The sequence below is a fragment of the Nomascus leucogenys genome, chromosome 9 (genome assembly GCF_006542625.1).
Source record: "Nomascus leucogenys isolate Asia chromosome 9, Asia_NLE_v1, whole genome shotgun sequence".
In the NCBI taxonomy this organism is placed as follows: domain Eukaryota; kingdom Metazoa; phylum Chordata; class Mammalia; order Primates; family Hylobatidae; genus Nomascus; species Nomascus leucogenys.
Window position 1 is genome coordinate 99,361,830 of NC_044389.1, and position 144,179 is coordinate 99,506,008.

A 144,179-nucleotide genomic window follows, 5' to 3' on the forward strand; every position below is an offset into this window, starting at 1 on the left:
TTTACACATACATCTGCATACTTATTTGATAATTTCCTTAGGATAAATTTATAGTAGCATACGTGCTGGATCAAAGAGTGAATATTTCTTTTAAGACTTTTGAGACATGTTGACAAATTATTTTTAAAATATGTAACAATTCATCAAAATAGCTATAAGTATTTACTAGTTCAATAGGAGGTGAGACATACATCCTGTTTTAAGGTGCATCCCTTTGATCACTAGAGCAGTACAATATTTATTCACATGTAGGTCATTTTCTTTCTTTGTTAATTATACTTTCACATTCTATTCTTAATTCTTTTTTTTTTTAGATGGAGTCTCACCCTGTCACCCAGGCTGGAGTGCAGTGGTACAATCTTGGGTCACTGCAACCTCCACCTCCCGGGTTTAAGTGATTGTCCTGCCTCAGCCTCCCAAGTAGCTGGAATTACAGGTGCATGCCACCACACCCAGCTAATTTTTTGTATCTTTAGTACAGACGGGGTTTCACCATGTTGGCCAGGCTGGTCTCAAACTCCTGACCTCATAATCTGTCCGCCTTGGCCTCCCAATCTTAACTCATTTTTATAAAGGTATGTGGTTTTGCGTCCTTGATTTGTAAGAGATCTTTTAAATATATTAAAAGTAAGGAGTTCAGAGATAGACCGGGATCATGGAATTAAAGAGGAGATGAAAGATGAAGAATACTGACAACTTTTTCATATTTTAAATATATTAAAAGATATTTTAAATATAAATCTTAGTCCTTTTTAGCATATGTGCTACACATATATTTCCCTAGTTTGTTATTTAACATTCATTTATCTGTCTGGTGGATTTACGACCATTTTGTTTTAAATTTTTCTTAATTTATCATATGGCAATCTTAACCTTCTACATTTCTGCCTCTGAGAATATGCTTAGAAACTCCTCTTGCATTCCAAGATTATATAACCAGTCAATTGGTTCTCTTAGTTTTTCCAGGAAGGGAATCATATGATCATCTCCATTCTATTATTTAAAACTGTTTTTCCTTTCTTCTTCCTTCCTCCTTTTTCTGTGTCTCATTACATTGACTAGAATTTCCAAAACAATAGTAAAAAAGAAAAAAGCAACATAGATAGTAGGCATCCTATGTCTTGTTCCAAACTTCAGTGGAAAAAACAGATAGTGTTTTTCTGTTAAGTCAGTGTTTGGCAATTGGATTCTGAAGCACACTGTTTATACTACCAAAGTAACTTGCTGTTCACAGCTTCCTGGGAGGTTCTGTGCAGATTGGAAGTTGACTTTGCTCAAATGCCTCTTCAGCATCTCTAGAGCTAATTTTTTCTCCTTTGACCTATTGATGAGATAAATTATATTAATAGATTTTCTGATATTGCACCATCCTTAGAATCCTAGAAAAAATTTAATTTTGTTATGATGGCATTATATGTTTTAATTCCTCTTTGAAAACCTTAAGATCTATATTCATAAGTATTATTTGTTTATAATTTTTATTTTTCTACATCTTTTTCAAGTACTTATAGTATGAATACACTAGCTATAGAAAAATAATTCAATAAGTAATTTCCTATTACTGTCTAATAACAGTTGGCTGTGCAGAGGAGGTCTGTTCTATTATTCACCTTTTCTCTGGTGATAATAACTACCCATCTCTCTATTCTTAACCACGTGGTTTTGTGGGGGGTTTTTTAACTGTTTTTATTATGGAAATTTTCAAACATATGGAAAAGTAGGGGAATTGTAAACTGAAATACAGTGAATCCATCATTTGGTCCCAGCTTCAAAAACGACCATATTCTTCACAATTTGTGTGTGTGTCTGCGTGTGTGTGTGTGTGTGTGGTTTTAATGAGCAGAGAGTTTAATAGGCAAGAAAGACAAGAGAAGGCAGAAGGAAGAAGTTCCCCTGTACAGAGATAGGGTGGCGGCGGGGGAGGAGGTCCCTCCCCAATTTTTTCATCTATTCCCCCTCATGTTTTAAAAATTTAATGCTTGGCCTCATGTGATTTCACAGTAAATTCTTCATGATATATCTTTAAAGGATGCAGTGAAATGAACCAATAAAGTGCCCTAGTTCTTTAAGCTTAGAAGTTTTTTGTTTTTTACTTCAAGCAAAACATCTTAACTAAGGTAGATAGCACAATTTGTGTGTCTAGAACATTTCACAGGCCTTGCTTATACATTCCTGAGTCTAATATGTTTGAGGGACCACTCCTCTAATGCAGTCTCTGCATCTCTTCTATGATTATTAATCAGAGTTCCTGTCATATGCTTTATGTGTTGTTTCAGAAATAAACTTTTCTCTTCACTGCTTTTGGTTTATTATTTTCTCCTTTTTTCTCTATTTCTCCTATACCTTTCTCCTATAGCTCTTTGGTATATTTTAATGTTCCTTTATTAGGTTTTATGGAATGGTACTTTAGTTAACTTATACCTATGACTTGTTGCCTAATAATAAACAATGAGGCCATGAATTTCTCATATTTTATGAAGTTAATAGTTTTACTTTGGCCCAGAAGTTATACAGGAAAATATTTTACATGTTTCTAAGTAGTTAATTTTTATTATTTATCTTTTGTTATTAATTTCAATGTGATGGCTTTGTGATTAAAGAATGTGTTCTGCACACTTTACACATTTACTGAGAAATATATTTGTGTCTGAATACACCATTGATTATGAGAAATGTTCTAAGGCACTGCTTAAGAGAATGTACATCCTCAATATAAAATGCAAAGTTTATAATATTTATACATGTGTCCTAATCTGCTTTGTGTTGCTATAACGGAATATTTAAGACCGGGTAATTTAAAAAGAAAAAAAGGTTTATTTGGCTCATGGTTCTAATGGTTGGAAAGTCCAGGATTGGACTTCTGCATCTGATGAGGGCCTCAGGCTGACTCCACTCATGGCAGAAGGTGCTGGGAGCTGGTATGTGCAGAGATCACACCGCAACAGAAGAAGCAAAAGGGAAAGTGGGGAAGTGCCAGGAGCTTTTTAACAACCAGCTCTCTCGGGAACTAATAAAGTGAGCACTCACTAACAGCAAAGGAAGGGCATTAATCTATTCATGAGGGATCCTCCCTCATGACCCAAACTCCTCTCATCAGGCCCCACCTCCAACATTCGGGGTAAATTGCAACATGAGGTTTAGAAGGATGAAACATCCAAACCATAGCAACACGTATGTATGTAACTGTAAAATCAACATTTTTTGTTGTTATATTAGTCACACTGTATTTCCAGAAACACAGAGGACCATATATCCTGAAAAATTCTCCCAAACTACCCAGGAATGAAATATACCTGTAATCCCAGCACTTTGGGAAGCCGAGGTGGGCGGATCACCTGAGGTCGGGAGTTTCAGACCAGCCTGACCAACGTGCAGAAACCCCATCTCTACTAAAAATATAAAAAAAAATAATAATTGGCCGGGTGTGGTGGCATATGCCTGTAATCCCAGCTGCTCAGGAGGCTGAGGCAGGAGAATCCCTTGAACCCGGGAGGCAGAGATTGCTGTAAACTGAGATTGCGCCATTGCAATCCAGCCTGGGCAACAAGAGCGAAACTCCATCAAAAAAAAAAAAAAGAGAGAGAGAGAGAGAGACAGAGAGAGAAAGAAAGAAAGAAAGGTAGATAGATAGATAAAACAAGCCTCTTTAAATGAAGAGCCAAGCATCCAAGAGTAAGAAAAAATCTTAGGAAAAAAAATAAGGTGTTTAGAAAGCTGAAACCTGAATGGTAGCTGAAGCTGAAATTTATGGATTATGTGTTTTGCGAAACTTCTAGCGAGCAGGAAACAAGGCCTTGTACCTACTTAAGGGAGCTGGGACTGAGGCGCCCACCAGCCATACTTATTAAAGGTTGCAGGGTCTATCACATACGTAGAAGTAAAAGGACTGGCAATAATAGCCCAAAGAACAGCAAAGATGAAATATAAGTACAACATTGTGAGATTCGTATACTCTGTATGAAGTGGTGAAGGTAGATTGTAATTTATTAAAGATATATAGGAAACCGACCAGGCATAGTGGCTCATGCCTGTAATCCCAGCACTTTGGGAGGCTGAGGTGGGTGGATCACCTGAGGTCAGGAGTTCGAAACCAGCCTGGCCAACATGGTGAAACCCCATCTCTACTAAAAATATAAAATTTAGCTGGGCGCGGTGGCGGGTGCCTGTAATCCCAGTTACTTGGGAGCCTGAGGCAGGACAATCTCTTGAACCTGGGAGGCAGAGGTTGCAGTGAGCCAAGATTGGGCCACTAACTCCAGCCTGGGCGATAGAGTGAGACTCCATCAAAATAAATAAAATAAAATAAAATAAAATAAACCTAGAACAGCCACTAAAAAATAAAGCCAACAAAGGAGATAAAATGGAATTCTGAAAAATATTCATTTGTTCCAAAAGAAGGCAGGAAAAAGAGAGGGGAAAAAAACAAATATAGGACTAACAGGAAACAAATAGCAAGAGTTAAAGATTTAAAGCACAGCGACTTGATAAATACATTGACTGTAATTTAAGTGAGCCCAGTGGACTCAGAGTGAAACAGACCTGGGCCAGGACTTCATCGATTTCCTTTCCCCCATATACACGTGTCTGGGGCATGGGATGGGGGCTCTGTGGGGAATGATACCACTTAGGGTCCTTGGATATCAGTTCCACCTTGGATCTGTATCCAACAGCTTGCAAGTCTTGTCCTTTCTCCAGTGTACATTTATCCAAATAAATGGCTCTAGGCATCTTTGTTGAAGGATGAAGGCAATCACTATTTCATACACTTGCTGTGGAGTTGCGGAGTTCTTTTCTATGAAGACTCTAGCTAATCTTCAGTTGATGAGTTCAGAGTGAGAAAGCTCAAGCCTGGATACTGGACAAGGGCTAATTTTTTTTTTTTTTTTTGATACAGGATCTTTCTCTGTCACCCAGGCTGGAGTGCAGTGGTGCCATCATAGCTCACTGCAGCCTTGAACTCCTGGACTCAAGCAATCCTCCTGCCTCAGCCACCCGAGTAGCTGGGGCTGCAGACATGTACCACCATGCCTGGCTATTGTTTTGTTTTGTTTTGTTTTTAGTAGAGACAGGGTATCACTGTGTTTCCTAGGGTGGGCTCGAACTCCTGGCCTCAAGCAGTCCTCGTGCCTTGGTTTCCCAAAGTGCTGAGTTTACACACATGAGCCACTGTACCTGACCTATTTGCTTTTTCCATGTCAGATGGGTAATGTGCCCATGTTGCAATAAGGTTTGGGAGTGACACATCTCACACATGCATGTGAATACTCAATCATCACACTTACAAACTACCAGAGGATCTCATCATTTTCTGTCGGAGCACCCACCTCAGCCTCTGCTCATCCATGCTTTTTTTTTTTTTTTTTTGAGATGGAGTCTCACTCTGTCGCCCCTGCTGGAGTGCAGTGGCATGATCTTGGCTCACTGCAACCTCTGCTTTCTGGGTTCCAGTGATTCTCCTGCCTCAGCCTCCCAAGTAGCTGGGATTCCAGGTGCGTGCCACCATGCCCAGCTAATTTTTGTATTTTTAGTAGAGATGGGGTTTCACCATGTTGGCCAGGATGGTCTTGATCTCTTGACCTAATGATCCACCCACCTCAGCTTCTCAAAGTGCTGGGATTACAGGCATGAGCCACTGCACCCAGCCTGCTCATCCACTCTTTATGTCTTTTGACTGCATACAGCAGACAAGGCCTTTATTGACAACTTCTTTGGACACTGTGATGCACCGCTCAGATGCCCCTTCTATGAAAGGCTTGAGGTCCCAGATGCTGGGATGCTCTCTGAAGACACCTTTGAACTGCCAGCATCCTTAGGTATCACCCAGCTGTAGAGACACTGTCAGCTTAAGGTCATGCTCCTTCCCAGAATGGGCTACATCCAGTGACTGCTTGGTGCAGGAATATAAAGGGCTAGCATCCCCACTCAACTCCAGACAATACTAAAGGGCCATTTCGGCTCCAGCACTCCCCTGTAGTCGGCCAAGACTGGTGTTGGGTCTGCCACAGAGCTGGATTTCCATCTGCCCAATCCTGCTTCCATAGCCTGCCTTCCACAGGTATTGACTCCAAGTGCACTCTAAATTCTGCCCTAGAGCCTGTGACAGTTGATCCCAGGAGTATTCTGTGAAAGCGGGAGATAAGATGGGGTTTTGAAGATAGCACCTGCCACTGGCTGCAGTAAGGACCACATCCGTAGGGGTAGGCAGAACACAGGTGCTGCCAGAAACTTTTGCTGGTGGTGAAACGGGATGGCAGATCAGTAGTACAGGGATGCACTAGCTGGTATATCAGAGATTTGAGAAAGATAGAGGGAATCACAGCTACAAGGTCAAGAAAATTGGATGAGTAGGGTTCAACTGTGTTAAACTCTGGAAATAAATAACAAAAATCTGAGACTTACTAATGGAAAACTATGTCTGAAAGCTAGATGGTGTTCTTTGTCATATACCTCTCATTGGGAGGGCAGTGAGAACTGAGGGCCATGTCCAGGTATGAATTGTGGAGGTGACTGAGCTCCAGGGAGAGTTAAACTAAAATCAAAGACAGATCCACTATTCTGAAGTCAGGGTTTGGTTTAGAAAGAATAGATCCTGGCCAGGCACAGTGGCTCACGCCTGTAATCCCAGCACTTTGGGAGGCTGAGGCAGGCAGATCACTTGAGCCCAGGAGTTTGAGACCAGCCAGGCCAATATGGGGAAACCGTTTTTCTACCAAAAATACAAAAATCAGCCGGATATGATGGCCCATGCCTGTAATCCCAGCTACTCAGGTGGCTGAAGCAGGAGAATCACTTGAACCCGGGAAGCGGAGGTTGCAGTGAGGCAGGATAGTGCCACTGCACTACAGCCTCAGTGACAAGAGCAAGACTCTGTCTCAAAAAAAAAAAAAAAAAAGGAAGGGAGGAAGAGAGGAAGGGAGGAAGGAGGGAGGAATGGAGGAAGGGAGGAATGGAGGAAGGGACAAAGGGAGGGAGGGAGGACAACAAGAAGGAGGGAGGGATGGGAGGGGAGGAAAGGAAGAAAGGGAGAAAGGGAGAGAGAGAGGGAAAGAAAGAAAAAGAAAAGAAGAAAAGGGAAGGGAAAGAAAAAAGGAGAGAGAGAGAGGGAGAGCGAGAGAGAGAGGAAGAGTCCTGACACACAGGAAGGGGGTATCTGGTTTGATGCTCTCTCCAAATCTTGAATTCCTAGATGTCTTTGACTCCTTCGAGACTGCACAAATGTCCATTCTTTCTATTAAAAGCTAGCATGCTCCACCTTGCCTGAAGACAATGCTAGAAATCTTTCCCTTGCAAGTCGAAATGTGCCCCAACTGAGATCTGCCTTTAAGTCCTTTCCTGGCCTCTCTAGGCCTATAAGCCAGGTGAAGTCCTAACTTAAGCCAGTCAAGAATGTGCTGGGCCTGATAAGGAAAGAAAGCAAACTATACTTCAAAAGGAGCTGCAAGACTTAGCCTGTGCACACTAGAAATATATATACAACAGTGAGCTCTGTAGTTGGTCCCACTAACCTTCCTCTTCCTGGTATCCCACAGACACACCAGCTGGAAGAGCAGTTCCTAGAAAGCCTGTGACAAACTAGACACAAGAGGTAGACTGTACTGAACACTCTAATACATCACCCAGGTCCCCAGTCAATAAAGGGCTCATGGCTCCAGTTTTTAGGGATGTTATTGTCAGATATGCTTCAGTTGACAAACCTTTTGGGATGTCAGTGGCAGAGAGCTGCCTTACCCAACATTATACCCCATGATGGTTCATTTTATGGCTCAACCTGCCTGGGCCAGGAGATGCCCAGATATCTGGTGACACATCCTTTCTAGGTATGTCTAGGAGGATGTTTCTAAAAGAGATTAGCATTTGACAAAGTAGACTGAGAAAAAAGATGCCCTCCCCATTGTGGATGGGTATCATCCAATACATTGAGGACCTGAATAAAACAAAAAAAGTGAAGAACGTTTGAATTCCCTCCTTATCTGATTGCTGGAGCCTGGACATTGATCTTCCCCTGCACTCAGCACTCCTGCTTCTCAGGCCTTCAGTCTTGGAGTGGAACCTACAGAACCAGCTTTCCTGGATCTCCAGCTTGCAGGTGGTAGAATCACATCTGCCTCCAGAATCAGCCTCCATAAGCCTCTATAGTCATATGAGCCTATACCTTAGAATAAATCTCTCTCAAGAGAAAGAGAGATAGAGATTTAGATATCTGTCCCATTGGTTCTGTTCCTCTGCAGAATCCTGACTAATACCTGCCCCTTCCCAAGGTGGCCAACATCCATTCATTGATCAATGTGGGACAATAAGGCCTGGCCATCTCAACCCAACTTGTAACACTGCTAAAAAACCATGTGAGTTTCACAGCTCACCCTGCGGGTCAGCCAGGCTTGTACGAAGTTCATTTCCCTCTGCTTAATGCCACTTTCTTTCCCTCAGTTTCAATCCCAAGGACAGACCTGAGTGAAAAACCTGCTTCCTAAACACCAGCCTCTTTCTAGAAAACCCAACCTGTGACAGCGGCTCAGCACTCTTGCCCTTAGGAAAACCATACGTCATCTCCCAAGTCCCCTGCAGATCAGATTGCCCTGAATGAAATTCCAGTCTTGCTACCTGTTATAGTAGTTATGTTCATCTTTCTTCTGATTCTTAAAGGCTGCCTCCTGGCCTCTGCTTTCCTGGGATCTAGTATCCTCGTTGCTACTAAAATGCTCAGTTCTGCAACACCATCAGCTACCTTCAGCCCCAACCTACAGAAGACAGACTTTCCTGAGGTTCTCAAAATGCTGGTGCCCCTTCCCCTCACCAGGGCATTTCTTATCAATTTGGCAAATGTAGTATTTTCTAGACCCTCCTGAGGACAGTCAGCTGGTGGGTTTTCTGATTAGGTACAGTAGACTCGTTATAGCATTTTCAAGTCCTTGAACACCCCTTTCTCCACAATCTCTCATGGATTTTCTGGCATCTCTACTTCTGTTAAGAGGTGTATCAGTTTTTCCAAGCTAAAAGCATGCTTACTAACTGTTATTTAGCAACACATCAAGAAACTTTATAATAGAGAAGTCTTGAGAGCCACCACTTTGGTCACTCAGATGATCAAAGTAAACACCATTGGACAAATTAAAATCACATGAGAGAATGCAGTGAGAACACAGTATCCCCTGTGAGAGACTCCCACCCAGAATCCATAACCTAGATCTCCTCATGATGAAACATGAAACAAACTCAGATCGAGTGACATCTGCAAAACAACTGTCCTAGTGTTAAGGTCATTGTCGTGGGCTGAACTGTGTCACCCCCCAAATGCATATGATGAGGCTCTAACTCCCCAATGTGATTATATTTACAGATAGTGCCTTTAAGGGGGTAATGAAGGTTAAGTAGTCATAAGAATGGGGCCTCCCATATAACTGGTGATGTTCCAGGAAGAAGGGAGAGCGAGTGTGCTCTCCAAGCTTGCATAGAGGAAAGGCTGTGTGATGACACAGAGAGAAGGCAGCCGCCTATTAGCCAAGAAGGGAGGCCTCACAAAAACCAACCCTGATTGCACCTTAACCTTGGACTTCCAGCTTCTATAACTGTGAGAAAATGAATGTCTGTTGTTTAAGCCACGCCATCAGTGGTATTTTCCATGGCAGCCCAAGCTATCACAGCCACATTTATGGAGATCTGCATTTTTCTACCATCCCTCTCTCTTTTCTTCCCTACTTATTGACATTTTAGCTAATATTTCCTAGCTTCATGATCCTTTTTCTAAATAAAGAACATTTCTTCTTGTATCCTACTAGGGCTGCAAAGAATGTCCAGAGATTTACTTCTTGGAGTATTTTCCAGGGGAAGTGTGTTGTGTTCTTGCAGCTCCAAATCTGTTTTCTACGAACTTCAACAATGATAAATCAAACTCTCATTTTTATCAGTTCTAAGTTAAAGAATATGATGTAATATAATATATGACCACTTTGCATAAAATTTCTGTAAAAACAATTAAGAGCTATAATTGTTAACGAATCAAAAGCATGCTTACTGCTATCAAGAAGTATAAAGTCTCGAAATTAAAAGTTCATCCTCATTAAAAAATCATTATTCACTTCCCTGACATAAAGGAAAAAGGGCAAAAGTGTACTGTGTTATCTCTCACAGAATGGATAAGAAACTGCAAACAAACTTTACAAGAGTGTAATGGCAGATGGGAATTGAGTAATAACAAAATAAGTCTTGGATCTTCCCTCATTCTCTTTTGTGCCAGGCAAAAGTATATTTTCCACTCTTCACTTACTACCCCAGTTAGAAAAAAATGCCAGATCTGAAAGTTGAAGAGGTCCTGCATGCACAATTTAAACCTTAATGAAGATAGAACCATATGGCAACACAATTCATGGAAAGGAAAGGGGGAAAATATCTATTATCACAATTTAATAAAAACAACATTTGGCTGGGGGTGGTGGCACACACCTGTAATCCCACCACTTTGGGAGCCTGAGGCAGGCAGATAACCATAACGAGGTCAAGAGATCAAGACCATCCTGGCCAACATGGTGAAACCCTAGTGTACTAAAAATACAAAAATTTTCTGGGCATGGTGGTGCACACCTGTAGTCCTAGCTACTCGGGAGGCTGAGGCAGGAGAATCACTTGAATTTGGGAGGTAGAGGTTGCAGTGAGCTGAGCTCATGCCACTGCACTCCAGCCTGGTGACAGAGCGAGACTGTGTCTCAAAAATATATATATATATATACACACATATATATATTTTTATTATATATATTAATATATATGCAAATATATATATTTGTACAAATATAAATATATATATTTTACAAATATAGATGTACAAATACAAATATATATATTTGTAGCCAGATGCAGTGGCATGTGCCTATAGTCCCGGCTTCTCAGGAGGCTGAAGCATGAGGATCATGAGCCCAGCAATTCAAGGCTGTAGTGCGGCATGATCACGCCTGTGGATAGCCACTGCACTTCAGCCTGGGCAACCTAGTAAGACTCCCATGTCTAAAAGGAATAAACAAATAAAATTAACATTTGTACTATTCTATACACTGTATTTATCCTCTAAACTTATTCACTTACTCTACAACAGAGAAACTATAGTTTGAGTTAAAATTTCATCTGTTCAGTCTCCATTGTGGAATAAAAAAGAGAACATAATTTAGAGAGAGCTAGATTTTAGTCTGGGCTCCAACTCTTACTTTCAGTGTAACTTTTGAAAATGTATCTTAATTGTGAAATAGGGATTGTGACAGAGTTGCATAATAAGAATGAACAAGAATAAACTCAAGAATAAATTTCAGAATGTGTCTGTGAACCACAGATATATGCTGTGTAAATGAAAACTACACATTCAAACTTAAACCAAAGGAAAATGATTTTAAGAATATTTCCCAGTTTACTAATAAAAGAAAAAAATATGTTCAGTATATTGATAATTGCATCATTTAACATATAGCCCCTAACTTGGATGTCTGCTCCCAAACAAATCCTATTTTGTCTACTTTGAAACTGAATTTTTCATCTGCTGACCTATTCATCTAATTTATCCAAATGGTTCTAAGTGTTTGTTTCATTTCTTGATATTTCTGTTGTTTACAGTTTTAGCATTACTAAAGAACTGCATCGTTTTCAATTACTGTTTTTTCTGATCATCCATCACAACAATGTAGGACTAATTAGCTTAGAAGAGCTGGCTGTTCTTGAAATCCCTGAGGAGAATCACAAGAAGCCTCAAACTAATTTTTCTGTCAGTGGCTCATGCCAACTTCCTATTACCACCTCCTGTGATCATGCTGTGACTTTGACAACTACCCTTGAGGAAATAGCTTTGCCAGTTTACAAGAGTGAATTGCAGGCAGAACAAAGCATGGGGTAGAGTCTGATGTCATCCTTTCTTCCTTCTCTTTATGACAGGGCATATGAGGTTACCCATCTCAAGCTATCCCCACATGACTGGCCACAACCCGAAAGGGATCGCCACAGTGTTGCTTCTGGCAACACATAGCTACAAAGAGATCTTTTGGCAGAGCTGTGACCCATGTCCCATGTTATATTTAATGGTATATGTAAAGAAAAAAACACAAATATTGTCTTGCTTTCCTTGGTATTGCAAAAAAAGTGAATTTTTTTTTTTACTAATACCTAGTAGTTTTTTAAATTTATAAAATGAAAATAAGATGAGAATTTTCAGGATCAAAAATATTAAAGCAGATATTCTCTATATATCAGAATATATAACTACCTATTATGAATATTATTTTGGGTTTTTCATGACTTTGTAGACAAAATAGCAGACATATAGTGTGCAATTTCTAGACTTAATATACATGAGAAGAATCCAGCCAGTTTTGCTCTGCAATATAACTTTAACCACGTAACATTTTTTAAAACCCTAAAGTCAAAGTTTCTCAGGGTGCAAAAGCAGCTCTCAAAAAGCTGAGATGCTTATCAGTGCAACTAATGACAAAATACTTTTCTTGCACAACATTCAAATTATAATACAATGGCCCCACCTGTTGATGGAATGGCAGAATTGACTCCTAAGACTACAACACAGTGTCAAATGTTTACTGGAATTTTAAATCAAGGGATAGAACATATGTCATTGACCATTGAACAGATAATATATCAGTGAGATGGCTAGCTCACATTTGATGTGGTTATATCAATTGCTACTTTCACTTTCTGGCATTCTGTAGAATGGCGCAGCATTTCCTTAAGGGCTAATCATTGCATGAACATAAGAAAATGTATAATTAAGATTAGTTTTCTTACATATATTTAAATGTAAGTTTTAGAGAAAAAGTTTTTCTAACATTAAGTTTTTTCTTCCAACACATAGTTACACTGGATTGAATATGAGCGTTCTGCAGAACACATTTTCGGAAAACTAAACTCATGTTTTGGAAATATGCTGGACTGGATAAATAACCAGTAAACACATTTAAAAATTACTCTGATAACATAGCAAACATAGTCTTAAAAAAAAAAAACTGTCGAGGCTTCCAAGATGGCGGAATAGGAACAGCTCCAGTCTGCAGCTCCCAGCAAGATCAATGCAGAAGATAGGTGATTTCTGCATTTCCAGCTGAGGTACTTGGTTCATCCCATTGGGACTGGTTGGACAGTGGGTTCAGCCCATGGAGGGTGAACTGAAGCAGGGCAGGGCGTTACCTCACCCGGGAAGTACAAGGGGTCAGGGGATTTCCCTTTCCTAGACAAGGGAAGCCGTGACAGTCTGTACCTGGAGGAATGGTACACTCCTGCCCAAATACTATGCTTTTCCCACAGTCTTTGCAACTGGCAGACCAGGAAATTCCCTCCTGTGCCTGGCTCAGCAGGTCCCAGGGCCACAGAGTCTCGCTCACTGCCAGCGCAGCAGTCTGAGATCCACCTGCAACGCCGCAGCTTGGTGGGGGGAGGGGCGTCTGCCATTGCTGAGGCTTGAGTAGGCGGTTTTGTGCTCACAGTGTAAACAAAGAGGCCAGGAAGCTCAAACTGCATGGAGCCCACTGCAGCTCTGCAAGGCCTACTACCTTGCTGTAGATTTCCACCTCTGTGGGCAGGGCATCTCAGAACAAAAGGCAGCAGACAGCTTTGGCAGACCTAAGTGTCCCTGTCTGACGGCTCTGAAGACAGCAGTGGTTTTCCCAGCATGGCATTTGAGCTCTGAGAACGGACAGACTGGCTCCTCAAATGGGTCCCTGAACCCCCGTGTAGCCTGACTGGGAGACACCTCCCAGTAGGGGCCGACAGACACCTCATACAGGAGGGTGCCCCTCTGGGACGAAGATTCCAGAGGAAGGATCAGGCAGCACTATTTGCTGTTCTGCAGCCTCCGCTGGTGATACCCAAGCAAACAAGGTCTGGAGTGGACCTCCAGCAAACTCCAACAGACCTGCAGCTGAGGGGCCTGACTGTTAGAAGGAAAACTAACAAACAGAAAGGAATAGTATCATAATCAATAAAAACCACATCCACACCAAAACCCCATCTGTAGGTCACCAACATCAAAGACAAAAGGTAGATAAAACTACAAAGATGGGGAGAAAGCAGAGCAGAAAAGCTGAAAATTCCAAAAACCAGAGTGCCTCTTCCAAAGGATTGCAGCTCCTCACCAGCAAAGGAACAAAACTGGACGGAGAATGAGTTTGACGAGTTGACAGAAGTAGGCTTCAGAAGGTCAGTAATAACAAACTTCTCTGAGCTAAAGAAGCATGTTCTAAGCCATCACAAAGAAGCTAAAAACCTTCAAAAAAGGTTAGACGAATGGCTAACTAGAATAAACAGTGTAGAGAAGACCTTAAATGACCTGATGGAGCTGAAAACCACGGCATGAGAACTTCGTGACATATGCAAAAGCTTCAGTAGCTGATTCAATCAAGTGGAAGAAAGGATATCACTGAGTGAAGATCAAATTAATGAAATAAAGTGAGAAGACAAGATTAGAGAAAAAAGAGTGAAAAGAAACAAACAAAGCCTCCAAGAAATATAGGACTATGTGAAAAGACCAAATCTACATCTGATTGGTGTTCCTGCAAGTGATGAGGAGAATGGATCCAAGTTAGAAAACACTCTTCAGGATATTATCTGGGAGAACTTCCCCAACCTAGCAAGGCGGGCCAACATACAAATTCAGGAAATACAGAGACCACCACAAAGATACTCCTTGAGAAGAGCAACCCCAAGACACAATTGTCAGATTCACTAAGGTTGAAATGAAGAAAAAAATGTTAAGGGCAGCCAGAGAGAAAGGTCAGGTTACCCACAAAGGGAAGCCCATCAGACTAACAGCGGATCTCTCAGCGAAACCCTACAAGCCAGAAGAGAGTGGGGGCCAATATTCAACATTCTTAAAGAAAAGAATTTTCAACCCAGAGTTTCATATCCAGCGAAACTAAGCTTCATAAGTGAAGGAGAAATAAAATCCTTACAGACAAGCAAATTTGGAGAGATTTTGTCACCACCAGGCCTGCCTTACAAGAGCTCCTGAAGGAAGCCCTAAATGTGAAAAGGAACAACCGGTATCAGCCACTGCAAAAACATGCCAAATTGTAAAGACCATTGATGCTATGAAGAAACTGCACCAATTAATGGGCAAATAACCATCTAAGATCATAATGACAGGATCACACATAAGAATGTTAACCTTAAATGTAAATGGGCTAAATGCCCCAATTAAAAGACACAGACTGGAAAATTGGATAAAGAGTCAAGACCCACCAGTGTGCTGTATTCAGGAGACCCATCTCAGGTGCAAATACACATATAGGCTCAAAATACAGAGATGGAGGAAGATCTACCAAGAAAATGGAAAGTGAAAAAAGAAGGGGTTGCAATCCTAGTCTCTGATAAAACAGACTTTAAACCAACAAAGATCAAAAGAGACAAAGAATGCCATTACATAATGGTAAAGGGATCAATTCAACAAGAAGAGCTAACTATCCTAAATATATATGCATCCAATACAGGAGCACCCAGATTCATAAAAAGAAGCTTTAGAGACCTACAAAGAGACTTAGACTCCCACACAATAATAATGGGAGACTTTAACACTCCACTGTCAATATTAGACAGATCAACAAGACAGAAGGTTAACAAGGATATCCAGGTCTTGAACTCGGCTCTGGACCAAATGGACCTAATAGACATCTACAGAACTGTCTACCCCAAATCAACAGAATATACATTCTGCACAGCACCACATCTCACTTATTCTAAAATTGACCACATAATTGGAAGTAAAACACTCCTCAGCAAATGCAAAAGAACAGAAATCACAACAAACTTTCTCAGACAACAGTGCAATCAAATTTGAACTCAGGATTAAGAAAGTCACTCAAAACCGCACAACTACATGGAAACTGAATAACCTGCTCCTGAATGACTACTGGGTAAATAATGAAATGAAGGCAGAAATAAAGATGTTCTTTGAAACCAATGAGAACAAAGACATAACATACCAGAATCTCTGGGATACATTTAAAGCAGTGTGTAGAGGGAAATTTATTGCACTAAATGCCCACAAGAGAAAGCAGGAAAGATCTAAAATTGACACCCTAACATCACAATTAAAAGAACTAGAGAAGCAAGAGCAAACTAATTTAAAAGCTAGCAGAAGGCAAGAAATAACTCAGATCAGAGCAGAACCGAAGGAGATAGAGACACAAAAAACCCTTCAAAAAATCAATGAATCCAGGAGCTGGCTTTTTGAAAAAATCAACAAAATAGATCGATCGGTAGCAAGACTAATACAGAAGAAATGAGAGAAGAATCAAATAAATGCAATAAAAAATGATAAAAGGGATATCACCACTGATCCCATAGAAATACAAACTACTGTCAGAGAACACTATAAACACCTCTACACAAATAAACTAGAAAATCTAGAAGAAATAGATAAGTTCCTGGACACATACACCCTCCCAAGACTAAACCAGGAAGAAGTTGAATCTCTGAATAGGCCAATAACATATTCTGAAATTGAGGCAATAATAGCCAACCAAAAAAAGTCCAGGACCAGATGGATTCACGGCCAAAATCTACCAGAGGTACAAAGAGGAGCTGGTACCATTCCTTCTAAAACTATTCCAATCAATAGAAAAAGAGGGAATCCTCCCTAACTCATTTTATGAGGCCAGCATCATCCTGATACCAAAGCCTGGCAGAGACTCAACAAAAAAAGAGAATTTTAGGCCAATATCTCTGATAAACATTGATGCGAAAATCCTCAGTAAAATACTGGCAAACCAAATCCAGCAGCACATCAAAAACCTTACCCACCATGATCAAATCGGCTTCATCCCTGGGATGCAAGGCTGGTTCAACATATGCAAATCAATAAACTTAATCCATCATATAAACAGAACCAATCACAAAAACCACATGATTATCTCAATAGATACAGAAAAGGCTTTTGACAAAATTCAACAGCTCCTCATGCTAAAAACTCTCAATAAACTACATATTGATGGAACGTATCTCAAAATAATAAGTGCTATTTATGACAAACCCACAGCCAATATCATACTGAATGGGCAAAAACATGGAATACTATGCAGCCATAAAAAAGGATGAGTTCATGTCTTTGCAGGGATATGGATGAAGCTGGAAACTATCATTCTCATCAAACTATCACAAGGACAGAAAACCAAACACTGCATGTTCTCACTCATAATTGGGTGTTGAACAATGAGAACACATGGACACAGAGTGGGGAACATCACACACCAGGGCCTGTTGGGCCTGTTGGGAGGTGGGGTGCTGGGGTAGGGATAGCATTAGGAGAAATACCTGATGTAAATGACGAGTTGATGGGTGCAGCACACCAACATGGCACATGTATGTATACCTATGTAACCTGCACATTGTGCACATGAACCCTAGAACTTAAAGTATAATAAAAATTTAAAAAAATAAAAAAACACTCACACAAAGAAAAAAAAACACCTTATACTTGCAAGAAAGTAAGGGATACCCCATAGGCAAAACCAGAAGAACCCAGAAAATAAGAGCAACAAACCAACGAACTTAGTATTTTTCAGCTGTCCTGGAGGAAAGAATATGTATTTTGAGTGGTGGCAACTGGTTTCAAAGTTGTTTGGTTTGAAGGGCTCAAGCCAAAATATAATAACTTGAACTCGACTAGTGATGTCACTAGTTGAAACCGAGCCATTCAAATGGCTGTACCATTAGTGCAAGTGTGGAATAGAAAAAAGAAATATCTGCCAGCCCAGGAAAAAAACAAGGATGCTTGTAATCTTGACCTGGGATCTAGATGGATAAGTAAAATGTTGCATCTGAGAATTTTTGATAATGGAGTTCCTGGCATGGGCTCAAGTTCTTCAGTCCATTATCTATGTGGTCCAGGAATATTTCAGCTGAGAAAGCAACATAAAATTGGCCTGTGGTTGCATCATGCGTAATATCACTGGAAGTACCTGGATTAACCACATTCAAAACCTCTTTAGGGGACACATACTCTCTTTAGACCATATAACCAGATAGGATTCTTGAGGAAAAAAAAAAAAAACCTCCATTGAACATGAGTTCATAACTCATAACTCAGAAAACTAACAAGAAAATATTTTATTATAAGTGAGTTAGTAAATACTATCATGAAAGTTCAGGCAAATTTGGAAAACAATGAAATGGAACTTGTATAAATAAAAATATGTTATTGAAATTAAAAACCCAATAGGTTGGACAAAACAGATAAGACAGAGCTAAGCAGAGAATTAATACATGGAAGACTTTATTGCAGATATATAATGCTCCAGAGAGAAAGGAATGGAAAATGGGAAAGAGAAGTTGAGCCATGGAAGATGGAAGAACTAAGCCCAATGTATGTCTATTCAGATTTCCATAGATGAACAAGAAATGAAATGATGGAGAGAAAATATTAAAAATGAAATGGTTGAAATGTTCTCCAAACTGATGAAAAACACAATTTCCCCAATTGACAATGTATAACACTCCCAAGCAGGATAAATAGAAGTGAAATACCTAGATAATCCAGTGGAACAGCAGAAACTTAAAGATGAGGAGGTAATCCCAAATGCAAACAGAGAAACAAGACAGGTTTCCTAAAAAGGAATGACAATCAGATAAACCACTGACCTTTCAAAAGTAACAATAAATGGCAGACAACTGTAGAATGCTATCTTTAAGGCATGAGAGAAAGCAACTCACACCTTATTCATTTATTTCACGTATTTTATTTTTAATTTATTAGAGATGAGGATTATTTTTTCCTATTCCACACTTTCACTAATGGTACAGCCATTTGACTGGCTCAGTTTCAACTAGTGAAATCACACAAGTTCAAGTCATTATCTTCTGGCTTTAGCCCTTAAAACCAAACAACTTTGAAACCAACTCCCACCCCCCAAAACATATACACTTTTCCTCCAGGACAGCTGAGAAATATTGAGTTATTTGGTTTATTTCTCTGATTTTCTGGGTTATTCTTCAGATTTTGCCTATGGGGATATCTGTTACTTTCTTGCAAGTATAAGTTTTTGAGAGTATGTTTGCCATGTTATACAAGTAATTTTAAATGTGTTTACTGGTCATTTATCTAGACCAGCATATTTCCAAAAACAGTTTATTTTATTTTTAATTCAATAATCATAATACAGACAAGGTCTCATCCCTAAAAATAAAAAACTGTACCTACCTTATGTCAGTTAAATGAGTTAACATCTGTAACTCTTAAACAGGGCTGGCTCATAGTAAATGCCATGCAAATGTTTGTTAAATAAAAATAAAATACATAAAATCCACCCTCCACCTCTGCCTCCTGAGTAGTAGGACCACCGGCGCAAGCCCAGTGGTGAGCATACCCTTAATTTTCATTTTACTGGTGAAAAAACTGAGGAAGAGTTAGGCAAAGCAACATTCTCAAAGTCACATGGCTAGTAAGAATTTAGACCTTGGAATTTTATCCCACCTAAATTATCACATAAGAATAATGACAAAATAGGTCAAGTGTGGGGGTACACGCCTGTAATCCCAGCCCTCCAAAAATTTAGCCAGGCATGGTGGCATGTGCCTGTAGTTCCAGCTACACTGGAGTTTGAGGTGGGAGGATCACTTGAGCCTGGGAGTTCAAGGCTCCTGTTAGCCAAGGTGGTGCCACTGCACTCCAGCCTGGGCTACAGAGTGAGTCACTGTCTCCAAAAAAAAAAAAGAATGACAAAAATAAGCACCTTCTTTACAAATCAATGTTTAGTGACAATAAAATTTATCATTAGAAGAATACAAAAACTATATGCTTTACGAAATGGGAAAAAAGTCCAAAAAGAAAGGTAAGCAAAGAAAGTGACAACTAGGACAGTAAACCTGAACATGAACAAACCTTGACTATAAAAACATAATACATATGAAGACTAATTATAGAGATTACACAAAGGGGAACTAAATATTGGACACTGCCTCTATTCTAATATGATCTTACAGATTAAATGAATTATTTGTTAGATATAACAACTCTAAATGTGTGAATATCAGATATATAAATATGGTGATACATAAAGCAATGCTCAATACAACAGCAAGAAAAGTATTGATAAATCTACCTCGACAGTGGGAGATTTAACAGTCTCCTAAGTGATTAACTAGATTTAAACATTTTTTTAAGGCTGTGGATGGATAAAACAATGAATTAATTTCTTAAACTGTTAGTAATACATAAAATCCTCTACCAAAAAATCAGAGAGCTGATATTCCTCTCAATTATGCATGAAATTTTTAAAAAAAATTGACCATGAACTAAGCCTAAAAGCAACTTTCACCGAATACCCAAGTATCAGGATTATAAAAACAATTGTCCTCTGAACAAAACATAATTAAATTAAAACAATAACAAACAGATAACTCTAAGAGATGTCTGAAGGTTTAAAATCTACTTGTACATAACAAATGGGTTAAGAAAAAAATGAGAATCATAAAACATTTGAACTGAATGGTAATTATAAAAGTATTATATATCAAAATTTGTATGATACTTAGATTGTAATTTTATAGCACTAAATGTTATATTAGAATGCAGTAGGAAGGTTGAAAAATAATGAACCAATCATCCAACTCAAGGAGTGAGAAAAACAACCACCAAAAAACAGAAGGTGATCATTTTGCAACTCTCAATGGAATAATTGATTCAGGCAAGAATTTTTAGTGGCTGCTAAACCATTAAATAAAAGGCTAACAGAGAATTGAAATGACACAGAGCTAAGGTAGAGCCCACAGGTTACTTGCAGGGGGACACCTTACATGAATAATCAATGTTAGCAACACTAGTAATTAGATGACCAGATTTTGATGTGATGCAGTAAGAAAAAACACAACATTATTCTTAAGATATTCTTGCAAAGAAGTGTTTTGCCATCTAATTAATGTACTCAAATTAAATCGAATCAAATCTTTCCATCTAAACTTCTGATTTGTGGGAAATTCCAAAACCTAAGCAAGGTACAAATCAAACATTCCTACAAGGAAACAATCAGAATCAAACGTTCTAAAGGAAAATTGATACCATCTCTTCAACAGATTAATGTCATGAAAAAACGGGAAGAAGAATGTTCTACGTTAAAATATTCTTTAGAGAAATGCCATATGTTGTCATTGATCAAATCGTGACCTGTCAAAATTAGCTCTAAAAGGCGTTGTAAAACTTAATGGAGACATACAGATAAAGACTGACAATAAATTACTTTAGGAAATTATTAATTTTCTTGGATGTGATAATGTGGTTATGTGGGAATGTTTTAATTTTTAGAGATGCATTCTGGAATAACTAGGGAAAAATTGTTATGACATCTGTAATCAGTTATTCTAAAATTTACCAAAAATAGATGAAACAAATGATTTAATTATTAAATCTAGGTGTGACAGGTGTTTATTATACCTTTCTCTCCATTTTTTCATATGTTTGACATTTTTAATAACACATTTCAAAAATAAAAACTAAAGAATGTAGAAGCAGCCTTGGGGGCTCTACTGCTGTTTGCTTTTGAAGGTGTAAAAGACCTCTGTCTGTCCATCTAGGCTCCAATCCTGCCTAAGGCTGCTTCTCAAAGCCACAGAATGTGCAACACGATGCCCAGGGGCAGAGGTCATTCATTCTTCAACAAGCATGACCTTCTGCCTGGACAGACGCCATGCTGGTGATCATGACATGAATTGAACCAGGGAGTTTGTTAATGATCATATGCCTTTTCCTCCCCGGGTTTTCTATGCAACATTCCAATATCGGTTTTTAGCCAAGCAAATCTGGACAGCTTCTAAGAGAACCAAGAAAATTGGGAGAGAGACTGGGATAAAATTAAAAGCAGTTTCAACTCATAGACTCAATTTTGTTTTACTATCGCTGACTTAGTTCAAAACTGCCAGACGTTGTTTTCTGGGCATCCAAATCCATTCAGTTTCTGAGCTTTCTCCAACAGAAATTGTCATTCTTCTTCCAGACTATGGAAGAAGAGTTCAATATTGTACCATAATCCCCCGCCTGAGCCACAGTCTCTCTTTCCATATTTGTTACCCATGGTCAAGAAGGTTGAGTATAATACAGTAAGATATTTTGGGAGAGAGAAAGGAAGAGACCACATTTACATAACTTCTACTACAGTAGTTCGTTATAATTGTTCTATTTTATTATTAGTTATTTTTGTTCATCTCTTACTATACCTGATTTATAAGTTAAGGTTTGTGATAGGTATGTATGTATATGAAAAAACATAGCATTTTTAGGATGAAGTACTATCTGCGGTTTCAGGTATCCACTGGGGGTTTTGGAACGTATCCCTCATGAATTTTTGCCATATTGGCAAAAGTTAAGCTGCTGGATTTGGTATGTTTTTATTGGAGTCTCAATTCATCCAGAGGGGATTTGATCAATGCTGTGAGGCAGTCACAAAATGCACAAAAGTAAAAGTATGACAGAAAGGTCTTAAGGATTAAGGGCAGAGTGTGCTATAGAAGTCCAGAAAAATGCTAATTACAGAATTGAACCTGAGACAGGCTATGAATCATGAAGCTTTATTTCTATTAGTCTTTTTATGTATTCTTCTTGCCTTCCTTTATTATATTGAATAGAAGTGATGGTTGTAGGATGTCTTATATTGTTGCCATTCTAAAAGGGAAATTTTTCTTCATTAAGTATGTTGTTGCTACAGACTTTTTGATTTTTGGTATGCGTATGGATGCTGTGAGTTTCCACCTAGATTCCTTTCATTGAACCAGTTGGTATATCCATCCCCCAGCTACTGTAAATTCTTGGCAGTTAAAAGTTTATTACTCTTTCTACAAGGAGTAATTATCCTTGACCAAACTAGAGCCACAGGGACAATCCGTGGCTAATCACTGACTGATACTGAATTGCAAAGACTGTCTGCTTTTTAAGTACCATTGAAATGATAAGGAAAGAAAATGACAGGCTTGTATTTATTAATCAGCAACCTAAGATGAAATATGAGAGTCAAAAATGGTCCCTGGCAGCATTTGAAACAAACACGCAAAACCGAACAAAACTTACTTCCTGCAGTGCCAGAAACAAACAAAGCTGAAGGCCAAGGCAGAATTTATTTTTTGAGAGTAGGAGAATTTCAGAAAAAGCTGAATTTTCTTTGTCTTGGTGAAGGTCCTAATAATAACCAAGTGGGATCTTAGAGACTGGGGATGGGAACACCTAGCCTCAATTTCTCTTTATGTGTGCCTGTCCATAGACAACTTGAGTACCCTCACAACATGGCAGCTGGCTTCCCCCAAAGAAACAGAGCCACGAGACCAGGCAGAAATTGCAGTGCCTTTGAAAATCACATCCCGTTACTTTCACAATATCCAGTTGGTCAGGCAGTTGGGGGCTTTTCAATGTGGAAAGGAACTACCCAAGGACATGCCCATCAAGAGGCATGGTCACTGGTTGCCACCTTGGAGGCTAGCATTAAGAACATCTGTGATTCATGGAAGGATATCAACGTATCAACAGGAACAGGAGTTTGGAAGAAATTGATTCTAGCTTTCATAGATGACTTTGAAGGGATCAAGACGTCAGTGGAGAAGGTAACTGCAGATGTGGTGGCAATAGCAAGAAAATGGGAATTAGAAGTGGAGGCCGAAGGTATGACTGAATTGCTATAATGTCACAATCAAATTTTAATGGATGAGGAGTTGCTTCTTATGGATGAGCAAAGAAAGTGGTTTCTTAAGATGAAATCTACTCCTGGTGAAGATGCTATGAACACTGCTGAAATGACAACAAAGGATTTAGAATATTCCATAAACTCAGTTGATAAAGCAGCAGCTGGGTTGGAGAGGATTGAGTCCAATTTTGTAAGAAGTTCTACTGTGGATAAAATATTATCTCATGCCTCAGAGAAACCTTTTGTAAAAGGTCAATCAATACAACAAACTTCACTGCTGTCTTAAGAAATTTTCACAACCACCCCAGTCTTCAGCATCCACCAACCTGATCAATCAGCAGCCACCAACATGGAGGCAAGACCCTCCACTAGCAAAAAGATTGCAACTTGCTGAAGGCTCAAATGGTCATCAGCATTTTTTAACAGTTGAATATTTTTTAAATTACAGTATATATGTCCATTGTCTTTATTAGACATAATGCTATTGCACATTTAATAGACTACGGTATAGTGTAAATATAACCTTTATATGCACTAGGAAACCACAACACTTGTGTGACTGGCTTTATTGCAATATTCACTTTATTGTGATGATCTGAAACTCAATCGGCAATATCTCTGAGGCATACCTGTATTTAACATTTAATATTTTTAAGAGACTGTATTAGTTTGCTTGCACTGCCGTAACAAAATAGCACAGACTGGGTGGCTTAAACAGCGTAAATTTATTTTCTCACAGTTCCAGAGACTAGAGGTCCAAAATCAAGGTGTTGAGAGGTTTGGTTTCTTGCGAGGCCTCTCTTCTGGGCTTATAGATGGCCACCTTCTCACTGTGTCATTACATGGCCTTTTTGGTATAGAGGGAGACATCATGCTCTGGTGTCTCTTTCTCCTCTTTGAAGGAAATCAGTCGTATTGGATTAGAATCCACTCTTAGGACCTCATTTCATCTTAACTACCTTCTTAAAGGCTCTATCTCCAAACCCAGTTTAATCAGGGGTTAGGGCTTCAATATATGGATTTTGGAGGGGCAGAATTCTGTCCATTACACCCTCCATAACCTGATATTCCTGACTCATCTCTCTTTACTAACACAAATGCTAAGATTCTGCCACGAGAGTATTTCAAGCATAAAATGCACATCCTCCCTTTCTTCTCTAGTCAAGATTTTATCCAGCTCAAACTTCTCTGGTTTTCCTCCCTTTCTTCTCTAGTCAAGATTTTATCCAGCTCAAACTTCTCTGGATTTCCCCAGTTCAATGCAAAAATAATTCATATGCCATCTTTGCTCCTTTATAATGTTTTGCCTAAATCATTAATAAAGCTAACATAAGAATAGTATTTTTCAATGCTTTTAATTCTTTCATGCCTAATGTTCCCTATTAAATATCACAGTCGTTGTATGATAGTTATTAATAAGATCACTTTATGAATGTGGTAACTGAACCTGAAAGAGGGTATTTATTCATTCTATCACAATCGAGAACATTAAGGAATGCGCTTTTTGTAGATCATGGCACCATTCACTGATATATGAAACATTGAGAGTAAAGCAGGGTTTGTGGGAAGAGTCTTGTTTAATTTGGCACATATTGAGTTTGAGGTGCCTATGACACATCCAAGTGTGTAAATATTACATGCTTACTTTATATAGCTAGTCTTGTGTTAATGTACAAGTTGGAATTTTATCTTCTCATTTCATAATGTTAGCACAAGTGCTAAAATGGCAAATGACCTCTTTTATTCTATGTCTTAAAGAATAATGCCATAATTATTTGTCTATTCCATATATGTTTCCGATATGCTTTTTCTCCCCATTATCCCCATATATTTCAAGTTAAAGACGGCCACTTTTTAGAATCATAGAAGTGAACAGGACCTGCAGTGAATACGACCTTAAGAAATAACCTATATTTAGTTCTCTTATTTTACAGATGAAGAAAGCAAGGTACAGCTAGTTAAATGATTCACCCAACATCACACTTACTGCCCATATAGGGACTAACATTCAGATTTTCTAATTCCATTTCAAGAGACTATTTCATTAGACCCCTGATTCCCTAACAGTATTTTGCAGAACATAAATGATATAAGAAGTTCAGTGAATGAAATGATTCAAATGTGTCTTTTAACATTAAACACAACCTCCACTGTTGGAGAGTTGCGTGAATGACTTGTTTAAATTTACTTAACCCAGCATTTAATGACAGATCCCCTTTGCCACCATGTATTAATGTCGGTAGGAGATGCAATGGGGAGTGCTGCACTATGCCACCCTTGAATATGATGTTGGTGAGTTTGAAAGGGACTTGTATGCTCAGCTGGGCAAGCATTATCCTGCTGAGATAAGGTTAGGATGATGCAGAAGGAAGTAGTTTCATTTGCTTTGCTAGATTTATGCTGCTATTGGAAGGCAGAGGACATACAAATGAAAAAGTTCTAGTAACAAATGAGTATGGGGTTGTTTTAATGACCCACCTAAAATTTATTAATCTTATGACAGGGTGAGTTTTTGAAAGACTTGATTTCTTCTAGGTAAGGAGTAATGTAAATACACTAAATTAGGAGTCCAGGGTTTCCAACTGGAGAATTGTACTTTTCATGTTAGTTGCTAGGAACTAGGCAATAAAGCTGTTGTGCTTTAATTTGGCAAAAAGATTTGAGGAAAGACAGGAAAATAATTAAACAGAGTTAGAGTTTAATGCTGAGTAATTAATTTTGTTGCCTGAAGCAGTAAAGATGGATAAAAAGAATTCATTATAATGGAAATCTCAGCCCAGTTTTATGGAAGCACCCTGACTTGAATTTGAAAGAAACAGAAGTATTATTAATAAAACTTACATATAAATAGGAAGTGAAAGATTATTAATGCAACCTATATACACCTCAGTGATACAGGTTTAATCGAAACCATAGACAGTCCTGAGAAAAACAATATGCTAAAATATGAAGTGTTATAAATACATGAAAGAACATTTACATAATTTTCCAAGTCATTATAACAAGAGAAAGGCATTTTCATCCAGCACCAGGTATAGATGCAAAACGTGATTCATTTAAATATTTATTTTATAGATAATTACTGAATAAGAACAATTTTAATGAATATTAATTTCTATTTAAATGTTATACCTAATGAATAATTAAGCCAACAATTTAACAGTAAAATATTCCTTGTTAAAGATATGTCCTGCTAATTAAAAAATTAAAAAGATTTCAAATAAAAATTATAATGTGGGCCAGGTGTGGTGGCTCACACCTGTAATCCCAGCACTTTGGGAGGCTGAGGTGGGTGGATCACCTGAGGTCAGGAGTCAAAGACCAGCATGGCCAACATGGTGAAACCCCACCTCACTAAAAATACAAAAATTAGCTGGGCATGGTGGCGGGTGCTTGTAATCCCAGCTACTCAGGAGACTGAGGCAGGAGAATCACTTGAAACCAGAAGGTGGAGATTGCGGTGACCCAAGATGGTGCCACTGCACTCCAGCCTGGGCAAAAGAGCAAAGCTTCCATCTCAAAAAAAAAAAAAAATTATAATGTGAAAATGGAAAGGTCATTCATATAAATGTCTATCCAAGATTTTGCCAGCATCACTGTAGCTGGAAACTAAGAAAAATCACAGATCAAAAAATTTCTTGATTAAAAAAATACAGTTTGAAAGTACAATTTTTTCTTTTTTCATAACAAAGTAATCAAACTTATAACTACTATCTGTATAATAATGTAAAGGAAACAAATGTAGTGTTATATATACTACACCATTAGTATTTACATACATTAATGGAGAAAGTCAAATATGGAAACACCTCTGAACTTAGAAGTCTGCCAGTTATGAGCTCTATGTACATAGACCCTTCTGTGTCTTTCAGGAAGTGGAAGAATTATGTAAATTGTAATCAGTGTGCAAATATTAGATATTTAACTGGAGCAGTCAGTACTACTTCCCCGATCTCTCACTTGCTGAGAGATAATGAATTCTTAATTTCCAGTAAAGCCAGGTTTTGTTCCTTTGAATCGTAATTATTGAGATACAGTGATGTTCAAGGCCCCATGCTAGGATTATGAATAGACAGCTCTTTGCTTCTCTAACTTTATATCCCAAGAGAAAAGCAAATAATTCTTTGCAAATACAATGATGATAGGAATTGTCATAAGCAAGTTACAGATAGGGTACCATGAAGCCTCAGAAATTATAATTATTACTTTCAATTGTAATGACTAGAGAAAGCTTGGCATGCACACTCTGACATGAAGGATAGGTAAGATTGATTTGCAAAAATAAGGCAAGGGATATTCTAAAGGGAATAAAGATCAAAAGGAATGCTAAGGCTCTACTACAGGCACTTTGGGCAAGTCCCTCTAATTACAGTAAATGGTACTGAAGAAATAAAATAAAATTAATTAAAATAAAATTAGAAATAATGTATAAATAGGAAAAAATAGCTAGTAATAAAGTATAAATTAACAAAACCTTATTTGCAATCTAAAAGATTTTAAATGAAGGGTTAATTTTAATTAGCCAAATGCAAAGGTATTCTACAATGAAACTGCATGTTTTTGAAATTAGACAACATAACGTATTACACTAAAATACAATTGGCTAGAACTTATGAGTAAAAAAGTCAGAACTACTGTTGCATCAAATTCCCACAAAATGGCTTCTTGAGGTAAAAAAAATACCCACTGTTGCATAAATGCCTTCCATGTGCTAGGAAGTACACCAAATCCTTTGCATGTGTTACTTTTTCCATTTATTCCTTACAATATATGAAATGTATGCAATCTCCCTTTTAGAAAGAAAAAAGCCTAGGTAGATAGTAGGTAACTTGCTAGTAAGTGCAAAAAGTAGGAATATGGGCCAGTATGACCCATAGCTTGGCCTCTTAACTATGCATTACTGCATCCCAAAGTAGTATGGTTTCCAAGGAGTACAGAAACTTTACAGAACCAAAATAAAAGCATATATTGTTTTTTAAAATCAGATTTTGCCCTTTTGTTTTAAATTCAAAGCTCGGGCAATACAAGCCCTCTTTTTTTAAGCAGCACAAACTTAAGTTTTCACATGAACTCAATTTAACTGCTAGTTAATGAGTGAAACCTCAGCTTTAGTCCAGGTGTTGCCCACACACTCTGCGGTCTCAAAAACTGGAGATGAAAATGCTGTAACATTTACAAACAGGTTGCTCTGAATTTGTTTCCCTACAAATACCTTGTAATTCTGCCTTGCAGCTGGTAGAAGCATTTCTAATGCACATTATGTATGCCACATTCTTTGCCATGTTTTTTGGTACTAGTTGGTCTTGATTTATTGAAGTACAGAGGCAGACAGCCTCCAGCTTATGAGAAGCGCCCTACAAAGGCATGGATGATACCGCACTGTGACTCAACCATTGCCTTATACTTCTAGTTTTGCAAAATTAATATTGTAAAATACAAGCAATGGGCATATGTTCTAGTTCCTAGGGCCTGGGCCTCAGAGCCTCCAGCTTAGCCCAGAGCAGTGGGTAGAGGAAGGAGGTATTCCTGGAGGTTAGAAACACGCCGACGCCCCTTCCCAATACAAAAACTACCACCCCACCAAAGGGTCCCAGACGGTTCAGAAAGGTCAGAAGCTACTACCACCGCTTTCCGTGGCTGTTTCCGCCTCCAATTTCACTTCCGGGGAGGGGACTTCCGGGCCCTCAGCTTCTAAGGGGCGGGAGTTAAAGAGGAGTCGGAAGTGGCACCAGCAGTTCCGGTACGGAAAACTCGCTGCTGCCCCAACCTGGCTTGACAGGCGCGGTCTCTGCAAGTGGCTCTCAGCCCCTTCTCCTTCTTCCTGCCTCACCTTCCAATTCGTTTGCCGCCGCCGTCCCGCAGCTGCTGTTTCCGGAGTTGCCCCTTCCCCATGTTCCGGGGCAGGAGTCCGCAAAGCGAAGATCCGCCCGCCGGTTCCCCATCATGTCCGAACTGACTAAAGAGCTGATGGAGCTGGTGTGGGGCACCAAGAGCAGCCCCGGTCTCTCGGACACCATTTTCTGCCGCTGGACGCAAGGTACCCTGGCGGGGCTCTCTTACTTGCAGCCGCTGCTTCCTTTGCCCTGCGAGAGTCCGCCTGTGACGCCTCTCGCTCCAGTCCCTCGCGTGCCCCGGTCTCTGCCCCAGTCGCCGTGCTGAGCGCCGAAGCTGGACTTTCTAGACACGCCCTGCCTTGCCTTGCCTTGGTGGGGAGAGTTTGAGTAGGAGAATGGTTACAGCTGCCACTAAATACCCGCAGCGCCTTTTCCATCCTCCGGGCTGCCCTTCGGCTGGGGAGGAGGAGAGGGTGGCCCCTTGCTGGGTTGCAGGGCGTGACACGGAAGATGCGCCCCGTGCCCCGGTGTCACTTTCTCAAGGGGGTGCTGTGGCCTTCCGCATCTTTACCCCCTAACAGAGCTCTCTATTGGTGGTGGTTGGTCTATTTTTGGTGAGAAGGAGGGACGTCCACGGGAAAGTCCAAGTGGCTAATTCCAAAAAGCAGTTTTTTGTTTGTATTGTCATGTGGTTAGGCGTGGTACTCTGTGTATAAACACTGTTACTTGCTAAAAAGTGTACTCTTGGCCCAAAGTATCCCCGTTTTTGATATGGTTTCTTATCTGTCACGGTTAAAAAAGGAATATGGATCATAGTACTTCATCGGCCGGTATACTTGTAACCCAGACAGGATTTTTGCTTATATAAAGAGTCTTAGTACAAATAATAATGAAATAAAATAAGCATTTATTGAATTCCTGCACTGTAACAGGCTGGACGCTTTATACTAGTAACTATCCCTAATTCTTAAGTTTCGATAGGCAAACAACTGACACATTCCTAAAGGTGACTTAGGAAAGATGATGATGAGGTTAAAAGCATAACCTTGAGTCAGAAGGATCAATAATTTATGTATGTAAAACACTATTATTATTAAAATAATAATAGTGGGCGGAATTTTGGCATAGTAAATATAAACCCCTATTTCAAAACGTGTATTTTGTAACAAAAATTCAGGATTTACGTAATCTCTCCCTCCCTCCCACATGTTTGTTTTAAGAGCTGGTAAAATTAAAATTATGATGTATTATAAGTTGGGATATTTAGTCCCTCACTATTGCTTTGTAGATGAAAAAAATTAGTTGTAAAGGTAAATGACTGGGCCAAAGTTGCACAAATTGATAGAACTGGGAGTGGATTCCAGGTCTCTCGATTCCTAATATACCTCTGTTTTCATTATCTTCCTTTGAGTTTCCAAACCCTACATGTAATGACCTGGGCTCTTTTTTTCACATTCCATTAAGTCAGTTACCCAATCTTGGGCATCTTAGAGGGAGATTTTATTTTAACACTTCCCGCTTTGACTTACTTATTCTAATAGTAAGCAGCTCTAAAATACTGTGAAAGACTAAGAAAAAATTTACTTCCATTGTAATCAGTTAACATTTATTAAACATTTTACAAAGTAGAATAAGATAATATTCAGCCCTGTTTATATTTATACTGTAATGCAAACAGAAGGAAGATTCAGGGTGGCAGTTCTAGTAATGGTTAAGAGCACAGTCTTTGGAATAGATGTACTTGGGTTCAGGTTCATGCGATTTAGCTTATTTAAGCCTCAGCTTCCTTCTCTGTAAAGTACAGATAATAGATCTTACAGAGTTGTTGTGAGGATTAGAGGCCATGTAAATAATTTAGGCGCTTAGCACACTATCTGACATATAGTGAACACTCAGTATATGGTAGCTGTTTTTATATTGTTTTAAAAAGTGTTTAATTGTAGACTACGCCAAATTCACTCTTTGGCTTTTTCCTGACAATTACAATAAGTTGTTTATTTGATGGATAATCATTATTCTAAGTAGAACTTTATAATGACTTATTAGAATGCTCTGTCACCTTTAATCATGCAGAAATTCTTTAACAGGATTAGTTCCGTCAGTACCATTTCAAAATAAAGGATTTCTTTCTTTCTTTTTTTCGTTTACAGGGTGCAGTTAGTTATATTTTGGATATGTGGCTCTTCAAGGCCTTACACTGATTAAGATTTTAAGGCAACCAATCATATATTTTTGAAGTTATCACCTCTGAATCAGAGGAGTCCTTTTACTAGTTTTGGTATGTTAACTGTTGTATTCATTTGTTTGTTCTTTGAGGCCATTGCTAAATATTGCTGTGACAGTCCTTTGGGATTGTGGGAGCAGGCACAAGACACTGCTTTGCTGCATTACTAATGTGACATCAACTCTGGCTTTATTTCATAGTCTGTGATCGTGTCTTCAATTGACAACTGCAGTCTCATTAGTTTTCTGGAAGCAAGATACAGGTGTAAGATGTTTGGCATGAATATTTATACAATTATGTCGAGATATTTCATCTATGAAATTATATTGATTGATCAAGTTAAATTCTTTTGATATGGTTGTTAAAACAATAAGCTGCAGGAGTGGCACATAGTTGTTTTTAATTGGCTTGACATTTTTGGATAATTCTTTTCTACAAATCCTTGTTCGTTTTAAAAAATGTGGGGTGTTTTTTTTTCTTCTTCTTTTTTTGGGCAGTTTTAATTTTAAAGGCAATAAGCCATGTAATTTAAGGGCTTAAAGTTGGCAGGGTTTTATTTTAACTTGAAAATTTATTCTTCTGTCTGCTTTCCTCCTGCTCAATTGCCTGTAGTACTTTTTAAAGAATAGCATATAATTTTCACTTCCTTAGCTCATTAACACTATTTATTCTCCCCCCTTCCCACAAACTACACCAGTATTCCAAGCTTTTACAGTTGAGAGTCAGTAGGGTGGGAGGGAAGACAAACAGTAAACATAACGTAGCATAAATTACACATGTACAATAAATAGTTTGAAGATGAGGAAATACGGAGTTCTGGGTGGGGTGTCCTGGTCAGGCCTCATTTTAAGATGAGATTTGAGCAAACGCATGGATTCACTCAGCTAGTCCCGCAGAAGTCGCATGGTAGTTATAAAAAACTTCACAGAAAATACACTTGGTCTGTTCAAGGAACAAGAAGGAAGTAAGTGTGGCAGGAGGGGGAATAAAGGAAAAGGAGAGTAATAAAAGATGATATAAGAAATGAAATGGCCCAAATCATATAAAGCTTTCTAGGCCATTAGAAGGACTTTCACTCATCTTATACATGAAATGGGGGTCCTTCAAAAGTTTGAAGCAAAGGAGAGATACCACTTGACAAGTTTTTAAAGGATTGATCTGCCTGCTGTGTTTGAGGATAGACTGTAGTGGATTGGGACAGCAAGATCAGATAAGAGACAACTGCAGCAGTCCAGGGGAGAAAAGATGCTATCTTGGACCAGAGTAGTAGCAGTGGAGATGGTAAGAAGTGGACAGAGTGACCACAACCAAACAGAACCAAAATGAGAATCAGCTAGACCTAACAGAAGTAGTATTTCTTGTATAAATAAAAACATTTTGACTTATTTGGAATTTATTTTCTTTTCAATATTGATTGCTTAGCTCAGTGTTTGGCAAACTTCTTTATAGGGTGAGTGGCCTTTTTATTGCCTCTCAGCTCATTAATGCTATTGCAGCAAAAGCAGCCATGGTTAGTATGGGTGTGGCTGCATTCTAAAACATGAAAGCAGATGAGGGTTGTAGTTTGCTGATGCCTGAGGGAGAGTATAAACTCTTATAAGCCATTTTTCTTTCTTCCAATTATTTTCCTTCTTCCAGCTATTTTATTGTTTCTCCTAAAGGCTAGTCAGAGAGAGATTTATTTTTGCTATTTGTAGCAGTATAGTGGGTGGGGTTTTTTTTTTTTTCTTTTTCCCCAGGGGAAGAGGGGCGTGTAGGTGTAGTTGATTGAAATTAGAGCTTTGGGCTTTCAGTGTAGCACAATTTTTGTTACATAATATGAAAAAAATGATATTTAACAAATGACTTAGGAAAATTGAGGGATCCATTAAAATATAAATATAAAATATATTAGGAGTTAATACAATTGGGTTAATTTAAGGTTTAAAGATGTGTTTGGGTATTTATTTTGATGTGATTTACTATTTTATCAAAGTAATAAAATGACACACCAGCATCGTTAATTTTTCTTCCAAAGTGAAGCTAATACTGTGGATCACATCGTTTCAAAGATTTTTGTTGTTTTTGGAAGTTTTTAACATTTTCTTATATATATTTTTCCTTTATTCAACATACCTAAATTATAATTTGCCTAACAACCAATATTTCTTAATTCGTAATTGGTAAGCATATACGACAAAATTAATTCCTTAGTACTTTGAATATATAATTTGTTTTATTATTCAAATACTTCAGAGTGTCTGTGATAATATCTTATATTTGTATTATATTTTACAGCTTTTGAAAATCTTACCTAATCTTTCCAACAACCCTGAAAGATAGGAAAGAACAAAGGTAGTTATCTTCGTTTTTTTAGATGTGAAGTCCAGTTGAGATATTTGACTCAGCCAGGATGTCAAACTAAGTCTTTCTATAGCCTTGTTTACATGGAAGGCTAGAATTGTAGAAGGTATAGTTGTCAAAATGGTGTGCAAAATGTGTATATGTGTAGTAAGTAATATGAAAACAAGAGATTGAAAAATTACGATGAGGTTTCCTGGCTCAGGTTTACCCTGGTTCTGAGCTATAAAATGTGAAAATGAGAAAGACTTTTCTGTGATCTGTAGTACTGTGTAATGTGATACAAAATTGTCTACATAGGATTAGGTGTTTTAAGATGGATAATTTCAGACCTAATCAGGAAAAACAGCCATTTATGGTAAGTTAAGTCCTTTTAAAACTAGGAAATAATTTGAGTATAAGAACTCTTGACAAGAAAAGTAATGCTATGTCCTGAGAAATTCAAACTTAAGTAAAACCTTATTATAAAAAGAGAAGTCTATTTAGCATAGTCCTGTTTTAGGATAGAATACTTTTCATTTAGCTGACTTTATTTCATTTTGGCTCTACTAGCCTTCGTCCATTATCAGTTAACACACTCAAACGTGTATCTTGGAATTAAACAGAATTTGGCATGAAGCATAACTGCTTAGAATTCACTCCATGGGCTTTTAATATTCAAAATGCAAAAGCAACTCACTGTAATGCAATTCCAACTGAAAGCCCCACCCGTGGATAATTGAGTTACATGATTTAAATTTTTAAGGAAGGCAAGATCCATTACTAATTCACACTTTAATTTCATACACAAAAAGTTTAGCAGATCTTAGTTTCGCCTCTGCACTTGGATACAACACTAGGCATCCTTTCCTTATTCTCAGTAGGAGAAGAGCTGGCCAAATAGTGAAGATTTCATCTCTTGTTCCTAGGTTGGACCTTAAATTTGGTTGTTTTAACATAACCAGAAACCTTAGTTGTCATTTTCTTATTAAATTTGTTACATGCATCTTCTCTATTCCAGTTCTCCATTTGTCCTATTTTTGATCTCCCAGGCTGCTGTGTATTGCTGGAGAAAATTGTGTCCAGCACCAAGAAAAATGTAGTTAAATCTTAGCTGAGCCCTCAGTGCTTCTCTTAGTTCTTTCCTTATGTTTTTCGGAATTAACACTTTCCTCAATTCTGTACCCTTCTCATTCCTCTCACTCTCAATATAACACCTGTTTACTTTTTCATTTTTCCTCATATGTTTAACTTAAAAGACTTCTAAAATTTACTTCTTCTCCTAGGCCAGTGGCTCTCAAGTTTTTGGAACTCAAGTCCCCATTACAGTGTTAAAAATTATTGAGGACTTCAAAAAATTTAAAACTTAGTGAGACTCTTGGCATTGTTTTACGTTTTTGCAAATCTCTTTAATGTTTATCATATTGGAAGACAACTGGATTCCTACATTTGCTTCTCCTGTCTGGCAATATATTATTTTGGTTGAAGTGGATGCAGAAAATCTGGCCTCACATATGCAATTGGAAAAGGCATAAGAAGTATGGTAGTAGCCTTTTCAGATAATTACACATAATCTTCTTTAATACCACACCAAAACTTGACACGTCAGAGTATTGTAGATATCAGTTGCAATATGAAATCTAAAACCAAATCATGTAACTTTTCATCCTCTGTTAAATTGAAATCCATTGGTCTGTCTTGCAGTTTGAATAGATCTCTTACCTCTGCATTAATTTATAACAGTATACATCAGTGATTTGGAAATTATCAGTCTACTGGTTTATGACAATCTTCCAAATGTTAATGTATGTCATTATACCATACCAGAAGTCACGTTTGTTTCTGTTACCAGTGGTCTCATCAGAACAATCTGTAAGCATTGAGAAGCTGTCAGACTCACAGTAGTGGACACAAGTGTTCCAAATTACTGCTTGAACGCTCGAAATTTTATCACTGGGTATTTTCCTTGAAATGTCAAGCTCGCTTATTTTTGAGAAAATGTCAGCCAGATACTCAAGTCTGAATAATTGTAGCTTATTGGTAGTTATACTAGGTAAAAGCAGCACTCCATTAAAAAAAAAAAAAGTAGCTAGTTCAGCTTGCAATTTAAAAAAAATTACACATATACTTTTCCTTGAGATAACTTTTGACCATCATACCCAGTATGTAGCAGAAGTGTTTTATGGGTAGCTTCCATTTTGTTCCACAGAATATATTTTTAAAAAGACATTGTACTCAAGATCAAGATATAATAAAATTAGTAATTTTGACTGCAGCAGTGTGTTCTTAAATTGGCTCTGTAGTTGTGTGAGGGTATGGGGGTGTTTTTTAGGACAGTGACCACTAGGACAGCTTGATGTTACTGTCTTGATGTGTGCTAAGGAACCAGCAATGTAATACACCGTAGCTTTTGTACCATCACTGTGAATGTCAACACAGCGAAAGGGGCAAATCGTGTCTTAGTTTCATCATGTAAATAATTGTAACCTCCAGTGGGCCCCCTGAAAGGTCTCTAGGATTTCCAGGGTTATCTGTGGACCACCTTTAAAAGTCTTTCTCAGCTCTTTTTCAGGACTTGGAGACCTTAAACTGTCTCTTTTCCATATAATCATTCTTTCCCTTTTCTAAGTCACGCCCTTCAGTCTACAAAATTAATAATTCTTTATCCAACTACTCTTCAAGCTATCATTCTTTTTACCCTTCTGCCAAACTTAAATATAGTTGTCTGTTGGTGTCCGAGGGGTAGTGGGTTCAAGGATTCCCCTGCAGATACCAAAATCCATAGACGCTCTGCAGTATTTGCATATAACCTATACACAACTTCCCCTACACTTTAAATCATCTCTAGATTACTTACAATACCTAATACACTGTAAATGCTATGTAAATAGTTGTTACATTGTATTGTTTAGGGAATGATATGAAAAAGAAAGTCTGTACATGTTTAGCACAGACCCAACCATCCTTTTTTTCCCACCCTCAAATATTTTCCATTTGTGTTTGGTTGAATCTGTGGTTGCCAAACCTATGGATATGGACAGCCAACTGTAGTTTGCTTTTACTATTTCTCTTTCTAATCCAAATTACACTTCAACCTTTTAAAATTTGGCTATTCTCCCCAGTGCTGTAAATTTATATTTTTAGTATTCTCAATGACATGATTAATCTAGTATTTTAATTTATATCTTTATTCAGCAGCATTTGTAATAGTTGACTACTCTTTGCTTCTGATTTTTCCTTTCTAGGAGCTCAGTTAATGTGCTTTTCTCTTATCCTTCTAATGTTTATCAGTCTCCTTTGCTGACTCAGCCTCTGCTCACTTTTTAAAGTTCCCAACTTCATTATTTTTGTTCTACAAGTTCTCATTCACTTTAACTGACATGTTTAAGATGATTGAAATTGCTGCCTCTAATCCTAAGTCCTGCCCTGAACTACACACTTACATCTCCGATTTCCAAAAGTTGCCAAATGGTTATCTCACATTTTTGAGGCTGAACTTGGTATTCCTAGAAACAAACACTGCCACTATCTTCCGTGCCAAAACGTCAACAAGCATTAATTGAGCAACAGCCACAGTATGTTGTAAACACACTGTGGGAAAACAGTGACCAGTAACACAGATACAACACCGGTCAGGCAAGGCAGATGATTAACAAGTAAACAAACAATAACTACAGATTATGGTAAGTACTGGTTGTGCTAGGGGATGACAGGAGAGACTACTTAGATAGGTTTGTAAAGAAATATCCCTATGAGGAATTAACACCTAAACTGAGACCTGAAAAATAAGGATTTTTCTATACGGAGAGTAGAGGAAAGAGCATTTTCATGTAGAGAGAACAGTGAGCATTGAGGCTACAGGTAAAGTCTCTGGGATGTTCTGAGGACCTCAGGTCACAGTAGATAATGACTGTAAGTGTAAACAGAGTCAGCTGGATTGATAGATCATACAGTGTCTTCTAGACCACAAAAAGGAGTTTGGATTTTATTTTAATTGCAATGAGAAGCCATTGAAATGTTTTTAAGCAGGCTGTGTCAAAATCTGATTTCCATTTCTAAAATACTCTTCTGGCAACTGTGTGGTGAATAGTTGGCGACTGGACAGGAGGGAGGAAGGAATGGGGAGACATGGTTGCAAACTCTTGACAGTATTTAAGGTCAAAGATGATAGCAATGTGAACTATAAGGTGGACTGGAGATGGGATGGAAATGAACACATTAAAGATACGTTTTGAAGCCTTGAAGCAGGCAGACCTTATCTTAGGGTGAAACCTATAGATAAGTTTGAGTTTTCCAGAGAAATGGTTAGCAGGTGTATCAAGCAGAAGAAACATTTACAAGGGGTAAGAGACGTAGAGAAAATGAAATATCTCAGGACCTGAAAGAAAATGTTCCCAGAGTCTAAAAGGGAGAATGGCAAAGGGTGAAGATGGAGATGCAGGCAGAAGCCAGATAATACAGGACTATGTTAAGGGACTTAGACTCTGTCTATGTCTGGAGTCCTATTCTGGGCTATATTTGGGAATTACATGGTTGTAACCAGTAATGGATGTCTGGGAGTAGATGAGATTACTCAGGAAAAATGCATAGAATGAAAGGAGCATAGATCCTAAAACCAAGACCTGGGTAACATTAGCACTTAAAAGCAGTGATCATGGAGACAGAAGAACTAGAAAAGCAAAACTTGGAACAAAAAGCCAAGGGACAAAAGTTTCACAGGTTTGTGGTCAGCATTTCAGATTGATTCTTTGGAAGGTTAAATAAGATGAGATTTGGGAACTGGCCTGTAATGATGACTGATGAACTTGGGTGAGAATGAGTTTGGTTCACTTACTGGGGGAACCAGCCCCCAGTATTTCAATGTAGGTTCTTTTCTATTTTCTCTAAGTGTTGGCCAGTCTGAGAAATAAAGGGACAGAGTACAAAAGAGAGAAATTTTAAAGCTGGGTGTCGGGGGAGACATCACATGTCAGCGGGTTCCATGATGCCCCCTGAGCCGCAAAACCAGCAAGATTTTATTAGCAGTTTTCAAAGGGGAGTGGGTGTACGAATAGGGTGTGGGTCACAGAAATCACATGCTTCAAGGGCAATAAAATATCACAAGGCAAATGGGGGCAGAGCAAGATCACAGGACCAGGGTGAAATTAGAGTTGCTGATGAAGTTTCATGTCCTACTAGGCACGCATTGTCATTGGTAACATCTTATCAGGAGACAGGATTTGAGAGCAGACAACCAGTCTGACTAAAATTTACTAGGCAGGAATTCCCTAATCCTAATAAGCTGGGGGCGCTACAGGAGACCAGGGCTTATTTCATCTCTTATCTACAACCATATAAGACAGACACTCCCAGAGCGGCCATTTTAGAGACCTCCCCCTGAGAATGCATTCTCTTTCTCAGGGCCGTTCCTTGCTGAGAAAAAGAATTCAGCGATATTTCTCCTATTCGCTTTTGCAAGGAGAGAAATATGACTCTGTTCTGCCCGGCTCCTAGGCAGTCAGACCTAATGATTATCTCCCTTGTTCCCTGAACATTGCAGCCATCCTGTTGCCTTTGGGTGCCCAAATTTCATATTGCTCAAACACACATGCTCTACAAGCAATTTGTGCAGATAACACAATCATCACAGGATCCTGAGGTGACATACATGCTCAACTTACGAAGATGATGGGATTAAGAGATTAAAGACAGGCATAGGAAATTAAAAGAGTATTGATTGGGGAAGTGATAAATGTCCATGAAATCTTCACAATTTATGTTCAGAGATTGCAGTAAAGACAGGCATAAGAAATGATAAAAGTATTGATTTGGGGAACTAATAAATGTCCATGAAATCGTCACGATTTATGTTCTTCTGTCACAGCTTCAGCAGGTCCCTCCATTCGGGGTCCCTGACTTCCCGCAACATTCACTCATGGGTTGAAAACCAGATTAGTCAGGGTTAAGTAAATTGTGAGGTAAGAAAATTGAAACAGGGCATATATAGATGACTAGCTTGACTTTGGGAGGACAAGGGTGATGGAGTGCTGATTGGAGTTTTTGATGGAATCTTAAGGTTTTGTTTTGTTTTAATATGTTAGATAAATGTTTATATGCTTCCTGGAAGAGACTGAAGATAAAGAGAGGAGGTGGGATGGAATGGCACCCTCTCTGGCACCCTCTCCATTGCTCTCATCTGGTGTCTCAAACTAGAAACTTCGGAAACAGCTCTAATTTGTTTTGTACCAAGCCTTTGTCCCACTTAACACATAGTAAATAAATCTTATTTTTACATCAGAAATATTATTTGAATATAGTTTCTCTTCTCCACAGTAATGTTGCTTTCATTACATCAGCATCATCTCTATAGGGATGTTGAAACAACTTCTTCCTGCTTCTCTTCCTTTAAAAAAGGAAAAAGAAAAAAAAAATCCAGTAAGATGATATTACTGTTTTACTGAAAGATCTCTTCTGGTTAAGTCCTGGTTCTTTGGCCCTTTGCAATGTTAGCCACTTGTCATCTTTCCTGCCGCCCATTTGCTGGCACCTCCATCCTACCCCCTTACTACCCTTTAGCTGTGTTAAATTTTCTCTGATTTGTAAGCATTCTATCCTCTCGGAAAACCTTTTTGCTTTAATTAAGGTATTTTCTTTAGCTGAATTCCATTCATTCACCTTTGCCTCTCTGGCAAATTCCTGTTCAAGATGAGCCTGGAAGTTATCTGTTAGAATAGAGCATGGCTTTCTGTATCCACAATACTCTGCATTCTTCTCTTACAACATTAGTTTATTCCTTTATTTTAGTAATTATCTGTTTGTATGTCTGTCTTCACCTGGACTAGTGGCTCCTCCAGACCCAAGACTGTGTCATCCAGGCATATATCCCAGATGATTGGCATAATATCAGATGTTCGTTAGCCTGAACTGGTTTGGCTGAATGTCTGAATAGTAACAATTAATGGAAATGTATAGGTTGTTAGCATTTTGGAATTGGGATTGATTATTTTAATGAGAACACTGAGGCCCAAGCAGGTGAAATGATCTTCACAAGGTTATCTAGATGGTCACTGGGTTCTCCTAACTTCTGACCCAGGGCCCTCTGAAGAACTTCCGCTAGCTGCTATCATTCAGTGCTGGTTGTGTAATATTTAAATTAAGGTAGAGGCAATATAAACACATGTACTGTCTACAATGCCATTTAATTTTTTTTTTTTTTTTTGAGATGAAATTTTGCTCTGTGGCCCAGGCTGGAGTGCAGTGGCGTGATCTCGGCTCAGTGCAAGCTCTGCCTCCTGGGTTCACACCATTCTCCTGCCTCAGCCTCCCGAGTAGCTGGGACTAAGGCACCCGCCACAATGCCTGGCTAACTTTTTTTTGTATTTTTAGTAGAGACGGGGTTTCACCATGTTAGCCAGGATGGTCTCGATCTCCTGACCTCGTGATCCGCCTGCCTACGGCCTCCCAAAGTGCTGGGATTACAGGCGTGAGCCACCGCGCCCAGCCAATGCCATTAAATCATTAGCTTATAGAATGTGACAGAAAGATTGAAATGATAGAATGATACGGTATTTAAAGAGTTCTAAAAATTGTTTGAATTTAGTAGACTATCTAGTCCTCCTTAGATGAAAAGTCAGATTCAGTGTCATTTTACTAAAGTCCATACTCTATCCTCCTAGAGGAGTTCCTGGGTGCAAAATTGTGTGAGTATATGTACTCTTATGTGCATTTGAGAGTGGGGGTGGATAGGTTCTATAGATTTTTTTTCAAAAGGTTCCTTGATCCACACCTCATGACTTGAAGATATTTTGCTGTTGTGATAAGTGATCATTCTCAAAGCAAAGTACATGAAAGATTCTTTTAGCTGCTACTTGAATTATGTTTTTAATCTTTCCTACTTGCTTTCATTTTTAGGGTTTGTGTTTAGTGAATCAGAGGGATCTGCATTAGAACAGTTTGAAGGTGGCCCCTGTGCTGTTATTGCACCTGTTCAGGTAACATAGACTCCTTTACCAACTCCTTAGAGGGACATGTTGAAATGTTTCGTACTTGTCGTTTTCTAATGTCTGTACTCCATATAGTAGTTATGAGACATGATCAATTAACTCTTAACTTTTGCTCATGTAAATTACAGTAAATATCCAAAATAAAAATGAATTCAGAATATCGATGAGTTGTGCAATAGTAGCCTTTTGACTATCTTTATTTTCAAGGAAAAATAATAGGCATTCCCTGACTTTCAGAAAATTAGGAAGTTTCTTGACTTCTTTAACACAGAGATCCTATTAAGTAATAACATGTTATACACTAGATAGGTACAATCACTGTAATCGTACTGTTTTCATTATTTCAGTCTGTAAAAGTTACTTTCCTAAAGCTGAAGATGATTGCATATTTTTTATGGTCTATAACTTTTTCAAATTTGAAAAAAGTTGGCAGCTTATACTATTTTGTGCTATAGCTTTGGCTTTTCTGAATAAAATTCGTAACAACCGATTTCAAACCATTTCAAAAACCAAAAAGGTTTTTTCTTTGCACAAAACATAGGATTTATCGGAATGTCTTTATTTGATTTGGAATCTTGGTGTGTTACATTGTTTGAATTTCAAAGGCTGATTCGCTATAAACTGTTAAATTGTTAAAACCAAGGATTGAATTCTCAGTTTACTGTAACACTGATGATGTCTGTGAATGACCATGTAACTTTAGAACTGTTATAAAATAACTGTTACAAAAATTACAGCTAATTTATTGTTTATGTTTTAACCATCGTGTTTTGAAAATATATATTTAATATGGCATTTATTATTCATTGGGTATTAAGAATGCATTCTGGCTGGGTGTGGTGGCTCACACCTGTAATCCTACCACTTTGGGAGGCCAAGGTGGGTAGATCACGTGGTCAGGAGATGGAGGCCATCCCGGTTAACATGGTGAAACCCTGTCTCTACTAAAAATACAAAAAATTAGCCGGGCGTAGTGGTGGGCACCAGTAGTCCCAGCTACTTGGGAGGCTGAGACAGGAGAATGGCATGAACCCGGGAGGTGGATGTTGCAGTGAGCCGAGATTGCGCCACTGCACTCCAGCCTGGGCAACACAGCGAGACTCCGTCTCAAAAAAAATGCGTTCCTAAACTGTTGGCTAGAAAGTAAATTTGTTTCTCAGAACTTATGCTCTATATAGAGCATAATAATACTTACATTATTAAAAATATATTTCTGTAGAGAAAAAAATTATGGTTGATTCCAAAATACCTTTTATAGATCATTTTTTTTTAAGCTGACTTTTTTTTGCATTAGGAGAATTTTTTAAAAATGAGGAAAAATTTGAATGTCTTGAATCTTGCCTTGGAATTATGGAATGTGAAGAATGAAATTTAACTACAAATTAATAATTATAGCTGTTGTACTGAGTAACTGAAACAACTTTTGGTTGCCAGTAGGAATGTTACCTGAATTTGAAGATTCCTTGTTATGTCCATATGTAAATTAGATTATGTAAATACTGCCCCTCTTGGTCAGTAATAGCAAGGTTTTTGTTGCAAGTGCATGAATATAGTTAAATGGAGGGTATACCACAGGAGTTTCCTGTTTTATAAAATATAGTATATTTCAGTAGTGGTAGTTATTTTTGCAAGTGGGGTGCTATGCAATGATGGTTATATTCAAAATCTTGAACCTACTTTTCTATACCTTTGAGGTAGTCATTAAGAATCACGGCTGTGCATGGTGGCTCATGCCTGTAATCCCAGCACTTTGGGAGGCCGAGGCAGGCGGATCACAAGGTTAGGAGTTTGCGACCAGCCTGGCCAATGTGGTGAAACCCTGTCTCTACTAAAAATACAAAAATTAGCCGGGTGTGGTGGCAGGCGCCTGTAATCCCAGCTACTCAGGAGGCTGATGCAGGATAATCACTTGAAACCAGAAGGCAGAGGTTGCAGTGAGCCGAGATCATGCCACTGCACTCCAGCCTGGGCGAAAGTGAAACTCTGTCTCAAAAAAAAAAAAAAAATCACATAGGCCAGGCACAGTGGCTCACACCTGTAATCCCAGCACTTTGGGAGGCTGAGGGAGGAGGATTGCCTAAGGCCAGGAGTTCAAAACCAGGCTGGACAACATAGTGAGACCCCCTGCTCTAAAAAAAAAAAAAAATTTGAAAAAATTAGCTGGGCATGGTAGTGCACACCTTTAGTCCTAGCTGCTCGGGAGGCTAGAAGGGGAGGGTCTTTGAGCTCAGGAGTTCAGGGCTGCAGTGAGCTATCTATGATCATGCCACTGCCCTCCGACCTGGGCAATAGAGCGAGACCCCGTTTCTAAAAAGGAAAAAAAAAGTCACATAAACTTTGTAAAGAATTTTGTTTGTATTAATATTTCAGTGTAAAAGTCAAAACTAAGTTATTAAGGAGACCAGAAGTGAGCAAGTACATACATTAAAACTTTTTTAGAGTATAAAAATTAGAGCATGATACTGTGTAAGAAGAATAGACAAAATAATGGAACCAAATAGATAATACAATCATAGACCTCATTACCTGTAACAATTTACCATGAATTTATCACACCAGGAATAAAGAAGGAACTAAGATCAATGGTGAAATAAAATAAACTTTCATAAATCCTATCAATATGACTCGTTAGCACTTTGAGGGGAAGATAAGTTTAGGTCATTTTGTACCATATATCAAATGTATTCTTGGAATAATATTTAACCATAAGAAACTTAATGTATCATCAACACTCTAAGAAACACAATGACTTCCAAACTAAGGAATATTTGCGGTAAATATTAGCAATAAAGGGATATTGTCTTTGTTATATAAATAACTTGTAGAAGTTAATTAGAAAAACGCTAAGATTCAGGGGTGAAATGGGCATAGATGTGCAGTCGTAACAGGCGGAATGATGCTTTACAGCCAAATAATCAGGATGCTCACCCTCACTAGGAAGCCAGGAAAGTAAAAATAAAACTGTAACTAGATTCTATTTCTTACTTTTTCTCATCTTTAAAAATAAAATTACAATTGCCAGCGCATGTAAGGTGGGACGATGCTGGCACACTCATATACTGCTATATAGTACAAATTTGTGGGTAGGAATTTTAAATTATAATTGGAACCATGACAGTGCAGATTCTGATGCAATAGTTGTGTTTCTGTGAGTCTTTTCTAAAGAAATATTTAATATGGAAAAAGTTGTATTTAAGAAGGAACTTATATATTAAAGTAGCAAAAAAATTGCAAGCAACCTAATGCACAATAATGTAATTTAAATAAGTAAACTTTGATAAATAGCTTGATAGACAAGTAGTGGTTAAGAATTATCTTATGAATTCTGTAGAAAAACAGAAAATACATTCATATACCCATTATGATTTTTCACTTGTAATAAAATTAAAACTAGGTATTAAAAAAGATGGGAAGGAAGCATGTCAAAATGCTAACAGTAGTTATATTGGCAGTGAAATAATGAATATCCCCATCTCACTTCTAAAATGTTGTGATGTAGTTATACTGTTCCACTTGATGGTTGTTGCCATTTTGGGGAAAATTAGAAGCACTTGGTTACCGTATTTATAGACTTTATGCCTATGTAAATGGAATATTACTTAGTTTTTTGTTGTAATACCTTGAGTTGTTTATTGGTGCCAGGTACTGTGCTATGTGCATTACATAGATTTTCTCATATAATCCTCACTGCAACCTTCTAAAGTTTGTACAATTATTTTTAGTTAGTAATATTGGAGCCAGGATTCAAACCTAAGCTTGCCTGATAAAAAGCAGTCTTCCTAATCTGTACACTAATACTTTCAAACACAGGTGAGGAAAAGTCATCATTGTAACCTGTTTTTCTTGGACCTGCCCTCTAGAGATTCAGATAGAATAGGTGGAGTCCAAGAAACTGCAGTTTAAACAAGTCAGGTGACTGGAATATAGCTGCCATTGAACTACACTTTGAGAAGGAGACACTTCACCATGCAGCTTTTTATCAAATAACCAATGTAACATCGTTGACTCGCTTAAGGGGAAGTTTAGAAATCCATTTGTCTTTTCTTCTGAATCTCGTAGCTTTTTGAGCTAAACTTGAGCTCCTGATAGTAAAGTGACGACTCTAATAGTGTTATTCTTGTGTCACAGATGAAGACTAAGGGAACGGAACCACTTTTACATTGAGATTTCTTTTACCTGAAGGAATCTAAATGAAATGTAGACTTGTTCCTGTTCTACAGGGCTTTCACTTTGTGAATAGAGCAGTAAGTTGGTGTGCTTTTCAGTTATTCTCTTAGGTGAGTTAGTTCTTCTACTTGTCAGAAAACATGTATTGTGGAAGAAGAATAATTTGATTAATCTAGAATCAAGTTCAGAGCAGTATACTCTGAATAAATAACTCTGCACATTTCCTCTCAAATGTGAGGGGAACCCATTTGACATCTTTACAGAACTAGTCAAAAGATTAGAAAGGGAGTGCACATTATTTTTTCCCACTTTAAAATTGAAGAATGATATGATGTATGGTTATAATGCATTTCACTAATTATTGCTTTAATTGTGTAAAGGCATTTCTTTTGAAGAAGCTCCTGTTTTCTTCTGAGAAGTCTTCTTGGCGGGATTGTTCAGGTATGATAGCTGTCTTTTAAAACTTTCGATTCCTCCTCTGTTTTAAGAGATGATTTATGCAGCATTCATTGGCAATAGTTTAATTAAAATTATCTGAGAAAGTTAAGTATCAGTGGGAATTTTTTTTCCTGAGGTTTCCTTTTAAAATGTTTTAGAAAGTTTCATGAACAGTGCATATTTCCATATTTCCAAATTTGGTTTTCTAACCAGGGGTTATAAGACATGATGGTATAACTAAGGGAAAAACCTTTGGCCTCTTGCTGAAACATGGTGCATTTCCTAGAACTGTTAGGTGGCAGCATACAATAAAGAATAGTCTCTTTTTTTTTTGGTCTTATTCAGCTGTGGGCAAGACCTCAGAATTATCATTATATTACTGCATGTTTTAGTATAATGCCTTACACAGTGCAAATACTGCAAATAATTTTGGATGAAATTGAGTTAAGAGATCACTTCCATAAGTTTTAAATTAATAGGTGAAATACAAAACAAATTTTAGTAGAGAAGGAACTATTTGAGATACTGTTTTTGAAATGAACTTTCAATAAAATTTACACTATTTCTTACACAGAACTATATTCACTTTGATAAAACACTTGTAAAGCGTTGTCGTAAGTGTCATAAATGCTGTGGTGATTATAAAGTGAACAGCATAGTTCCTGCAGTTAAAGAACTGTTAATCCATTAGGAGAGACAGAAACCTTGTATCATAAAATTTTTGAAAGTTTCAGAAAGTAATACTACTACTTGAGAGTAATACTGCTTGAAAAGAGAGTGTGGCTAAAGTTCACAAAGAGAGATGGCCTGAGCATTTGCACTATTTTCTATAAAATTCTAATGCTCAAATCTGTATTCTAACCACTGGCTTCTGCTGGTATAATGGATTGTGGTAACATATGTGCTGACGGTATCTCATCTCATTATTCTTATCCCTTTGGGACGGGGTGATCAAAGACGTTAGACTAGTTCAGATGTGAGGGAAAAAAAATAGAGGTTTCAACAGGCCTTTACATTGTGCTCAGTTCTTCAGTAAAGGAAACCTCATGGCTTAAATGCTGCAGTTGCTAGAGGTTTAAGAAAGTGATGATCAGTGTCAGATTATGATCTTTCATAATGTGTAATTCTGCATTTTTCAGGATTCTTTTTCTACTTGATGGTTTTATTTGGATGGCTTTATTTAAAGTGGTGATATTTTAATCCACAAACACATTGTTTTTCTAAAACATAATTTAAAATCTATTTAGAGATTTTTCCCCATTTTTAAAATGCTTGATTTTCATCATTAACCCATTCTTACTATTGTTATTCGTGACAGAATTTTTTTTTTCCAGAGGAAACCATTATAACTTATGCTTTGGTTATTTTTAGAGGAAGAGCAGAAGGAACTCCTTTGTCATACCTTGTGTGATATTTTAGAAAGTGCTTGTTGTGACCACTCTGGATCATACTGCTTGGTTTCATGGTTAAGAGGAAAGACAACTGAGGAAACTGCTAGTATTTCTGGGAGTCCTGCAGAGTCTAGTTGCCAAGTGGAACATTCTTGTAAGATATATTTTTATTTCCTGAAGTTTTTTTCTTGTTCCTTTGTTTTAATGAATCTATTGAATATTTTGAAGAAAAAATTACTTTAAATTTTCGTAACATGTATTCTTTTCTAGCTTAAACTTAATTACTGAGCCTTAATATTTTTTATTTCCATTTCATTTATTTTAACTACTAGAAGATACTACATTTTTGCAAAAAAAAAATGCATCTCTTAAAATAAACTTTTAAAAATGTTCTGGTTAACTTCTGCTTGATAATAATCTCTTTTGAGCTTTAGAACTCTTACTTAGAAATAATGATATGCGTCAGTTTCAGATGCCTTAATGTTTTGCTTTGGTATTGCCAAAACAGATTTTTTTTGACATCAGAAGGTTTCATAAATTTATCTTTACTTGCTTCCCAGAGCAAAGATGGGGACATTTCTCTTCATTGCAAGCTGTTTCTTTTCCTTCTGAATTATTTGGATATTTTTATACATATAGATTATTTTAAGGCAATATTAATTACGCCTCAAGTTTTTCATACCTTGATTGAAGTTAAATAGTAGAATAATAGCTGTTTAAGTTAGATAATAGCTATTGTCATTATTCATAAAAATTATATATTCTGTGGTTTTTAACTTTTGAAAATTCTTATGTAATTGACTGGAAAGCTGCCATTGTGAAATGGAGACAACTAGTGGTACGGAAGCTAGTTAAGAGTTGCTTTTCTGATTTGCTTTTCAGGAATAATCTTGCTAGTTGATGGTTTTTGATAATTGGTAGTCCCAAGTGCTTATGTTAAATAAGTGACTTATTCTACCCACAGAGCATCACATTAACTATCATCTCTGTAGAAAGTTTTTATAAAGAGATTACGTACCTGAAAGTACATTTCAATTGTATGGGATACACATTTTGCTTTCCATATAGTATTATCTATAAGGTGCTGTTGCCTCCCTGGACTAAAATATCTCTGTGTTGTCAGTATCTTTTTTCTCCTACCTCTACAGTTAAAATGCCTTAAGCCTGGCAAATTCTAATAGTAGTACATTTGCAAGGAATAATTTTGAACATTTAAACAGCTGAATGATGCTTCCTTTTGAAGCCTTTGAAACATGGCCTTTCAAAAAGAACTTAACATATTTTAGAGTTTATAATGACATTTGAAGACAACAAGTGGAAAACAGTCGCAAGGATGGTAGTCCAAAGTGTCATTAAGATTGGTTTTAACATATTCTCCAAGTTTTACTGTGTGGATGTTAGCACACTTAATAGTTTCATTTAGGATATGAAAATTTTGAAAGAGGAATTGTTGATCTTTTGAAAGGGTATTTTAAAGATTATGTGCTTAAAGCCAGTCTGTATATTGATGTGTGAGAAAACAGCAAGATCTTTTTATATAACATTTTCCATTAGTATCTTAATAGTATACTGAGTGCATACTGTGAAATATGCTCTGCAGTTCTGTAGTGATAGGTCACATTGCTGTAGGTTAAAGGGCCTTATAATGCATTCCCTTTGGTACTTCAGTAACTAATTTAGATGGGCATATTATATTGAATTACCCTCCAGAAAACATTTTAGTAATTTTTCCAGTTTACTTTGTATCTCAGTTTAAAAGTTGCCGTGAAGTAAACCATATTTTAAATTTTTTTAATAATGTATACATTTGAAATACTTTATTAACTGAAAATTTGAGAATTTACCTTAGTGACAAATGAACTGTATTTATATTACAATTTTTATTCCATGTAACAATCTATTTTACCTGTTCTTTCCTTTATTCCCAGCTATGTTCTTTTTCTTGTGTTTTATATTTTTTCACCATCCCTGCCTGCTAAGCTTTTTATTTTGCTTGCCTCTTTTCTCTAAATTATTATCTTTATGTCTACTCTTGCAGTATACCCAGTAAAACTGTTTAGATAATCTAACATTGCAGAACAAGTAGTATAATTTGGAAAAGATTAGGTAGAATTTTCTTTTTCTGAAAGTTTTAATGTAAAGCGTTTTCCCCTCTTGTTAATATTACTTTCTCTACAAACATTAATTTCATTGGCTTATGTGGTGTGTATAGTTTTGGCTTATTGGTAATGCACAGTCGTTTGCAGTAGTGAATACTCAGGTTCAATTTCAGTTTGTTTCCCACATAAACCAAGAAATAACTTAATCCATTTAGACTGCTAAAGATTTTAAAATGAAATGTGAAACACTTACAGCTAGGCTTTGGAAAGCTAGCATAATGTGACATTTTAAATTGTAAATAAAAATTTGAAATTTTGACTTCATAATGAATCGATTTTCTTAACTCACCAGTGAGAATTTATATTTGATAGTAGTAAGATTTGCTTTATAAAATATATGTGAAGTTATTCATTGTGATAAATAACTCCCTGGAGCCAAGACTATCTGGGCTCAAGTCTCATCTCTGCTGTTTAATCCTATGTGCCCTTGAGAGGATTTTTCTGTGTACCTCAGGTTCCTCTTCTGTAAAATGGAGCTAAGAGGGTTTATATGAGGATTAAATGAGGTAAGACATGTAGGGCATTTAGAAAAGGGCCTGGCACTTAGTAAAGTGCTCAATAAACATTACCTCTGATTAAAATGCTTTCTTCGATTTCCTTTGATTAATAAACATAATCTAAATAAGTTACTGAAAACTTTTTAACAGTTATACAAATAAATGAGGAAACAAACTTAAAGCTGTCATTGAACCTGCGTAGTTTGAAAGTGTTATGCCTTTTTATACATGTTTGTTTAATAATTAAGCCTTAAACCTAAAGATTTTATATTATAAAAAGGAAGGTTAGCTCTGACGATATTACTTGGATTTATATAATCTGAAAGATTATTTAAAAGTGCAGGACACATTATGATATGTGAGGCACTGATTATCAGTAATTTTTCATACTTTATAAACTGCCCTAGCATAGCTGAATTGAAATGTTATTTAATCACCCTTGTACATTCTCAGTATTATATCCATTTTAGTTATATTCATGATAACAAAGATGTTGAAATATAAATTAATGTTATAATAAAGTTGAAAATAAACTGAGAATTTTAAGGGAGTAAGGAAATAGGGAAAGTTTTGATTGCTTGAAAGTATTTACAGCCTGCTGTGTGTATCTTGTGTCATTTATTTGCCATGTGTAGTGCTGAAAAGTGTCTTTTATGTATAGCTGCCTTGGCTGTCGAAGAGCTTGGCTTTGAGCGATTTCATGCATTAATTCAGTAAGTAACATTGGAACATTTAAAATACTTACTTTGTGGACACATTGCCACTTTAAGTCTTTTCATACTGTGGAAAGGTTCTTAGTTTTACATAGAAATGCGCTACTTAAACATAAATTTTAAATCCATTGCTTCAGGATTAATTTGCCATTAAATTAAAATAGTTTGTAAATGTATAAACTATGCTAAGTCCTTAATTAACTATCCAAATACGCTTTTTAAAAACAATAAACAGCTTTTTCATCATTAAAATGAAAAAAATCATTTTAGCTTAATGTGTCTGTGTCCTAAACAAATATAAAGATTTCTAGTAGGATAAATATTAGAATTATTACTTATTTGCCAGTATCTGTTTTCTATACCTTTTATTAAGAATGCCGATATTTTTGTTTCGTTAGAGCATTTAAACTTTTTATTACAAAGTAAAAGGTAAAGATGGCTGTTGATAGAATTATGGGTGGCATTTGGTTTAAAATGTAACATTAATTTCTTTTAAAAGAAGCCGCAAATGTGTAAGTTATCTTTGGCATTCACATATTTGTTAAGTGACTTATAGGATTTAAAAAGTGAAGTTTTCTTTGTGTTTACCCCCTCTTACAAGAAGGCCACTCTATTCTTTAAATAACCGTATATTATTGAAGAATTTACTGATGCCAGACAGTTCACCTAAGAGATGAAGAGGTTCCCTGCCAAGTAGGTGTTCTTTCTTAATGATACATATCATATATAGTGATAGTTGTCAGAAATAGCTTTTGGTTTTAGTGGCTAAATTTGTATTTGAAAAATTTAGAAACGTCCCAAAAGTTTCCTGTTTGTATGTATATGTTTTAATGTATAAGAAAATTTAAAAATTTTCCCTTTTATGAATGTAGTTAATCTCATCATGATACCAATACTTAATTCTTTTTTTCCCCCAGAAAAAGATCGTTCAGAAGTTTACCAGAATTAAAAGATGCTGTCTTGGACCAGTATTCAATGTGGGGAAATAAATTTGGAGTATTGCTTTTTCTGTATTCTGTATTACTGACAAAGGTGTGTTCAAGAAGATGATTTTTCTGCCTTTGATTAATGTTGTTTAGTGCTGTTTTTCCTGCTGTGATGAGTAATTTTATTCCTGATGGTGTTTTTAAACTCTTAGAATAAAAATCTTTTACCCTGAAAATGAGTTAATTTCTGTTTCCTCAGCACTCACTTGTTGCTTAAGCAGTTTCACGTCTGCTCTTTTGAACTACAGAGATTATCAGTAATGTTCTAGTTGTGAAATGCTGTCAGTTCTTCCAAATTGTGTTTCCTTTGATCCTTCCGTGTAGCACTTGACCCGTTAACCCCTTCTGGAAGCTGTTTTTGACCTTGATTCCATTTCTTGATTTTTTTTTTTTGAAAAATCACTGTGTGAGTTTTCTTTCTGTAATGTCTCACCATTCTTATTTTGTTTTGTTTTCTTTGATAGCTTCGTTTCCTTCTTTACCTGTTACCTCCTGCTCTTTTCTCTCCTCCTCTAAATTTTTATAGTCCAGAAATTTTCTTCCCTGGATCCAGTATGCCTTTTATGGATATTTCATTTGCTCAGGTTACCTTTATATAGCTATTTAATAGTTCCAATATGTCCCCTTCTAGTCCTACTCTTTTTCCCCAAATACCAATCTCATAGCTCTAGTAACGTGTTAGCCTCAGTTGACTACGCTATTAGATCTATCATGTCTGAAATTAAACTTCTTTTATTTGACAAATATTTTTTGAGCATTGATTGACTCTATGCTAGGGACTATGTCTGTATTAATAATATGGGATGCATTTTTAATGGTATCTATTTAGCATTGTAAAAAAAATTGGCACATTAATAATTCCATTATGGCAGTGTGTTTTGGCGTTTGGTCTTCTGTCTGAACCTATTAGATGGAATCAAGGGCATACTGTTTCTAGTAGGGACCATCTGACAGAGATAGGACCTTGATGCATGAGGGCAAGTTTTCTATATGGAAAAGCTGGAGGAAATTTTTTCCAGCAGTGGGCACTGCAAGTATAAAAGTGTAAAGGATTGAGGGTATAATGCAGGTTTGGGGAGATCTAAGTAGTTGAGCCTTACTGTAGCATAAGACACCAGAGAGGCAATTGTGGAAGATGAGACTGGGCACGTATGTAAGAAAAGACTTAGAATATGAAGGCCTTTCTGTGTACACTGTACAAAGAGGAGGTTTCATCTGCTCAGAATTGGAACACAGTAAAAAGTTTGAACAAGGGAGTGACAAGATCTTTTTGTTGATAAAAGATCTTAAATTGGGATAGGAGTTGTGATGGATGGAGTTGGTGTTTGTAATATAAGACTAGAGTCAGGAAAACTAGAAAATTGGGTACTGAAATAAGAGAAGCCTAAAGTAGGACAGGTCATGGAATGGAAAAGAAAGGGAGTATATTTAGAAATGTAAATAAATACCTATTTGGATTATTAAATATAAATAAATAAGAGAACCCAAAGTGCTTAGTTGTGTAGATGTTGGGAGTAGTAGTGATGGTGGTATCTAAGATGACTGGTTTCTTATAAGCTCTTCTTGACTGTTCAGTAATTCTCCAACTTTCTTATGCTCAAAACGTTTGATACCTCCTCTGTTTCTTCTTCTTTACAGCCAATAAATTATCATGCAAGTTGTCATTCCTTGACCTGGTCTTTAAAATGATATCCCCTTCCTCAGTAGTGATAGTGTCACTTGCTGATAGTATTCATCTTGACTTTATCATAGCCTGATTTGTATTGTTTACGAGGATGGCACATGTAAGAGCTCATGCTTCTTTGTTTCCCCCTGTGGGATTTAGTCATTCATTAAAAATCTTGGTTGTTAATTAATCATCTATTTAATTCTTAGAAATGACCTCTAATATGATAGAAACAATGGCTAAAGTTAAGTGAATAGAACAATGAATGGCAGTTTATCTTTGTCCTTCTGGAATTGATGAGGTTACAATAAGTAGGTTTTCTTGTACTTATCCAGTGTCTAGAACTTTTGGGAGTTGAGTGCCCTTCTGACGGTTTAAAAAGTATCAAGAAATTGGTTTTTAAGAAAAGAAGGCACTTCCTGCCCTCCTAATTTGCATTTTGTCAGTATACATTTGAATGACCCATATTGGTGAGAAAATACAATCAGAAGTAGACCTTCCATTTTATGTACCAGTTAAATAATTAAAATGCAAATTATTTAATGTTCTATCTCTATCAATATTCATGTGTGTGTGTATTTACTGCAATCAGTTTGTATATGATCTAAAAAAAATCAGTTGCCTTAACAGGCTCATATTCATTTAACTTTTAAATAATTCATTTAACTATTAAATAATTTCTCCTTTCTCCTATTAAAAGTTAATTCTCTCTCCTTGCCCTTTTAACCAACAGTACATATTTCACCCATGAGTGTTCTTTATATAGAGCCCATGAAAGAAAATAAAAGATACTTGAGGAACTATTTTTTACAGTTATCTCAAATGCACCCCCATTTCAAATCTGAGTTACTCGTGGTAGAAAAGTTACTTAAATAATTGTATTAGTTTATAGTGTAAACTAGTCAGTTTTTTAAAAAATGGTAATTTTCATTTTAGTTTTTTAAAATAAGTCAATGAATTCCTTGTTTCTTTAGGGCATTGAAAACATAAAAAATGAAATTGAAGATGCAAGTGAACCCTTGATAGATCCTGTATATGGACATGGCAGGTAATTAACTAAAATCTCTTATCTCCTCATGTGAACTCCAGTTTTTAGAAACTTGACTTCAGATAAAACATGACTGAGTCAGGTAATTTTGTTTGTCAGTAGTGTTGATGGTACAACATGTATGGATTTGAGCACTTCTTTGTTTTATGCATTGTTTGCTTGACGTATGAAATGTTAATTTCATTTTATATATGTATTTATTGGGGCAAATATTTTGTTTTAAGATAACAGTGGGGAGGTATTTTAACAAATCCATTTATGATTTTTTTAAATCATAAAATTTATTCATTTTGACTTAGAAATAAGTATATCTTTGTAAATGCTTCTATGCTTGGGAGAAAAAAATTCCCCATTTTCCTTTCGGACCACCCTCCTTCTCAAGCTTTTTATGGTTATTTTTACCAAAACTCAATGAAACAGTGATAGTTAACGTACTCTAATACGTGAGTCCTTCTTTTTAGACCTTTCTGCCTCAAAGATGAAAATTCATGTATCTTTCATCAAAGACAAAATGTTAATAATTATATATTCATTTTTAAAGATTGTAAATATTAAGTAAATTATTAGTCTGTCATTTTTTATCCATTTAAATATATATTAGATAAAGTTGTTAAATGTATGTGAATATGTAGAACAATAAATACCACTGTGCTGATATATTTGGTGATACATTTAGCAAGGCCGAATATATAAAATGGAAAATGTAAGGTTTTCCCTAACTTTGTAAATTCTTACATAATTTAATGTGAAAAGTCATTACTTTATACCTTGCTGTAGGAATTATTTGACTTGGCAACTATATTCATATTTAATTGCTTTTTAATATTTATTAATAGCCAAAGTTTAATTAATCTTCTGCTGACGGGACATGCTGTTTCTAATGTATGGGACGGTGATAGAGAGTGCTCAGGAATGAGTAAGTATATTCTTTGTTATGTTGCTCTCTTTGATGAATAATATTTCATTGGAATACAGCTGATTATTATTTGTCTATTTAATGGCTCTACGTTACCTAGAGGTTAAGTGTTTTCTAATAGAAGAATCATTTACAGTTTTCAAGGCACCATAATGTTAAGACCATTAATCTTGGAGCCAGGTGATCTTGGGTTCAAATCCCAAATGTATGACTTCTGTCAAGTTACTTCTCAAGCCTTTCATTTTCTGTGGTATAAAACTGGGATTTACGACTCTTAATATGTATAAACACAGTGCATATTTATTCAGAGATAGTACTGCATTCTTTGCTTAAAATGGAGCATTACAAAGCCTGGTGATGTGAAATACTTACTTTGGGTTTTTGCCTATAATACTTTTAATGTGCGTACTTTAAAACACTGAGCAAATTTAATACTGACTGAGACTTTTAAATTACCAACTCTTCCACTACCACTTCCATTTCTGGTCTCTATTATTTCTTTCCTGTGGCGTCATATGTTGTTAAGCACATTGAAATGGATCCCATTTTGGCCAGTCCATTCTGTTAAGGAGAGCTGATACATAACTGAATAAAATTCCCTTCACTTTATTACTGGGTCAGTCTGAATTCATTTATTTATTCATTTAACTGACATTAAGTAACCACAGTGTGCCTCTCTGAAGTATGTGGTATAGGACACGAAGCTCCAGAGTTCCCAGAGCTCACAGTCAAACAGAGCAAATATAATTGAGAAAATAATAGTTACCACTTTTTGCTCCCATTGAAGTGATTCATGATTTTCCCTTTGAATTTTTCTCAAATTCAGAAATGTGTAGTTAATTAACAGAAACATGAAAGGGTATAATATTAAGGAAAAAATCAGTAAAATTAAAACTTCAGAATTAAAAAGCACCACAGTACAACCCTTATTACTGTTTAAAAAATTTAAGAACTAAGTTTGCTTTTTATTTAATTCATATGCAAAATTATTTACTTAGTGGCGAGGTTAAAATGAGAACGAAGTTTTGCTGATTTCTAGTAAAGGGTCAGAGTTTAAACAGTGAAATTCGTGAACAAAAAACTACAAATTATCTTGCTCGGCTCTCTTTAATTGAGCTCATCCTATTCTTCAACCCTTAATCTGATTAATAGCTGAAAGCATTTAATCCTGTCAGTGAAAAAAAATCTCATTTCAGTGTCTCTTGGGTAATATACAGGGTTTTTTGGTCTCTCTGTTTCTCTTTCACCTGTGATGGCTTCTGCACACTCCCCTCTTTCTTCTTCCAGTTGTTTCTGGACCCTCAGGTATCTTACCTCATATGATTAGGGAAGCAATAGGTTCTTGCTGAACTTGGGTTGAGGTGCCTCATCCCACTTGGCCCTCTGTCCTTGATACTTCTTACTGTGTGCTCTGGCCTGACCCTTCCCACACCGTCTTTAGCGCATCACTCTCTCTCGCACTTGGTACTCATCAGTGTGGTTCATCTTTCTACGCATTCTCCGGATTCTCAATAGCTTCTCCTAGTCCCCAAACCAGAATACTCCTCTGCCTCCCTAGGCTTTTCCTCACCCAACCTCTCATAGACTGAGATGAGATAACTTTCATTGGCAGGACTAACAGAATGAGATTTCAAGAATAGGAGGCTCTATGTCCAGGCACAGTGGCTCATGCCTGTAGTCCCAGCACTTTGGGAGGCCGAGGTGGATGGATCACCTGAGGTGAGGAGTTCGAGACCAGCCTGGCCAACACAGTGAAACCCCGTCGCTACTAGAAATACAAAAATTAGCCAGACGTGGTGATGCATGCCTGTAGTCCCAGCTACTCTGGAAGCTGAGGCAGGAGAATTGCTTGAACCTGGAAGGCGGAGGTTGCAGTGAGCTGAGATCGCGCCACTGCACTCCAGCCTGAGCAACAGAGCGAGACTCCATCTCAAAAAAAAAAAAAAAAAAAAAGAATAGGAGGCTCCTTAGGCAGCTCTTGCCATGAAGTCGTTACTTCGTTTACAGAATATATTAGTCAGTTATCAGTTTCGGTTCTTGAGATGTACACATACGTCATTTTTGTTTCTTGAAATCGTGCTTTTCAAGGCTGTCATCTTGCTGTGGACCTTTTTTCTGTATAGTTTAAAAGCCAAAACTAAGCAATAACTTTGAAATAGCTAACATGGAAAAGAAAATAGGGTATATTTCTTGCATTTTGGAATGTTTATTTGAAGCGAACTTTCAGTCGTCAAACTTAAAAATGAGAAAAATACCCCATTTATGTTTCACTGAACCTTCTTGGTTTTTCCTGGATAACACAGAGTACACATTTTCCCTCCCACTGCCAGGCTGATTATTGCTAGAAAAGAAACCTCGTTACAAGTTTTATTGGTTGGGCGTACTCTAAATTAATCCTACTTAAACTCATTTAAACTCTTACTGCTGACTGCACATTGTAACCCTTTTTTCTACTCCTCATAACTCCTTTATCTACCACTGCTTAAGGCAGTGAATTCAAATCCCTTCTCCTCTTTATGAGTCTCTAACTTTACCTCTGCCCACTCACTCTCAGCTGACTTTAGAATCTCAAGTTGTCTTTTTTCAGCATATTCTTTTTTCCTGTTTCAGAAGAACTGTGTATCTTTCCAGAGTTACTGTTGATTCCATTTACAGTCTCTTCTATTAAATGTGACTCTCTTCCTTGGTCTACACAAAATTTAGGTGGCTTCTACTGCCTAAAACAAAAACCGTGGTGTGTAACGACCAGGCAACAAAACTCTTTCTCTCCATCCTTTCACCAGCAGAATTTCCTTGTCTGCATTGCTAAAATATTTACTCTCTATGATCTGAAATCTGTGTCATTTGTTCTCCTAAAGCAAAGACCTCACTACCTGCGAAAATCATAGCCTTTTCCTACCCCTCATTCTCCCTGAAGGTGGCACACTGCATGGCTTATTTACTAACTCTGTACCACAGACAGAAATCTTTGGATTAAAGTCTCAATCTCAGCTTCTTCTCTATAAATGGGGCAGATACCTGCCTCTCAGGTGTACTGTGGAATTTAAAGAAGATGAACTCCCATGCCATCTCACATAGGTATTACAGCACTCAAGACTAACATGTAGTGTAAGAGGCAGTGTATCATTAAGTATGTTAGCTGTGTGGAATTAGACTACTGTGGTTGGAATCTCAGTTGCGCCATTTATTAAACTGTGTGGAATTAAACAAGTTGCTTCACTCAGTGCCTCTTTCTCATCCTCCAACGGGAATGATTATCACAGGATAGTTAGAATGAGGTGAGAAAATGGCAAAAAAAGAGATATTCATCAAGTCCTTAAGCACCATTCAATACATGTTTGCCACTGCTGCATAATGAGCACTCTTAGCAACAACTGGTTCTCAAACGTGTCTGCACATCACAATTAACTAGGAAAAATTTAAAATCATCAGTAGTTGTAACTGGCCTTTATAGAAAATTGAAACACTTGAGGGCAAAGATTGGTTATGTAGCTTGCCATGATGTTTCTGATGTTAATTTATTCAACAAGCTTTATTTGAAAACCTGCTAGTTATTTGTACCTTACTGTCATGTATCTAATGAGTTGCTGACTCTTCGAGATTCTCCATTCTCGAACTTTCTCTCACAGAGGCCAAGTGGTACCTCAGGACACTGTGCCATGGTGGAACAAGCAGAGGCCTCGGCAATGGCACCAGTTTATGCCTCTGCTGTTTGACAGTGGGCAAACTGCTAAATTATCTGAGCCTCGGTTTTCTTACCTGTGCATTGAGGTTAGAAATAGACATATTCATATATGCTGCCTAGCACAAGCACAGAAATGCTAGCCCCGCTCTTTTTTCTTCCTTCGCCAAGTCTGTTGTGGTCTCATTACTCTCACCTGTCTAGACTATCATGCTATAGCTTTCTATCTGTCATTCCACTCCAGTATATTCTACAAACTGACAAGTTAATGATTTTATTTTACACGTCCTGTTAGGTTATTTCTCTGCTCAGTGCCTTCAGTGACTCTCTTGCTAATGCTTGCCAACTGAAGTTTCAGCTTCTCAGCATTCAAGAGCCTCTGTGTTCCTACTCAACCCTATGTTAATAATCTTTTACTAGTCTCCTTCACAAATCCAGTGCCTTAATCCACTGGTTCTCAAACTTGGCTGCACATCACAATTAACTAGGAGAAATTTAAAATCGTATGCCAAGGCCACACCACCTAGATAGAGATTGTAATGGAATTGTTGTCAGCTGGAATCTGGGCATTCATATATTTTTAAGCAAGTGATAACTGTGTAGTCAGGATTAAGAACCACTGTTCTGTTTAGATGGCTCTGCCTCCCCGTCCTTAAACACAATGGTACTTTCCCCAAATGTCCTCCTGCCCATTCCATCTGGCCCCATTAAAATGTTAACTCATATTTAATGTCTCTCCACTTAACCCCGACAGCAGGAAAGGTTTTCTCCTCCCTCTGATCATCTATGGTGCTTTACCTCAGTCGGCTTCATTCTATTACACCTCGCATCATAGTTCTTTGTGCACATGTTCTTGTTTCTGTAAACGAGGTGCATAGGCTTTTGAGGGAAACTAAATTTTTTCTATGGGCCAGTGTAGGCATTTTGGAAGTAGGATCTTAATCTTTACAACAACCTTCAAGGAAAGTATTACTCCATATGTTATGAAGAAGGAAACTGAAGCCTAGAGAGGTAAAGCAAGTTGCCTAAGGATTTTCAATGAGTAACTATTTAATTATAATTTTTCTTTCCATAATACCTACCTCCTACTATGTTGTCAGAGCAGGAAATAAGTCCAGTAAATGCTGAATGAATGTATATCTCATGTCAGTAAATGTATTTTTTTCCTAGTCTGTCTTTTGCCTTGAGTTTCCTTATGGTAAACAGATTGTTTCCATTTTTAGCTATAAGAAACTGCTGTAGTAAACATGTTTTGTATATATGTCTTTCCGTATATAAGTATACCTACAGGTTAGATTTCTAAAAGTAGAAAGTGTATTAAAATTTTAGGCATCTGTTAATTTTTTTTTTTACCTATAGCTTTATTGAGATATTCACATATGCATGTCACCCATTTAAAATGGACAATTCAGTATTTTAAATATTTTCTCAGAGTTATTTAGCCATCACCACAATCAATTTTAAAACATTTTTATCATCTCAAAAAGAAACCCTGTTCTCCTTATACTTCCTTCCACGCTAGCCTTGGCAGCCGCTCATCTACTTTCTGCTCTATAGATTTGCCTGTTCAGGATGTTTCATAGAAATAGAATCATACGCTATCTAGTCTTTGGTGACTGATTGATTTCACTTAGTATAATATTTTCAAGGTGACCATGTTTTAGCATGTACCAGTACTTCACTCCTCTTTATTGATGAATAACATACCATTGCACCAATGTACCGCATTAATTCGTTCGCCAACATGTGGAGTGTTTCCACTTGGCCATTATGAGTAATGCTGTGAGGAACATTCATGTACAGGTTTTTATGAGATGTATATTTTGGTGTTTCTTTGCCATAGACCAAGGAGTTGAAATCCTGGGTCATACAGTAACTCATAAGGCTTAACTTCTTGAGGAACATCTGTTAAATTTTGATAGATAATGCCAAATGTCCTTCTAAAATTTGCTTTATCAACTGGTAAAAGTATAAACTTATTCTTTCAAATGTGTAGGAGAGTTTGTATTTTTCTGCATCCCGCCTGACATTTAGAATTGTCCATCTTTAACATTTTGTCAGTTTGTTGACAAGTGATAGCCTGTTTTAATTCACATTTCTCTGGTGCTCATTGAGCCTGAGCTTGATCATCTCTTCATGTGTTTGTCAGTTTTTAGTATTCTTCTGTGAATTACCTCTTCCCATCTTTTTGGCATTTGGGGAGGAGGAGTTACTTTCTTTTGTTCAGTTCTTTGTCTTTAAATTGTCTTAGTTCTCTGTTTGACCTTTGCTGCAAATATTGTCACCCAGCCTTCTCTTTCTTGATAACTTTGTTAATGATATATTTTCTTATATCCAAGGCTTTTATTTATTTATTTATTTATTTACTGAGACTGAGTCTCACTCTGTCACCCAGGCTGGAGTGCAGTGGCACGATCCTGGCTTACTGCAACCTCCGGGTTCAAGCAGTTCTCCTGCCTCAGCCTCCCGAGTAGCTGGGATTATAGGTATACGCCACCACGTCCAGCAATTTTCTATTTTTAGTAGAGATGGGATTTCACCATGTTAGCCAGGCTGGTCTCGAACTCCCGACCTCAGGTGATCTGTCCACCTCCGCCTTCCAAAGTGCTGAGATTACAGGCGTGAGCTACGCGCCTGGCTGGCTTTCATATTTATGTGGTTAAATCATTTGGTCTCTTTTTTTAGATGGCTTCTATTTGGGCTTTTTTTTTTTTTTTAACTACCGTTATATCAGTTTTATGTGTCTCCCACCCCCAGATTTTTTATTTTCATTTTTTAGAGACGGGATCTCGCTCTGTCACCCAGGCCGTAGTGCAGTGTTGCAGTCATAGCTCACTGCAGCCTCAGACTAGGCTCCAGTGGTCCTCTTGCCTCAGTCTCTCAAGTAGCTGAGACTACAGACGTGCACCATCATGCCTGGCTCCACCGCAAGAGAATAGTCTCTAGTATTTTCCAAAAACGCTTTTGTGGGCTTTTTGTTTTTTAATGTTTGGCTCTTTAGTCTATCTGGATTATGTATTTATGAATGGTATGAGTTGGGGATCTGCCTTTTGACTTTTTCTCAAAGAATTATCTAATGTCCTAATTCCAGTCAGTTCTCCACAGATAGGAAATACGTTTTTTGTTAAATACATTTTTGCATATTTACATGTTTTTATTCTATTCCACTGATCTATTTATTTGTGACTTCTTATGCAAAACTTCGCAATTACATAGTTTTATAATATACTTTGATGTTCATTAGCATGTTTCCTGACGTTATACTTTTACAAAATTGTCATAGTCATTTCTACGTTATCTATTGCAATTGAACTTTTCTCCCTGCTTTTCAAGTTCCAATTTTAAGAAATCTTTGAAGATTTGGATTGATTACATTATATTTGTAGGTTATTTTGAGGAAATTACATCTTTACATATTATCTTCCCAACTAGATTGTTTTGTACATTCTTCAGTAAAAATCATTTAGTGTTTTATATAGATTATATGGTCCTGAATCCATATACTTCATTCTACCCCAGCTTTTGAAACCATCTTTTGCTTCTCCAATACAACAGAAATAAGTTACAGTAGAACTAATCAAACTAAATGCATTCTTGCCCACTCTTTCACGGTGGCTAGTGTGATATTTTTCAAACTCAATGAGATCCTGTTTCTCTCTCCCTTAAAACCATTCGATGGCTGGCTTCCCTGTGCACTTAAAATAAAATCCAAACTCCATCTAAGGTTCTCAGATCCTTTTGTGGTCTGTCTCTCTACCTGCCATCCGTCTTCATTTTGTACTATTGCATGTATGTTGAGCTAAAGTTTTCTTTGATTTTGATTTTCTGTAGATTAATTTTTTCATGGTCTCTTTTTTATCTTAAAGGAATTCTTCAGTATTTGTACATTATTTTTGTCCATATTGTTTATTTATTTTTGTATGCTTATTTGATGATTATTTTTATTTTAAAATTTTCTTTATGGGATAGGGATAGAGGAGTTAACTCTTGTAATTCAGAAACCCAGAAGTTTCTTAGTTTTTTGTGGGTTTTTGTTTTGTTTTTATAAAAAGAAATCGGTATTACAGCCAGTCAAATGCATACCTAATTGAAAGATGATGGACTCATACATAGAATAATGCATATGTTAATTAGCTCAGTTTAGCCATTCTACAGTGTATACATATTTCAAAACATGTTGTACACTGTAAATATATACAACTTTAATTTGTCAATTAAAAAATAAACAGAAACAGATATTATAGTTAGGCCAAAAAATAGTCATGTTTCTCTGGTGCTTGTCTGGTTATATTCCACTTAATATGTGGAACTCCTAAAAATGCAGTCAGAAACTAAATGAGTCTTGATGGTTTGTTTCATTCTCTTTTATAAGATAATCAGTTAGGCTGGGCATATTGGCTTGTGCCTTTAATCTCAGTAGTTTGGGAGGGCAAAGCGGGAGGATCAGTTGAGGCCAGGAGATTGAAACCAACCTGGGAAAGATGGCAAAACCCCGTCTCTGATAATAAAAGATAGTAAATTAATTCTGGCAAAGAAAACAAGAATATAATCACAAAGTAATTAGAATTTTTCGCAAATGTAGAGTACATGCTTGGGACCAGAAGCATTTAAGATTTCTGATTTTTTTCAGATTTGGAAATATTTGCATTTTTCCTCCCCAGTTTAGCATCCCTAATCTGAAAATCTGAAATCCAAAATGCTGTAATGAACATTTCCTTCGAGAGTCATGCTGGCTCTCAAAATGCTTCAGATCTTGGAGCATTTTGGATTTCAGATTTTCAGATTAGGGATACTTGAAAATAGACACTTTCAAGGCTTATTGAGAAAATCTCATACAAATAAATTCTATAAATCGTAACGTGAGAATATTAAATCCTCACTGTATTATGACTTGGCATAAAAGTAAATTTTCCTAGTGTGATGCTCTTGAAACTATCATAAGAAGGTAAAAATATTAAGTATATATTCTGTTTAAGAAAACAGGCATAATACATTTTTAAAATACTACCATCCAGACTAGATGTCTAAGCATGTGTTTACTGATCAAATCTAAATAGTTCATTACCCAAGAATTACGAACAACTAGTTTGCTGTATTTAGTAACATGATATTATTATTAGACATTTGTTTAAAAATCCAGGGAAATAGATGATGTAGTATCTAATTGTAACACTAGGTGGCGGTAACTGATTTTAGAAATTAAATTGTGAAACTGTTTCCCAATGTATGTATTCTTTTTACATGAAAACATTTGGTGTTGCTTACATTTAAAAAAGAAAGGGAGAGAAAAGTTTGCGAAGATATGACATATCCATTTATACCTATTTGGGCTGTTCTTCTCCTCTCCCTTGTTTTGCTTTAACCTGAAGATTCTAAGACCTTTTAATCTCATTCCCTTTACACTCTTACAGATGATCCCAAAGCAAATAATCCATGTTTTTCAAGTTAGAGATTGAGAAATTTTTAAATACGTATTAATTCACTTTAAAATAACAGGTATATGAAAAAATGTTCAACATCACTGATCATGAGAGAACTACAAATCAAAACCACAATGAGATGTCATCTTACTCCAGTCAGAATGGCTATTTAAAAACAACAGAAGTGTGGCGAAGATAGAGAAAAGAGAACTCCTATATGCTATTGGTGGGAATATAAACTTGTACAGCCACTATGGAAAACAGTATGGAGATTTCTTAAAAAACTAAAAATAGGATTACCAGATCCAGCAATCCCACTACTCAGTATCTACCCAAAGACAAAGAAATAAGTATATCTAAGGGATACCTGCACATGCATGCTAATTGCAGCACCATTCACAATAGCAAAGATAGGGAATCTACCTAAGTGTCCATCAACAGGTCAATGGATAAAGAAACTGGAATTCTATAAACAATAACAAAGTATGAAATCCTGTTATTTGCAGTATACATGAATGGAACTGGAGGTCATAATCTTAAGTGAAATAAGCCAGGAACAAAAAGACAAAATCACTCGCTCTTACTTATATGTGGGATCTAAACAAATTTGATCACATGGAGGTAGAAAGTGGAACAATAGATAACAGATACTGGGAAGGGTCAGTGGCAGGCGGTGGGGGAAGCATGAGGGGAGTGGGTTAGAGTACAAACATACAGTAAGATGGAGTAAATTCAATATTTGATAGCAGAGTAAGATCACTCTGCTTAAGAAAATTGCATTGTACTTGAGCAATGGACACTCTTCATACCCTGGCTTGATCATGATGTAGTATATGTGTTTAAAGAAATTTCACATTTACCTCCTAAATTTGTAGAAATAAAACATAATTTAAAAAAATATATATATACTCATTAATATTAACATAAATAACATTTTAAATAAACTTAACAAAAATTGAGGAGAGTGACATTGTTTTAAATTTTTGCAAATCCCTTTAATGCTTGGCTTATTAGTAGACAGCCGGATCTTCATATATGCTTATAAATTCAGTCTGATACAATATAACAGATCAACCTCCGTAAAACTCTGTGCTTATGAGAGAGTAAATGTAAAAAGGTAATTAACATCATATTATGAAAATCGTGTTGATCTCACGTAGTCTCTAAGAGGGTCTTGTGGTCCCTGAGGAGTCCTAAACCACAATTAAAGAACCATTGCTCTATCCGATCTGTGCCTGTAAGAAGCTAGTGACAAAGTATAAATTGTATGTATACGCACCTTCTATTAATTTTGGATTTACCAATCCAGAAAGTTAAACTGTCAGCTCTTGCCTTACACCATCTAGATGTTGTAGTTAAGGCTACATAGTAAAATGTTGGCCACAAAAATGACAGAGTTAATATTCTTATTACATTAATTGATAAGAAAATATATCCTAATGGAAAAATGGACAAAACATGACCAGATGGTAAAAAGGATGCAAAGTTATATATACATTATGTTTACAGTGAACATAATTTTTAGCCAGAAAGAAATGCTTTTTAGATATATTATGGACCCAAATATATTATTATATTAATGTATGTTAGCTGAAGGGTATCTTTTATGAAAAGACTTTATTATCATCACATTTTTATTCTCTGTGTTATGTCTGTTCTGACTTACCCATATCCATAACTTTAACTCTCATCTCTATGCTGGTGATTCCCAAATCTTTATCTGCAACCCTGACGTTTCTCTCCTGTATTCCTGAGCCTTACTTCCGGCTATTTATCCCTCTCTAGCTAGAGCATGTAAAGGTACCTCAATCCCAGCTTGTCTAAAACCAAACTCATGTTACCTCTTCACAGGAGTCGAGAACTTACTTCTTAATTCTTTGTGTTAATCACTATTTATCATGTCCCTCCAGGCCAGAAACATTTAAGGAAACTTTGCCAAATTCTTCATTCCTTAAATGCATCGATTTTCCATACCTGTTTGTTGTTTTCTTCTGCTTTGAATTTTCTTGTCATCCTCTTTTTGGCCTGGAAAACTGTAATACGCTTCAAGATTCAACTCCCTGTTATCACTTTTATAAGCCTTCCCTAACACTGTAAGCAGGTACTCTCATACCACTCCGTGTGTGTGTACAGAGAGACCACATGTTTTTTTCATCTGTCATGTCTGGTCAAGTCGTAGCCTTTCTAAGGCGGAGATCATTTTCTATTCATCTTTATTTCGCCAGTCTTAAGCACACAGCCTGTGTTTATAGGAAAGAGGGATGGCTTTAAATGTCCATGTTTTAAGTATTAGGCAAGTAGAGTCACTACTACCTAATGATAAATTTTACCAGTGATTAGCATATCCATTTGTTTTTCAAAATCAAAGTCAATTCAAGTTAGCCCTTTTACATAGGTATTAAGCCTCTTTTTCTTGTTGTATTTTTGTCAACAATTGCATGGATTTCAGGGAGTAAATTCTTTCATTTAAAAAGTTAACCTGAATATCAAGTTTTATAAATACATTTAATATACATCTATAGTATCACATTTACCCACCACAAACCTGATCCAATGGTATTTTATAATGAGCAGTACTGTAATGATTAGTTGACATTACCTCCTAATAAATACATGCTAAGTTTTAAAGTATAGTTTTGGGTAAAAGTTAAAAAGTTTTGGTGTAGTATAAATATATATACATATAAGTACGTTTCGAGTTTATACACACTACTACAATGCTAAGTTTTCGTTTTTTGTTGTTGTTGTTGTTTTTGCAGAACTTCTTGGTATACATGAACAAGCAGCTGTAGGATTTTTAACACTAATGGAAGCTTTAAGATACTGTAAGGTAAATTGATTTTTAAGGTACTTTGAATGTTTTCTGTTTAGATGTCCACTATTGTGGATACTGTTTTGTTCCTCTGACAGCACATTTGAGCACAGCACTATTGTTCGGTACGGCTCTCTTCTTCCTTCCTATCCCCCACCCTAAACCAGCAGGGTTATTAAGTGTGGTTAAGCCGGCTGATTATGCTGAGTTTCCTATGCTAGGTCTATTGTTACTTTTTGTAGGAGGAGTGGCAGAACCCAGTACAAAATAATTCAAAAAAGCCACAGACATCTATTATTGAATATGAATTTATTCTTGGCAAAATGAGAATGAAGAAAGCACTGTTTCTTTATTACCTAATGAAGAATATGCCTCACTAAAACAACTGGTAATACTTTATTAGGCAAAGAGAAAGAATTGCCAGATGCCTGAAATTCTGACTTTTATCTATTCCATCTGAAAAATGATTTCACACTGAAAAAAATTTCAAGCATTTTACAGCATTAAACTCTTTGACACATGCACTAGGGTTAGGAACTGCCATGGAACTCTCATTTATTGCCGTTTATTTCATTCTCCTCCTACACAGTCCGAAACAACCTGAAATGGGTATTGTAAATCGTTTTAAATGGAATTTAAACCATTATTGACTTGCACTTCATAAGATGTCATGATTTGGGAGAAAGAAGTAGATCTAGTTTTCTTTTTCATAAAAAATTTTTTTTAAATAGAGACAGGGTCTGGCTATGTTGTCCAGGCTGATCTCAAACTCTTGACCTCAAGTTATCCTCCTACCTTGGCCTCCCTCCCTAAGTGCTGGGATTACAGGCATGAGCCTAAGGCAGCTCGCCTTCTATTTTAGAACAGGGTTCCATAGCAGGGGTTCGGATGGTGACGATTATATGTAATAACAATAATCATGGTTGATCCTCTTTTTTGTCAGACAGCATTCCTTTTTCATGTTTCACTTGAACACTGGGTGATATGCATATGATAATCAAATCTGATTTGTCCTGCCCTTACTCCTTTAGTAGTGATCATATGGTTAAACAGTATTTTCAGTGACTTTTATTTTCGGTGACTTTAATTGTATAAACTAAAGCTATTCTGAAATAGCCTGGCAACTAGAGCATCAAAGTGTGTCCCCTTCCCCCTAATGCATATACACACACATTCTTAGATCCTAAAGAAAGTTAAGCGTGGAGGCGGGGGTGGGGCAGGTGGGATGTGCACGCATGCCTGCATCTTGTATGAGGCTAGGGGGTGGAGATTTTATATTTGGAAATATTTCCTGTGTATCCCTTAAGACCCTGATGGTCTTTGCAGTTGCATTGCTTTCTCTACTGCTGTCCTGCAGCCACACTGGTGTCCTCTTACTTTCCCAGACATGCCCAGCCCTCTCCAGTGCTTGCTGTCCCTTCTGCCTGGAGTCGTCCAGCTCTTGAGATGGATGGCTCACTGTCCCCTTCAGGCTGGACTGCAGATCGTACCTCAGAGACTTTTTTCTTGACTACTCCCTCAGTTATTCTTTTCCACAATATTCAATAGGAATAATTAATGACCGTTTTTGTTTACCTATCTTTTTAAATCTTGAGTTTGCTTTTCTATTGTCTTCTGTAATGAAATGTAGACTCTGGAAACAGGGACATTGCTAAGTACATATTAAGTGCCAGGTGCTCAGAAATATTTGTTGAATGAATGAATGGACATATTCACCAGAATTGTAAGGTTTTCTAAATGTAGGCTTTACTTTGCTTTAATTTTTAGGTAGAACAGAAGAATGTTTTTCCCCTCAAGATCTTAGTGGGAAGTCAACCGCTGCTGTATATTCTTCTGTTTACATATTGCTATAGTGTTTTAGCAGTTAACTATGGTTTTAAATAAGATTTAAGGATTCTGTTAATGCACAACAAAACACACTAACACTTGGTTAGGTGAAAGGCAAAACTCTCTTCCTTCCAACTGCTTCCAACTGCAAATGAGGGAGGGAAGCCAGGCAGGGCCACATGCAGGATTACATCTGGGGACTGGGGTACAGCAAGCTCTAGCCATAAGAGCAGCTTATGTACCTGAAGTGTAGGATGGGGTCAGCTAGATTGCGTGGGCTCCCCTGTGGATTGGCTAATTTGGATAACTCTGGGGGGCTCTTGGGTTATCCCTAGTAGTCTGTCTGGTACCTGACTCCAGGGTGATTAGGGTGATCCCTGGAGTGTGAGAGACCTATAATGGTAGTGGCTGGAGTAAGAACTTAATTAGCTATCTTTTTCAAGGGAATGACTGGCCTCTAGCCAGGGCCTCAAAAGTGAGTCAAGACAGCATTTTTTGAAAAACTGTATGATGCTACAGTGTTCATCTCTATCTGACTTCTCAAATTCTATGTGTATTTTACGTTTACTTTTTATCAGATGCTTGGAGGAATGGCATTAAGGAAGTCATTGAGCTTGTGTTAATTTTGTAAGTCTGAACATTACCCCGTGCTTTGATAAGTGTAGCAGATTTCCCTTTAAAGATGAAATTAACATTTTGCAATATCATTTTGACTATACATGCATTAATACAATTAAGGTGATGAAATAATCTCTTTCTCCTTCCTGCACTCTCTCTCCCTCTCAACACACACATACAAACCAACAAAGAATAAGGTGGCTATGGCTACTTTTGACTCTACTTTAAAAAAAAAAATAGATTTATAACTCACATACCAGAAGATTCACCATTTTAAAGCATACGATTCAGGGCTTTTTAATATATTCACGATGCTCTGCAACCATTACTCCAATCTAATTCCACAATATTTTCCTTACCCACAAAAGGAGCTCTAAACCCATTAGCAGTCACGTGCTCCTCCCACTCAGCCCCTGGAAACCACTACTCTGTTTCTGCCTCTGTGGATTTACCTCTTTTGTACATTTCATAGCAATGGAATCATATGGTATATAGCCTTTCGTTTCTGGCTCCTTTCACTTAGCATAGTGTTTTCATTGTTCATCTGTGTTTTTTACATGTGTTAGTATTTCATTTTTATGACCAAATAATATTCTTTTGTATGTTAAACCAGTTTTATCTGTTCATCAGTTGGGTTGTTTCTACTTTAGCTGTTATGACTAGGGCTGCTGTAAACATTGATGTACAAATTTTTTGTGAACATGTTTTTATTTCTCTTTGGTATATACCAAGGAGCGAAATTACTGGTCATACAGTAATTCTGTTTTTAACTTTCTGAGGAAGTGTTAAACTGTTGTTCAAAGTGATGACATTTATGCATTCAATATATTTTTACTATTATAAAACATTCCATGAGTTTAGCATTCATGTATTCTTTGATCTTATCCTTTTTTTTTTTTTTTACTTCTACCTTAATTTAAATACACACTTTTTCTAAAAGAAAGGTTAATATCTAATCTCTTCACCACACGAGGCACCATGTGATGTGATGGAAATCTATCAGAGTAGAAGTCAGAAAACTTAAGTTCTAATTCTAGCTCTGTACTATTTAGTTGCTTGAGATGAGACCAGGCACAGATCCTGTGTATTTCTCTGGTTCCTTATGTATAAACTGAAGGACTTGCACAGCTCACCTCTAAAATCCTCGTCCACTCTGGAACTGTGATCTTATCTTTCCCTCTTTCTTTGTTCCTTTTCTTTTATTCTTCTCTGCTGTTCCCAAACCATCCTTCCTACTTTACTGGCTCAGCACTGCCACATTATCACATCTAACTCATCCCACCCATCATAGGACAAAGATACTAGTTTCTCTGTCCATGGATACAAAAGAATACCCATTTTCCACTTCCCTTCTAGTGATAAGAATAAATTCCACAGGGCCAGGGTGGTGGTTGAAGCAGGGGCTGCTGGCTGATTAGGAAAGAATTTTTGGGCTGACTGCCGCAAACAGCCACTTGGAATTCCCCAATTATAGGCAGTCTGTAAGAAAAAGGAAAATGCAGCAAATTGTATTGGTAAGATTCGTCATTTTTAAGTTAAAGTTTCTGTCTTCATATGAGAGTGGAATTGAGTGGTGTGAACGTGTTGGGTTTCATAAGTCTATTCTATTTGTTTAGTATTAAGCTTTCTTTTTCTCAGTCACACACACACAATCGTGTCCTCAAGTTTTTGGTTTAGTAATGTTCACAGATGATGTAACCTTGAGAGCAGAGTACAAATATGGCTTTTTATACATTTTAAAGAGACTGTTCGTATTGTGAAACTTTGAACTTACCTTCTATCATGAAGAGTCACATAACAGGACACTTACATACTTAAATGATTTAAATTGTAATTTTTCTGGATTATTTGGGAACAAAGATATTCTTTCCCTTTGATTATTCATAAATATACTCATTTGATAAACTATAATTATTTTCCTTATAAAGTTATTATCGTCAAGTTTATAGTTTTAGGGTTTGAGGTTTCATGCTGAAATTCTAAAAAGTGGTCATTTTATCTAGGAACTTTAGCAAAACCTGAGAGTGACTCTTAGGGCTAAATAGTTATCTCCAGCTGTGTTAAATCTATATTGTTGTTGTTTTAATGTCAAAGCACAATATAAGCTCAGTACTGACAGTCTTCTAACATTCATTTTTACATTCAGCATTTGCTCTCTATGGGTGAAGTGCTCGGGCACAATACATTATTTCAGTTAAATACAAATTGGACACTTTATGCTTCAGATATTTATGGGCAAATATTTAAGAGGCAGTATAAATTTTTAATTTGTTTATTTGTTTTATTTTGCTACATTTGTTCTAGGTTGGTTCTTACTTGAAATCTCCAAAATTCCCTATTTGGATTGTTGGCAGTGAGACTCACCTCACCGTATTTTTTGCCAAGGTATGCTTATAGCAGGATTTTTTTTTAAGTTATGACATCAGGCAAACAAATATTATAAGTTCATATTTGGTTTGGATCTTTGTGCAAACTTCAGTCTATTCCCACAACAAATGAATTGTTCAAAAATCTCAAAAACTAATACTGAAGAACACACTGTTTTCCTGCTCTAAATCTGGAATCTTTTAATCAAAATCTGTCATGATCTAATTATTTCTTTTTCTTTCTTTAGAGCTTTAGCTTTTGATTTTTTTCAGAAATCACTTGTTATGGAGAAAACAATTGAATTTTAAAGTTTTAGATTGCTTTTTTTGTAAGTAGGATAAAAGATTTAACTTGGATGATACATGATATATAAAATGTTTTAATTACAGCATCTCTTGAAAAAATTATAAAATCTGTTAATAATTCAATGGTATTAAAGTCAAATGCTCTTTTAAGATGGAATACTTCCCACAATTTTAATATATACCTGATTACAATATTGAAATAGCTGAAATATATCTGATTATTTCTTTTCTTTTTTTTTTTTTTTGAGATGGAGTCTCACTGTGTTGCCCAGGCTAGAGTGTAATGGCACAATCTCGGCTCATTGCAACCTACGCCTCCTGGGTTCAAGCGATTCTCCCACTTCAGCCTCCCGAGTAGCTGGAACTACAGGTGCGTGCCACCACACGCAGCTAATTGTGTTTTTAGTAGAGACAGTTTCGCCATGTTGGCCAGGCTGGTCTCAAACTCCTGACCTCAAGTGATCTGCCCACCTCGGCCTCCCAAAGTGTTGGGATTACAGGCATGAGCCACTGTGCCCCGCCATATTTGAATATTTCTATTTCAAAATTGTTATAACAAAGCTATTTTTAAATCTCAACTATAATCTGTATGTCATGTTTTTCCACCATTGAGTGGTTAAGAGCTTTGGCCTCAGATGACTTTGGTTTTAATCCCAGCCTTGCCACTTCCTAGCATCTCTCAGCCCCCTTTCCTGTGTCTTTAAAATAGGGATTCGTAATAGTACCTAGCTTTTAGAATTGTCGTCAGGCTTAAATACAAAGTATTCAGCAGTGCCTAGTACAAGTTAAATGCTCAGTACATCTTAGTTGTGGTCATCGTCATCATCATCATCATCATCATCATCATCATTTTTAGTATTCAAGAAACATGTATTAAACATCTCTGGGATCATAGGTAACTTGATAGGTTGCTGAATGTTCGTAGGAAGATACAGAATTGTATTTTTGAGGTTTCTTCATTGTGATGTGCTTACTCCTTGAGCTTTTTGAGCATATATTTATCAATCTAAGTTTATTATTTGTTTCTGTAGAAAGTACAAGTGGTATAAATTATACCCTAGTCTGAATTGACAATGCTAAGTTTCATGAATGTAATTATGTATTGTTGTATTTACTTTTATTGTGTTGGCAAAAGTCCAGATAGGGGTTATAGAGCAAGATACATAATTACCTTTTCTCAAGCACGGAAAGCTTTAAAATTAAACGCTAAAAGTACAGAGTTACTGATACATTGCATTTAGTTTGAAAGCTTTTGCTATTTATTTCCTTCCTGTAGTAGAGAGAGGAAGTTAAAAAGCACAATGTGAACTACAAAAACTGACAATTACTAATTCCTGAGTGAGGATTTCATTTTTTAAATTACCATAAAAGAAAATTAATTCTGACTTACACACAAAAATGTATTTTCAAACCAATTTTTAATCATGTTTATCTGCAACCTTATTCTTTAAGGAAAACTAATTATATGAAACTAAAAGTGTTAAATATAAAAGACTTTTACATCTTAAATTTTATAACTGATATTTAAGAAATGATTTTGTTGTCAGAACAGTAGGACAGATTTCACAGAAGGTATAATAACAAGGAGCAGTGTCAAATGAGCTGTGAGTCTGAGGACATTATCTGAAAAAGTTAGTGATGTTGAGGGAGTTCCTAAGAGTGAAATAGGCCCTTCTTTTTATGACATACACTCGTCCTACCTGTCCTGATACTTTTGTGGTTCCTATAGCACTTGCCCATTGTGCTGTCGCATGTGTCACACAGCACACAGTTTCTAATTCCCATACTGTTTTCTGCGTGTCCCATGGCAGCCATGAACTTTGTCTAGGGCAGGGGCTGTGTCTCGCCCACCTTTTTATTCATAGATCCCCGTCATGTGCAATAACGTGTTGAATTAGAGACGTGGAGTTAAGAGAAAAACACAAAAACTCCTGCCATGTGGATGTAGAACTCTTGAATTTTATACTAATTGTTACTGTTTTGAGACTTACCTGTGTAGTCTCAGGATCTGGTATATAGTCTGGCACACTAGGGGTGGGGGGAATTATTAGTTGAATGAATAAAACTTTTGTACAAATTTCCCGCATTTAGGTTCCAGTGACATTTATATCCCCTAAGAATATTTTACACGACTCATTGTGATGCTTCATTTTGTAGTATCTATAGTTATATACTCTCTTAGAATAGTCGAATTTGGATTGTTTGAGATGTTACCTTTAAGAGGAGTTACCAGTGAAGAGTTGTTTTTTCCTCTTGAAATAAAAGTAAAACAAAGCTGGAAGATCACCTAAATGGTAAATAAGAACAATAATACTTGATCACATTTATTGAGTCCTGTTTTAGATTTGTTAAATGTAAACTGATGTTCATATAGTCTTCACCACGTAAAAAATACTGGAAATTTTGCTCTTCTTAAAATTATAACAAGAACCATTATTCGGCCATTCCTTCTTTAACACTTCTGCATTTGAGCAAGCAGTTTTGGCTATGAGTTTTTCTTTTTTCGTTTTTTTTTTTTTTTTTTTTTGAGTTTTGGTGAGTTGGTTTTATTATACATTCAGTGGCCTGAAACAACATTGTTTTAATATTTCCCCAGCAGTTCCTTGTAAATATTTGTCTTTTTTTATAAAACTGATATGTTTGATGGTGTATTTCATGTGCTGACTTCTTTGTTCTGGTTACAACTAAGTAAAAAAGTATATTTTATTTGCATAATTTGTAAGGCAGTCTGTAATTTGGCGTTGTGAAATGCCTGTGAAGAACAGTGGAATTCTTCGTGTGCCTTACGCAGTGAAGGTGGTAATATTTGCAGGTGTCTTCATTCATTCATATACTCATTTATGAGCTTTTTACTGGACTACAGTATGTGCCTGGCATTACGCCAGGTGTTGTGAATACAGTAGTGAGCAAAAATAGATATGGGTCTGTTCTTAATGGAGATGGACATTCTCCTTGAGTTACTCAAGGATATCCAAATAACCACATAAATTTACTAGTGTGATGCATGCTGACAAAGCACAGGTCCATAATGCTATAAGAATTTATTGTAGTTTTGGAAAATTGGGATGTTTACTTGAAAAATTGATGCCTAAAATGAGAACCTGAGGTATCAGATTAAACCAGAGGAAGAGAGGGGAAAGAGCATTCTCTACATCACAAATAGAGCAAATTCATGCCTGAAGAAAGAAGGACAGACAGACAGATGAACTGGGGTGAGAACAAACTGAAAGACAAGGGCTGGAGGGAGCACTGAGAATTAGGGGGACAAGATGAGGCTGGATGAATAGCAGGCCATGTTACTCTTTGATACTAAGAGTTAGGACAACTGGACTTCTTAAAAATTGGTAGTGGGAGTAGTTTTGGGGGAGGTGGGAAGGAAGGGAACAGGATTAAATTCACATTTGGAAAAGATACCTCTGGCTAATTGTGGAGAATGGATATATTGAAGGATAACCCAGGAAATAGGTAAACAAGACTTCTCTAGTTGTATTTCAGGTAAGCAAAGAGTGTAATTTGGTCCAGGGTAGTGAGGTAGAGAGGAATAAAGTGCATGGATTTCAGAAATTTACTCCTGAGGTAGAATGACAGGACTGGGTGATGGACAGGATTTGGCAGCGGAAGGGTAGAAATGTCTAATAAAATAGGTGTGGCTAACGATTAGATCTTAGAGCTTTAGAAAATGTGTACTTAGCAGCTTTGCTGTTGTTGAATGTAACTGCTTGTTATTAAAGCAATTTGTTCACTATATGCACATCACATAATAAGTGGGATTGGGGAAATGAGAAGTACCTCTCAGACAGGCGTGTGGAGAGCTATGCTGTAGCTTCTCTGACATCACTTTCTTCTTGTATTTCCCTCCAAAGAGCAGTGATGGGAGACAGTCTATTATGTAGACTGATGCATCATGTAAAAACTGCTTAGTTTTTAAATTTAAACTTAGCACTAGTGAGAGCTGTCAGAATCCTTTGACCCACATCCCTTCTTTATGTCAAAGGAACCAGTCCATAGAGGAATTAAAAACTTTTCTGATGTTGCATGGGTAGGAAGGTAGAAATGTGATAGCTAAGATAGAGTAAAATATCAGAAGCTGTATTGAATTTAACCTTCTGTATGGGGTAAAAAGATATGTGTTAAGTGAATTAATAAAGTAAAAGATGTTGTGAGTAATACTTAATGCATGAATAATTGAGAAGGGATAATTATACTATTTCCCAGAAATTACAGAACATTGAAATTTATAGAATAAGATTTTGCTTTATTAAAATCAAGAATTGGCCGGGCGCAGGGGCTCATGCCTGTAATCCTAACACTTTGGGAAGCCGAGGCAGATGAATCACCTGAGGTCGGGAGTTCGAGACCAGCCTGGCCAACATGGCAAAACCCGTCTCTACTAAGAATACAAAAATTAGCTGGGCTTGGTGGTGGGCACCTGTAATCCCAGCTACTCAGGAGGCTGAAGCAGGAGAATCACTTGAACCCAGGGGACGGAGGTTGCAGTGAGCCGAGATTGTGCCACTTCACTCCAGCCTGGGCGAAGGAGCAAGACTCCATCTCAAAAAAATAAAAATAAAAATAATAAAATTTTAAAAATGAAGAATTAAGCATTGTTGCAAATGTACATGAAAAACTGAATTAAGCATCTAATTAGAAAGTTTTATTCTTAAGTTTTAGGTTATAAGTACTAGTTTTATATGTCCTATACACATGTAATTAAATTTTTGTAGGAATGAAAGCTTCATGTATTAGACCCTAGTAGTAAGGAGAAAGTGCACATCTGTTACTTTTTTTCCTGAAGCAAATTAATTGCTGTGGGCAAAAATTATGAGTAATGTTAACTATATTATAGGTAAGATGAAGCACAAATTGACATTTTCTTAAATAGTAGCAGTTTTGAGTTCTATTCATTTTTCATGATTTAAAATTATTTCTTTTAAATCGGTGACATTCAAATACATATACCACTACTTTAAATACATTGCAGTTTTGGAATAATTTGTGTTTGTGTTGTGTTAGAAGTAAATATCACCTCCAAATTTTCACAAATATTCATCTATACATAGTCTCGTGACTAGCACTGAAAATACTGTGATGTCAAGTGGTTGATGGCTTTGGCTCCTTTTTCTAAATTTTGTAAGTAAATTTTTCAAAAAATATATTTTGGTGTATTTATATACAGGATGAACTAAGGTCTCAGCGATTAAATGTGATGAAAGTAGTGTAGTATATTGGCTAAGTTTTGAAATTATAGCATTTTTCTTTCTCAGAAAAAATATCTTTGACATTTCAACTTTGGTTTTATTGTGAATTATGTTTATTTAAATTTGACTTGATTTTCTTATTGAGTTGTTTTTTCTTTTCTTCTGTACCGTTATTCCTAACTTACTTTCCTTTAGAAGTCGAGGCTTGTGGCCCATGTTCATTTGCGTTATCAAAATAATCGGCATAGTTTGAAAACTGAATTTTTCCACATCTTTGTCAATACCGGATTTTTAAAATTATTATTACAATCATCCAGTGGGTGTTAAGTGGTAATTGTAATTTTGATTTGCATTTCCCTAATGACTAATGAGCATCTTTTTATGTGATTGTCGTCCACTTCTACATCTTCTTTGGATTAACGTCTGTTCAGGTCCTTCACCTGTTTTTTAATTGGGTTGTTTGTCTTTTTGTTATTGAGTTATAAGAGTTTTTTAATATATTCTGGGTACTAGATTCATACTGTGTATTTACTTGTTTCCTATATTATCTGTCTTTCTCAGTAGTAAGCTCTGTGAAGGCAGGATTTTTGTGTTTTGTCACCTACTGTTTGCCAGTTCCTAGAGCAGTGCCAGGCATAGTGTAGGTGCTCAATGGCTTTTTGTTGACCACATACATTATTGAACACACTGTAGATCAATCTTTAAAAAATTGTGAGATAACTATGTTATTACTTGATAAGTTGGGGGTCGGGAGGTGCGCTTAAGATTGCTGAATAGTCTTGGATCATCAGAATTCAATAGATCTCTATCTTACGTGAAGGGCAAATAGAAAAACTAGCTTTTGCTAGCCTACATGACCAACTCAAACCACCTGTATTATTGATTAGAAACAGCTGTCATGAGTATTTACAAATAAGCTTTGTCAAACTACCTATATGCTGTAACATATTAAAAATTTACTTTCATGATTTGAGGATGGTTAAGAAAATTGTTTCCGTCCAGTGAAACAACCCCTTAACTATCTGTTTTTGTTTTTGAAATGAACAATTTACTTTTAGGACTTAAAGTAATTAAATATAATTTTTTTAAAGGGCACTAGTATAGGTTCATGATTTTAATTTTCAGCGCCAAAGTATTTACTTAATGTACTTACCACTTTGTATTTGATATATCCAGTGACCCAGAATTTACCTTTTTAATTGTACTGAAGCCCTCTTCCTGACCTATAATCATCCAACACATTTTGTAGGATTAAAAGAGATTTTTCACAAGTCAGTTTTACTTGAAAATCATCATTAAAAATAAATTTAATAATTTTATGAACAGGTTGTAAAAATGTTCAGGTTAATCATTTATAACATTTCTTTCATGAAGAAATATAATTTTAAGTTTTTAAATTTAAACTGCCGTGTTTTATAAATCATCTTTTCTGTCTGATATAGACAAAGTCATCTTTTCTTACTAACCCTCTGTCTCTGTCAAACAACAAAACTGTTATTGTACTCCTTCACATAGTATCCTAAGGAATCTGGTTGTGAGAAATGCATCAAAGCCACCCTATGTAAATGAGAGTTTTATAGTTACTACTGAGGGAGAATATCACAGAATCTAACTTCAGGAACCTTATAGGAACTGGAGAGTCATCAAGCAGCAGGGTTCCCACAGAACTTCTAATAAGAGGATACGGATGAGGTGAAATGCAGTACATAAATGGACCTCTTCAAAGAGGGAAACTTAATTCCTATTAAGTACGATGGAGAACTTTCCAAGCAGGTCATCTGAGCTATGGCAGAACAAAGGTCTGTACATGGAGACAGAATGTGCCCTGTGGGCATGGGTCTTCAGAAATTGTGTCATGGCACTTTCAATGAGGTTACTTGAAAACATGCGAACCTACTGCACAGGTAAAAAGAAACGTATTTTGAAAAGTAGACGCTTAAGGAATACAGAACTTAAACTTAACTTTTTGAATTGTTTTTCCTTAATTTCAGAAGGAAAAACTATCTCTTATTAGATGAAGGCTGTGTAACATTTGTTTTATAATATGTTAAATATGTTAGGAGTCAGGTCTTTCATAATAATACATAATTATTTAAGTGTTCAAACATTAGGGCATTTGTCCTCTTTTTTCTCCCTAACCATCGTTTTCCTCATTGATTCTTCGTCTTTTATTTTTATATTTGGGTTTTAAGAATAATTTATTTGGGTCACTTTCTTAATTCCCCTTGAATTGGGAACTAATTAGGAAATTTTCAATGCAAATTCAAAATGGGCACTTTAAATCTGAAAATCTACTTTAAATATTACTAGAATTTAGAATGTATAAAATGGAAGCCATAATAAATGCCTTTTTTGTTTTGATTGTGCATTTGAATCTCAATGTGGAGTGACAGCTGTTGATCCAATATAAAAATAGTTGGACCCTACCTATAGCATCTAGTTTCATCTTCAGAAAATCAGTGGCTAATTTGCTTGGTACTCCATTTAAATTCTCCATTGAAGTTGGGGAGATGAGTTTTACATCCCTTTTTTGTTCTCTTTTATAGTTATAAAGGGATTCTATGTGTGTGCAGAACTTCACCTTTGACCTTTCCTTTGATAAAAGCAGTTTTCTTGTCAGGTATGAACACATGAAAATCCATGACAGAACTGTTTATATAAAGAAACTGAATTTAATGCTAAGGAGGAAAAAATTATGTAACTGCTGCTATGTGAGCTGACATTGTTCTTCCAGTGCGATCTGTTACTGGGAATGTAGGGAGAATTATTTCTACAGCACAAGCTGCTTTTATTACTCCTTGGTATAACAGGAAAAACACTGCAATGAACTGTTAGAGCCTTTCTGTCTTAGGTGTTTAAAAATTGGACAGTTCTACTTCGACATTTCTCTGCATGTAATAAAACGGTGTTAAGGAAAAGTAGTAAAGTGATGCTTTATACACTTTACTCTTCCAAGAAAATTCACAGTTGGCATTTTGTGTTTTATTGCAGTTTAGTTACCTCATCTTTTTATCTTAAGTAAATTCTGGAGTTTGTGCATATATTGAGATTTCGTGCCTCATCTAATACAGAAAGGAAATAGGGAAAATGCTAATGTATTTGTTCTTGTAGTTTAATCATGGCTTATGTGACTTTTAACACCATAAAATAGCAACTTAAAGGATCCTGAAGTTAATCTCTTATCTGAACTACTTGGAAAGTCTGGGTAGACATCTGGACATCTTAATTATTCTCAATGATTTGAATTATTATAAGCATGTAAATTGTTTTTTTCTTTTTTTTATTATTATACTTCAGGTTTTAGGGTACATGTGCACAATGTGCAGGTTTGTTACATATGTATCCATATGCCATGTTGGTTTGCTGCACCCATTAACTCGTCATTTAGCATTAGGTATATCTCCTAATGCTGTCCCTCCCCCCTCCCCCCACCCCACAACAGTCCCCGGAGTGTGATGTTCCCCTTCCTGTGTCCATGAGTTCTCATTGTTCAATTCCCACCTATGAGTGAGAACATGCGGTGTTTGGTTTTTTGTCCTTGCGATAGTTTACTGAGAATGATGTTTTCCAGTTTCATCCATGTCCCTACAAAGGACATGAACTCATCATTTTTTATGGCTGCATAGTATTCCATGGTGTATATGTGCCACATTTTCTTAATCCAGTCTATCATTGTTGGACATTTGGGTTGATTCCAAGTCTTTGCTATTGTGAATAGTGCCGCAATAAACATACGTGTGCATGTGTCTTTATAGCAGCATGATTTATAGTCCTTTGGGTATATACCCAGTAATGGGATGGCTGGGTCAAATGGTATCTCTAATTCTAGATCCCTGAGGAATCGCCACACTGACTTCCACAATGGTTGAACTAGTTTACAGTCCCACCAACAGTGTAAAAGTGTTCCTATTTCTCCACATCCTCTCCAGCACCTGTTGTTTCCTGACTTTTTTTTTTTTTTTTTTTTTTTGAGACAGAGTCTTGCTCTGTCGCCCAGGCTAGAGTGCAGTGGCGCAATCTCGGCTCACTGCAAGCTCCGCCTCCCGGGTTCACGCCATTCTCCTGCCTCAGCCTCTCCGAGTAGCTGGGACTACAGGCGCCCACCACCACGCCCGGCTAATTTTTTGTATTTTTTAGTAGAGACGGGGTTTCACCATGGTCTCGATCTCCTGACCTCGTGATCCACCCGCCTCGGCCTCCCAAAGTGCTGGGATTACAAGCGTGAGCCACCGTGCCTGGCCTCCTGACTTTTTAATGATGGCCATTCTAACTGTTGTGAGATGGTATCTCATTGTGGTTTTGATTTGCATTTCTCTGATGGCCAGTGATGATGAGCATTTTTTCATATGTTTTTTGGCTGCATAAATGTCTTCTTTTGAGAAGTGTCTGTTCATGTCCTTTGCCCACTTTTTGATGGGGTTGTTTGTTTTTGTCTTGCAAATTTGTTTGAGTTCATTGTAGATTCTGGATATTAGCCCTTTGTCAGATGAGCAGGTTGCAAAAATTTTCTCCCATTCTGTAGGTTGCCTGTTCACTCTGATGGTAGTTTCTTTTGCTGTGCAGAAGCTCTTTAGTTTAATTAGATCCCATTTGTCAATTTTGGCTTTTGTTGCCATTGCTTTTGGTGTTTTAGACATGAAGTCCTTGCCCACACCTGTGTCCTGAATGGTATTGCCTAGGTTTTCTTGTAGGGTTTTAATGGTTTTAGGTCTAACATTTAAGTCTTTAATCCATCTTGAATTAATTTTTGTATAAGGTGTAAGGAAGGGATCCAGTTTCAGCTTTCTACATATGGCTAGCCAGTTTTCCCAGCACCATTTATTAAATAGGCAATCCTTTCCCCATTTCTTGTTTTTGTCAGGTTTGTCAAAGATCAGATAGTTGTAGATATGCAGCATTACTTCTGAGGGCTCTGTTCTGTTCCATTGATCTATGTCTCTGTTGTGGTACCAGTACCATGCTGTTTTGGTTACTGTAGCCTTGTAGTATAGTTTGAAGTCAGGTAGCGTGATGCCTCCAGCTTTGTTCTTTTGGCTTAGGATTGACTTGGTGATGCGGGCTCTTTTTTGGTTCCATATGAACTTTAAAGTAGTTTTTTCCAATTCTGTGAAGAAAGTCATTGGTAGCTTGATGGGGATGGCATTGAATCTATAAATTACCTTGGGCAGTATGGCCATTTTCACGATATTGATTCTTCCAACCCATGAGCATGGAATGCATGTAAATTTTTAATCACAAACTCTTTCCTACCTGCTTAGCACACTTTGGGGCTGTCCCCCATCAGCAATCTAGGATTATGCCAATGACTTGTACCACCATAATACTAAAGCTTTTTATTTTTAATTATTTTGACCAGAAATCTTTCAAAATATAAATATTCTTGCCTCCTTAAGCCCAGTGAACATCAATTACCCTTATGTACTCTTTGCCTTATGCAGCTGTATTTGTATACCTGGTTTTTGTGATTTCCTTGAATTTTCTTTTTCTGTTAATTATTACTTCTCAGTCATCAGTGATGTCAGCCTTCCTGGAAGAAGTCTCTCTCTTCTACTGAATTTTTCTTTTTCTACTACAGTAGTATCCAAATAATTGTCTAAAGATAAAATACTGATGGAAGAGCCTAGAAGTATTCTGTTAGGAATGAAGCTTGTGAGTTTTAATTAAGAGTCAGTATCATTAAGCCCACACCCCTAGCTATCTGTTCAAAATTGATAGAAAAAAATTGTAGCCAGTAGAATTGATAACAGTACAAAAAAAAGGTCTTATATGGTTAATAGATGACCGTCACTAAGTCTTACTAAGTTTAATTTGGGGGATTTTTGTGTGTGTTTGCACATACTTTGCTTATGTTATCCTCTGCCCACCATGCGCTTATCAAAATCTTGCTCAGCATTCCTGGTCCAACCTTCCACCATTCGTATTGTGTCCGCTGATTCTCCTACTCTCTTGCTCTTGTTCTTTCTTCGAACTTCCTACCTTCTTGTGGCACTAACTGATTTCCCACACTACCTACTGTCACATACATTCAGTATTGTGGTAAGTACTGTTGAAACGTAAGGAGTAATAATACATGGTAATAGTTTACTGCGAACATTTACTGAATGTTGTCTGTGTGTTAGGCAGTATGCTAATTAATCATCTCAGGAGCATTCCTCATTTAATCCTCAAACCAACCCTGTGAGCTGCGTGCCGTTTTCATCTGCGTGTTACAGCCTGGGGCCAATGAGAAAAATGACATCTCCAAAGTTAGATACTAGTGAGTACCAAGGCAGGATTCAAACTCCAGTCTTCCAACTTCTGAGCTATGCATTTAACTACTTCCCTCCTTTAAGAAAACAACTCATTCTGCTAGAGTAGAGTAGACCCTGGAAGAGGGAAGAAATAGGTGTAGAAGAGATTACACTTGAATGAAAGGACATGGTAACTTTGAGACTGATATGAAATGAAGGCTGTATAGATGTAGTGTTATAATGGGAAAGTTAATACTGTATTTGGGGAATAGTAATTGGTAGATTATAGCTAAACCATACTAGTTGTGCTAGGATATTAAGATGAAAGCAAAGGTTGACGATCAGCTATAGGACCAGCTTGAATAATCAGATTTATTTACAAATCACCCTTACTATATGAAAGTCTGTCTTGATATGGAAAGCTAAACAGGAATATCCATGGCATGAATGTAAAGCAAATTCATGGAAGTAGAGCAGCCTTCTCAATCAACAATCAAAGCTTCTCTGTACAGCCATGATAAAATTTTAAATTATTAATGTGAGTACTGTGACTAATTTGTAATCATGCAAAACTTGTTTAAAATTGTAGAAAAGGAGGTAAGATTGGTTGGAGGCCCTCACATTGTGTTCATACTAATCCAAGCCTCCCAAGGTTAAATTATTGGTATTGAGTGGACTACAGTCTCAGTAATCTTCTTAAGCATTCATTTTCATAGGAAACATGAAGTCTGTGTATGTGGAGATTCCTCCATGTGCAGCTTACATTGTTAAGGTCAGAGTCACTGGGTAGCATGAGGGAAGACACAAGAGGAAAATGTAGACTGTTCTCAATAGGAAGATCAAATAGAGTACATGGGGCACAAGCAACATACAGCCCCAGCCAGAATATTAGGTTTTAATGCCCTTTGCCAGCTTGCTGCAGTAACCAACAACCCTGACATTTCAGTCATGTACACAGTGGTATTCAAGAAGGGGGAGATGAGAACAGCCCACCCTGCGGGTAGAAGGAGTATTTGACTACTGACATTGGTTAGATTTGCCTGCATGTGGTGATGGCAAAAAGGAATTTGAGAATGTTTTAACGTCTCTAAAAACAATGTGCCCTCTTTTTGGCTGTACTGGAGCACACCACTGCCACCATACCTCTCTCCCCAACACACCCAGCCCAAAGCTTACCGCCCTCATAAGTTACATGTCGGCTGCAGGTGTGCTCCACGTGTCTCTTTTATTTTAAGATCTGGGCTGAAGGAGTAGCCTCTGCCTGGAATGTGCAGTTCTCATAAGAGAGGGAAAAGAACAAGACTTCTGGCCAAACCAGATAGTGGCACTTAAAGTTTCTGCTAGGACCTAGCATAATGTCACTCCCAGTTATATTTCTCTGGCTGAATCTGATGTCAATGAGGCAAGGAAGTAGGCCCCTTTCAGAGAAAAGTACTTCAGGTCACTTAGCAACAGACAGTGACAAATAATCCTCTTAGAAGGAGGAAGCAGCAACTAATTGGGAACAATAATATTATCTACCACCATCGATTACCTTGTATCACTAGGTGATTGAACAGTTTAATTCCAGTGATACGAAGAGTCCTAACTTTGAAATAAAGAGGAACTTTATTTTTTCAGGTACCTCTATCTGTATTACCAGTATAACTAACTATTCACCATTCACCAGAAACCTTTTAAAATGTAACATTAACTATCCTTCTAAACACCTACTGAATTATAAGGCCTGTGTACAGTGAGTTGGCTGGGGATAAGTAATTCATTACTGAAAAGGTCTTTAAAGTTTATTCATTAAGCCTTTCATCATTATGAAGAGCAATCTGCTGTCATGAATAATGAAAGAACCTCGCCTAATTTGTTAAAGTTAGTTGGTCAATTATGATAATTTGGAGAGTCAGCAGCTCACTCATTAATGCTTCTAATAATTACGGCACAAGAGTAGATCACATCTGTCGGAAACTTCTTCTCCCACTGTGTTATTTCCACTTGTGCATTTAGAGTCTGTGGTTCTAGAGGAAGAACCTCAGAGGGCTCTCTGCTGTGTGTTTCCTACCCTGACTTCTCTGCCCGTACTACACAGATTGTGCCTCACAGCAGTGGGCTGCTGTGGAGGTGACCTGGGCTTTACACGTTATTTGGAAAATAATGGAAGAGTAAGAAAAAAGACCACCATCCTTCCTGCTTTCAGATATTGGTATTAACTTAATTCTGTTAATCCTGCTGGCACTAATGACGTTCTATGTTTTGAGATAATTTGACTTAAAATCTATTTCCCAAATTACTTGTTCATAAATACAGATCATAAGCAAAGACTTAAGGTGAAACATTATAAAGTAAAATTTTGCTTAAAGGTAAATTATGTACCAGTTACCTTTTATTTATTTATTGGAGGGACTTTTAACACTATAATATGTTGTCTGCAAGCTAAAATGTCATTTATATATGTGCAATCATTCTTGAAGTTAGATGGCGATGCTCTTGGAGGTTCTTTGATGAATCATGATAGCAGATTGCTCTTCATAATGAGGAAAGGCTTAATGAATAAACCTTAAAGACCTTTTCAGTAATGAACTACTTATCCCCAGCCAACCCACTGTACACAGGCCTTATATTTCAGTAGGTGTTTAGAAGGATGGCTAATGTTACAACATTTAAAAGGTTTATGCTGAATAGTGAATAGTTATACTGATAATACAGAGCTATGTGAAAAGGAGATATCTGTTTCATGATTGTAGGCTATTAGATAGTCCCATTAAGAGCTTGGTCCACCTACCTCCATCCCCCGCCCCCCCTGCCAAGCGTTTGCATTTAAGCTGAGTGAGGCTAGATAATTTTAAAAGCTATATTGTTTAGCAATCCCTGTTGACCAGTTAATTGGTTGAATATAAATTCCTCTGATAAAATCATGTGATTATATCAGACTAAAGAACTGCTTTTACAATAAAAATAATTTTGATGGTGAATCAGAGCTTAAATTGCTAACTAAAACAGTATGTAATCGTTGAGTCTTATGTGTAGGATCTCTTCCTACTGAGGGTACCTAAAAGAGTTCCAAATGCAGTACACGTTGAAATTTTCTCCTAAGTATTACAACTAGGGATGAAGAAAAGAAAATGCAAGTATATTTGCTGACCTTGGAATCCCTTTATTTCATTATCATTCGTGGGTTTTTTTGTGTGTGTGTCGGGGGGAGTGTAGGATTAGTGTATATTTGTTAGAACTTCGTCTTAGAAGATAATTTTCTTAGGATAATTTTAATAAGATTCATGGAAGTAGAGATAGAGTAGCATGTTTTTCTCTCTTCTATTAGACTGTGACCTTAAGTGCACAAACTGGGTTTTTCTCTACCATCTATTAAGCCTGCCAAATGTTTAAGAAATTAGGGTTTTGTGTATAGTTAGATAGAGAAAATATACTACATATGGAACCTAAAAGCTGTAGCTATATTAAATTTTGGAAATGGAAAATCTGAGGGGTAGAGTCCTCCTCGACATTTATAAAGTCATTACATTCTTTCTAAACCGTTTTATGTACAGTAAGAAAAATACGGCAGTTATACCTCTGAAATGTTTTGTCTTGATTGTAAAACACTCTCAATTGAATGGAATTCTATACTTCAAACTTGCTATGCAAATATGCAGTATATTGAATATTAATATTAAGTTTGCTGCATGGATTATTCTACAGATCTTTATACTAGGAACCCTGTTTACAAGTGTTTAAGTTAAATAAATTGGTAAAAATTAGTGTTTATAATTTGAATTAAAATTACAGAGTTAAAAGAACTGCAACATGAAACACTTTAACGAGAATAGAAGGTGGTTTTATAACTTTTTCTGATTACATCTCTAAACATTTAAACATCACATAAATTTAAACAAGGTTTAACTAAAAGATCATTTTCTACGGTGATCCAAAAAGCATTGTAAACACTCAAAATAAGCAAGCCAGTAATCACTTTAGAAGACTGTGCTGGTTTTGATTTGTGGAAGAAAACTTCTGGAATGGTTTCCATTTGAATTTACAATAATCTCTTAGGTTTTTTCTCTCTTCATTTTCTTTTTTCATCCTCTAGTATAAACACATCTTTTTTAAGTGGTATGATTAAGAGTTAATGCCTAAGGAGTTGACCAAATTAGCTGTTAGTAGTATATGACTGAGACCAAAAGAGCAAAACACGATTTTTTTTTTATTGTTCAAGACACAGTTTGTTTTATTAGTAATGACAGTTATAGTTGGTGGTTTTGTTATTTGGAACCTAATCAATATCACTGGGTTGTATGTTGGGAGGAAAGACTTTCTGTTTAGATAGCTAACAAATGGGTTTGTTATCAAATCCCCACATACAGGGTTTTGAGTTATTTGTTTTACACTTAACTTCCTGATCCGATTTGGCTCTTTGTCCCTACCCAGATCTCATCTCACATAGTAAGGAGGGACCTGGTGGGAGGTGATTGAGTCATGGGGGCTGTTTCCCCCATGCTATTTTTCTGATAGTGAGTTCTCAGGAGATCTGGTTGTTTGATATATGTCTGGTGCTTCTCCTGCATGCTCTTTCCCCTGCTGCCTTGTGAAGAAGGTGCTTGCTTCTCCTTCGCTGTCTGGCATGATTGTAAGTTTCCTGAGGCCTCCCAAGCTATGTAGATCTATAAGTCAGTTAAACCTTTTATTTATAAATTACCCCGCCTCAGATAGTATCTTTATAGCAGTGTGAGAACAGTCTAATGCAATTCGTTTTTGAAAACATAATTGACCCTTGAGCAACATGGGAGTTGGGGTGCTAACCCCCTGCATAGTCAAAAATCCACATATAACTTTTGACTCCCTCAAAAATTTAACTACTAGTAGCCAGTTGTTGGCTGGAAAGGGCTTATGGTAGGGACCATAACCAACAGTAGATTAACACGTATTTTGTATTTTATATGTATTATATACTGTATTCTCATAAGCTGGAGAAAAGAATATGTTAAAATGATAATGAATGTCAGTTTGTATTCTGGCCCTGCTTCTTCTACGTCATCTTCCTCATTGTCCAGCACTGGTTCAGAAGCATTCATCTCTGTCAAGCCATCTTCTGTTATTTCTTCTGATGTGGTATCTGTTAGCTCTTGAATTTCTCTGAGATCTTTACCTTGAAACCCTTTACTCTGATTGGCTGTGTAAATCCTATGAAGTCATGCACAATATCTGAACACAGTGTTTTCTAGCAGGAATATGTTTTGGGCTGGATGGATTAGCTTCTTCTGTAACAATGATGGCCTCTTCAGTACTGTAATCCTACAAGACTTCCATGTTGTTCTTGCTGTTCGGGTTCTCTTTAATGGCAATAACCATCTTTTCTGCAGAGTACTGTGTGTAATGAGCCTCAAGGGTCCTTATGACCTCCTAATCTAGAGGGTGTATTAGTGATGTTGTGTTTGAGGGCAGTTAACTACTTTGGTGCCTTCGGTGGTGAGGTCATGGGATTCTGGGTGGCCAGGGACATTGTCCAATATCAAAACAACTTTAAAAGGTGGTCTCTTACTGGCAGGGTACTACGTAACTTCGGGTACACAGCATTGATAGAACTGATCCAGAGAAAGCATTCTCTTCTAGGCCTTCTTTCTTATACAACCAAAAGATTGGCAGCTGGTGTTATCTTTTCCCTTCAAGGCTTGGGTTTAGCAGTTTTATAAATAAGGGCAGTCCTGATCATCACCCTGACTGCATTTGCATAAAACAGTAGCCTTTTGCTTCCTGTCTTAAATCCTAGTGCTTCCTTCTCTTCCTTACTTATAAATGTCCTTTATGGCATTTCCCCTCCCCGCCCCCCAGAATAGGACACCTTTGTCCACATTAAAAACCTGTTCAGGCAGATATTCTTTCTTCACAAAGATTTTCTTAATGGTTTCTGAGAACTTAACTGCTGCCTCTTCGTTAGCAGAAGCTGCTTCTCCTGTTACCTTGATATTTTTAAAGCCAAACCCGTTTCTAAAATTATCAAACCATCCTTTGCTGGCATTAAGTTCTCCACATTTAGCTCCTTCACTTTTGTTTTGCTTTAACTTGTATAATGACTGCACTTTTTCTTGAATCATATTAGAATCTAAAGGTGTGCCTTTCCTATAGCAGCCCTGCACTTATATACAAGTTGTACTTTTTGTACAAGGAGGTATTTTGCAAAAAGTGGAAGGTTTGCATGGCTGCAGCAATGGCTTCATGAATTTCCTTTTCTTTCTTTACAATGTTCTTTACACTGGATTCATGTATCTTGACATAGTGAGCAACCACAGCAACAGACCTCAATCCATGGTGCATATCAAGCAGTTCCACTTTTTCTTACGTCCTGACTTTGGTTTCTTGGGAGCACTTCCAGATCACTAGTAGCACTTCATACGGATTCCATGGTTTTATTCAAGATTTACAGTATTGCACTAAACATGATGAAAAGTATGTGAGAACTGCTTGAGATTACTTTTTACTGTGATGTGGAACTCAATGGAGTGATGGGCTGCACTTGTGGAGATGATTAGCGCCACACTTGTGCTCTAAGCAGATACAACACAAGCTCACCACAACAGCATCAAGAGACGGTGATGAAATTATTCCAGTAGTACAGTATGCACTAAAGTTAATTTTATGCTGTTATGATCTGATACTGCATCTTTACATTGGTTTACATCTCTTGACTGTGAATGGTACCAGGTACAGTCTGTATGCCCCTGTTTTGATACATTTTAACTTTTTGTAATAGATTTGTGGCATTTCATGGTAGTAAAAAAAAAATAGACTAGTATCTACATATATTTTATGAATGTATGGCATACTTAATTTTTTCTTAATTTTTGAAAATATCTCTAGGCTGCACAGTTTGCAAGTTTTTCAAATTGTTGCAAATTTCCAAGAAAAATTTCCAATATATTTATTGAGGAAAAATTCACATATAAGTGGACCCATGCAGTTCATATCCGTGTCGTCTGAGGATCAACTGTACTCGCTTCTTAGTTCTTTGAAAGAATCTGCTTTCATCAGTTTTCAATATTTTCCCTGGCAGGTTCCCGAGCCATAACCACAGTCTAACACTATTGTTAGATTAACCTCAATCTAACACAATATTCTATTTCTAATAGCTCATGAGAAGCTCGCAGTTGGCTAACAGTGAGTGTTCACAGTGTGCCAAGTATTAAGATAACTCCATGTATTCTACTTGGATGTTTAACCATTACCTCCAAACTCTAAAAGTTCAAAAATCAAATTCATTCTTTTGTCAAAGCTCATTTCCCTTCCTAAGTCCTCCTTTTCTGTCACAGTTCTCAGTCCTATTCACCTTTTTCAGTTTCCCTGTGTGCTATGAAGTCACATTTCCCTGCCTTTCCTGATTCCATTCCTTCTAGCTAGAATTCCCTGCCCTCTTTTCTATTTCTGATAATAGCCAAAATACATTCTTTGTAAAATCTGTAAAGGTGATTAAGATGTCTTTACTCCCCCCATATATCAAAAAGTTGGCATGTTTAATAAATGTTAAGGGCTGGTCGCAGTGGCTCAAGCCTGTAATCCCAGCACTTTGGGAGCCCAAGGCAGGTGGAGCATGAGGTCAGGAGTTCGAGACTAGCCTGGCCAAGATAGTGAAACCCCGTCTCTACTAAAAATACAGAAATTAGCTGGGCATGGTGGCGGGTGCCTGTGTTTTGCTGCTAAGACCATGTGCCCTGCAAAACATAAAAATTTACTCTATGGCCCATTACAGAAAAATGCTTGCCAAACCCTGCTCCAAATGAACATGTGTTAACTAGAGTCCACCAAGACTTTTGCCTAAGCTCCAAAAGCTCTTTCTATAGCAGGCGAGCTCGTATAGCCTATTCAGAACCAGAGGCAAGAAAGAGATACGTGGTATACTTTTCATTAAGGTTTATTTTAATTTCCTTCTACGTTGGCATAGTTTTTTTTGTTTTTTTTTTTTAATTTGAGACGGAGTCTTGCCCTGTCGCCCAGGCTAGAGTGCAATAGCATGATCTCAGTTCACTGCAACCTCCACCTCACAGTTTCAAATGATTCTCCTGCCTCAGCCTCCCAAGTAGCTGGGATTACAGGAGCCCACCACCACGCCCAGCTATTTTTTGTATTTTTAGTAGAGACGGGGTTTAACCATGTTGGCCAGTCTGGTCTCTAACTCCTGACCTCATTATCTGCCCGCCTTGGCCTCCCAAAGTGCTGGGATTACAGGCATGACCCACCGTGCCCAACCACTAGCAGAGTATTTTTTAAGAAAACACTTGGCACTTAGGTGGTTTGCTTTAAATTCTTTTTACACTCCCGAACTTTCAGCTCCTTCATGCCAGAGAATCTGATCTAAGCCTTCTATGGCTAAAATCTGGAATTTTACTTGCTTCCCTCTGCTATGTAAACAGTGATAATTTCCCAAACTTTACTTTGTAGCAATATTGAAGTAATGCTTCAGTTACATTTCTACCTTTCCCCCAAAAAGATTTAACCTGATACTCCCTTTTCTTCTGTTTAGATCATAGTTTTGAGTAATACTCAGAAATTACCAGCAACATCTTAAAACTCATTTCAAAACTTTTCCTCACTCATTAGTGACCCAAAACAAAGGTTGAGAATGGAACAGATGGTGAATAGAAAGAATAATTGTATCCTGATTTTGTACCCCTGTAAGTTCCCCTCTGCATAAAATTTGATCTGTAACCGTGTACCTTCTCAGCCAGAATTTCAAAGGTTATGGTGTTCATCTACAAATTTCAACAGTCTACCGGAGACAATTGAAAAAGAAAAATGTATTGGAAATAGTTAAGGGAGCTAAAGCTTATACGAGAATAAATGTAGAAATCTGCAACTAAGGTTTGGGAGTGATAAAGGGAACTGAGGAATAATAATTAATAACTCACGTGTCAGCAATTGCTCCCTAAATCTAAGAGCCAACACTGCAGTCCTAGCTTTGGCATAAAAGTTATAGAGCTAAGGCTGTATTGGTAATGTATCAGAAAAAGGAAAGAGGGTTTTTAAGAAATATTGTTCAGGTTCAGTAAACCTTTCTTTGACCCAGCCATCCCACTCTGGTGACCTGCTGTGCAAATATAACTGCACGTTTATGATGTTACATGTTCAGGTTTATTTGATTCAGCATTTTTTGTAACAGCAAAAGACTAGATACAATTCAAGGGTCCAGCAATAAAGGACTAGATCATAAAATCAAAAAGGCATTGAAAGTTAAGCCAAAGGAAAACATGTCACTTGGGCATATACATTATCAGCAAAATAATGTTGGAAATGCAGTGAAGGGTGAGCCTAAGAAGTTTCTAGCAAGGGATGGTAAATGAGAGACAATTACAAAATTTTACAAATGTTAAAAAATGTCAAGTGGTTTTTAAGTTGCTTTACCCTTTTATTGTAATACATGAAAAACGTGTAAGGGCTTGCACAGGTTGCCTTGTTTTAGTTCCCATTCCTGTTTTTTATAAATAAGGTTTCCAGGAACCGAGTCCTCCTGGCTGAGTTAGAACTCCTCTGATTCTTAGTTTCTTCACCTTGAACAGGGTAAAGGTGAGATATTAGAACAACAATTAAGAAGTACATTTCTTGCAAAAATTGTGTCCACAGGGGAACAGCATTTTAGATTTTAACATTTGTACCCTATAAAAAGGATTCAAGATAGTAGGAATGGATACTTGGAAACTTACTCTCTGATGACATTTGTCTGAGTGAACACCATTATAGGCAAAGACAATTATAGGTAAAAGCTAACTAGAGGTAAACAACAGGAACCTACATTTTAGATTCATGTGTGTCAAGGAGAATTTCATAATGTCTTAGATATGTGAGGTAAATGTAAAGAATCAAAGATAACACAATTTTTGTGCTTAGAATCCTGGTAAATGTTGTCTGTGATAAATTAGTCATGGTAGAGAATTTGTTTTAGGGGGGAAAGAAATTTCTGTCTCCAGGGTGTTTCCTTTGAGTTCAGAAAAATTAAAATTCTGGACATGTAGAACTTGATTGAGCTTTGACTAGGTTACTAAATTAAAATTTTTAATGCATTGCTATCTAATTGTATCATTATTTGCTATAATAAATCTCTGGATTTTATTTTCGAGTATTTGAAAACTGGAGTATATTTCTTCTCACCTGAACAAAACCATGTGGAAAAAATGGTTTGGGTTTTGTTTTTGTGTTTGCTTTGTTTTTTGTTTTTTTTCATTATACATTTTTATAGTAACTACCAGTATAATATTAGACTTTTTTCCCAAGTGTTTTAAGTATATAAAGTAATTACCTGTATTAGATGTTTTTCCCCAGTGTTTTAAGTATTTATATAAAGCTTCACATGTATTGTTCACAACAATTTTCTGTGTTTAAAGTTTTACTGCCATTTTTCAGATGTAAAATAAATGGCCTGGAAAGTTTATGACCTATCTCGTTACACATCTGTGATGCAAATGTAACTCAAAGTCTTCTGACTCCAATGTCATTATGTCTGCCTACCCTAGTATCTGTTTTCTTCTTAATGTCATAATACCGTAGCTGGTTGACAACATGCTTCTTATCTTTTCAGGATATGGCTTTAGTTGCCCCTGAAGCTCCTTCAGAACAAGCCAGAAGAGTTTTTCAAACCTACGACCCAGAAGGTAAAAGATTTTATTAACATCATCTCTGTGTTTTATGTCTTCATATGTTTGAAATACATTGATAGCGACCTGATTTTATTCAAAAGATACAATGGATTATTTAATGAAAAGTAAGTTGTGTTTCTTGAACATTTTAAAAGGAAAATAGTGAAAATGGGAACAAATGAAATGGCACACAAGTCCTTGTTGAGTTGGGTTTCTGTGTTTCTTGGAGTACTGAAGGTATAGTTGACCTCTGATTAATCTTGACCCCAAACAGGGAAAAATACCACCTTTTGAACAAACTGTTTGAAAAGTAAGTCATTTTCTTCTTTACTTATCCAAATGAATATTAAATAAACAGATCTTCCAGGATATTTCTGTATAATTGACCTCCCAGGATAAAGAAGCAGAGGAAGATCATCTGAATCATTCACTTTGGAGCCTATGCTTAGCTATTCTACCTAACAAAGTATAGTTTTTAGAAGTTCACATATATATCATTAAAATGTCTGCTGAGTCATTGTCACTGAGGTTGTTTTTGATCACTTTTGTGTTTACATATTTAGGTAAGAGTTATGACTTTATTATAGCTAACTCACTGACCTTTCAAGTATAGCTTCAAAACTAAGTTGTCACACTTGAAAGTTCCCTTACAAAGTACCATGTAGAAATGGAAGTTGCTGGATCAGTGAAGTCCTTGTAGACACCTGAATGGATTCAGTTATCTTTACGTTCTTCTATCTTGAAACTTTTTACACTTAGTGATCTTCTCTTTTCCTCTCTGAAAATCCATGTCATGCAAATTCTAAGAATGTATCTTCTCTTACCACTTACTAGCAGATAACTTTAGGCTAGTTACTCTTAGGCCTACTATTTTCTTAGGTATCAGTCTTAGAACAACTGTACTTAGTTCTTAGAGGTATTATGAATATTAAATGAATAATGTGGAAAGCACTTTGCCCAGTGGTACAAGCGATTGTCCAAGGTAATAGTCATATTCTTAACCCAGTATAACTACGAACATTCCGAAACCAAACACATGGCTTTCATGTAATCATTATGTGTTTTGTTTTGTTTTACTAGTGAAGATTTTGGAACCACAGTTGAAACTGGGAGTGAATGAGTTTCTTGAGAAAAGAAACATACAAGGAGAGGATCAGAAAATCTTAGGAGATAATAACTATTAAAGAATAAAGGCATGAAAAAATGCCTTCAGAGCAGACACAGGAGCCCTAAACTTTAGAAGGCTGATGTTGTAAGGCTAAAAAAATTTCATCAATGCTGCAAAGATACTGAAGTTAAGGTTGTTAAAGTAGGAGACAGTTGTCATAAGTAGTAGCTTTGTTTGCTTTTAGTAATCACTAATGAGGTAGCAGGCTTGTGCTATTTATTTTCTTTTACAGTGTACCAAGGAAAATGAGAAATTCTCATATTACCAATACTAAAACATAATTTATAATCAGTGCAATTTTTTAGAACTGAGTTGTGAGAGATGCATATGAAAATAAATTTGTTGTATTTCTACTAGACAAAGAAAATTATTAAATGGTTTTAATCTACAGAGTTATGTATGACAGCTTATCATGGCTATAAACTGAATTATTAAAGCAAGCAAAATTTATTCAGATAGCTTAGAAAGTATGCCTCTATATATGACTTAGGAAGAAGATAAAATCCACTTTTCGTCTAAATATCACACTGTTCATGGTTTAGCTATGTGAATAGTCAGCTCTAAGAAGAAGGATTAAAAGTAGATTAATTTTTCAGTTTTTATTCTTTTCAATCACTTACAAACTAATCTGCTAATTTAATTTTCTTTCCCCAAATGATATGCTTTTGTTTCAGGATGTAAGCAAATCATGCTTTCTCAGAACACTTAGTACGCAAAAAGTTCTTACAAGCATTTAGATACAGTTTCCATTTAGCAGAGGCTGGTATAGGGACAGTTATCCTGCATCACCCTCCTCAGAATGCTTGTAGAATAACTGACCTAGAAGGACACTGAAGGTACCCAGGAATATTTCTATATCTTTATCTCACTTTTAGCTCCCACCCTGGTTGCTAAACCCAGGTATCTGACAGGTAGGTGGATTTGTAGTCATGCTGTTAACACTGTGCTGTGGGTATATTCCTAATTAAATAGAAGTGTACAGGCCAAATTTATAGCATTGCCTCTATGAGACCACATCTTCCATAGCCTAAACAAGTGATTTAGTACTGATCATTTGGAACATAGAACCTGGTATGAAATTGGGGATCTATCTAAGAATGATGTGTGGCATTTGCGTGGAATGTTACAATTTCTAAAGCACTTTACCTCCATGACCTCATTAAAACCTTGCCACACACCTAGGAGATAGGCAGGGATCATCATCCTTGTTTTTGTTCTTTGGAGAACAACCTTGTGATGGTTTGAGTCACTTCTCCAGAGCCACATACCTAAATGTGAGAACCAAGACTAGATTTTAAGTGTTTCAGCAGTCTTTCCCCTTCTCTCTACTACCAGTATCTTTCTCAAAGGCCAAAGTCACAAAGAGGTACTTTTTAGCCTTTCTAAATTTAAGCTTACTTTGGACTGTTAATTTAATGGAGTAAGGATTTCATATTCTCATTTCTAGTTGAGGAATTTCTGCCTGTTTCAGAATCTTGAGGATCTTAGGAGCCCAATACTTATTTTGATATCAAACATACTTATCAAACAAGGTCAAAAATATAGTTTTTAACTGTTAATTTCTCATTTGAATACTAGCAAAATTGTACTTTCTGCGGGACCTTGATGTATCACCTCTAGATAATTGGCTCAGTTTAATCTCAAATTCAGAAAGGCGAGACGAGCATAGGCACTCAGCTTAAAGAGAAGCAGTTATCAGGCCTATTCGAAGTGTTGCACATGAGCTTCGGAGAAAGTCCACAGTATTTATTTTTGTGTGTCTTTTTTGTGGAAGAAAATGTTTGGATATGTGCTTCGTATTCAGGTACATGTTTTATAGGAATTTTTGTAAAATGATAAGGATAAAGATATATTAATATGATCAAAGAAAGATACTGGACAACAAGAATTCTCTAGTGCCTCTGGATACCAGGAAAATGGCTCCATCTCTGTTACTCCTTACTAGCTGTTGATGTTGGACAAGTTCCTACCTCAGTTTTTCATCTGTAAAACGGACTTAATAGTAACTTTATATGATTAGTCGGTACTCAATACATTAACCATGGTGTGGTTTTTAAAAAATGTGTGGCACAGAGCTTATTCCATAATCTCCAAAGACATCAAGGTCTACATAGGTAGTGTTTGAACTGCTAATCACAGGTTTTCACATTATACATAATGAATTTTGTTTTCTTCTTTCTCCTTTAGCCCCACCCCCTTGTACAATTACTTGTCAGGAAGCAACACCATTTCTTTTAAAAGATCCCTTTAAATCTGATGCTGTTGTTGTTAAGTTGCTAAAATATGTTGACAGCCATATTTTGTCTGATTTCAGTGTACTGCATTTTTTTAATCTTTAAGAATAATTGGACTATTGTAGATAGAACTTAATATACACCACTCCCTAGACATCCTCTAGAATTGCCTTGTCTTTTCTGTTCCTTTTAAATAAATGCTCCTCCCTGTGCCCTTGCTGTGGCCTTCCTGCACTCCTGTCACTGTTTCTGTCAGGCAGCCCCAGCTAACAGTTTTCTGTATAGTGACACCATATTTTGTACCTTTTCCGTCCCATAATAAAAGTGAATTTGCAGTACAAGCTATAAATGAGCTACTTATTTATGAGCTTGTATCATTAAAAGTAACAAATGTTAATGAGCAGCTATGAGTCAACCACTGTGCTAGGCCCTGGGGATCTGGACTCCCTGCCCTCCAGAACTCATTGCCCACTGGGGAGCCAGAAGTAATGCCAAAGAGGTCCGGAAGAGCCCAGCTCTGGTGTGTGACTTGGCCTTGGGGAAAAGGTCACTTCCTTTTTCAATAGGAATATAGATCTATAATTTAATAAATACTAAGGCTTTAATGGTGTATTGCTACATAAATATAATACAATATTTAAAATAAAATCACTTAATATTTGACTAAAATGACATTAAATTCTATTTTTTTTTTTAATTCCCAAGAAACTGTAGTCTCCCTCTCCCACAGTGTATGGAAAATGTTAGTCTCAGGTACGCTGGGCTTCACAGTTTCCTTATAAGCTGTTTGTTGCAAAACTCTGAGAAACCTTTTTCCAGCTATTGTGTTAGTTTTGAGTATCTAACATTTGCCTTCTTTTCCTGCAGCATCCAGTTTAGCTAGTATCTCTGTTAAAATTGAGACCTGCTGGGCTCTCCTGTTTATTTCTTAATCTTTCAGAACAGAAATCCTGATTGTTTTATATTTCCTTCGAAAGCCCAACTCAGGTTTCCTCCCAGTTATGAAATAGTTATCTTATCCAGGAAATTACATGCCTCACTTTCACTGTCCTTCATCAGCACTCTTTTGCATTGAGTTACTCCTTCCCACAATCTCTAAGGACTTGACACTTTTAGCAATCTGGATATTCAACTGGTAAAAATCTTTAAAAATTTTAAACCAAAAACTTTTTTCCTCCTTTCAGCCACAATCCAACAGCATTACAGTATGTACGCGCTAGCCGTTTCCCATCCTGGCTGCTCCGCCCTCTTTTGCTTGCCCTGCCTCATAGTCCCCATTCTTTTGTGTTGATATCTACGTAGTTAATTTACTAATGCATGCAAGTTCTGTTTTTTTCTTTTAGTTCTTCATAGATCTGCTTGACTAATCAAATGGTGTTCTCTGAGATTTCCTTTGCTGTTGACTTTCAGGTTGTCTTTTCATCTTTGTGCCTCTGTTTCCTTATTCTCTAGAGTCAGTTGGTGAAATGTCAGATGACCTAGGTTTCATCTGTTTTTACACTTAACGGTTCTAGTCTTTTTCTAAAGAATTTTTTGTAGGTATGGTTAACATGTCAAAGTAAGTCTTCTACAAAGGAAAATAATTTTGAAATCTAATCTTGAGTATATTAAAAGTCTTTGAATTTTTGAGAAAATTCTATTACATCTTTAGTTTTAAAATACTACGTGTACAAAATGTAGAATTACTGACTGGGTACAGTTATGGTTACACTTCAGAATATCTGTGATTATGAGTTGTAAATCTCATAGCTACCTTAAAGATGTTTAAGCTTGAGGTTAATCATATATAAGCATGTTATTAAGAAGGTCACATTGTTGTTTTTGTTGTCATTTGCCAATTAGCTCTTTCTTGGGGTGGGAACTGAGTTGCAGGTTATGGTTTCTGTGGAAAGGCTGCCAGCCATGACAAAGTACATGCTGTCGGTGCTCCTGAAGAACATTGTACAGATTGAGCATCCCTAACCCGAAAGTTTGATCCTCCAAAATTTTGAGTGCCAATAGGACACTGTGGCGCGTTTCAGATTTGGGACCAGATTAGGGATGTTCAACCATTGTATATTTGCACATATTCGTAAACCAGAAGAAATTTGAAATCTAAAACATTTCTAGACCCAGGCATTTTGGATAAGGGAGACTCCACCTGTAATATCAAATGGATATGGCCTATAAACACAGAAACCTAATTGTTCCTGTCTGCTGGTGGCCACATAAGCCTGTTTCCCATTTGGAGATGCTGAGCCTTTAGCTATGACTTAAGCAAAATTAGTGATCAGACTCATCAAAGCTAAGCCCACAGAGCTTGAATGTTTTTACAAGTCCCTTCAACCAAGGTCTTCTTTATTCTCAATACCTCAAATTATTGGTAACTTAACAAACTGGAATTACTCTAACCCTTCACTTAAAAAATTTCACATTTTTAATTATCCTAGGTGACTCATAACCTTCTAGTCAAGGCCAATCTGTCTTCAAATGGATAAACAGCTCCTTATGAGGTTTTAGAAAAGACCTTTTTACAATCATAACTTCATTCCTTTCTGATAGAGATAGTGTACAATTCCACATCCTGAAAGAGCAACTGCACACTTTATTCTGTAGTTTGATTATAGGAGCAGGGCTTTTGGACATCTTGTTCTCCATGACAAGATTTTTTTTTTTTTAATCATCTAATCCCTGAAGGACATTGGAAGCTGATTTAAAGCTGAGACAATCTTCAGGAATGAGTAAATGGACAGGGAAAATTGGGCACTGTACATTTAAGGAATAAACAACTTACTTGTTTAAAACCACTCTCATTTCAAACTACCCCACAAGGACTTTGTGTGTGTCATGGTCTGTTGCATCATCAGAGTTTGGACCATTTTCCATAAAGTAGTCATCATCAGCATTAGTTTCACTCTTCATTTCAGGGTTTGTTTGTTTTTTTTTAAATCTACAGCTTTTATTTAAATCGCCAAGTCTGTTTTAGAATACCTTTGCTGTTAATCCGTCAGTTGTCTAAATATCAGTGGATCACTAAAATTCCTTCAAGAAACTAAATAACATTGTGACAAAAGGAATTTGTTGGTAAAGAATTATTTTAATTGAATTGTTAAATGGGAATGTAAAGGTTTACTTTATTGAAAGATATACCTAAGATTTTAAGTAGAAAAATATTTTACCCACTTAATGCTGTAACACTGTTTAAAGATGAAGTAATTTGACTTTAAGCTTTCGTCAGAGTTCTCAAGTTACAAAAAAGTATTTGCCAATGTTTCCAAGAAAACAAATAGAAGAGAGTCTCTAATAACAATAGGCACTATGCCTAAAGTAAACTTAACATACTATTCCTTAACTCTTTGTATTTTTTATGCGATTTTTTTTTTCCTGGAATCTGATCAGCAGTAATAGCATTTCTTGAAGTAAATTCTTATTTCAAATTGTTTCTGATTTCTCCCCCCCTAGATAATGGATTCATACCCGATTCACTTCTGGAAGATGTGATGAAAGCATTGGACCTTGTTTCAGATCCTGAATAGTAAGCTAAATAGGAAGTGTTATTTAGCCAACTCAAAAAGATTCGATTAAGTTTAAGACATATTGTACATTTTTTGCCTTTTTAAAAATCTATATCTGCATATATGAAGCATAGCAATCTATGTAAAGCAAAGATTTAGAAAGAAATCGAACTAATCCAATATTATAGCAGACTTGACATACTTAAATTGAGTTTCCTTTCCCACCCAGCAGTTACTGTCCTGCTTTTTAAAAAATGCCAAAACTATCTTCCTATAAACTTTAAAAAGTTTTTTCTCTGCAAACACTTCCCCACGTCTTAAAATTTTATGTGACTTTAGTATCTTCAGTAAAGTAATGACGGTTCTGTGTAGATAGTGCTAGTTGCGCTGCTTAAATAACCAGCAGGCCTCTGACTTTCCCTCTTAAATAAAGATGATCAAAGATATCTAACATTTCTAAATGATTAAATTAACTGACCTGAAACTTTTAGGGATGGCTGCAATATATTATGGCATATCGTTTTTCAGTATTTTCTTAGGATCCTGTCATTGTCTTCATTCTCGCTGTTATGTTTTATACATTGTTACATCTACAACTTCCTCTGTAGATTAAGATCTTTAGTTATTATCCATGAAAAAATAACTCTTGTTAAGTGGATACATATATTGATCAAATATGGGAATAAAAGTTAAGATAGGATCTGTACTCCTTTTTTCAGCATAGTTTTTCCTTCTGCAAGTTTTTCTAAGAATGAAAAAACTTAAGCTTATCAAACATTGGTAGACACCGTTTTTAGAATTTGGTCCCGTTCTGTTTTTAGATGAGTTCAGTCATACTTTCTTTGAAAGTATGCAATACATATAAACATTTATAAACTAGCCACATCTGAATTAATCTGTCTCAATCTTACTAGAGCTGTGATTTCATCCATTCTCAATAGTTAGAAAATTAATAAATGAATAATTGTTTTCAATTTAAAGAGAAATTCAGAGTATTGAACTAGTCCAACAAATAGTATGATAGTAATTACTGTACTTCTTCTAACTTGACTTCCAGGTAGAGACCATGTTGTTTACACTGCTCTAATTTACAAAAGTGAGTTAGCTCGAGTAATTTTTGTTACTGACCAGCCTAAGACAACGAAGAGAAAGAAGAAAAAGTTTTTTTTCCAAATTCTTATATATCATCTTAGCTATATATCATCTACCTAATTTTCCTTGTTTTATCAGATGGAAAACGTACCTTGAATCATAAAGTTAGTACAATTGATCCAATCAGGTTGTTTTTCTTGAAGTAGCTGAAAGATTGGACTGAAGTATTCACTCGACTTTGGCCTAGTTACAATTATAATACAGGATGGCCCATAAAATAACTGGGCCATCCTAAGGATTTAATATAATATGACCCTGGCTTCATTTGTTTCATCATAACCTCCTGGCCTTACTCAGACTCATTAAAATGCCATATCCTTTGTACAGTATGCTGTACAAGAATGATAGCCACAGGCCCACAAAAGCATCTCACAGGGCCAATACTACATGTCAGGTAGCAGGACGGTGAGGCAGCCTGACCATAGGTGTTTGCGGGAGAGACGGCTATGTCAGTGCAGATGCAGCTTTCATAAACCTTAAAACATAGCTTACCCTCACAAGAATAGCTTTAACTCCTTTTGTGAAAGGCACACCTGGTAACTGACCCAGATGGAAAAGGCAAACTCAAAGGAGAGAAGTTGCCCCTGAGGAAGGTGGTTGACTAGAACCACCTGAAATCCCCAAACACAACACTGCATGTTGTGTAGTAAGGTAGATTTAACTTGACCTTTATAGTTTGAGATAGCATGGAAAATAAAACTTTTCTGAAGACTATTTTCATTTTTAAACCCATTAAACTGCAGTCTGCCTTTTTCTGCCTTCTTTCTAGTCACACATAACACCACCTGTCACCAGCCTTGGTACACCTACATTGTAAGGGCTGGTACGCACTTTAGGCTGCTGCTGGACCGATACAGCATATATCACCCACTGTCATTCATGACGCATTAGCCCTTTTTGAGAATTAATGTAGCTCTTTAACCTTCAAATTACATTGTCTATGAATTTTAAGCTGCTATCTCATTTAGTTTTTAAAAGTGAGCTTTTTAAGAGATGTTTTCTATTATCTGATGTGCCACTGCCTTTTGACCCTGTTTCTTTTTCTCCTTGGGCTTAAAATAAACATTTTGTTACTTAAATGCCTCATTTGTTAAATTCAGGCATACCTATGAAGCAAAGAGAATTTGCCTTTGGGAAGTTACAAGCTTGAGTTTATAAGCCTTGGTTTTTAAATTACCTAATAAGGAACAATATTCCCAAGTCGTCACAATTTAAATTTTAAATAGTAACAGATTACTCTATTTTAAAAATAACCAAGTTTTGGCAAATTAGATGTCATTCCTGTGTATTTGTCATTAAGGTTCTAAAAAGAACAGCTCTTAGTACTTTTGGCAGCTGAATGTGTTGTAGTAACATTAATTTAATCATGAAAGAAAAGCAGCTATTTTTTTTCCTCTGGTATCCACTGTTTTTCTTTTTTCTCCCTGTAGTATAAATCTCATGAAGAATAAATTAGATCCAGAAGGATTAGGAATCATATTATTGGGCCCATTTCTTCAAGAATTTTTTCCTGATCAGGTAACATAGTTGAGGAAATATATTTATTGTTATTCTGTTGGGATGATTACCTGTGATTGTTTGCAGCATTTTCTCTTTGTGTACAATGTCCTAACGTGCAGATAAGAGACTGAGAAAACACCATTACATGGAAACCTTCCCAGACAGAGGGAATGTGTGTTCGAATACGGTAACGCAGTGCCTTGATGGGGAGGGTAGCAGAAGATGATGCAGAAACCAGTTTATACACGTAATGATACGGAGAGAACAGTTCGGAAGTTTGAGGAGTAAAAAGAGAAAGATTCTTTCTCCACTCCCACCCCCACTTTCCTTCTCTCAGGAAACTTAAATACTGTGAGAAGAGGTCAAGGTGGCTGTGGGTAGTAGAAGCCCCTAGCTAGTGAAGCTAAGCTCCTGGAGAATTAAAACCTAAGTGGGTCTGGGCTGTTTCCCATTGGGACGTGTCTTCCACTGGGCTTCGATAGGAGCTCAGTGACCTGGAATAGCAGAGGCATCTGTGCCAACCTTAATGTTTTTGAGTTACATTTGCGTCATTGGCAAGCCAGTTCTATATCCAATACCTATCTTTCTGTCTTTGTTCTCTAAGTGAAGCATTTTACCACTAAATCAAATTACTTATCTAGATAATAGATATCATGGTCATTTTATCAGCTATCAGTATAGTTTGCACTGAAGTTCATTTTGCAATAGACATTCCAATTTCTATTTTACTGCTATTATTAGAGATATTGACAAATAGAAAAAATTTAAAAGCTAGAGGGAAAATTTCAAAATATAACTACTAAAATTCAGGATGTAGTTGTTAAGAAAGATTGTTAAACTCAAAATTGTTAAGAGGTAAGATTCAAAAAGTAACTGAGGATATCACAGTGTAGACAAGGTAGACTACTGGACTTTTTAAAACTTTGGTAAAGGCTTCGTGAAAAATTAGATTTTATTTTCCGACATTAGACCCTTCAGTGTGGTATCCTCTTTGTTCACATTCTGACTGCTAGATTTTTTATTGGAATCTGATGTTCTAGATATGTGGATTAATAATACATTATAGCATTTTGAACTTTGAGACAGTATTAATTTTATTTCAAGGCTGCTATCGGAATCTTTGATAGAAATATTGATTCTTAGTTATAATAAAAAGAATATTCCTGTTAATTTGGGGAAGATTTTGAAAAGTGAGAAATGTAAAGTGAGACAGTTACTTGTAGTAATTTTTTAGGTAATAAGAGGGTTCTAGTCCCTTCTCTTTCGCCTGTAACAGACATTTCCATTTGGTTGTACTGTTTGTTCCCTCTGTGTTCCTCTCTCACTGTTTGTTTGCTTGTTGCCTGCTATTCTGAAGACACTCTCCACCTGGGCCTGGTTTGTCTCATTGTGTCTGTATAGTTCATGCTGTTTCCCTCCCACGAGCATGTGATCCTGCTCTTGGTTACCTTTAGAGCAGTGAGTTCTCAGTATGATCTCCAAGAGCTTGTTAGAAATGCAAATTCTCAGGTTTCTCCCTGAAGCAGAGACTTTAAGGGTGGGTGCAGCAATGTGGTCTAACAAGCCCTGCAAGTGATCTGGAGGCCCAAGTTAGAGAACAGCTGCTTTAGAGGAAGACCTGTCACAGTCCTACCTATTCCAATCTATTCCTATCCTATAGCAGCTCAGACGCCGTCTGTGTCATAGATCTTTTCTGATCATGCCCTACATACCACTGATGTCCCCTTTCCCCTGTAGCCACAAAATGCATAGTGACTCAACACTCCTTTTGCAATTAGTCACATACTGCCTTGTCCCTAACAGATGAATATAGTGATCATTCCGTAAACTATTTATTTAAGACGGAGTTTCGCTCCTTTACCCAGGCTGGAGTGCAGTGGCACGATCTCAGCTCACTGCAACCTCCGCCTCCCTGGTCCAAGCAATTCTCCTGCCTCAGCCTCCTGCGTAGCTGGGACTACACATGGTGGCCTGGTTAATTTTTGTATCTTTAGTAGAGATGGGGTTTCACCTTGTTAGTCAGGCTGGTCTCAAACTCCTGACCTCAGGTGTTCCACCCATCCTGGCCTTCCAAAGTGCTGGGATTACAGGCATGAGCCACCTCACCTAGCCCAGTAAACATTTATTTAATCAGCCACAAATAAATGAAGTTGTAAAACTGGAGTGACAAGGACAGCCAGGAAAATATTTAATGTCAGTAATCTTTATAATACTTCACGTAGGTCCTATGGAAGAACATTTATTTGCTATGATGTAGAGGCTGATGTAGGAAGAAAAAAGTGGTAATATTTATAAGCTTTTCAAGGCCATTCGTTTAAATAAGAATAGCAGAAGCAGCTCCCATTTCCCAGGCACATACTCTCCATCAGGCACTGTGTGCCTTCTAAACACCATGCTGTTATTTTCCCCATTTTGACAATGAGGAAATTGAGGATTAGAGAACTTAAGACAATTGTTTAAGGTCTTACACTAGGTATTTTAGTAGCTGATTCAGGAATCCAATATAGTCTGTCTAACCACAAAGTCTGTGCACTTTACCACTGGGCTACACTACCTTTTGTTGGTATTTCTGTATTTTATGCCAGTTAATTACTGGAAATAGAGAATATAAATTATATTCAGTTACAGGAAAATGGTTATTTTTTAAGTTTAAATAATTTAACTCTGATAGTCAAGAGTCAAATTATGTAACTAATTGCATTGACTCCTGTAATTAAGGAACCGATCAAATTGATTTTTCTGTTTTCTGTAAGGCATTTTGAGTGGGATACAAAAAAATTTTAGGCTTTAGTTGGGAATGTAAGACATGAAACATTAAACAGTCTTTCAAAATAATAGAAGAGATGATACAAAGTAGTACTATATGATTCATTCTCAAATTACTTAGACAATTGTTATGATAAAGGTTAAGTTCCAGTGTAGTATAAAAACTAACTAGTGTGTTCAGGAAAAACTGTACAGAAAAAGTAAGATTTAAACCAGGTCTGGAAAAAGGAAGGAGAGGAGGGCATTTTAGAGAAGAGTAAAAAAAAAATCATGAATGTGCAAAAGGCCAACAAAAGGTCTTTTCATGGTGAAATGAGTCATGCTTGTCCAAAACAGAATACAGAAAGGTGAGTAGTTGGAGATAAGACTAAAAAGGTAGATTAAGCCCTGTAGGATTTTAAGACTCATGATTGCAGGGTCACGGAACCTCAGCCTAAATTGGCTTCAGTGGGGGGGAAATACATGAAGGGGAAGGAGTAGCTCAAGTGAATTGAAGAAGCAAGCACTGGGAAGGTGCTCCTGGAGTCCTTGAACAGCACCGGGAGGTCTCCACCTCCCATTCCCTTCCCCGCCCCCCCCAAAGTGGCTACATTGTCACAGCCTATCTTTCTGTAGGAGCTGAAGCTCCAGTTGCCAGCAGCTGTGTTCCCTTAATTCCAGTTGGAAAAAATTCTAAGGAGGGCCACGTGCCTGCTTGTATCCATCGGATATGGCCAGGAAGACAAGGGGGATCAATCCAGGCAGACTCAGCCGGAGGCCCTGAGGGAACTCACTGGGAGCCAGGCCTGTCATTACAGGTCATTACAGCCTTGAATGCCAGGTTAAGAGGGTTGAACGTGGTCGTTAGCTAATTAAAAAGCAAGGTTAAGATAGTGGGAATACCACGACCCATTTTTCTACAAGCTTACTCTGTTAGTGATATATAGGATATTCTTTTTTTATTGAATATTACTGAAATCGCCCTAAGCATTATAAGTATGTTTTCATTTCTCACAGTGCTCTTTTCACTAATTAATGGTTGACAATATTCAAATATTGCATTTTTTTGGAAAAGAAACCACTAATTCAATATTGTGGGCCAAACTGGAAGTATTGGTGCATACTGGAAGTGTATTTAGTCTGAGTAAAAGTGATGCTACTGCTTTTCTCAATTCATTGAAAGGAACAAATTATTTACATAGAAAAAGAGATATACTTTAGGAAATGTTTTAGAAGCTTGTCTTTTGAAAAAAGTTATAGTGATACAAGCATAATTAAAAACATAAGTTAGTGCGGAAGAGCTTATAATGGAAATCAACCTTCCCTACTTTCCAGCATCTTCTTCAGAGGCAACGCTTTCAGCTTCAGGGCTTTCTGGTAGTTATAACTCCATAAACCTAAGTTCCTTCTTTTGTCAAATGAGTCCCCAGTCAAAGGATAAGGATTTGAGAAACATGCATTGTACTTTCAGTTGATTAGAAATTGCCTGATATAAATATAAAGTTTTAATAGTCCTTTATTTATAATAGGGCTCCAGTGGTCCAGAATCTTTTACTGTCTACCACTACAATGGATTGAAGCAGTCAAATTATAATGAAAAGGTATGATAATTCACATAGTCGTCGGTCTTCAACTGGGTTGATGAAATAAGTATGTGAGTATATAACAATGTTCGATTCCCATACACTTGCTACCTAAGATTATTCCAGGAGTCTCTTTACTATGAGGACACATTTTAGAATCAGTCATCTTTGGATTTGACCAGTGTATGTTAGTCTGCATTGGAAATTGACATTGGACTTCAGAGCAGTAGCTTCACCATGAGTAAATACACCCCCATACAGATTGTTACCCTTGGCAGTGTAGCGTGTTTCTAAATCAACATTGTAGTTAGTCCAGTGAAAGTTGTTACTGATCCATTTAAAGGAAGAAAGAGGTAACAGTGAGATTTTTTACTGGAAAAAATATTTTTAAATAAATAACCTTCGTAGCCAGCATTTATTGAGCATTTACCCGAAATTGTATTAACTACTTTGCTTAAGTTGCACAGCACCTTATGAAGTAAGTGTTGTCTGTATATCCCCATTTTAAGGTCAAGCATCCAGGAAATGACAGAGCTGGGAGTGAAACTTAGTCCAGCTCAGAGCCCATGCTCCTAACCATGATGCTTTGCAGCTTTCCTTTGCTAACGTTGATGAAGCACATAGGTGATTCACTGCCGAGTGTACTCAGTGTGGCTTAAAGCCAGAGTTCAGTTGCATCGATTTCCCCTTTTTGAGTGTCTATTATCTTTGCGTTTATTCAAGTATCAGTTACAGTAGATACTAGTTATAGTATATATATATATTAGTTACAGCTAATATTAAAGGAATAAGGTCTAACATTCCTTTTTAATTTGATCTGCCCATGCTGACTTCATGTATCTAAGTTGTGGAAGGTTACAGAAAACAGATAGTGTAAATTAAGTACATAATTTTAATTAGACCAAATATAAAAGACTAAAATTTACTGTTATCTTTACAACAAAATATAAATCAGATGTTTTTATCAGGTCCAAAGATACAGATATGTATATACACACACACACAAAGAATATACATTGTCAAGAAAACTTGGATACTGTTTTCTAATGTGCAAATGACTGCTTCATCTAGAGTTTGATGTTTGCACAGCTTTGTAATAGGAGGTACTTTATAATCACTAGTTATTCACCTACACAATCCCTGCAAGATAGGTCAAATATTATCCATATTTTTACAGATGAGGCATCTGAGACAGGGAGATTGAGTGACTCACCCTGGGTCACACAGCAGGTCATTGGCAGAGCAGGGATTGGAACTGAGTTCCTGATTCCCAATCCTGTCCGTGGTCTGCTTGGCCACTCTACCTGTATACAGTGTAAGTTTTCAAATCATGCTTGTGACAAGCTTCTGACACATCAACAAAAAGATAAGAAAACAAATAGGATGAACTCTTAAAATGACGGTAATATACAACAGCTATAAAGCAAAATAGGGATGTCATTAAGTCACAGAAGTATGTTTTGAAGTTAATCAGGAGCTAAAATTAGAAGCTGCATAGCAAGGTCCTTTTAGAAAGGAAACAGACAAAAGGAGAATGCTGGCAAAGTGAGATGGAGTCTGAGCCACCAGGCATCCGAGCCTGATTGAGGCCATGGAGGTGGGTCATGGTACCTTGCCCAAGCATTTCTGCTCTAATGACATGAGCACGTGAAGTTCTTTGTGAAAAATAGGGCCAGTTGTATTTAACTTAATAACTTGAATTATATTCTTTGTGTATAACTTTTCAGAAAAGGCAGTTTTGCTTTGGGGACTGAAAAGCTCGAGTTGTAGTTTCAATGTCAATTTATTTCAACACTAGAAACTAATATATTAACTAAAATAAAGATGCCAAAAAATGTATTTCACATTACAATGTATCTTTAGCACTTTCTTAGGAATGAGTAGATTCATGACACAAGATTATCTGATCTGATAATATATTCTATTCCTGTATTTAATGTGTTCTAGAGGCAACTACCATTTAAGGATAATAAAGTTGTTGCTTTTGGCTCCTTAAATAACTTATGGCTTTTATTTTGGAAGAACATAATTACACTCGTGTATCAGCCAGCAAATGTGTAAAAATAATTTTATATGCTTTGGAAGAAGACAGTCTATATCTGTTTCTTTTAAATTATATAGCATCAGAATTTCTGTTGGTACAAAAAAGAAATTGACCACCAAGGAGTGCCTTAATGTCCACAGTGAGCCCTTGGTCATGAGTTAGTTAGGGTTTTTGTTGATATGTTATGTCCAAAATACTTTAAGTATGTTTCATTGTAAATTAATCAGAATAAAAATTTTTTCTTGCTATTCACCTGCCAGTATATATTTCTGTGATCATTGCCACTGCATATACAGTATCTGGTTAGTTTGATCTTTCAACCTCTCTTTTACTTTTTTCTTTCTGTCCTGACATCCTTTTTAATTTTTTTCTCCATGATTTTTCATGCTGTACAGAATGCACTCATGAATTGCATTTCAGGAATATTTAATACCATAATAGCAAATTTTGATGACAAACATTCAAATTGGTTTCAGCTCTAGAAAACCAATACTTAAATTAGAAGGAGAAACATGTTCCTCAGAACATAATAGCTATATTCCTTTTATAGCCCTCCATTTCATGAGGCAGCATGAGCATCTGAGAACCTCAGTATTAAAGCAGTAGGACCTGTATAAATTATATGTAAATATGATAATTAAGCATTTCTTTCCAATGGTATAGATCCGTTGAAGAATATTTTTTTTCTTAGAAACAGTCTATGTGTTTTAGGATTCACATGATCTTGAATTTTTAAAAATCACCTGGCCAGCTAGCAATTAAATATCGTTTACAAATTTACTTTCACATTAATCAGTAAGCAGATATTCCTGCTCATTTCTAGCAAAATAAAATTACATGTAAAGTTTCATTTGAAACTATGTAATACCTTATTTGCTAGCCTCTAAAAATTGTTTTCATTCCACAGAAGAATTTGCTAAGACTGTTGATTGACCTTGGTGGCTTTATTTTGTTCAACAGGTCATGTACGTAGAAGGGACTGCAGTTGTGATGGGTTTTGAAGATCCCATGCTACAGACAGATGACACTCCTATTAAACGCTGTCTGCAAACCAAATGGCCATACATTGAGTTACTCTGGACCACAGACCGCTCTCCTTCACTCAATTAATTTGCCTAAGTATTTATAAGGAAGATCTTAATAACAGATGTTGAAAGAGGGAGTCAAGACTGGCAGTTGGCTGGATTAAGCTAAACACTGGTATCATTGATTAACTGTAAATAACAATTAAAAACACATTTTCAGTGTTTATGTTTAAATTATTTGTCCTAAAGCTTTATGTTAAAGATTATCCTATTTTAACCCTTTGTGTGAAATCTACTAGCAAAATTAAGCTTTAATCAAAGTTCATCACTTTTGCATTCAGATACTTGGTCATTTACTTACCAAATTACAAATGCAATACTACAGCATTTGTATATTGAGTATCAGACTTACTATTTATAAACTTCTACTTTTGGGTTTTATTTCATTGAGGCACATTTTTTTATTGTTTGAATGATTCTGGCTTGTAATATATCAGCCTCTACACTGAAATGCAGAAGAGTTCATTTTTCTAAGATCTGTTTTTCATTAGAAATATTGACAAATAACACATTGTCAACCTAGATCCTTTGACAATTGACTTAACTCTGGCATGTTCACAAAAAGTAGAAACTCTACGAAACCATTACCATTTATTCACAGATGTATAGGGGATGTATTCTAAAAACTGATAGAAATGAGAATCTGATAGTCAACACTGTTAATTTAATTTTTACTGTATAATTGCCAAATACACTTTTCCAAATTTGTCCCAACAGCCCTGTAAGCCAGCTTGCTTCTATATTTATAAACATGATAAATGCATGAGAACATCTGTTAGTACATTAGTATATTGCGTTATTTATTATGATCCTAGTTGATGGCCTAAATAAACACCTTTTTCTTTAACTGTACCCTTGCATATTTTACGTTTGTGGCTCAAAATAAACAAATACGTACTTCTAAATGTTTCTACCCAGTAACCCTGAGAGCACAGAGTACTACATATGGCTAAGTCATACAGGACCTCGAATAAGAGACCAGGCCTTATGCTATCCTAAGAGCTCTGCTAACTCAGCCAGCCAGAAGTATGAGAACCCACATGGCAGCTGTCTAGACCAGTGAGCAAAGATGCAGAAGCCCATTTACTTGAGAGAGAGATTTGCTGTATTCTGACAGGTTTGTGGCCCAGCAATTTGAAATTCACAGTAGCCATTAATACTTCTTTTCCTCCACATGTAAAGCAGATAATTATGTAGTATCCTCTTTTACATTTCAGAACTGAACATTACCTTCAATATTATAGTTCCTGTGTGAATTTCTGTTTGGGTTTTGTTTTCTTTCATACACACACACAATTACAATATAATTAAGCATAGGGAAAGGCATGAGATTCTGTGTATAACTTTTGGTGACATTCTGTTCAGGAATATGATACTACTTACTAAACTTACAGCTTTCAAATGTCAATATTTTGATCTAGTCTTGGCTACTTCCAAATCTGTATAAAATATAGAATGCTAGAATTAGTTTCTCAAAACTCTGGTTTAATAATCCCAAATCCCATAAGGATTACACAAAATCATAGATTGTCTCATAAACATCAAGCCTACAAAATAGAATGGTCCTCTTACCATTGTTACATAACAAAGCATCCCAAAACTTCATGGCATAAAACAACCATTTGATTAAATGTACAAATTCTTTGCTCAGGAATCCAAACGGGGCAAGGTGGGAATGCACAGCTTGTCTGCTTCAGTCAGCAGCCAGGGGCTAGAATTTTCTGAAGCTGTCTCTTGTCACATGGCAAGCATGACTGGACCTTAACTTGATATCATTGCTGTCCTTAATTTGATATCATTTAAACAGCCATGGGAACATTTCCTTTCCATTGCTGACCTTAACTTGGTATCATTTAAACAGCCATGGGAACATTTCCTTTCCATATGCACTTGGGCTGCTTACCAAACTAGATTATATGCTGGCAATAACATAAGTCTAGAAAATCGCAAAAGCTTGGAAATTAAGTGACACACTAATGAATTACACCAAAGGGTCAAAGAGAAATTGCAATGGGAATTAGAACATACTTTCTACTGAGTGTTAATGAAAATATGACATAGCAAAAATAAAGGAAATATATAGCATTAAATACTATATATTAGAAAAGTAAAACATTTGAAAATTGGGAACCTAAGCTTTTATCTCAATAACAAACCCAAAATAAGATGAAGTAAATCCTAAAAGAATATCCATATACAAAAGAATGAATTTGGACCCCTACCTCACACCATTTGCAAAAAGTAACTTAAAATGATTGATTATATATCTAATTATAAAAGCTGAAACTATAAAATGCCTAGAAGAAAACAAAGGAGTTAATCATGACCTTGGGTTAGGCAATGGTTTCTTAGATAAGATACAAGTGACAAATGACAACAAAGATGAACTTAAAAACTTGTGTGTGTCAAAGGACATCCTCAAGAAAGTGACGTGACAACCCATAGAGTGGGGAAAATATTTGCAAGTTATATTAAGGAATTTGAATACAGTATATATAAAAAGCCAGTAACAACAACAAAAAAAACTTTTAAATGGACAGATGATTTGAAAAGACATTTCCCCCAAAGAAGATTGGTCCTTAGAGAAATACCGATTTATCCTTAGAAAAATACCACTGAAAACCATGAGATATCACATTGTAGTCATTAGGATGGCTAAAATAAAAAAGATCTACAAAAGCAAGTGTTGGTGAAGATGGGGAGAAATTGGAACCCTCATACCTTGCTGGTGGGGATGTAAAATGGTGAAGACACGTCGGATAAGAGTATTGCAGCTGCTCAAAAAAATACAGAGATGGCACATGCCTAACTAATCCCAACTCCTAGGTATATCACCAAGAGAAATGATGAAAATATATTCACATGAAACTTTTTGTGAATGTTCATACCTGTATTATTTCATGATAACCACAAAGTGGAAACAACCTGTTGATCAGCTAATAGATGAATAAACAAATATAGTATAGATGGTCTCCGACTTACAATGATTCAACTTAGCAATTTTTCAACTCTTGCAATGGGATTATCAGGGTATTAAATGCATTTTTGATTTACGATATTTTTGACTAATGATGGATTTATCAGGACATGACCCCATAGTAAGTCAAAGAGCATCTGTGTATATATACAATGGAACCTTATTTGGCATTTTAAAAGGATGAATTACTGACACAGACTACAACATTGAAGACCCTTGAAAACATTATGCTACATGGAAGAAGCCAGTCACAAAGGCTGTATGCCTGATTCCATTTATGTGCATGTCCAGAATAGGCAAACATAGTGGATTTCAGGCACCAGGAGCTGGAGGGGGAACAGAGTAGGTTAACAAGATTGAGGAGTGACTGCTAATGTGTATGCAGTTTCTCTTTGGGGTGATACAATGTTCTAAAATTAGATTACAGTGAGGGTTGTACAACTCTGAATATATTAAAAACCACTTAATTGTGAGAATAAAAGATATATGGGGAAACGAATGAAACAGAAAATATATAATGGAAAAAACTCAGCAAATCCAAAACTTAAGTCTCTGAAAAAAATCAATAAAATTGATAAATCTAACAAGATTGATCAAGAAAAAATGAGAGAGCATTAGCATCAGGAACAAAAAGGGAAACATCTGGATATTAAAATAATTGGAGGAGATTGTGAGCTATCTTATGCCAAATTAAATTTAAAAATTTAGATCAAACAGACAATTTGAAAATCACAACAGCAGAAGCAGAACTGACACAAGAAATTCTATATGTCTTAAAGAAATTTAATCAATAATTTAAAAACTTAAAGAAAACTCCCTGACCTGGATGGCTTCACTAGCAAATGCTTTCAAACACTTAAAGAAAAAATAATAGCAATTTTAAATGCTTCCAGGAAATAGAAGGAATAACTTCATAATTCCTGTTATGAATCCAGAGTGACCCTGATATAATACTTTAAAGACATTAAAAGAAAGAAAAATTATAGACAAATATTTCCCATGATCATGGGAACAACAATCCTATACAAATATGAAACATGAATAAATTATATATACATGTATGTGTGTATATATAATACATCATGACTAAGTGGGGATTATGGCAGAGTGATAAGTTGATTTAATATTAAAAATAAGCATTTTTCACATTAACAGAAAAAGCCATGATTCAACAAGGCAGAAAAAGCATTTGATATATAATTTAAAACATGATTTTTTAAAATCTCAGTAAACTTAGACTAGAAGGGAGCTTTTTTAATATGATAAAGTGTTTAGGAAAAAAACACATTCTTAATGGTGAAATATTAAGTGCTTTCTCCCCCAAGTTCAGGATTATGACAACTATGTCCTTTCACCTCTTCTGTACAGCATTGTCCTGTGGAAGTTCTGGCCAGTGCAATAAGGCAATTAAAAGAAATAAAATATCAAACGATTGGAAAGAAAAATGTTAATGTGTCATTATAGGTAACATGATTCATAGATATACATACATGAACGCTTTGAATTCATAAGTAGATTCACCCAGTTGCTGGATATAAAGTCAATGTACAAAAACTATTTTTATAGACATGAAACACGCAATGAGAAAAAAATTTTAACCAATTTTAGTAGCATCAAAAAACCCCACATACCTAGTAATATGAATTCATACAACGGACAATTACATATCACATAACCACTGCCGAGATATAGGGAATATTTCCTTCCCTTTCCTAGTCAATACCACCCGAAAAAGTAACACTATTCTGATTGCCATTGTCATAGGTCAGTGTTGCCAGTTCTTGACTTCCATATAATTAGAATAACACACATAGTCTTTTGTATCAGGTTTTTTTTTTTTGGCTTAAAATTGTATCTGTGAAATTCTCCAACCTTTTGCATGCATCAGATGCATTATTTTTTATTAATATGTAGTTATTCATTGTATAAATTTGTAATACTATTTGGATATGTTAATGGATATTTATCATTTCCAGTTTGGGATTATTATGAAGAAAATAGCCCTGAACATTTGTAATATATGACTTTTGGTGAACATAGCATTCATTTCTGTTGATTACAAACTCAGGGGTGAAATTGTTGAGTCCTAAGGGAGGTATAGATGTATTCAACTTCAGCTGATATGGCTAAATAAATTTGCCAAAAAAACCGCATCAAGTTATGCTCCCATCAGCAATACGAGAGTTCCTGTTTTTCCACATTGTCAGCAACACTTTGTATTGTTACTCCTTTTAATTTTAGCCGATTTGGCTGAAGGTGTGGTAATATCTCATTGTAGTGGCCGGGCACGGTGGCTCACACCTGTAATCCCAGCATTTGGGAGGCTGAGGTGGGCGGATCACGAGGTCAGGAGATCGAGACCATCCTGGCTAACATGATGAAACCCCATCTCTACTAAAAATACAAAAAATTAGCCAGGCGTGGTGGTGGGCGCCTGCAGTCACAACTACTCAGGAGGCTGAGGCAGGAGAATGGCGTGAACTTGAGAGGCGGAGCTTGCAGTGAGCCTCCAGCCTGGGCCACAGAGTGAGACTCTGTCTCAAAAAAAAAAAAAAAAAAAAAAAAAAAAAAAAAATCCCATTGTAGTTTTAATTTGCATTTCCTCGCTGGATAATTAAGTGCCATTTCAATGCTTACAGATCATACGGATCTCTTTTTTTTGTGAAATACTAATTCGAGTCTCTTGCCCATTTTTACATTTGGTTGCCTTTTTGTTTTTGATTAGTAGGAGTTCTTTATATCTTCTGAATATAAGCCCTTTGTTTCATACATATATAATGGAGATATATTTTTCTGGTTCCTGTATTGCCTTTTTACTCTCTTAATGTTGTATTTTAATAAACAAATTCTCAATAAGGTCCTATTTATCATCCTTTTATGAATAGTATTTTTGTGTATCTCTTTAAAGAAATCTTTACTACTGCAAAGTCACAAATTATCCAAATTTTTTGGTTTTATTTTTCACATTAGCTCTCTTATTCATTTTAAATTAAAGGTCTGTGTACGAAATAAGCCAAGTCTAAGGCTCATTATTTTCAAATAAATACTGATCAACAATATTTATCAACAAGACTAGCCTTCTATTTCATTATAGTGGAGCCTTTGTTAAAACTCAGGTGTGTTTGCGAGTCTGTTCCTGAACCATTTTGTTCCACTGGTTTATCTCTCCTTGTACACACACCACATTTAATTACTGCAGCTATACAAAATCTTGAAATCTGACACATGAATTCCTCCAAATTTGTTTTTCTACTTCAAGATTATCTTGGCTACTTTCAGTCCCTTTCACTGTCTATATAAATTGAAGAATCATATCATCAAATCTACCAAAAAAAAAAAAACTCTAATGAGATTCTAATTGGGATTTCACTGAATTTAAATCTCAATTTGGGAAGAATTGACTCTGTGATATTGAGTCTTCCAATCTCTGAGCGTGGTATATTACTCCATTTATTTACTGCTTTGTCCCTTAGCAATGCTTTCTAGTTTTCAGTGTAGAAAGTTGCACATCATTCACTGAATTTATTCCTTATCAGGGTTTCCACTCAACTGCCACTGAGGTGCCTGTTTCTGATTAGTGAACACCTGAACTGGGGACCTCCGTGGCCGTTTAGCAAGGAAGAGCGAGGGCATGGATTTAGGGTAATCATGGTTGCAGTTAGCCATAATTGCACCACTGCACTCCAGCCTGGGCAACAGAGCAAGACCCTGTCTCAAAAAAAAATTATATGCAAATTTAAAAGAATTGTGGGGTCAAGAGGTGATTTCAGGAAGACAACACTTAAAAGTGTCTCCTGACACAATCACTGAGAGCAGATTGTGATAAAGAGATGTCTCATGGGCAGGAAGCATAAATCAATGGGGATGGGACAGTCAAAGAAATAGAAAAACACGAAACATAAAAACAAAAAAGGCAATAAAAAAAAAAAGTCACATTGTAATAAACATCAGCATGAGCTCCCCCAATTTGTCAAGTATTACTTTCTCAGTCTTTAAGTTATGAGTATAGATACCATTTCTTACAGTGCCTTTGAGTCAGTAACTAGGTTTGCTCCATGGCCTTTCCACAAACCTATAGCAAGAGTATCTATGTTTTGTAAGTGGGGCACCTGAAGTGCAGAAAATGAGTTAATGCCCATAACCACACAATCAGAACATGGCAGTGCTAAGACGCGAGGCCACCTGGACGGCCCCTGTACTCTCCCTGAGTTCTTGTGAACCACGGTGTGGTGCCAAGCCATGAGGACAGTCAACATCACCCATACCTTCAACGATCAGGCAACTTTGCAAGACACGAAGCAATGAAGACCAGACCAGAGGTGAGACTCACATCTCACCACTTCCTTCCTGGTATGAATTTGGGCGATTCACTGAACCCTTCCATAAATAGAATGGAGTTGAAAATAATATTCATCTTCATTCATTCACAAGAATTAATTGAACATGGCTGTACACACTACATAAGATATTAAGCATAAATCATTCTAGCTGCTATTAGCTGGTCAACAAATGTTTGTTCTCTCTGCAGTTCTCTTCCCCATGAAGCAGATGGAAAGGGGAAGATATGATGTTACCACATGTACCTAGGAGACACTTCCAACTGCACACAAAATTTACATCAGCTCAATCTATGGAAAATCAGAATCAATTTAACAGAAGAAAAATACATACATGGCTCACTGACATGTAACATAGTACATATCATGTCAGGTTATATAACTTAATTTCCTAAGCATGAAAAAGATCTGCTATGAAGGAATTTTGATCTGATTATAAAAACCAAAAGTACAAATGTTTTTTCACTATGTTCTGAACCAGAGTTAATACTAAACATCTATACTGAAGAACACCAACTCATTCTATCAACACATTGGTTATATACTTAACACACACAGTAATTTTTTCCTCCCTGTCAATTGCACTTCTTGTTCACACTAATGTTACATATTAAATCAGTTGACTAATTATAAACAAATATTTGAAATCAAAAAGCAAATGTGAGCGATTTCCAGCTGCCTTGTGGAATTAAAACATTTTGTCTATAAATACATCTATACTCATGGTAACATTTAATAGAAGAAATATGTCCCATTAAAAATCGCACTGCTCTGGAAAAAACAAAACAACATAATAGTGTTTATTTTTATTTACTGCATTTCCTATATGGTCTTATTTACTTACTGTCACACCTTTTTAATCCACTTATTTTTACAATTTCAAGAAAGTTGGTATCTTTTCCTAGCTGGCAGAGTCCTGAAATCCTAATTGAAATATACAGCATTTCTTTGCAAGAGCCTAGGGCTAAGAAGTTAGCATAGTGGATGACTCTTGAGGTCAGAGTGGATCCCTGACAGACAGAGGTACTAGCCACGCAGCCTTGGACAAGTTCCAAAATAAAATATTCAAGCTCGCCAACAATCCAACATTTTAGGGAATGGGGCAAAGAGGGCAACTGTTGCCAGCATATTTCTAAAAATGGGTTTATGGTCTCACAATGTTAACAAGCACTGCAGTAAGTTTGGAGCCTTTCAGATGCAGCAACCAGATCGTTTTACATCTGTAGTTCTAGTAACACTTTATGAAACAAAATTGGGACTCAATAGTGTTGTGGTGAATGGTTATTTAATATTAACACCCATTTGTTATCCATTACAATCTTCATTCACTGGAGAAGGAAATTTTCAGGAATTGATTTTTCTATCAAACTCTGGGGATATGAGTTTTTCTGTCCAGGGTAAATGTAACAGCTGGAATAACCCTGGACAGGAGAAGGCATAGAATGAAAGTAACAAACTAAGATGCAACTGACTCCAGCTCCCGTACACCCAAAAACGACAATATTGGGTGATTGAAATGAATCTTCACTGCTGAGATTCTCGGGGTTGGTCGCAAGATTGGATCAAGACCCCTGGCAATGAGATAGGAAAGATTGTTTTAGGTGAAAGGGTGCTGTCTCTCTCCTAATAGCGAGCCAAACCTTGAGACTTTGGTTTGGCTGCAGAAGGTTTTGATCACAGCGGAACAGGATGATGCAGGTCCCATGACCGACTTCCACGGAGGACTGGAGGTGAGCATGAGCCCAGCTGGTACCCAGATGTCTCGGGAGGACGCCGAGGAAAGGAGAAGAGGATTGGCAGGAAAGGAATAGGGAGAAGGCCAAATGCAAACACCTAGTTAAATATTTTTAAGAAGAAACAGTATCATAACCAGGACAGGCAAGATCAAGGGTAGTTAGGAGCCAAAACCAGACAGCCCCAAAGAGGTGGAATTGGAGATTGGAGAATTTCCAAACAGCAGGAAGGAGGGGGCTGTCTAGAAAGGGAGGCTGAGGGTGTCTGGTAGAGCTCATGCTGCATCCCCGCCACACAGATGAGACAGTAAAACCCAGAAGTGAATGCCCCAGGTTCCACACTAGTAAGTAGCACACTGGACCTACTTGTCATTGAGCCCAGTGCAAGGCGAGACCGATGAGTAGAGAGTCCATAGTCTTCGTGGGCAAAGCACAGAGGAGATTATACTTTTCCTTCTGCAGTCAGTTCCCTGCCACCTGTATGTGCAATATTCTAATTGGGACAGGGTGCACTGGCTTACACCCGGAATCCCAGAGCTTTTGGAGGCCAAGGTGGGCAGATGGCTTGAGGTCAGGAGTTCGAGACCAACCTGGGCAACATAGTGAAACCCCATCTCTACTAAAATTATAAAAATTAGCTGGGCATGGTGGTGCATACCTGTAATCCCAGCCACTCGGGAGGCTGAGGCAGGAGAATCACTTCAACCTGGGAGGTGGAGATTGCAGTGAGCCAAGATCGTGCCACTGCACTCCAGCCTGGGTGACAGAGCTAGACTGCCTCAAAAAAAAAAAAAAAAAAAAAAAAAAAAAAAAAAAAAAATTCCTAATTGGCTTTTCTGATTCAGCTCTACTTCTTAGTTCACGACCCAGGGTCCTACCCCGCTTTGTGTAAGAAAATAAGACAGGGAAGAGGAGGAGCAGAGAGGGCCTTTCTGGGGTTGTCACCTTTGTCCAAGTGTAATATTCATGGTGAGAGACCACGCCCTCCTTCCACATCCTGGGTTTTGGAGCCAGTAGGTTGCCTCCCTTCCCTGAAACTAAGTGAGGGATGCATCAAAAGAAACACTTTTTGAGACAGTGGGTGTTTGCAAGAATAAGAGACCTTCTTAGACAGCAGATAAGGGGGGTATGCCCTGCTAAACAGGAAGGAAGAGAATTGGGGAAGGCATGGCAGGGTAGTAGCGCAGCCTGCATTTCTACTTTCTAGGGCCCCAGGGAAGGGAGCCATGCTTGATTGATCTCCAGGTGGTCTAGCTGGGACAGCAGCCAACCAGGAGTCTAGTATTTCACCTATCGAAAACCTGTGCAGAAGAGAGGCCCCTCAGTACATCCTAAAGAACCTTCTTGAGGCCGGGCGCGGTGGCTCACACCTCTAATCCCGGCACTTTGGGAGGCCGAGGCGGGCAGATCACGAGGTCAGGAGATCGAGACCATCCTGGCTAACACGGTGAAACCTCATCTCTACTAAAAATTAGCCGGGCACGGTGGCGGGCACCTGTAGTCCCAGCTACTAGGGAGACTAAGGCGGGAGACTAAGGCAGGAGAATGGCGTGAACTCGGGAGGCGGAGCTTGCAGTGAGCCGAGATAGCGCCACTGCAGTCCAGCCTGGGCGAAAGAGTGAGACTTCGTCTCAAAAAAAAAAAAAAAAAAAAAAAAAAGAACCTGCCCGAGTATCCACTTGAGAGAGCAGCATTTGGGAACCCACTGAACAAACAACACCAATGGTGGCTCAGTGTTAGCCAGAAAAGAAGAGGCCACCGCCCAAGAGAAGACTACAAGACTTTCTGGTCCCAGAAAGAAGGGTGTATCGCCTTCCCTCTCCTCCCTCCTTGTCCTGACACCTTGGAAGATCAACCGTGAGTGTGGAAGGTGGTTTCCTGGACCCGCCCCAAGCACTTCCCTCACCCTCAATCCAAGCAGCCAAATTCCCCATTCAGGCCTGTACTAACCCAGGCAGGATGGGATATGGAGGAAGCTGAGGTTGACATTGAATTTGAAACTGATGCTTTAAATTGATTTTAATAACTGTTAAGTGAGTGGAAAGTTAGGAAAACTTAGCATCATCTTTAATCTCTCTCTCTCCATCCCACAAACCACCAAAAGAGGCTCTCAGTTCTACCTTCAAAGGATATCCACCATCCATCTGCTTCTCACCATCACACTGCTTCCATTCTGGTACAGCCACCTTAGCTATCACCCGAATGACTATACAAAGCCTCCCCCACTTACATTCCGGCTTCCCACCTTGCCCTGCTATGTCTATTTATAACACAGCAGACAGAATGATCCTATTAAATGCAAGTCAGATTGTGTCACTCCCCTGTTCAAAACCCTCCTGTGCTTGTCTGACACATGACCTTCACCCACCCTCATTTCTTCTCTGATTCCACTTCCAGTAACTACCCCACAAAGACATTCATATGTTCCAGCTGCAACTGGCCTCTCTGCTGTTCTTCAGTTCACCACACATGCTGCCTCAGGGCCTTTGCACTTGCTCTCCCTTTCAGATTTTTCAGTTTTTTTTTTCTTTTCTTGAGACAGAGTTTTGTTCTGTCACCCAGAACAAGGCTGGAGTGCAGTGGTGAGATCTCGGCTCACTGCAAACTCTGTCTCCTGGGTTCAAGTGATTCTCTTGGCTCAGCCTCCCAAGTAGCTGGGATTACAGGTGCCCGCCACCACACCCGGCTATTGAAACTCTTCAATCAGATATTCCAAGATTCCTCCCTTTACCTCCTTTAGATTGCTTAAATGTCTCCTTCCAAAGAAGTCCACCCTGCCATGCAATTTAAAATCGAACTTCTTCTCTCCATGTCTCCATTTCCTTCTTCTTTTCTTCTTTACCTTTTTTTTCCTCTACTTAACCCTTATCTACATCTGACATGTTTTGCTAACTGTGGTAGAATATACATTCATGCTTTCAACTGTTTGTTTCCCCGTCCATTCAGGAGTATTTATATGACCTGCTTTGGCCAATGAAATGCAAGAGGAAGTGATGCATGCTGCCCTTAAGCAGAAGCTCCAAAGCCATCCTATGGCTTTATCACCTCTGTTTTCCCTCTGCCATCAGACCAGCACATCCCAAGGAGGGCTTTCTTCCTGACCTTGAAGGTGATACAATGAGAGCTGCAGCCAGCCTACCAAGGCCACATAATGTAAACTCATTGCTTTATTTAGATTGCACCATCTATGTGCATGTGGCCAGTCTTCATGGTGGGTAAGGCTCAATAAGAGACTAAATTACTGGTTGTTTAATGGGAAAAGAATCAGAAAAAAGGAAGCTCTGCATTGTCAAAAGGACATTTACAGCAAGTTAATAATGCTAGGTGTTTTCACCACTCTCTAAGTCAAAGAATATTTCCGGCCAGGTGCAGTGGCTAATGCCTGTAACCCCAGCAGTTTGGGAGGCCAAGGCGGGTGGAACACTTGAAGTCAGGAGTTCGAGACCAGCCTGGCCAACATGGTGAAACCTGTCTCTACTGAAAAAAAAATTATATATATGTGTGTGTGTGTGTGTGTGTATATATATATGTATTTATATATGTATGTGTATATATGCATATATGTGTATATATGTATGTATATATGTATGTGTATATATGTATGTATATATGTATATGTGTGTATATATGTATGTATATATGTATATATGTGTATATATGTATGTATATATGTATATATGTGTATATATGTATATGTGTGTATATATGTATATATAATTTATATATAATATGTATGTGTGTATATATATATATACACACATACATATTATATAAATTAGCCAGGCATGATGGCAGGTGCCTGTAATCCCAACTACTTGGGAGGCTGAGGCAGGAGAATCACTTGAACCTGGGAGGCAGGGTTTGCAGTGAGTAGAGATCACACCACTGCACTCCAGCCTGGGCAACAGAGGGACACTCCGTCTCAAAAAACAAACAACAGCAAAAAAAAAAATGCCACAAAGAATATTTCCAGTACATAACTAATGCCAAGCTAACTCATCCAACTCTTTATTATCTATATTTTCCACCAGGATGTAGACTCAGTGAAAGCAAGCATGTTTGCTTGTTTTCTTCAATACTGTATAAACCATGTTTAACACACAGTGAGAATTCAATAAGCATGTGTTGAATGAATTACTCCTGCAAAGAAGTGGCCAAAAGATGGGTAAAGGAAATTTGATAAAGTATGGTTTAAGTCAGTGATCAAGAAAAAAAAATACAACTTAATATTTTTACCACCAGGGTTGCAATCACACAATCAACAAGTTATCTGTGTGCTTGGGGTGTAGTAAATGCTGCATTCAGGTTTGCTATTATGCCTGTTATCATTATTGGTTATACTATAATTGAAATTATGGTATAAACATCAATGATACTTTGAGAATGGAGAAGTCTTTGTCAAGGCTGGATCCCTTTGATGGTAGAAAGTTCCAGATGGCCTTGTTTGCACAGCTGACAGCTGGCCCTGGCTACTGACTGGGAGTTCAGCTGGGGTTGCATGCAGGGTTCTCAATTCTTCTTCACATGGACTTCCCCACAGTACAGAAGCTGGATTCTAGAAGGGAGTGATCCAAGAGGACAAGTCCCAAAGTGTAACAGCCAAGCGCACTTTCACTTGTATCATGTTTGATGATGTTCCGTTGGCCAACATTAGACGCATGGCCAAGCTCGGAGTCAGTGACGGAGGTGACCACGCCAGGACATGAGCACCAGGGAGTACGGGTCACTAGGGGCCACCAAAATCACACACAGGCCATCTCGGGGAGCATCTGCACCAAAGACAGATTCAATATCCAAAATCTCAAACTTATCTCTTTACCTGACTGTGAACTAATCAGTAGATCCTTTCACACAGACAACTTTGCAAAAGCCAGATTTGTAAAAGATAGTATCGATTTCTTGATTTTTCTTAGAAAATATGCCAAAATCTGGGCTGGGCATGTTGACTCACACCTGTAATCCCAGCACTTTCGGGGGCCGAGGTGGGCAGATCACTTGAGGCCAGAAGTTTGAGACCAGCCTGGCCAACATGGTGAAACGCCATCTCTACTAAAAATACAAAAATTAGCCAGGTGTGGTGGTGTGCACCTGTAGTCCCAGCTACTCAGGAGGCTGAGGCAGGAGAATCACTTGAACCTGGGAGGCAGAGGCTGCAGTGAGCTAAGATCGTGACACACTCTGGGTGACACAGCAACACTCTGAAGAAAAGAAAGGGAAGGGAAAGGGAAGGAAAAGAAAAGAAATGAGAAGAAAGAAGAAACAAACAGGAAAAGAGAAGAAAAGGAAGAGGGAAGAGAAGAGAAAGAGAGAGAGAAAAAGAAAAAAAGGAAGAAAGAAAGGAGGGAGGGAGGGAGGCAGGGAAAAGAAAGAAAAGAAAGAAAAAGTAAATATGCCAAGAACAAAACTCAGTACCATCAATGTGCACGTGACAGGTCTTCACAGTGGGTAAGGGGCAGTAACAGACCAAATTACAGGTTGTTTGGAGAGCAAATAAATAGCAAAAAGGAAACTGTGTGGTCAAAAGGACACTTACAGCCAGCCAGTGATGCTGGGTGTTTTTACCATTCCCTAAGTTAAAAAATCAAACTTCCACCTCACTCACTGAAACTGGCAATTAGAGTCGGTATCATGAGCCTCCAGTACAACAGACAATGAAACCAGGTTTCACCCTCAAAATTTCTTCTGTAAATATATAATATGACCTCATGCAATCATTATGTCAGAATTAAATACCACCCGGTAACCAGGGACACATCATCTACTAGTTCTAGTTTAAATTGATGGTTTCTGGAAGAAATTCAAGGATACTGGTTTCAACTACAAAACATGTACATAATGCCTCACAGTTGATTAGTGACCCTAATAGCTAATCACATTCAAATCCTGATGCTGCTTCTTTATATCAGCTGTAGCAAGTGATATTTTTGCACATGCTTCCAATTCCTAAAAGGACTGGATGCTATGTGGGCATAAAATTTGAAAACAAGACCGGGCACAGTGGCTCATGTCTGTAATCCCAGCACTTTGGGAGGCCAAGGCGGGCGGATCACCTGAGGTTGGGAGTTTGAGATCAGCCTGACCAACATGGAGAAACCCCACCTCTACTAAAAATACAAAATTAGCCGGGAGTGGTGGCACATGCCTGTAATCCCAGCTACTAGGGAGGCTGAGGCAGGAAAATCGCTTGAACCTGGGAGGCAGAGGTTGTGTTGAGCTGAGATCACACCATTGCACTCCAGCCTGGGCAACAAGAGCAAAACTCCGTCTCAAAAAAAAAAAAAAAATTGAAAACAATTGCTTAGAAACATCAGTCTGGCATCACTCATCATATTGTTAGGAAAAGAAAGACCAAAGATGGAAAAATAAATTAATGATGAGGCCCCTGACTAGGGAAGGGAAGAAGGAAGATGAAAAAGCACAGGAAAGAAAAATCAACAGGACAGAGTTTGAGGGTTTCATTGGATATGGGGTACAAAGAGAAGGAGGACATAAAGATGATTTCAACTTTTTTATTTCAGGGGTTGAAAATGGAATTAGAGAAAAAAAATCATCTGGAATCAGAAGGAGTAGGAGGATGAGTTATTTGAGGGGCACATTCAGTTTCAAATTTATTCATTCAACAGATGTTTTATTAGCTAACACTAAGTGCCAGACACAATTCTAAGCTCTAGGCTCCAGTGGCAAATAAGACAAGGTTTCTGCCTTCAGGCAGCTCATGTTCCACTAGAAAGAGGCATACTGCAACCAGCTAAGCAAACAAAATAATTTCTGATAACATATAAATGCTATCAAGAAAATAAAAGTTGGAAATACGACAGTGAATGGGACTGAAGGGGAGGTGGTGACTGCATGACCTGGGGAGGTCAGGGAAAGCCCGAGACAGGGATGATATGAATGAACTCACTAAGGAAGCATCTCACGCGGAGGCATTCCAGGTAGAAAGAACAGCAAGTAGAAAGGCTCTAGGCTGCGAACTAGGTTTGCATGTTTGAAAGTTGGAAATAAAGTTTTTATTTTCATAGAAATGGTGCTTCCTGACACTGAGTATTTCCTCCATCGTAACGTTTCTTATGCTGTGTACTCACTGCTTATTTAACTACCCTGCTTCCCTCAACAGACTCTCAAATCAAAGTGCTGAGGGTACCAATGCCCTGAGGAGGTCTGGGGTCAGCTCAAAGACATCTCAGAGTTCAGGAGGACAGAATTCCCCCGAGGGCACCAGGAGGGTGCCACACAAGACCTAACACACTTGAGAAGGTCCCTGTGCAGGGTACACAGTGACCAGGAAGGAGAGGGCATCTCAGCTCCCCAGAAATTCATGAACTTCTGTTTTCATTCAGGTGACACTGTGGGAAGTATGAGTGGGAGGAAAGACCCTGACAGGGAATTTGAAGTTTATTAACTGAATCAATGTATCTGGAAGGGACTATTTTAAAGAGAAAAAGACCATTATCTTTACGTGTCAAATGTTAGTGTCTTTCTGGCATCTATGAGAATGGAGGCTCAAGACTTATGTACGTTCAAGTAAAAACAATAAGGAAAACTATAATTTGTTCCCATCTTTATATTATAGTCTATTAAATTTGACCCTGTTTTATTAATAGGGCAAATTATCAGCTCAAAAAAAAGAAAGTTGGAAATGAAGGAGACAAGGTAGGAGACTAGTTTGGGGATGGCAGGCAGAGGTCTGTTGATATCAGAGTTTTAGGCTACGGTGAGAAGTTTGGATTTCATTCTCATAGTTAGGGGCGCCACAGGAGAACACGAAACATGAATGTGTTAGGATCTGATTTAAAAGATCACTCTGACTGCTCTGTGGGGGATGTAATATAAAGCACCAAAAGTGGACCCAAGAAGTAAGTTAGAATGCTACTGCAGGACTTCAGTAAGAGCTGTTGGCCTGGATTATGGGCTGGCAGCATAGGAACAGAGCACTGTCCAACTGGTAGATAAACTTTGATAGAAGAGCCAATAGGACTTGCTGATGGGCTTAAGGTGGGAGGTGAGGAAAAGAGGGTAATCTTACAAGACTGGTACCTGCAGAGCCTAAAGAGAGAGAGAGAGAGAGACAGAAAGTGAGAGGCACTGAGGGAGAGAAAAAAACACGCAGGATTTGAGAGACAGCAAGAGAAAGAATAGCGAGATTTTCAAGATGGGAGGACTCCCCAGGTACCTAGAAATACAGGGATAAAAGTTAGATGAAAGGTTAGAACTGCACATGTAAATTGGAAACTTAGCCTAAATGTGATGGTTCAATGTTCATGCACACTAATAGGCTAAGCATAGAACAGGAACAGCAAGTCATGGAAAGGGGGGTATTCCTCTTCAGAAATTAGCAGAATGAAGCAGAGACATAGGGCCATTCACAGAGACCAATGACCGGAGCAGGGAGAGGCCAAGGTGGACAGAAGCTGTGTAAATACAGGCACTGAGTCTCAGATGACTTCATCCACCAGCAGTGCCCATTGCAGGGCCTTGTTTGTTGGTTTGTTTAATCTGAGACTTTAAAATAACTGAGGATATTTCAAAGACCTTACTGATCCAGAAGGACAAGGGCTTGGAAAGCGCCAATTAATTTTTAAAAGGAAGGCTTGGAAAACTGAAAGTCTTGAAACTGAAATCAATTAACAAGATACCAATATATACCTAGTAGAATGGACCAAATCCAAAACATTGACATCAAATGCTGACAAGGCTGTGAAGCAAACAGGAACTCTCATGCATTCCTGGTGGGTATGCAAAATGGTACAAACCCTCTGGAAGACAGTTGGTAGTTTTTTACAAAACTAAAACCACTCATAATATACACCCCAATAATCGTGCTTCTTAATATTTACCCAAATGAATTGAAAACTTAGGTCTACACAAAAACCTGCAGGAGAATGTCTGTTTATGCTTAATTTATAATTGGCAAAACTTGGAAGCAATCGAGATGTCTTTCAGTGAGTAAATGGAGAAATGAACTCTGGTAAATACCGACGATGGATAAATGAACTCTGGTACGTACAGACAATTATTCACTGCTAAAAACAAATTAAGTATCAAGCCATGAAAAGATGTGGAGGAAATTTACATTCTTGAAAAGGCAAAACTATGTACACATAAAAAAGATCAGGGGTTGCCAGGAGATAGGTTTGGGGAGAAGGATGACTAGGTACACACAGGATTTTTAGGGCAGTAGAATTATTCTGTATGATGCTACCGTGGTATACATGTATCATAATACATTTGTCCGAATCCATAGAATGCACAGCACAGAGTGAACCCTAATGTCAACTCTGGACGTTGGGGGCCAATGATGTATCAAGGCAGGTTCGTCAGTGGTAATACACGTGCCACCCAGCGGGGGGACGTCCATTAGTAGGGGAGGTTATATGTGGGTGGGGACAGAGGGTATATGGGAACTCTCTGTACTTTCTCCTCAATTTTGCTATGAACTGCTATAAAAATTAAATTTCATTAATGTTTTTAAAAAGTGAGATGAGCAGAGAGGTAGGGCCTAAGACAAAAGGAAAGAGACCCAGAACCAAAGCTAGAGCCGTCAGTAAGATAAGGATGGTTGCTATTATTTGTTAGCTCAACTCCACTTTTCCAGTTGCCCAGCCACAAACCATGGCATCATCTTCATTCCCATTGTCTCTCATCCCTCATCCAGTCCATCAGCAAATACCTTTGGCTGTGTCTTCAAAGTGCGTGGAGATGCTAATCACTTCTCCCCATCTCCACCATCCAGCCCTCTCCTCTTCTTCATTTATTGCAGTAGCTTTGTAATGAGACCCCTGCATCCCACACTCCTTTGAATACCTAGGGTCTATGCTCAATAACGGAGCCCAGCGATCCTATTAAAACTTGAGCCAAGGTCATGTCCCCACTCAAAATCCCCCAAAGGCTTCCCTTCTCATTCAGAGAAAAACCAACAACATCCTTTCATGGCCAAAAAGCACCCACAACGGTGCAGTCCCATCTCAGATCGTTCCTACCAGCCTCCTCTCCCCTCCCAGCTCTGCCTGAACCCCACTCACATCCCCAACTTGCTCCTCCAGGAATTCGCCAGGCATGGCCTTTACGCTTCTTGGTCTTCCTGTCTGAAATGTTCCTCCTCAGGACACCTATGTCAGTCACACCCTCATTTTCTCCAGCTCTTTTACACAATGCCTTCTTGTCTACTTTCAATAAAATATCAACAGCATGCCCCCCTTCCCCCCCCCCCCCACCCCCACTGCCACCCACAACTACTGGTCAGGCATTTGCTATCCCCTTTACCTTGTATTATTTTCCTCCATGGCACTTTTTACTATTTGGCATTTTCTGCCTTGAATGGTTCATTATTTTATTGTGTGTCTCTCCTCCCTAGAATGTAAGTCTCATGAGGGCAGAGGCTATGATCTACCCGCTGCTATGTCCCCAGCACCTAGTGTCTGGCACACCCCAGGCACTTGAACATTCTTTGTTGAATGAATTACTGACTGTGCAAATAGAAGAAATTTCCAAATGTTTGAAAGTGGACATGAAAAAGAAATGGAAAAGTGAGCAACGGAGGCTTCTGGAACGTCTCCTATCACAGTTTTGCCACACACTTTTAGAATAAATGGCACATTCCACTATTTTATTAAGGAAGTTCATGCCTCTTTTTATTATTGTGCACTGACTGTCTAAACTGATATATGTTTTATATCTTTCACTGATATTTGACTTTTAAACCTCATTTGTTTAATGCAGTCTTTACGAACTAAATTAAGTTTTTTAGGATGCGTGGCATTGGATTATAAGCTCCAACAAAGCCTGAATCGCAGCTGTTTGTCTTTTAGGCTATTTTCAGATGCCTTTGCTTGTAGACTATATCACTACATCTAAGTGAAAAAAAAAAACAAAAAACTCTACCCACTCTCAAAGACTTGAACACAAAACAACTGTCATGTTTATCAAAACCTGATAAACTTTTCAAACTACTATTATTAGTTCAATAGCCAAAGCAAACTGCAAACAAGCCAGGCATGTTTTTGATAAGACATCAATTTGCTATCACTAAGAAATTATAGCAAAATGAGAAATCACTTGTCTCTTTGCTCAGCACCTTCACAAAAAAAAACAAAACAAAAACATGAAATAGCTTCAATTACATTTACCGAGCAAATAGAAAGAAAACAGCTTTAGGTTCTTATGAGCACCACTAAACAAGGAAACCATCTATTGCTACAACTAAGCGGCGTCACTGATATTTTCATTTCTATCTTTAATAATTGTCGATACCATAGTTAAGGATGAAAAGGAAAACTAAAGATGAAAAAAGAATTCTCAGAATACTCCATTAAGCCGCTCGAGAAGAGGACCAGAATCTCAGATTTTGCGATACCCTTAAAATTGCAGCTACTTGCTTTCTGCAGTTTTGGTATCACTGTCCTCATTATCCCTTCAAAAGTTCTTGTGTAGCCAGAAAAGAGAAGGAATCTAAGGGAAAAAAACAGAAGAGTTCCAAACCTTCGACATGAAAAAACACTGTTCCCTCCCTGTGTGGTGCTATGCAGCAATAAAACAGACAAAAGGCTAAAACTTTTCTGTTACAGCAATTATGAGCTTTACAAAGTTAAATCTTATTGTAGGTCTCCAAGGCCTGTCTCTATGGGAACTGCAAAACATCAGCATCATCAAGACATGACTTTGAAACACAGACTGTTTCCCCCATGGAACATCCCCAGACACATAAGGTAGGGTTGATTTGGAGGAAATCTTTCATGGCTAAATTGTTACCTACAGGTTCATCTTTACCCTCAAATTTCCTAGGGTTAAGTAATATATATATATATTTTTTTAATGAAGCCTCACTTTGTTGCCCAGGCTGGAGTACAGTGGCACGATATTGGCTCACTGCAACCTCCACCTCCTGGGTTCAAGTGATTCTCTCTGCCTCAGCCTCTCAAGTAGCTGGGATTACAGGTGTCTGTCACCACATCCAGCTAATTTTTGTATTTTTAGTAGAGACGGGGTTTTGCCATGTTGGCCAGGCTGGTCTTGAACTCCTGACCTCAGGTGATCTGCCTGCCTCGGCCTCCCAAATTACTGGGATTACAGGCGTGAGTCACTGCGCCTGGCCAAGTAATACTTCTTCTTCCTATCCTGTCCTTATCCTCGGGCTATAATAATTAGCATAGTATGATACAGGTTCTGAAATAGACTGATGGAGCAGAACAGAAGGTATAAAAATGTGTTCATGTATGTGGACATGTGTATACACATGTCTGTGTGTGCATGTGTTAAATATGTGAATTTTAAATCAAAGGGAAAAGGACGGATTATTTGTCAACCTGTATCCATGAGAAAAAAACTTAGTTAAATCCCTACCTTGTATCTTATACTAAAGTATATCCCAAATGCATGCGACCATAAGGATTCTGATAAAAAGTTACAAGTCACTTTTTATATGGCCTTAGGCAATAAGACTTTCTAAAGCATCACATAAAATAGGAAAATGATATCACGCCTGTAATCCCAGCACTTTGGGAGGCCAAGGTGGGTGGATCACAAGGTCAGGAGATCGAGACCATCCTGGCCAACATGGTGAAACCCCGTCTCTACTAAAAATACAAAAAACAAATTAGCCGGGGGTGGTGGTGCACACCTGTAGTCCCAGCTACTCAGGAGACTACGGCAGGAGAATCACTTGAACCCAGGAGTCGGAGGCTGCAGTGAGCCAAGATCGCGCCACTGCACTCCAGCTTGTGGCAACAGAGTGGGACTCTGTCTCAAAAAAAAAAAAAAAAAAAATAGGAAAATGATAGCACTAACACATAAATGATATAATGTCTGTATATAGAAAACCCCAACTAACATTTTTTTTAAATGACAAACTAGGAAAAAACATGCATGTATGTGTCTAAGAGTTTACATCACTACTCTACTCCAACAGGAAAATAAAGCTAACATTTTAACAGGACATTCACTAATTTAAAAACACCATTCTGGCCGGGTGCAGTGGCTCACGCCTGTAATCCCAACACTTTGGGAGGCTGAGGCGGGTGGATCACCTGAAGCCAGGAGTTCAAGACCAGCCTGGCCAACACAGGGTGAAAACCCATCTCTACTAAAAATACAAAAATTAGCTGGGGATGCTAGTGGGCGCCTGTAATCCCAGCTACTTGGGAGGCTGAGGCAGGAGAATCGCTTGAACCCAGGAGGCGGAGGTTGCCGTGAGCCAAGATCAGGACACTGCACTCTATCCTGGGCAACAGAGTGAGACTCTCTCTCAAAATAAATAAATAAATTTTTTAAAAAATAAAAACACCATTCTAAGCCTTGGCTTCCCTCCTTTTTTGTTTTTCCTTAAGAGACAAGGGCTTGCTCTGTCACCCAGGCTGGAATGCAGTGGTGCAATCATGGCTCACTGCAGCCTCAAAACGCCAGGCTCAAGTGATCCTCCTGCCTCAGCCTCTTGAGTAACTGGGACTACAGGTGTGTACTACCACACCCAGATCATTCTTTGTAGAAATTGGGTCTCACTACCTTACCCAAGCTGGTCTTCAACTCCCGGCCTCAAGCAATTGAAGACCTGGCCTCCCAAAGTCCTAGGATTACAGGTATGAGTATAGCTGGTTTCCCTCTTGAAAACTGAGAATACTAATAATGCATAGAAACACAGAAAAAGCTTAGTGTTGCTTGGCCCTGCCCTTGAGTCCTCAATAAAATAATTTCACTCACTATGGTGTGGGTAAATCTGTGCGTGCACATGAGTCTGTCTATATGACCCAGTTCTCCCGGTTTACCCAACGCTGTCCAGTTTTAGATTTGAAAGCCCAGTAACCCAGGACATTCCTCGGTGCCAGGCAAGCTGCCACAGTCGGTCACTCTACAACACACATACCCAGCCAAGGACCTGGCAAAATGTGAACCAAGACTTTAATAGTATTTAATTCTGGGAAAGAAGAGTTATTGTTTTTTTTTTTTTTTTTTTTTTTTTTTTGAGACGGAGTCTTGCTCTGTCACCCAGGCTGGAGTGCAGTGGCACAACCTCAGCTCACTACAACCTCCGTCTCCGGGATTCAAGCGACTCTCCTACCTCAGCCTCCCCAGTAGCTGGGACTACAGGCGCCTGCCACCACGCCTGGCAAATTTTTTGTATTTTTAGTAGAGATGGGGTTTCACGTGTTTTGGTCTCCTGGCCTCGTGATCCACCCGCCTCAGCCTCCCAAAGTGCTGGGATTACAGGTGTAAGCCACCGTACCTGGCCGATTTGTTTTATTTTTTATGCTTAGTTGTATATTCTAATTTTTCCATAAATATTTGTGTTGATTTTACGATAATAAAAATACATTTCTCTCAACTGGACCTTAAAAAACGGAATATGGCCAGGCGTATTCCAAATACCCAGTCTTGGGTATTTCTTTATAGCAGTGTGAGAACAGACTAATACACCCACATTCCCTTCCCCTGTAAACGATAGTTCTAGGCTGGGCATGGTGGCTCACGCCTATAATCCCAGCACTTTGGGAGGCCAAGGCGGGCAGATCACCTGAGGTCAAGAGTTCGAGACCTGCCTGACCAACACGGAGAAACCGTGTCTCTCCTAAAAATACAAAATTAGCCAGGCACAGTGGCACATGCCTGTAATCCCAGCTACTGGGGAGGCTGAGGGAGAAGAATCGCTCGAACCCAGGAGGCAGAGGTTGCAGTGAGCCAAGATCGCACCCTTGCCCTCCAGCCTGGGCAACAAGAACAAAACATTGTCTCAAAAAAAAAAAAAAAAAAAAGGAATACAGTTTTGCAAACATTAACGTGTAGAAAATCTTCCCAAATATTGACTATTATTGTATATTATATATATTCTATTAACATAATTAGCTATTATATTAGCAAAGCAGCCAATACGATAAAATCTTCTGCCCCTCAAGACATGACAGGGTCTTAATTTGCCAGCACTCCAGAAGTTCTCCCTGGGCGTATGTTTTGCACTTTCATGCCTTCACAATTATCATTGGAAATACAATACAAGTGGTTTAATGAATGCCGACTCACGCCATTGTATTAGCATATGTTTTTGGTGTCGTCAGTAAAAACTGGGAGATTCTCTGTGAATCTGTTCCGTTCAGTACAATTACATGTGTGATGTCACAACTTCAAAGACTTACTGACGTGTTTCAAATTCGTCCATTGGCTGCCAACATTATGTGATTACGGTAGCAAGTTGACAGCATAATGACAGATGCGATTTATACTTAAATTGAGATTTTTAAACTTTTTATGTATTTCACTTACAGTATGAACCGTTCTTGATTTAAATATACACGTTGAACTGGGAGGGGTCGGGGAAGAAGGGGCGTTGCCGAAGAACTTTGGTAAGAAACAAAGGATGTTTGGTTATTCTTTCAGGACACAGCTCACGAGAGCTGCCAGCTGTGCACAGGACAGATGTGGTGGGGAGGACAAACTAAAGGGCAGGCAGCCTTGTCCTGTGACTAAGGAAACCTCAGTCCACACAAACGTTCACAGTACCACTGAGATCGTCTCTCAGTTCCTTCTTTAGTGCCAGCAAGCTGTTAGTAGCTTGGCTGAAGTCTTTCCAGTGACTGTATTTTTGAATGCTTCCACATGAGCCCCAGAATGTCTCAGCTGTGAAAAGAAATAACGTATTGGCTGGGCGCTGTGGCTCACTCCTGTAATCCCAGCACTTAGGGAGGCCGAGGCGGGCGGATCACCTGAGGTCAGGAGTTTGAGACCAGCCTGACCAACCTGGCGAAACCCTGTCTCTACTAAAAATACAAAAATTAGCCGGGCGTGGTGGCACCCACCTGTAATCCCAGCAACTCCGGAGGCTGAGGCAGGAGAATCGATTGAACCTGGGAGGCGGAGCTTGCAGTGAGCCTAGATCAAGCCATTGCACTCCAGCCTAGACAACAAGAGCAAAACTCAATCTCAAAAAAAAAAAAAAAAAACAAAACTTGTAACACCAAAAGAAAAAAACATAAGACAGGCTCTCATAACCTACCTCTGTCTTAGAGCTAAGCTACGCGTGCACACACACACACACATACACACACACACACACACACACAAGCAGCTGCTGTCCAGAACTTCATGAGAACAGATGTAGCTCAGCCCTATTCAGAACCCAAGACCTCTGATTTCCATGGCTCACCTATATTACAAGAGACAACTCAGCCATAATTCCAGATGTATTCAAAATACCATTTTTTTTGAGATAGGGTCTCACTCTGTTGCCCAGGCTGGAGTACAGTGGCACAATCACAGCCCACAGCAATATGGAGCTTAGTTGATCCTCCTGCCTCAGCCTCCTGAGTAGCTGTGGCCACAGGCAGGCACCACCACGCTCTGCTAATTTTTGTATTTTTTGTAGAGATGGGATTTTGCCATGTTGCTCAGGCTGCTCTCAAACTCCTGGTCTCAAGTACTTCACCAACCTTGCCCTCTCAAACTACTGGGATTAGTGGCATGAGCCACCACACCCAGCCCCAAATCCCGTCTTTTGAATCTAGCATAGTTTTCATTTACCTGTTATTGCCTTGGCCTCCTCTAGAGAACTGTCTTTGCTTCTCACTGTTGGCCTCGTTATCGAGGCCACATCAAATATCCGTGATCACATTATTGCTACATAAACTCCTCCTGTCTGTCTTTGCTGCAGACATAAGGGTTTCTTTTCAGCAACTGCAGCTAATCAAAAACAAATTGAGCTTTGGGCTTTATTGCTTTCCAAAACAAAACAAAACAAGGGGGCGCAGCGCCTCATGCCTGTAATCCCAGCACTTTGGGAGGCCGAGGCAGGCAGATCACTTGAAGTCAGGACTTTGAGACCAGCCTGGCCAAAATGGTGAAACCTCGTCTCTGCTAAAAATATAAAAGTTAGCAGGGCATGGTGGTGCATGCCTATAATCTCAGCTACTTGGGAGGCTGAAGTCAGCTACTTGGGAGGCTGAAGTAGGTGAATTGCTTGAAGCCGGGAGGCGGAGATTGCAGTGAGCTGGGATGGCACGCTACCGCTGCACTTCAGCTTGGGTGACAGAATAAGACTCTGTCGAAAAGAAAAAAGAAAAAGAAAAGAAAAGCCAAGCCAAGCCACACACCAGAAAAGCCTCTTCTATTGCCAAAAATGCATCTCCCAATTTGTTTCTTTTTCTCACTCCCTCACCCAGGCTTCAGTCCCCTCCAAATGCAAATGAAAAATGCCACTAGGTAGAATTCTGAAGATTTTGTGCAAAACTTACTTTACACCCACTGTTATCCTTTTTATAGAGCTGCCTGATATGGAAAAATCACCTAAAGAAGATACAATCTTCTGATAATAGCACTGCAGGAGAAAGTAAGTCACACAAGTCCCTGAAGATACATACAGGCTGGCAGCAAGCAGAGTTCTCCATGAACTGGTGGTAGAAAGTTTGAAGGAAAATAAGCAGTCACATGGATCGATCAGTCCATAAAACCTGTACCCACAGGGACAGGCTGGGGCTCAGGCCAACCTCAAGAACCAAAGACCGGGCAACGCACGAGTCCGTGAGCATAGCAGTTGACCTCTTGTCAAAAAGACTCACAAACTCAGCTCATTAACTCAGAGCCAGCTTCCAGCTTCTCAGAGTTTCTGAGTGTTGGCGGTGGTGTCAAGGTTCTTTTGAGGGTCAGCCAGGCATGATGGCTCATGCCTGAAAACCTAGCACTACTGGGAGGTCAAATCAGGAGAACTGCTTGAGCCCATGAGTTTGAGACCAGCCTAGGCCATATAGCAGGACCCCATCTCTACTAAAAAAAAAGACAAAAAAAAAAAAAATTTGCGGGGCATGGTGTCGCACCATTGCAGTCCCAGCTACTCGGAGGCTAAGGTGGGAAGATTGCTTGAGTCCAGGAGGTTGAGGCTGTAGTAAGCCATGAACATACCACTGCACTCAAGCCTGGGTGACAGAGTGAGACCTTATCTCAAAAAAATAAAAGATCCTTTGGGGTTCCAGGTACTTAACCTTTCCTCTCTCATTCCTTTCATTCCCAGGTATTTCCTTTCTGTTACATTATGCCGCCATAAGACCCAGCTGCCCCAGTGAATTCCTCACCAACTTTCCTGCCTTCTACCTCCTCCTACATTCTCTTACACCTGCTACCCTGTCTTCAGAAATGATTACTGGCTCTGCAATGATTACATTATATTTATTGTTTTGATCACATCGAATTGATTATGGGTTGTAGAGATACTTCTTATGTACTCTTTACCCTCATCATCAAACAACCTTAGTCTCCAATTACAAACAGGAGTAGCAACTCTCCTTCTCTTCATCCTCCTGTTCACCACGCCTCCTGCAGGCCTGCCACATTGCCCAAGTGAGTGGATGGTGAGAATACTTCGAACTGTTTCATTCCCAGCCACAGGGAGTGTCACAGCAGCATAGAGGAAAATCCATTTTCAACTCAGACTGCAAGCAAGCAGCAGCTGCACCCACCAGAGCTGTGTAAAACAACTGCACACAGTATGTTCACTGGGCAAAGAGATCCTTCTTGCCCACAGAGAATAAAGCTTGCAAAGAGAACCCAAGCAGAAGTTCATCTAGGTAGAGAAAGAGAGAGATGCAACGTTCACTTGAAGAGAATATAGCCAGCATTTTGCATAACACGCTGGGAAAAAAAATCTTTTCCTAAAAATCAACAGGTAAAGATTCGTGACTTACAGGCTGTGCTAAAAGCAATTACATCAGAAAAGACCACTTCCTTTCTGTGCTTAGTCATGTGGACTTTGATGGGGGAAAATAAAAGATGTCACAGCACAACTGGTGCAGAACAAACCCCAGGGCCTGGAAAAAGATTACATGCAAGGGTGTGAGCCCACTCCGGTGAATGCCCTCACAGGTTCACGAATGAGGAAGAACTGAACATGATTACAGCCATCCAGCAGATGCCCCTTATTGCTTTGAGGGGGAGATCTGGAAAAATCTATAGGAAATTGCATATGGTTCTCATTTGGGATATGAACTCAGTCATTCTCGAGAAATCCTTCCATTGCATTTGTCAGACGCTCTCCCTGATATCCTTTAGCTGTGTCCCCACTCAAGTCTTATCTTGAGTCATAGCTCCCATAATTCTCACACGTGATGGGAGGGACCCGGCGGGAGATAATGAAACCATAGGGGCAGTTTTCCCCATATTGTTCTCATGGTAGTAAGTAAGTCTCATGAGATCTGATGGTTTTATAAGGGGAAACCCCTTTCGCTCGGTTCTCATTCTCTCTCTTGCTTTCTGCCGTGTAACATGTGTGTTTCACCTTCTGCCATGATTGTGAGACCTCCCAGCCATGTGGAACTGTGAGTCCATTAAACCTCTTTTTCTCTAAATTACCCAGTCTCAGGTATGTCTTTATCAGCAGCGTGAAAACGGACTAATACACTCCCACTCCTGTGAGGGCTGAGCAGTCCCTCCCTGCCACTGACTCCGTCGAGAAGCCTCTGATTACCCAACCAGCACATCGTACCTAAAATCACAGAAACCCCTGAACCCAACACATTTACCTCCATTTTTGCGTAGAGAGGGCACTAGTGATATTTGTTTGCCTATTTCACAGCGTCTATATGTATTGATATTTATTTGGTCCCCTATTTGAAGTAAAAGGTTACACTAGATACTACGAAGAAACAAAGTTTAGGTAGCACATTATTGCCATCAGAGAGCTAACAATCTGGTCACATGAAAGAAGATGAAAAATCATAAATTAAAATGATGCAGCAATTAAGAAAGAGCTCAGGACTGGTGGTCACAGCTTGGGGAATTGGAGGGAAGACTCCCACTGGGATTAAGTGTTCTTCTGCATTTCCTTCCCTACATTCGGGAAGGGGTATTAACTTTTCTTACTGAGTCCTTGGGGCTAGCCCCTCGACCTACTCAAAAAATTGGAGTTTGGGTACTAGGCCTGAGCCATGATGTCTTACTCCAGGAGGCCAGAAAGGATGTTAGGGGAAAAAGTCACTTGACCACTGGAGACACAGGAAGGAGCATCTTTAAATCAGAACCCGGTAGGACAGCCGATCAGGAACGCAATCCCAGGCTAGGATTGGGGGGATAGAGAGAAAATACAGATGCGAGGGAGGCCACCAGCTGGAAGCCAATGAAACCACGGTTAAGCGCAAAGGTTTGAACCAGGGGGTGGGCACAGAGTCCGGGAACATTCTCCAAGTCAAAGAAAGTAGCTGCAGTGAGTAGCTTTTATTAAAGATAATTGCACCTTTGGGTTTTAGTAGGATGAATTATACAAGGGGCTCACTGAATTCAGACACCGCCTCCCACCAACAGGAGAGGGATTTTGCTTCCCCCAGGTTTATGCAGGGCAGGCCCTAATGTTCCCCAGAACATTTCTGAGGTGGGAGAAGGGTTTCTTCACCTAGCTGTTTGACCCAGTGGTTGATTTTAATGCCACTGTGTTCCCAGAACCTCTTCTAACACATACATAAGGGTTCAAGGTAGAGAAGGGAGTCTTGAGTCTAGTATGAGCATGAGTAGAATGCTTGGGGTGTAAAGACCTTGAAGATAGCATCTGTTGTTTCCTTGGAGAGTCAGAAGTTGTGGTCTTCCAGCAGCTGGCTTGGGCAAAATGTGCGTTGTATCTGGAATCAAGCCCAGACTCACAAATCTCCCCCAGTCCCCCAGGGCCCAGCACTAGTTATTGAATTCCTTATATGTATATGATGACAGCTTAATATTGACCAGCTGTTAGGGTAACAGTGGTGCCAGGGGTGGCGGAGGACCAGTAGAAGGGGAAGAGTGATGGATTCCAAAGGGAGTGTTCTGGTCAGTGAACTATGGTGAGTCATCACAACTGAATTCTGTTGGGAATACATAGAACATTTGTCTTTTTTTTAGTAAGAGGTGCTATTCTGGAGTTACCATTTGAGTATGAATTGATCCATTCCATATGGCTAATGGTCTGTACACAACAGGCAGTGAACATGTGGGACAAGACTTGGAAGGTCTAGGACAGTCCGCTGTTTGTTCTGACAACGAATCATTGGAGTTAAGACTACAGACAATTGACCTCATCCTAAGTTTTTAAACTCAAGTTTAAACTCAAGTTTTAAACTCAAGTTTTTAAACTCATTTTTAAAACTCAAGTGATTCTGAGGCACAGCCAATGATGTAAGTAAGCCTCCACTGTAGAACAATGCTTTCCAAAATTGAGAGGCAAAATGATGGCCGATTTCTGATATTATGTGGTCCATGAAGCTGAAGCCAGGTCATCTGTGGAAGTGTTTTAGGCTTAGGACATCTGTGGAGGCAGAAGGCCAACTTCACAGACATGGTGACAGAGATTAATGGGAGATAAATGTACCTTCGCCATAGGACTAATGGGCAATGACTTCCACTTCTGTTTGAGATTATTTCACTTTAGGAGGTACAAGGGGAGAGGACAAATTTTAGTCCATGTTCATGTTATTTCACAAAGAATATTATTTGGATTATTATTTCTGTTGGAAGATAATTGAGTCACAGTGAATATGTTTAAGCTTAGATATTGATAATATTTTAAAACACATAATCAATCATAGATAACCTTGTTCTGGTCACCTTGACCTAGCCAGATACACCCTGGATTCCTAAGTATTTAATTCACTAAGTTAAATGAGGTGGGATCAATAGGCTTTGTATCACTACTCTTCTGACTGCATTTTAATAAACAGGTCACTGGCTCATAAAGACTTTCTAACTGAACAGGAAGAGGTGCTAGTGAAAGTGAGGTTCTGCTCTGATCACAATGGGAGTGGAGGGACAGGAGGAGGTGAAGTGGACGCCATGAGAAAACAGAGCCCTTTGGGAATGGTACCCACTGCAGGGAACATGTTGATGAAGAAACTCAACTTCTTTAGCAGATTTCCCTACAGGGAAAGCAAGGAAAAACTGACACTCCAGCAGCAATCAAGCCAAGCACAAGGGGATTGTTAACATCATGTGCCAGCCACCTACATCCCACCCATGAAAGTATCTTCCTAGGGAGCTTGGGTGGAAGACTGGATCGTAGATAGTCCATTGTTGTCTCCACTTCCTTCTTTTACTACAATTTCCAGTAAGGAGATCACATTTCATTTCAAAGTTCCCAGTGTTGACTGCTCAATTGGATCAAGAAGAAGATGATCCAAGGGTCCAAATTCCTCTGACTAGTCAGTCAATCCACAGACACACCCACTAGATGGCAGCATGCTGAAATGTCATGACAGATACAAGGCCACCAAAAGTCTCTTTGGATCACATTTAACGTTTTAAATAGGCCCAGTGGTCAGCAGGTGCAGTGCCATGACACAGGCCAAGTACCTGGGCTGGGGCCTCCTTGGTTGATACCTAGGGCCACTCTCTCTCCCTCTTATGGTTTAGATGTTTCTACCCTCCAAATCACATGGTAAAATATTATTCCCCGTGTTGGAGGTGGGGCCTGCTGGGAGGTGATTGGACCGTGGGGGCGAATCCCTCATGAATGGTTTGGCACCATCCCCTCTTAGTGGTAACTGAGTTCTTGCCCAATTCACCTGAGATCTGTTTGTTTAGAAGAGTCTGAGGCCCTCTCCTCTTTCTCTTGCTCTCGTTCTCACCATGTGATGTACCTGCTCCCTGTCACCTTCCACCACGATTGGAAGGTTCCTGAGGCCCTCACCAGAAGCAGATGCCAACACCATGCTTCCTGTACACCCTGCAGAACCATGACCCAAATAAACCTCCTTTATCAATTACCCAGCCTCAGGTATTTCTTTATAGCAATGTAACAATTGCCTAACACACTCCCCATCCTCTCCTCTGCACTCTCCACTTCCCATGACGGCCTTCTTATTTCAAGGCAGGGTCACCACACCTAAGCAATCTATCTGCTATCCAGAGCTACAACATCACAAAGTTTTGGGACCAAAGGACTCCGTGTGAGGATATCTTGGTGGCCCAGACATCTGTTGACCAAACGATCAGTCTTGGCACTGAGTGGGTGCCCTTGTCAGCCCAGAATACCACACCAAGCACTGGAGAGTAATCAACAGGCACCGGGACTCAGCAACAGGTTTGTCACCATCCGTCCGGGCTCCAGAGGGATGGCTCAAAGAACTGAGTGCAGACGGGCCCCCAATCTATAGGAGCACTACT

The 144,179-nt window shown here is 37.8% G+C and overlaps 1 protein-coding gene and 1 non-coding gene across 5 annotated transcripts; one reads left to right on the top strand and one right to left on the bottom strand.

Annotated features, from left to right (window-relative positions):
• Nucleotides 1–5,193: 5,193 nt before the first annotated feature.
• On the bottom strand, nucleotides 5,194–5,297 carry LOC115836832. The gene has a single exon (XR_004031839.1). It is a non-coding gene; the product is annotated as a small nucleolar RNA U13 (small nucleolar RNA).
• A 24,046-nt stretch (nucleotides 5,298–29,343) lies between these two features.
• Nucleotides 29,344–112,896, top strand: MINDY3 (MINDY lysine 48 deubiquitinase 3). 4 transcript variants are annotated; one of them, XM_003257679.4, is made up of 15 exons: nucleotides 29,350–29,673; nucleotides 41,904–41,983; nucleotides 46,543–46,603; nucleotides 47,972–48,145; nucleotides 51,309–51,360; nucleotides 52,278–52,392; nucleotides 54,987–55,060; nucleotides 55,897–55,976; nucleotides 67,838–67,908; nucleotides 72,640–72,720; nucleotides 94,982–95,054; nucleotides 101,883–101,955; nucleotides 104,518–104,605; nucleotides 108,862–108,933; nucleotides 111,920–112,891. In XM_003257679.4, exons 1-15 carry the CDS (start codon nucleotides 29,580–29,582, stop codon nucleotides 112,067–112,069), a joined length of 1,338 nt encoding a protein of 445 aa, XP_003257727.1. In that variant the 5' UTR covers nucleotides 29,350–29,579; the 3' UTR covers nucleotides 112,070–112,891. The 4 variants fall into 4 exon arrangements, with proteins under 4 accessions (XP_030675112.1, XP_003257727.1, XP_030675111.1 ...); XM_030819252.1 differs by lacking the exon at nucleotides 51,309–51,360 and having other exon boundaries at nucleotides 29,344–29,673; nucleotides 111,920–112,896; XM_030819251.1 differs by lacking the exon at nucleotides 72,640–72,720.
• The last annotated feature ends 31,283 nt before the right edge of the window (nucleotides 112,897–144,179 follow it).

Bases quoted from the DNA above. Each gene is read 5' to 3' on its own strand.
- MINDY3 (XM_003257679.4), top strand. From the start codon at position 29,580: ATGTCCGAACTGACTAAAGAGCTGATGGAGCTGGTGTGGGGCACCAAG. The intron at 52,393-54,986 runs GTGTGTTCAAGA...TTGTTTCTTTAG, and splicing joins ATTCTGTATTACTGACAAAG to GGCATTGAAAACATAAAAAA. The intron at 101,956-104,517 runs GTAAGCTAAATA...TTCTCCCTGTAG, and splicing joins CTTGTTTCAGATCCTGAATA to TATAAATCTCATGAAGAATA.